Source organism: Tubulanus polymorphus, chromosome 10 (assembly GCF_964204645.1).
Source record: "Tubulanus polymorphus chromosome 10, tnTubPoly1.2, whole genome shotgun sequence".
Taxonomy (NCBI): domain Eukaryota; kingdom Metazoa; phylum Nemertea; class Palaeonemertea; order Tubulaniformes; family Tubulanidae; genus Tubulanus; species Tubulanus polymorphus.
In genome coordinates, this window is record NC_134034.1 from 5,177,787 (window position 1) to 5,321,965 (window position 144,179).

General features: G+C 36.1%; 5 protein-coding genes, 1 long non-coding RNA gene and 1 pseudogene across 7 annotated transcripts; 3 read left to right on the top strand and 4 right to left on the bottom strand.

Moving 5' to 3' along the window:
• The first annotated feature begins 8,679 nt into the window (after positions 1-8,679).
• On the top strand, positions 8,680-71,238 carry LOC141912030 (uncharacterized). Of its 2 annotated transcripts, none has more exons than XM_074803193.1 (6): positions 8,680-8,797; positions 69,246-69,373; positions 69,507-69,627; positions 70,202-70,378; positions 70,558-70,804; positions 71,023-71,238. In XM_074803193.1, the coding sequence occupies exons 2-6, from the start codon at positions 69,311-69,313 to the stop codon at positions 71,099-71,101; spliced, it is 687 nt and encodes a 228-aa protein (XP_074659294.1). In that variant the 5' UTR covers positions 8,680-8,797; positions 69,246-69,310; the 3' UTR covers positions 71,102-71,238. The 2 variants fall into 2 exon arrangements, with proteins under 2 accessions (XP_074659294.1, XP_074659295.1); XM_074803194.1 differs by having other exon boundaries at positions 69,546-69,627.
• Positions 15,647-18,782, bottom strand: LOC141912261 (uncharacterized; annotated as a pseudogene).
• On the bottom strand, positions 29,295-30,716 carry LOC141912262 (52 kDa repressor of the inhibitor of the protein kinase-like). The gene is made up of 3 exons (XM_074803487.1): positions 30,104-30,716; positions 29,642-29,991; positions 29,295-29,483 (listed from the first exon to the last, which is right to left on the bottom strand). Exons 1-3 carry the CDS (start codon positions 30,714-30,716, stop codon positions 29,295-29,297), a joined length of 1,152 nt encoding a protein of 383 aa, XP_074659588.1.
• On the bottom strand, positions 65,939-66,892 carry LOC141912263 (uncharacterized). The gene has a single exon (XM_074803489.1). It carries the CDS (start codon positions 66,890-66,892, stop codon positions 65,939-65,941), a length of 954 nt encoding a protein of 317 aa, XP_074659590.1.
• Positions 67,471-68,812, bottom strand: LOC141912264 (uncharacterized). The gene is made up of 3 exons (XM_074803490.1): positions 68,685-68,812; positions 67,800-68,484; positions 67,471-67,698 (listed from the first exon to the last, which is right to left on the bottom strand). The coding sequence occupies exons 1-3, from the start codon at positions 68,810-68,812 to the stop codon at positions 67,471-67,473; spliced, it is 1,041 nt and encodes a 346-aa protein (XP_074659591.1).
• Positions 71,239-101,212: 29,974 nt separating the features above from the next.
• Positions 101,213-102,596, top strand: LOC141912124 (uncharacterized). The gene is made up of 3 exons (XR_012620126.1): positions 101,213-101,481; positions 102,308-102,415; positions 102,568-102,596. It is a non-coding gene; the product is annotated as an uncharacterized LOC141912124 (long non-coding RNA).
• A 1,110-nt stretch (positions 102,597-103,706) lies between these two features.
• LOC141912265 (uncharacterized) lies at positions 103,707-105,830 on the top strand. The gene is made up of 3 exons (XM_074803491.1): positions 103,707-103,878; positions 104,299-104,447; positions 105,129-105,830. Exons 1-3 carry the CDS (start codon positions 103,707-103,709, stop codon positions 105,828-105,830), a joined length of 1,023 nt encoding a protein of 340 aa, XP_074659592.1.
• Positions 105,831-144,179: the final 38,349 nt, after the last annotated feature.

Genomic DNA, 144,179 nt, shown 5'->3' on the forward strand with positions numbered 1-144,179 from the left:
GGCTATTTTTAGATTTTCACTTAAATCGCTACTTCTACTTCAGTTTTCAGTAGATATCAACCAAACTTGGTACGAATGATGTATGGGGGAGTGCCTACAAAAGTATAGAGCCATACTTTTGATTTTGCATAAATTATGCAAATTAGGGCTATTTTTAGATTTTCACTTAAATTGCTACTTCTACTCCAGTTTTCAGTAGATTTCAACCAAACTTCATATGAATGATCTATTGGGGAGTGTCTACAAAAGTATAGAGCCATATTTTTGATTTTGCATAAATTATGCATATTAGGCCTTTTTTAGATTTTCCTTTCAATCGCTACTCCTCCAATTTTCAGCGGATTTCAAACTTAGTATGAATGTTTTTATAGGGGATTGTCTAAACCAGTATAGAGCCATATTCTAGATTATGCATAAATTTTGCAAATTAGGGATAATTTTTTTAGATTTTCACTTAAATCGCTACACCTTCTTCAGTTTTTATCAAATTTGAATTAAACTTTTTATGAATGATCTATGGGATGATGCCTACATAAGTATAGAGGATGTTTTGCAAATTAGTTCTATTTATAGATTTATCTTGTTTGGATTCTTCCCCCAGGGGCGCCCCTTGGGGTGGAGTTTCTGTTTCTTCAAAACGCTACTTGTCCTACAGTTTTAATCAGATCAATTCCAAATTTGGTGTGAATGTTCTATGGACCACGGACTATGAAGAGCCATATTTTTGATTCGTCCACCAGGGGGCACCCTGGGGGTTGAGTTTCTATTTCTATTTCTATTTCTTCAAATTATTAGTCCTACAGTTTTAATCAGATCAAGTCCAAATTTGGTATGAATGTTCGATGGACCAAAACCTACAAAGTACAGAGACCTTTTGGATTTGGCCAAAAGGGGGCATCCCTAGGTATGCAGCTTCCATTTCTTCAAATCACACAGCGGAGCTATATAAGCCGATAGGCTCCTTGTAACTCATTGATTAGTACTTTTGATTAGTAATTGGAATTTTCATAACTTTTAGGCCTACTATAAACATTAAATTGAATTTGACGAATTGGTTAACAATGATTGATTGAATGATTACTCGAAAATTATTAGATACATTTTTTGACGAAACCCTAGCAGTTTGGTACCCAGCTGTTAATCCGGCAACACCTGTGTGATTTGTTTCAGCCTTTCCAAATCTAGGTGCACGGGGTAGTAAACCACCCCACCAGCACGCACCCTGGATACACCATTCCAGCTAGGGTCGTCATCATAAATTAGTTGTTAGTATGAAAATCAATTTGTAACTATATACTTCACCTCAAATTTCCGTATCTAAGAAAAACATTAAAATAAAATACGTAGTCTAGTATTAATACATTTTATCTTTCCAGAATTTATCAAGCCCTGATTTAAAACAGTCTGTGGAGGTGGCTGATACCACTTTTTCGGGGAGGGCAGTGCTTCATCTAGCATTAAAAAAGGCAGGGTGCTGATTTCAAATAAGGGCATTTTTACGCGTGATTCCATTGGAGCAAGGGTACATAATAACGCACTCACGTCCGTTTTAGGGGCAACCTGCAATGTTCCCTATTGCATAGAATCGAGGTACCCCCTACTACAATTGAGGACTAGAAACTATGTTTAACTCTTGCCATGAGTGACATACTTGACCACAGTACATCCTTACACCTATGCCTGTCAATGAACAAAAATAATCAGATAGGGCTTTCAAAATTATTTGGAAAACCAGTTGCAGACAAAAATGGCAGAAAAAAGCAATCTCAAAAAGCAAATGATACAGCGAAAAAAGCCAGCAATAGTGTATAGGCCTACATGAAATTGCATTTTTTAATGTTAGAAATATCAAATTAATTGATTTAAATTGATAGTGTTAGTGATTGGCGAGTGACTGTTGATAATTGGTAGGCAGCCAGCTTAAGAACACATTATTGCTATTAGGCCACTCAAACTAAATTGTCTCTGCAAGTCTCCCTGTAAGTTCACCGCAAAAAGTTTTTCACCTTGTGTATATACAATTTGTCTAATAGTCTAGATACAAAGATCCAGAGCATCACGATGTGTTCAAAACGAAACAATCCATCGAATATACACTACCAGCTTTACAACGGCAGTCGCTAGAATGATTGGCAGTAGTTTGGAAGGCAGCCAATTTCTTGGAAACTAAAACTAGGCCACGCGTCTGAGGCACGTTTTCACACGATGCACACTGACTGCAGTACATTTAAATATAACCACTGATCACATGAGCTACTATCGTTGATATCATACGAGATATTGCATAGCCGTCGCACGATTCTTACTAACAGTCGGGTGTGAAAGCTTATTTTGAAAGCCCTGACTGATTACTCGTGACTCGAGGGTGGACCTGCGGCAAGTGATGAGGGCACAAGGGCGAGCATGGGACACATCTGAAGGGCACAAGGGCGGCTATTTTCGGGGGCGGGGCGGACCGCCCCTCCATTTTTGGCTAGATGAAGCACTGGGAGGGTGTTCCACATGTTTACTACTCTTTGGGTAAAGAACATCCTTCTGACTTCTTTTTTCGACCTTAATTTCTTGAGTTTCTTACTATGCCCTCTAAGTTGACGAAGGCTCACTTCAGGGGGTAACAGCTTTGAGGTGTTGACATTATAGTGCCCACTTATATAATTATATGTCATAATCATATCGCCTCTCTCTCTACGGTAAGAGAGGGTCGGCAGTTTTAGGTGTCTCAGTCTGTCTTCATACGACATATCTCTAAGGCTTTGAACCAGCTTCGTAGCCCTCCGCTGTACCTTTTCGAGTGCCTCTGTGTCAATTTTTAACCAGGGTCTCCATGCAGATATGCCGTACTCCAGTATTGGGCGTACTAAGGCCTTGTATAGTAGACAGAAAGTGCTAGGTTCCAAATAGGTGAACGCTCTTTTTATTATTCCTAGCACCTTGTTCGATTTATTTACTACGGCATTTGTTTGGTCTTTGAAGCTTAGCTTATTATCTATTAGAACCCCAAGGTCCCTTTCAATGCTACTTCCGGCGATTCTAACGGTTTTTCCTTCTGATATCATTGTGTACTCATACGGTCTGTCATTTGCCAAAATGCATAACTATACATTTCTCTGGATGGAATTGCATTTGCCACTTTAATGCCCACTCACTTAGCATATTCAGATCTTGTCGAAGGATGTTCCCATCATTATCATCTCTAATGACCCTGAATATTTTTGTGTCGTCAGCATACATCTTCATTGTACTTTTGATGCCACTAGGTAGATCATTGATATATATCACAAACAGCAATGGGCCTAGAACGCTACCTTGAGGGACTCCGCTGGTTACAGTTTTCCATCCAGATAAATCACCGTCGATACAAACAGCCTGTTTTCTAGTGGTTAGGAAGTCACTGATCCAATCTAAAATTTTTCCCCTTATTCCGTAATTGTCTACCTTCTTGAGCAGTCTTTTATGTGCGACCTTGTCAAAGGCTTTTTTAAAGTCGAGAAATACCACATCAAATGTTTCGTTTTTGTCAAGATAAGTCGTCCAGTCATTTAGGGTTTCAACTAGCTGTGTATTGGTCGATTTACCCTTAACAAATCCATGTTGATCAGGTGAAATTATATTATTATCAAGGAGATGTAACATCACCTTGTCCCTCATGATGCACAGACTACACCAGCAATGATGCTACTGAACTAGTCATGATGTACCATCGCCATAGAACACGTTCTGCAGGCGGCTCATCAGCACAGTCTCCAGAAGAGTCAGCTGAGTATTGTTTATAAATTACTACTACATATCAAACCAGGTTTCTTAACAAACGGCCCTAACCGTTGTAGGCCTAAGTGAAAATACAAGACTTTTGAACGTAAGATGTATATTTTAATGTTTAAAACATAATTTAACAATGATGTAAGTATAATTTAAGAAAAATCAATACAATCCAAATTCAATAAATTATATTGATATAAATTTGAGTTAGGCCTAGGCAACAATTAGACATAGGCCTAATTTCTCGAACAAGATTGCACTTAAAGGTTTGCCGAATAGATATCTTTAATTTGTTTATATTCAGATTCTTTGAAAGCCAGCTGCAGGCGTTGATTCTGTATTTCTGGAGCTGTCAAAATACCGATGAATGATTCGACGGGATGGTCTTCAATAATTTCATGCTCAGTCCATACGAATAGATTTTTGTTCATTAGCTGCTCAAGAAAGCAAATGCGAAGGTTATCGCATGACATCTCTTCGACCTAAATAATGGAAAAAAGTGAGGAATTTGAATTAGTTTTCTTTCTATGACTCATTGTTATGTGTTCTGTTAATTTAAAAACCTTTATCCCTTGCTTACCCGTCCGAAATATAAATGTTTCAGTCCTTTGAGACCTTCCTGTTCAATTGCGACGTAATCGCCTATTCTAAAAAGGATATTGAGAAAATCCAATTAATTTACTTGATCAAATTTTATGATGTAACTTGATGAAAATAACATACTCTAATGAATCTACAGATGTATTGATAAAGTTATCTTGATATATTCTTGAAGTGCTTGGTTCAACTTCGCTAACGACGACTTTCTGAAGAAAAACAGTTTAAAATGAATGTATAGTGTAGTGTAAATACATGTAAGTATCTCCCTTTTTCAATCGTACCTTTGTTTTCTTCACGACTGACTTAAGTTTTGTTTCTTCCAATCTCAAATTTTTCTTTCGTTCAACCCTAAGTTTCTTTTCATTTTTTTCTTCCTCTCGCTTTCGTTTTAATACAGCAGCTTCTAATTTACTCTTGTAGGCTTCATCACTCGATATTATGAAGTAATGATCAGACGATGACTTTCTATTAGCTTTAGGTTTCAAAGATTCTTTTGGATATATTAGTACATCGCTGTTACTACTTGTAGGATTGGATTTGTTGAAAAATGGAAACGGATCATTCGATTTCTCCTGAAATTATTAAATGCATCAAAAACAGTCTTTTTGAATGCTCCCTAAGAAGTATTGTAAAGAGGTAAGTTTTTAACTTACTGTATCCAGTTTGTATTTCTTCCATGTGTGGTACATGGTATCAGGTAAATTGTATCCTTCTTGCAGACGTTTATTATATTTTGTCAATTGGGCAGCTGTCAAAGATTTCTCTATTGCTGCGAGGACTAAATTTGCAGGGCACGGCCTCTGAATGCCATCTCCCTGGAAGAAGAAAATTAGAAAAACATTATATACAATGGTGATTGGGCGAAAAAAAGGCTTTAAGAACGTAGATTATACCTCTTCTGCTTGTAGAACTGGTACGCTTTTTCAATTTCAGTTTCGTCGCGGTCTTCTTCGTTTTCCTTATTCTGTTTGTTAGGTGAATTATCCTAATTGTATTAAACATTTTAACTTTTGAGAATTTAGAATTATTTAGGGGCAAACATATCAATATCACGAACTAACCTCATCGATGGGTATAGCATTGGCAATAAATGCCTCTTCAGGTAGTGATAAACAATTGTAGGGGTAAAGGCCTGTTGCACGAAACCCACTCACAATATTACTTGGAGTAACAGAAGCAACCCATGCTTTGTTAAATAATCCAAAAAAATTTGCATGGCCGTCAATTACTCCAGGGTTATTTGACATAAGATCGGCACAGATCGTGTTCCATGATATTTGAGTGGTCCGTACACAGATCTAGATATGAAATGAAAAAATTTAAAAAGGTCAATCCATTATTTATCATTGAATTCAAAATAGTATATTACATTTACTAATATTTATTGAATATTAGAACCGACCTGTCTAATGGTTGCATATACTTGCTCGAATGAGCGGGCATTTCCACAAGTATAACGCCATTCTCTCTTGCATTCTCGATCAATTCCACAAAATTGTGGGAATTGTGACCATCGACAACTAGTATGTGTGGTCTTTCTTCACCAAGATTGCTAAGAAAAACTTCTCGAAACCATAATTCCGCTATACCCTAGATGATATTTAGGTATGTGAATTTAGGTCTATTTAGAAAAGTTGATTGATATTTCATCAATACTGATAGGTCTATTTTTATTTGCCATAGGACATACCTGTTTCGTCCATCCAGTTTCTGAGACGCTTATTTTGCTTTGCCTGGGTGCATTTTGCAAATCATAGCCCATTAAGGATGCTCTCGTTTTTCCTTTGCAGATAAAATGCGGTGGCAGGTGTTGCCCAGCCGCATTAACGCATCCGATAATTGTTATCATTTCTTTATTTCCACTTGTGCGGGTTGGAATGGTTTTCGATCCTTTCCTGTTCATTTCAATGTAAGTACATGTATAGGTTTTATTATTTAATAGCCTAGAAGTAGCAACTTCGAAAGGTCATCGCAGGTATAAGATGTATTTAAACTTATTAGAAATTAATTCAATTATACAACGTTTGTACGAATCAAGTTTTTCTTTCATTTACATAATTCTTTCGATGTCAACTATCTGGTATATGGAATTATTACCTGGCGACAACGAGTGGAGGACGAAAATCGAGTTGGATTCCAGTTTCATCCATATTCCATATTCTCCATGGTTCATCATGTAGATTGTTATCATCAAGAACAGTTTTGTATACCGCATAGAATTTTGCAAGTTTTTCAGGTGAAATGGCCTTGACTCTGAACTGTTATGTAGCATCTGGTTTACGGAGCGACAATTCAGGATGCCTCTTTTTCATGCCCTGCCACCAGCAATCGCTGGGCATTCCACCAGCGAACGGTGTCCCACTTTTAATTGCAAGGTTTGTGGCGTAACGCAAAAAATTCGATTTGTTGAAACCTATTCCCATTGCAGCTCTATTGCAAGCATAATCGACCAATTCTTTTTCCAGATCCTTATTCAGGTAAGTTTTTCGACCTGCTGTACTGAATGGCTCCGTTCTTTTATGAACAACATCTTGAATCGTTGATCGTGGGACACCATACATTTTGCTGGCTGTTCGTATTGCCATTCCATTCCGGATGGCATCCAACGCATTTTGCTTCTGTGCGGCGGTGTATCGCACATAACTCATATTTGATAATTCTGTAAAATCGAAAACTATTCATTATTGGTTATAATAAAGGCTTAAGAAATATACCTTATTTTGTTATTATGTTTATAATAAAGGCTTAAGAAATATTTAAAAATATTTTGTTATCTTTATGGGTTTCTATAAGAAGGAAGTCGTTTTTATTATTAGGCCTAGCTTTTATCTTGTTAAAAAATTTATTTAGATATTGATTGGATTAACTTGATTTTAGTTAAGTATTGAAATATGCTCAAGCCTAACTGAAATTTCATTATGAAATTTTCATAGGTGAAATTTCATTATGAAGTTTTCCTAGGTGAAATTTCATCATTGATGTTTTCCTAGGATAAAAAATGCCTGTCTAGAAAAGCTGTTTCAGCTAGTGATTTTCAATGTATGCTACACTATGCCTGACACGAACCGTCTGCACACTGACATAGATCGATCTGGTTCACTCGCTAAAAACACAGGGGCTCGTATCAGAGTTGTAGGTAATGTAAAAACGATAATCTGTTAATCCAATGTATATAGTATATATAAAATAACAAGGGGGCTAACGACGCTCACAAACTACTCAACTTCAGTCGCATACTTTTTCGTTATTTTTCATCCGATTTTGATAATCCAGGCATGATATGAAAGCTAATACCTTCCTGCTTCTAACGAAACTAATCCCGTTAATTTCCGATGAATAGTTCGTGAATTATATGTCTTTGAACGCGAAATTAGGGCCGAAATCGCCTGGACCGAAAATGCTATGACGCCGGTTTTTGCCGATTTCGAAATTTGAAACGTTGAGTTCGACACGAAATCCTTCACCGATTTTGATGATCGAGAGCTTCAAATGCGCAAAACATTCTATACTTTCTGGATATTGCGGTTGTTTCGTTAATCCATACGATCTTCCAGCTATGCAAACGCGAATTTTCCGATTTTACGTCAATTCACGCACTCGACACGCGATCTCAAAATGGCGACCTTGAACTTGAACTAGCAACAGGTCCGCAGTGAATTTTATTTCGTAACAATTCAATCAAATAATGTTTTATCTGATTTAAGCTAGAATAAACACGATCAGGTTATAATAGATTCTGAATTTCACGTAAATATACACAGAAAATAAATTGGAAATAAAATTCATTTCGGTTCTGCATTGCGCTAAGCATTGTGGGAGATGACAATCGCCATTTTTAGATCGCGCATGGAGTTCGTGAATTGACGTAAAATCGGAAAATTCGCGTTTTCAAAGCTGGAAGATCGCATGGATTAACGAATCAACCGCAATATTTAGGAAATATAGAGTGTTCTGCGCATTTGAAGTCCTCGATCATCAAAATCGGTGAAGGATTTCGTGTCGAACTCAACGTTTTAAATTTCGAAATCGACAAAAACCGGCGTCATAGCATTTTCGGTCCAGGCGATTTCGGCCCTAATTTCGCGTCCAAAGACATATAATTCACGAACTATTCATCGGAAATTAACGGGATTAGTTTCGTTAGAAGCAGGAAGGTATTAGCTTTCATATCATGCCTAGATTATCAAAATCGGATGAAAAATAACGAAAAAGTAAGCGACTGAAGTTGAGTAGTTTGTGAGCGTCGTTAGCCCCTTCTTGTTATTTTATATATACTATATACATTGGATTAACAGATTATTGTTTTTACATTACCTAAAACTCTGATACGAGCCCCTGTGGCTAAAAGTGGATTAATAAGTGATTTTAGGATTAGAAAACACTTTTTCAGGATTATGTGTGTTCACATTGAGGAATATATATCGATTAGATTAAACAGGTAAGTGTGAAATTGTATTTCTCTCCAACATCGGCCCGGCCGAAATTGTAGTGAAATACTTCGTCAGTCGGTTCCGCGGGGGCCGAAATTGAAGTGAACAGTATGATCTTTGAAAACAACGGTATTTTTTAAATATGAAATTTTAACTAAAAATGCCGTTGTTTTTTTAAAGAATAGTTGCCCCCAATGCTATTAAGAGTGCTTAAAACATCAGTGAGCATGAGTACACTTTATTGATCGAGTAGATTTGGCTTACATTCTAATGATGTTTGTAGGTTAAATTTCCCGGAATCGCTGCAGACAGCTCAAGTGTTGATGACGTCATCAATATCTCTCGGCGAATCAAAAAGCGCGATTTGGTGATTTCTAAACACTGCCACCTAACATTCCGGCTAGGCATTATCATTCATTGACTTACGTGATTTAGTATATAGCTCAATTAATTTGACGGCCGAAATTGAAGTAAAGGCCGAAATTAGAGTGAATTACCCTATCCTCCTTTGTAAATACCCCGGCAAAGTAGGTGTTAAACACCTCGACTTTTTCGTGGTTGGTTGCTGTTTTCTTAGTTGTACCGTTGATACTATACTCTTGGTCCGGGATATTACTTCTGGTGACTGTCTTCGATCTACAGTATTTCAAGAAAGCCTTAGGATTTTTCTTTGCTTCTTTTGCAATGTTCTTCTCAAATTGCTTCATCGCTTTTCTGGTTTCCCTACGTGCAGCGTTACTTGCTTGGGTATAGGTGTCATAATCTTCTTGTCTATGATGTCAGAGGTACTTGCTCCAGGCCTTGCGCTTATTTCTTATTTTACTCATTGTGTTGCGGTTCATCCACAGTGGAGACCGTGTGTTTTTTTGCCCAGCATTTTTGCTTGATGGTACAAACAAGTTTTCTGCTTCGATGATAGAGGATTTAATCTTTAACCAACATTGTTCTACATCAAGTTCCTCCAAGTCGTTCACTGGTAAATCCTGTGTCAATTTCTCACTTATCTTTACAAAGTCACCTCGGTTATAATTCTTCCTAGTGCATCTATCTATTTTCAGCTTTTTCGGAGTCGAATTTAGGTTGAATCTCAGGCAAAGATGGTCACTTTTTCCTAATGGCGGGAGATATTGGGTGTTTTCAACCTCGTCGGATGAAAAAGTAAATACCAGGTCCAGTATATTCTTCTGTTGGTTAATTCTATGTCTAGTTGGCTGTAAGATGTTTTGTGTTGAAAAGGCATCTTGACAGCTTTCTAAGAATTTTGAGGCTTCGTGGTTTACGGACCGTACTGCCGTTGACATGTTGTCCCAATTAATTTCCGGAAAATTGAAGTCCCCACCGAGAAGGAGTTGGTACTCTCTCATATTTCCTAATCTCTTAATTGTATTGTGTAGCGCCTCATTGTTTTGATAATTGCTACTGGGACTTCCATACATGCATCCCACTAACAGGGGCCTTTGAGATTTGTCCATTTCTATTTCAACCCAGATGGCTTCCTGGAATCCCACTCCTTCCAGCAGTTTTGAGTTAGGCTCAGTAGATTTTAGACATTTTTCACGTAAAGATCAATGCCTCTAACTCCCGGGTTTTCTACATTTGAGTATATGTCATAGTTCTCACTACCTTCGATCGAATATCATGTTGTTATCGCACGGTTGGAAGCGTGTCGATTTTGGATTGTCTTCGGTGATGCACAGTAGGTCAGGTCTCTCCTTTTTTACTAATAGACTTAACTCCAACTTTTTGTTCATCAGGCAGTCTGCTAAAGATGTCCTGGAGGCTCCGACTTCCCTCCTCGGTCCCGGACCGAGTCCTCGGGGTATACGCGGGTTTCGTCGTCATCGTCATCGTCATGTACGAAAAGGAGGCTTGATAAGGCCTATAGCTGTAGCGGAAAACGGGGGCAAGGCGGTGCTGCCCTCTCTCTTCGAATATGGCGGTCGTTCTTCTGCTCGTCCCATAAATTCGTCGATATAATCGGCAACCATCTAATTTGTCAGGATGTCTAAACAGGTAAAAATCTTATCTTCTAAGCCCGCTACGGAGTTCGCTCACGTCGAATGATTTCTGGTAGTGAAATCAAAAAGGGAAATAACTAATATTTCGCCGCAAGGGATGATCCTCATGAGAAACCGAGAGAGATAAATATATAAAAATAGCCACGATATGAAAATTCTAATCTAGTGTATACAGATCGTGCACACCGAGCACGAATAACCTATTTTTCGGTATACGCTTATTCTCTGCAACATGTCTCTTACATGCCCGCAAGGCCCTCAGTATATAAATCGGGTTGCCCACCCCGAATTATACCTGGATCTACCCTGGCCTACATTCGATCGGTCTTTAGAATAATCTCGTAATCTTAAAACGGCCTGATACGAAAAGAATTGTTCCTCAGTCCTTGTTAGATTCTGACAATCACCAATAGAATAGTCTAAAGCTGCATATGAAATACTGTATGAAATTATTATTTAACGGTTTAGAATACTCTAATAATAGAGTACACCATATTTATATACATTATTTACAAATTTACATTATTCCTAATAAAATATCGCTCTTTCAAAATCTAATTCGTTTCTTTTTAGTAGCTAGTGTTAAACCGTCTAAATATCCTGTCTTTAAAAATAAAGACAAACGTACGACTGAGGTACGACGATACGTCTTTTACTACCGCGTATAACTAAGGGACTAAGATATTAATAAATATATCAGCAGAGCAAGCTGTCGATCACGATTATCGTAAAAACGATAAAAGGAGACGGCTATATCTAACTGAATAGATATTATCGTAGAATTGATTACCGCGAACCAACTACGTGAATGGTCGGTCAGCCCGGCGGTGTTGTCATATCGCGGAAAGACGGAATCGCGGAATTTTCCAAAAACGCGGAATTTCTTCATTTTTACTATAAATAGTGAACGGGTTTTCCCACGGGGATACCCACTGTCAGACAGGGCACCGGACCCAGCTTTTCAACACTGGGAATTAGTATTTGATAATTTATTATATCGCTAGTCGACAACTTAACGATACTGTTCCAAATAATGGAGAACCTAGGCAATACGTGCTTTGCGAATTCAGTGATACAGAGTATCGCTGCATTAACTGAATGAATACAAATCGATGGTACGTAAACGTAGGATTTGTGACACCATGGGTCATTCTCAAGGACTCACTTCCGAGTTAAGATTTGACTCTGGTCTCTGGATTTAAAACATTGGAAATGAATTGATTCTAAGTGACTTAGAGTTAACTCACAACTGTGGAACTGTATCGATGTCAGACGAAAATAAATAGACATTATGTATATTTCATTCTGGTTTAGGATTGTTCATGCGTGTTGTGTGTCTACATTGTTGTTATAAGCGAAGAATGTGGTTTATCTTTTAGAATTAAATTATATGAAAGATTATAAAATGGTTTCGTTTTTTTAACGTTTACTTTGTGACTGCTATAACATATATGTTCCTATGCTGATTATTTGGATCAAAAGAATCTTATTCGTACCGGTACTGGACGACCGTAAAATTATAATGATTTCAAAGGAATTGGAACCGGTACTTGTTTGGTCGTAGGATTTCGTGTTTGCAACCATCTACAACTACAGTCCGACACCGCGAACGTGCTCAATATTTATCTGATAATATTCGTTTCTGAAGTTCTCAAAAAGTCGATGAACTTCGATAGCCGAAGTTTGCCTAGTAGAAATAGACATTAGGTGCCTGGTCTCTTTCACCTCACTTGATTCTGACTTCTTCTACAGGTGGCAGCCAGTCAACGGTATCGTAATATAATGATTCCATATAAAATTGCCTGCAAATAATGGGATTCGAACCTTAGTCGTTGCATCGATCGGTCCGGTGCCCTGTCCGACAGTGGGTATCCCCGTGGGAAAACCCGTTTACTATTTAAAGTAAAAATGAAGAAATTCCGCGTTTTTGGAAAATTCCGCGATTCCGTCTTTCCGCGATATGACAACACCGTCAGCCCGGCAAAAGACCGGAGCTGACCGACAAACCAACTAATGCTGGCTCAACTCCAGAACAGGTAAAAGTAGATCTGCGGGTTGGTTCCAACATTTTCACTGAGAAAAGTATTAATACGCGCAGATCGATAGAAAGAGTCACGTGAAGTAATTTTCAGAAGTCGGCAATCGGCAATCGGCAATCAGAAACCTGATAGTCGACCATTTCTCGGGTCGGCAGTCGGCAATCAGAAACTTGATTGTCGACCATTTCTCGGGTCGGCAATCGGCAATCAGAAACTTGATTGTCGACCATTTCTCTGGTCGGCAATCGGCAATCAGAAACTATTATCACTAAAGTTCAATAGTTAAACAGGAAGATTGCCGACCCGAGAAATGGTCGACAATCGGCAACTTTAGTGATAATTGTTGTTCATTTCTCTGAATGCAAATTCCTCACTGAACAAATTGATGCGTAATAAAGGTAGATAAACCGATTATTAACAAAATTACGCACCAAAACGTCGCACGGAGAGCAGGTGTGAAAGACTTTTAGGCCTAGGCCTAGGTATTTTCAAAAAAATTCAAAATGGTGGAAATTATTTGTTTTGTAGCGTTTCTCTCCTGGGTAGCGTATCTTTTTTTATGCATATAATAAATGAAATAGGCAATATAATCGGGTGATACGAAAATATTGGGGGAAGTAATTTCTCCTCGGGGAAGAAAATATTAATTCTTATCTAAATTATAATCAGATAAAATATTCAGTCTTCTCATTCCATGATCAGGGCTCAGCGTCCTCGTAGGCGACTACCTGGCCAGGATTTCGCTCGAGTCCGAACCTTGTTCTCCCAACATCTACCGTTCTCTCCGTATGACTTTGTCATGACTACCCCCGGATAAAGGCCGTCAGTCGATAAAAAGATTGAGGGTTCGAATCCTCGATTGGTGGTCTCCATCTAACTACTGCCGATACGTCCCTGATCGAACTGGTCCTCTCATTGAGACGAATAATAATAATTGGCAGTAAGACAGAAAATAGCGGTGGAACTCCTCTCCTCGTTCAGAAAAGACGAAAACACAAGACTTATAAAATATAATATTTTATATAAAATTAGTAAGCATATCAAGAGCTGACGAACTTTTGGATTTAATAGGTCTCTCAAGTTGACAAAATTTACATCTAACTTTGGGCGCGTCTCGGAAATGTCTCGCGTGGGGAACGTCAAATCGTAAGTCACATTGTTCGGGCGTACGGTGAGAGAGATTCGGGAAATTATAGCGACGATCTCAAATCATCATTCGGTCGCGATTAAAATGTAGACATATATACAATTGAAGTGAAATCGCCCGACCGACAGCGAATCAATACTGTCGTCGTTGAAAATGATGTGACGGTCGATACGCCCGGCAAATAGAATTACATATGTACAAAAATCGGCTCGACTAAACTAAAAAGAATTGATCATGACTGTCCATCGCAGTGACGCTCTCGGTCGGTTGGTTTCGGTAGGAGACCGGAAAAATCAAACTCGGTCGAAACCAAACTGGGCCAGAATCAAACTAAGCCGAAATCAAACTTGGCCAGACGATCGAAAAATATGTCTCTTCCTTCGGGTTGGACAAGATGACCATAGGCCTATCCTACCCGAAGGCAGGATAGGAAGGCGTCTCTTATCGCTTACATCTTTATAATTCGATTACGAGGTAGCTGGTTATAGGTTATCAATGCTCCGTGAGATCTATAAGCGATTCGATAAGTGATTCGAAGATCAGAATGACCGTCACCTTTTATAGAAATCCGGGGCGCTCATTGGCGCGTAGTGATATCACTACGCGCGAATTAGGCCAAGAGCGTGCGCTAAATAGAACGCGAATAGAATAATTAAACAGGAAGATTAATACTCCCAGAGATAAAATATAATGAATACACGCGCTAAAAATACCAAAAGAATAAATTCGAAAGGATGAAGGCGGAATTTGAAAATCAAATCCGAGTTTGATATCCGTGCGTAAGAATATCGAGCCGCCTAGCGGTGCGACAAGGCTCAACTCGTCGAGCGAGGAACCGATGAAAACAAATCAAACTCGGTCAGCTGAGGCAATTCTAGGCATGTTCGGCGGCAATTGTCGGCCTGTCGTCAAATTTTTAAAATTTAGTAGAAAACCTGTGAAAAATCCTTCAAATCATAAATCTGATGTTATAACAATATAAAACATTAGGTATTTCATATTAGAACACTATTCAATCAGGCAAGGGCTAGGCCACATTTTTTTCATGGTTTACGGTTCCCTAAAAAATTTCCATTTGAAAATTTTGGAATTTTTTCCAATAATATTTTATTTATTACAACTTATGTCCGGCTTAGGTGGTCTGATACAATTTTATCTTTGTTTTGATTTGAGGCAATCGCCTTCGCCTGAAAAATGAAAATCTATCGCATGCTTGAAAAAGATACTTTCCTAATTTAGGAAAGTATCTTTGTTAAGATGTCGAAAAATGTTGATATTTTTCTCTAATATCTTTATTTCAGGAGCAGAAGAGGCCAGAGAAAATGGGCCAAGAAAAGGGGGCACTTCGTCCACAAAGGCCATTCAGTAACAGTACCGTGACTGTTTTGGTTTCATTTTCATGTTTTGAAATTTAAGTATTTACAATAGATACAATTCTGTTAATATATACTAGTGATTGATCGTTAGAACGAGCCTATTCAAAATTACAGAAGAAGCACTGCCAGTCCAGTTCATCCACATCCTCCTCTGTCAGACCCGTGAAGTCAATGTCCACGCATTTGCGGTGAAACCACCTCTCACAATCACACCCAACCCACATTCTAGGTCGATTGAAACATGTGGCATGGCCACGCAAAGCACATATATCTGGATTTAGTGCATTATCATCTCCACTATCACTGTCACTGGCAACAACAATGTAGGTTTACTTCTAGGCCTGTGTAATATTTGCTTTTTAGCTGCTCTACACTCCTTTTCTTGCTTTGCAGTCAAGCGTATTTTCTTGCGCTGCTCTTTCGCAAGCTGTTCTTTCTCGCGGGCAGCCTGTTTATCTTCTAAGTACTTAATGAATTATTGGCCTGATACAGCTTTAGGAATATCATTATTTGAATTTGGCTTTACAATGGGACCTGACGTGGAAGTGGAAGCACTTGGTGTGGGATATTTCAGAACAGTTTTAAATGCTGGTGACACATATGTTTGATAACTGCGTTTACCGCTCGGTAAGTATGTACTAGAATTACTAAGGCCTGGGGTAGGTTCAAAAGAAGTGGAAAACGAGATGGACGCGGAGGGACTGACTGATTGAGATAGGCTTGGTTGTATAATTTATGTACTACTATCAGATAGGTACAGTGTTGGATATCGATGAACTGGTCGATCTAGACGGTGTAGGCCTACATGTTTTAGTTGTTTCAGTGGGCTTTGGTTTTGTTATACATGTAGATGTAACAGCCGAGGGTGTGTCATAGGCAGTTTGATGTAGGGATTTCCAGGTATGGTAAAGATCACCACCCTCTACGTTATACCCTCTTCCAAACGCTTCCGATAAAGTAAGACTATTATATTTAACATACCCCCTGCTTTCAGTGCGTTCAATGCTAGCAAGCTCGGATTATGATTAGATGTACTGTTGGGAACTGATGAAGTAGCTTTATGGAAAACTTTACCGGGTGCAAGTTTACTGTAATCAACAGCGTCTTGATCAAATTGACAGAGACCACAAGCCCGGAAACCATTGATAGCAGTATTTGTTGAAGTTGTTACACTGTTCCATGCTGTACTAAAAACACGTGAAAATGTTTTCTTGATAACATTTTGGCCAATTTCAATCTGGAAAGCCCGGACAGCAGCCCGCCATTGTTTTTTTTTTCAATGGTCCATAAAGAGCTACATCGCATGGTTGTACCAAGTGGCTGGAGTGTGCAGGGAGACAATACAATATGATACCATTATCCCGACAATATTTGGCTACCTCCAAACCGATATGTTTGCTATGGCCATCTACAAATAAAGTAACTGGCTTGTTTATCTTGTTTTGTGTAATGTATGTATCGAAGTGGTTAGCGATATACTCATAGCAAACTTCCGTGTCAATCTACCCATTACCAGATCGACCAAATCAACTCCCATCTGGAGCACCTTCCAGTGGGTTATAATTAAACCGTACACCTGGGAAAATTATCATGGGTGGCAGGTACAGCCCCGAAGCACTAATATTTCCCGTGACCGTTATCTGGGTTTTCTGGCCTGATGCGATCGAATATAGGCCTACATGCTTTGCCCCGGTTTGGGCTAGAATTCTACCGGATTGAATACATTAAGGGAAGCCATTTTCGTCGGCATTCCAAACGCGCTCCGGATTTTTTAAAATATCAATTCCCTGGGGAATTGTATTTTGAACAAAGAGATTCAAGTCTGAAAACCACATTTTAATTTTCTCCAGTGTAACTACTGCTCGCTCTTTGCCAATATTTTCGGACACTCTCCGACAAGTCGCGGTGACGACGTTTTAAAGAGCGCTCACCAATCTTTACCAGGCCGGTTGTTTTTAAATGGGCTAGGCCGATGATCCCTATCAATGATGGTCTTGACGATATCAAATAACTCGCTTTTCGTTCGTCCGTAACCGATCGTTGCCATTTCTTTTAGCCATTGAACTAAATGCTCTTCTTCCGCAGTTGTGAGAACAGTAGACGGCCCTGGCCAAACTACAGGTAAACGCTCTGAAATCAATATCAGAAAAAAAACTTGTGGAACTACGTTTGCCTCATCCAAGAATTTGTCTTTTGAAAGATGTAGGCCTAAATAATGTTAATAAAGTTACTGTGATACATAAAAGTCAATACCTTATGAAATATAAACATTGGAGATATTTTGTAATATTAGATTTTAACGTGCGTTATTTGTAATTTTACTCATTTTTTGTTTAAAGCTGCTGTATAGTCGATCATGACAAAATATAACATATTCAGTGTGATTAAGGTAAGGTGATGAGTGCTTGAACAAAAACCTCGAAAATGCGATAAAACCAAGAAACCTTAATAGAATAGTAAACTGGAATTTCAAACACAGAAATGTCGCTAATTCTTGAATATGAGAATTTATTTTTTCAAAACAACAATTCACGTAATTAAAACAACAATTCACGTAATTAATGAAACAACGAAATAGAAAATCAATTTGGTGAAGTAAGAATGATTTCCATGAAGGAAGATAATCCTAAGACAGATAGGAAATCCAAAGGTAAGTTTAGATTTATAAATTGTTAAACTTAGGAAGTAATTTTGCTTGACCAAATGATTACACAAATACGTAGTTCTCAGCTTCATATTTTACCATTAACTCTATCCCAAAGTGTAGCCCGCGGGATTCCATACTGTTCTTTGGTTTGGTTGTATTAAATCTTTTTTTTGCGGATCAAGATCGACGCATTTTTGCAGAGTCTCTGTCGGATAATTCTTTGTTGGGCCTCTCTTTTTCTTCAAATTTACACGCAACATCTTCACGAAAAAGCAAATAAAATGCTATTGTATTTCCTTGTTATTGTAAGGCCTATCTATAGGTCTACCAGCGAGAGAGTGTCCAAAAATACATTATACGCCACCTATGCTTGCTAAATAATCTTATTTTTTTACGACAAAACTGTTTACAAACTTGTTATAATAAGATATTTAGAATGTAAAAGTTATAATATGGCCCCTCGTTAAGTGGCCGAGATCTCACGCACAGCTGTCATTCCATGAGTCAAATCTAGGCCACGCCCCCAGCCACTAGCAGACAATTCTGACCGCCGAGTACATATGTTTATCGTGTAAATAACCACCAATCAAACCATTTTAAAGCCCTAAACTCATATTTAAATGACCTACAAGGTGTCCTCATTCATTTTGTGATGTATGTTTTTTTATCCACCATCACAATATGGCGGATTTTAAAGAAAAGAACTGAAAATCTTACCTTTGATTCCAATACGCAATTTTGAATATGGCGGGGGACAATCCAACATTCAACTAAGATCCATTTCTAAAATGCAAACTACAACATGAAACGACGAAAAAAATATTAAAACTTCTCGAGCAGGCCGAGATTTGACCGTGACTGAGATTACCCTCCGAGATTTTCTTATTATAAACATAAACCTGTGATTTGGATATGACTGCCAGTGATATGTGAATTGCTCTTTCAAAAGGAGGTCAAGAATATACGTATGGGAACAAATATACCAACCAACAGTCACATGACATTGTCTTAGTATGATAAGGTATGTTGTCATGGTAACATGAATATATTGTAACCATGACAACATACAGTTTCCAAGGGTATATTTCCCTAGCAACCACACCTGGAATTGTGCAAAAAATCCGGTTTTGACGGGTACTTTTGGAAATAACGTTTACAAATGAGTATCAGAACTTTATAAGCAGTTGCTAGGACTTAAATACATTGTTTCCTTCACAACTCACTGTAACCAAGGATGTGTTTCCCTAGCAACCGCACCTGAAATTGCGCAAAAATGCTTTTTTGTGGAAACTTAATAAATGAGCGCATGAATGTTAAATCCAGTTACTCAAGAGAAACGATATTGTAACCTTGGCAACAATGTGTAACTAAGGATGTGTTTCACTAGCAACTTCAGCTAAATCAGTGTAAAAATTGTTGTTTAGGTGAGAAAAACATTTCTCGATGAGTATGGGAATTTTACATAGACAGTTACCAGAACTAAAAGAAAATTCAAATGCAGAATGGTTATAAAAGATAAAAGAAATCTTAATTAATGAAAAACTGGAAACATAAAATAACATCAACTTCAATGTGAATAGTCTCTCACCTGACCATATATTATCCAAATTAATCCAAAAGTTATCCAATAAATGTTTCACATAATAAGTCATATGAAGGTTGAATGTACGAATTTTGAAGGGCGAAATAATCATTAATTGGGACTTAGAAAAAGTTCACGCACAATTTTAACGTCATAAGATGCGCGAATAATTTTGCAAAACGGAAAAACGAACACGAAATCCAGACTGCAGCAATCGATAAGGTAAACATCTGGGGCTGGTTGCTCAAAGGTTGTTTAAGTCTTAAACAGTCGTTAAATTGCTAAACGAGTCGTTAAAAATTAAACAGTCGTTATTTCCGGTTGCTCAAAGATTTAACGGTCGGTTAAATCACTTGAACGACCGTTATAGTTAAACGGTCCAAGGTAGGTTGTTTATCTCACCTAACGACTCGTTAAATCAACAAAAATGGCCGACGACATAGGTTGCTTTCTTCCAAATTTTCAAAATGAAAGACATTTTAGACATAATTTCGAGCAATATGGGGAATTCACTGATGATCAATTGCGGCAAAGATTCAGATTTGGTCGGCATGGTCTGGAATTCATCAAAAACCTAGTCGGAGACGATATGAACAGGGCAACTCACCGTAATCATTCAATTAGTGTTTCAAACCAGATTCTGATAGGACTCCGATTTCTCGCCTGCGGTTCATTCTTGGAAGTGGTTGGTGATGGTTTTGGTGTGCATAAGAGTACAGTTTCACGTATTGTACAGCGGTTCGTAAATAGTATTTGCGAACACGCCGATGAATTCATTAAATGGCCGGCAGTCGACGATTTGAATGACCTGAAGAGAGGCTTTTATGATCTGGCCGGATTTCCGAACGTTGTTGGTGCCGTCGACTGTACGCACATTCGCATTCAGGCTCCAACAGAAAATGAGCCAGCTTTCGTCAACAGAAAGAGCTTTCATAGCATCAATGTTCAGGCAATATGTGATCACAAAGGTAAAATATTATTCCCAGTTAATGTTTTGTTTCTCCCGTAATTTATATATTTCCGGGTACTTGCGACTAGATGCAGCAAGCGACAGTTTTATCTCAGTCTTAGCATTACAGTAGAAGGCGCTACTATACAGTCCCTAATCTTCCCGCTTCAATACTGGTTCGAATCCCAAGATAGGTCTACCATCATGAAGCATACCCTACTTATGTTTGTGTCAAACTTAACCCTCAGTCATTATACGTAAAAAATGTCTATTAGTAGGCCAATTGATCACGCTGTTTTTCTTCTTTCCAGCAAGATTTACCAACATCATTGCAAAATGGCCTGGATCGACTCATGATAGTCATATATTCCGATCATCTCCAATCAGCTGGTATGAATGTCTCCGTCTCACTTGAACTATGTGTTCGCCCTCCCTTGTTTCTGTAATTTATGAACTATAAAAATAACCTTTTCACAGAGATCAATTCTTGCATATTCTAAAGTGTTACGTTATTGGTAAAACCAGAAGGAAAATAATTTTCCCATGAGTCGAAATATAAGAAAAAGTCCATTTGACTGAGAATTGCTATCAATCATTGGAATCTTTTCTTATTGAAGCTTAGAACCATTCACCATCTATAACTCACAACTTGATTTAGGGATGACTGATTTTTTCTTTCCTAGATATTTGGAAGCACATCCAGAATATGATGGCATCATTTTAGGAGATAGTGGATATGCGTGCCGGAGGTTTCTGCTTACTCCGTTTTTACATCCGCACTCAAGGGCAGAGAGAAGGTACAACGGCTCTCATAAAAGTACCAGAAGCATCATAGAAAGGGCTTTTGGAATCTTTAAACGCCGATTCCACATTCTACACGGAGAAATAAGAATGATACCCGGACGTGTCTGTAAGATCGTTTTGTGCTGTGCCATACTACACAACATAGCTATACAGTTGAATGAACCAGAGCCCGCAGATGTCGTCGACGAAATGGAGTTTGGTGACGTCTTTGCACCACCAAATGTTGATGGCGTGGCATTCATAGCCAGATTTGCGACCAGGCATTTCAATGACTAAAATCAATCTAATCATGGGAACAATTTTTAATAAAATTGAAAAAAACATTAAATCATACGTTGTATTGGATAATTATAAACATGAAACGGAATCTTTAAATCATTCTTCTAATTTCCTAATTTCAAGATTTTCAATTTTTGTTTTTTGAGTTCTGCCACTTCTTTCTGGACAACCAGCAACTCGCACTGAAGCTGCAATCGGTCATCAGTGGTAAACTTCCTCCGTTTTGGCAGTTTTGCTACTACTGACTCCGGCAGCGTAGGTGTCAGCTTCTCTTGCTCCTCTATAACTTTCGGCTCTGGTTCCGAATTGCTGTCTATCAGCGATTGTAATTCATAAGCATCTGAAAATGAGAAATCAACCCAATGAGTAAGATGAGGTAATAAAAAGCTGATTGACATAGAATTGAATTGGACCGAGCCAAATTCCAAATCCGTAACCGCAATTTAGGTACACCCTCCACTAGTAGTTTTAGGTTCTTCTTGAACTTTGCTGTACATGACTGTCATGTTGCCTAAGTTAACAGTTAATATGTCAAAGTCGAAACTTGGTGAAGCGCACAGCCAGAGTTTTATTTATTGATTTAAATAGAGGCGAGTTCCCTTTTCGGCAACTTATATAGAATTCTACGTTGCAAAAAAATCACCCAACATATGATAGACTCGAGCGAATTAAGGGACCCGTGATTAAAAAAGAAAAAAAATCATTTTCTGCGAAAAACAACGTGGGAGTTTGGGAATTTTGATTACATATTGAGAGCCTATTGTTTTATCGATTACACGAGAATAAATTTTTCTGTAGTTAAAAAACGTAAGATTTCTACATTAAATCTCATGGCTTCAATAGTTTTACATGTATATGTTTTACACTAAAGATTTGTTCCCAAGTATTACAACGGGTTGCATGGGTACGGAATTAATGGAACAACGGTATATTAAATACGGATTATAGCGAATTTTACTCGAAACGGGAAAGGGGATAACGTTTGAAAAACGGGAGTAAAAACACATGAAGATACGATATGTTAAAAACGTGCGACATTTTACTCCCAGGGATTGGCAAAATTTTGAGTTAATTATTCAGTACTTGTGTGGAGCGGGACGGTCATTTTGTAACACGCGGACCGCGCGCGCGCGTTATTCTCCGGGACTCGACCCTTAGTGATGCTGTGAAACCGACATTCGACCCGTTGCTAAGGGACTGTGCTTTTTGTGGGATTCGAATCCAGTCTTCCAATCGGTTTCTACGGAGAAATACGAACTAAAAATACTATTTTTTGACAATATTTTGTGAATATTCTTTGTAAATATTCTGAAAATTACACAAAATCATTTTGTTATCCTTAATTCACGTATTTAAACTACCCGCGCGACGCGGCCCGCAAGTTTCGACGAAAGTCCGTCCGTGACCGTCATTTTCGTCGCCGCGATTTAGCCAATGCCCATGTGTCCCGGATGTAAACTACACTTTTTGAGAAGGACGGTATGGGTCTGACTATTTCAGATGGCTGGGAGTCACCTTCATTTCGCTCAACGAATTATACATTTAGACTTCACCTACGATGTAACGTAGCCCAATACACTGGGTTCGAATCCCGTAAATCGTTCCACGAACTCGGTCCTTCAGCGCAATTCGTTCAAACAAAATTCCCATTTTTTGTCTGAATGAAATTCAAATTAATGACCAATAGAAACTTATTTCCAATCAGGAGATCGGCTATCCAAAAGGAAATTCCTTAAAAAGTCCTCCCAAATTACATCAACTTGAAGAAAAATATAAACTAAAACCATAAACATATATGTACCATACAAACTTTTTTATTTCACAAATTTCTAAATTTGAATAAACACCACATTGTTCTGATATAAATCACACACACTTAAAATTTGAATATACATGTACATAGTTCTGATTGACTTAAAAAAATTGGATTACAACACGGCCTTACAGCATTTTAATAGTGCATACGGTGCAGATGATGTTAGGTGACATTGAGTACAATATGGTGAATATTACATGTCATTGATATAAAAATATGGTGATTGTCAAACATTTCTCTACAACGATCGGGTTACTAAGATATGAAAAATTATTATGTGTAAAAAGTTAAAAAGCCAACCAAAATGGCCAAATTAGCTCACCTGTTGCACCTATACCCCCACCAAAAATATGTTTTGGTATTAAGTCCATTCAAGTCAAGCATTTATAAAATTAAAAATATAACCAGAAAATTATAGTTTAAGTAGGCTAGGCCAAGCAAAACTGGCAGCTTGTCAAAGCGGCATCATAGGGGGGGGGGGGGGCGATGAAGCATCTGCCCCCCATAATTTTGGTTACGACCAAATTTTTGTAATGATCACCATTAGGCTATATATTGTGATTTCGCTGAAATGAAATGAAGTGGTTTGCCCCAATAATATCTGTAATTCCGGTGACGCGCGCCTGCATTAGCCTGTATTAGCCTATAGGCATACGATCATATCGAAAAACAGTACAGTAAGGCTTATTCGTACTGGTGTATATATGCTGTTTGCGAGGCCATATGTCAACACGACAAGTGTTTTCTTAACACAACACTCATCAGCTTATAAGTTATTATACTGTACTATAGGCCTATATAGATAGAACAGAAAACTATTAACAAGACTAGAGTCAGAGAAACAAAGATAAACATACCACCACTATATTCAGAGAACTTATCCTTCCACCAGACGCACCACTTAGTTCTTGACTTCAATTCGGGTTCATTGATGAGTGCTGAAACCGCCATAAAATCATGACAATCATGACAAGAATAAGACGGATCGGAAGATGAAGTTGAATCGTCCGCCATTTTAGGTACGTAGGTAAAGTCTAAATGTATAATTTGCAGACCGAAATGAAGGTGACTCCCAGCCATCTGAAATAGTCAGACCCGGACGGTATGGAGAAATATAGAAAATTTGAATTTGCCTCATACGCGCGATTAACTTAAGGAGCTTCAAGCTCGCGCCTTCGGCGCTCGCTGTGCGCTTATAATGGCCGGAATCTAGCATTGATTTTCATATCAGACATTGAGAAAGTATGTAAAGGTAAGCATTTAAATAATCAGTAAGTCCAGAGGGCTTTAATTAGCTCTTATAGGCCTATGTGCGAACTAAATCACAGTCACTAGAAGCCGGTCTGAAGGTCGTTGGCTAGAAACCAAAACAAAAGCAGACGATTGAAAATATGTTACCAAATTAGACCCAAAAATCATTAAAAGCCCTTTTAATAGTATTTGAATAAAATGATACACGATAGAGTAACTCACCAATAGTTGTTAAATCGCTCAAAAAGGTAGTTTCCACACCACCTTCTATTCCAAAAAAGGATGGATTCCCTCGCTCTTCTTGGATGGCAATAATCTCGTTGATAACTGGTGCTGGCTGAGTAGGTACAGGTCCTCCTCCAGTTTTTCGGCTCTCCCGCTGATAGCCTCCTACTGTGGCCTTGGCAGTTACACAAAGCTGCCGCCACTTTTCCTTTACAGCAGCAGGTGTCCTCTCACAAATTCCAAGAGAACTCACCGACTTACTTATCTCCACCCACTTATCATGTTTTTTCCGATTTGTAACACTGTTAGTGAAGCTGCTGGTCAATAAATCGTAGTTTTCTCTCACTAGGCTAGTTAACAGATCGATTTCTTTTACACTGAAGTTAGTTTTTCTTTTATTTCTAATGTTTTGTTGAGCAGGTTTAACTGACACAGATTCCATGTTTGCAGCCATTTTGATTTTGAAAATGAGGCTAAACACTGTTTAGGACTTAACTACTAGTTAAAAAAAAGATAACGACTCGTTAGTTAACCAAAGGCTTAAACAGTCTTTGAGCAACCGATCTAAACAGTCGTTAAACGAGTGTTTAAGTAACAACTCGTTAGGGATTTTAACCAGTCGTTAGTCTTAACGACTGGTTAAAATTAAACAACCTTTGAGCAACCGGCCCCTGCAATTTAAGCAAATCCGTTGATATATAGTCACTGATTATTTCGTCGATAGTCATATAATATTCCTGGTCATCGGTTTCATACTTCAGTTTAAATTAATTGTCAATCGGATCAAGAATTTCTCCTTCAAATTGCCGACGCATGTTTTCTTCAGTCCAGAAGTGTCGTATCGAAATCCCAACGAGAACATATGGATCTTTCATTATTTCGTGAATGTCTTTTTATTTAGATGAGACATCTGTATTCAAAAGTTCGATGAGGTAGGATTTTATTTTATCAAATGATGCCTTAGACACAAGAACTTTGTTGTTTGTCGTGACGTTGAGTCTAGCAATTTTTGATTTTTATTCCTGTCTGTGGAACAAATTCAGTGAAAAAACAAGCAAAAAAATGTTTTCACCTCCGCCGAATGAGAATCCTGGATTGAATGATGAAAAAATTGAAAAACGCGAGGTTCTTTTTTGATCACAGTGTGCAGAATTTTCCAAGAATCATTTGTTTGGAAATATGTATATTGCCCTATCAACAGTTCCCTCTTCCTTCAAAAAGTGATTATATCTCACTGAGGGAATTTTTTTTATTTGATATTTTAATGTGTAATTTTTAGGTGTACCCCGTAAACCAAACTATTAACCCATTAGCACTCAAGCCGACAGTATCCGCCCGACACTTTTTTCGTATGCTGTCATACCACGTGCCGAGCTTTTTTTGAGGGCAGGTTACATTTTCCCTGCTATATCTTCTGAACTTGAAATACGTATGAACACTGTCATTCCACATTCTGGGATTTGGAGTGAATCACTCCAATTTATTTCACACCGATTTCGAGAATTATTATATTAAACCAAACAAAAATAGCAACTCTTTATATCCATATGGCTGTTTTTTGAAAATTTATTATGCACAAAAAACCACATCATTTCTAATACTTTTACTAAAATTCCATACTCTAACACTTGATGAAACAAACTCCAGAGCCCGGTTTTATTGACTGGTATTATCTTTAACTCAGGGGCTAACTTAATTCAATAATTGTCTGAAAGAAGCAAAAAAAATATACTATATTCGAAAGTTCGAGGAATCGGCAAATGATCATAAGCAAACTTGGAAAACTATTAACTCTTGTGTGAATAAACAAAATACCAAAAATGAATATCCTGAGAAATTCAAAGATGTAGACGGGTTCTTAACAAATAATCAAGAAATCGCTGAACGATTTAATAATTTTTTTTATAAATGTTGGTCCATGCTTGGCCAATGAAATACCTTTCACGGAAACAAAATTTGATTCTTTTTTAACCAACAGAATTTTCGAGAGTGCATTTTTAGTTCCAGTAACTACGAAAGAAATCGAAATGATTGTGAAGAACTTCAAATCCAAACATAGCTGCGGAATTGATGATATTAGTCAGAAAATCGTCAAAAACGTAATTGAAATTATATCAACTCCTCTAATGCATATTTTCAACTGTAGCTTTAACTCCGGAAAAATACCGGAGAGTATGAAAATGTCTGTTATCATCCCTATACATAAAAAGGATGATAAAGAACTATTCAACAATTATAGGCCCATATCTATACTACCCTGTATTTAAAAAATCCTGGAAAAAATAATGTACAACCGTATCAATGGTTTTCTACATCGACACAAAGTGTTAAGTGATTCTCAATTTGGTTTTCGCCGAAACCATTCAACGGCAATGGCATTAACTTTTATAACTAATAAGATTATCGAAACGCTAGTTAGAGGAGAAACAACAGTTGGTATATTTCTAGATTTATCTAAAGCGTTTGATACGATTGACCACAAAATTATGTTATCCAAACTAGAACATTATGGCATTAGAGGAAGTGCTCTATTAAGGTTTCAAAACTACTTAACTAATAGGCAGCAGTCTGTAAAATATAAAGATTGTATTTCTACCCCAAGAACTATAAGCTGTGGAATACCATAGGGCTCTATACTAGGACCCTTAGTATTCATTCTTTACATAAATGATTGTACAAATGCTTCAGAAATTTTTAGATTTATCATGTTCGCGGATGATACCAACACTTTTGCTAGTCATAGTAACCCTGATATCCTTGAAAATATTGTGAATCAAGAATTAGGAAAGCTATTCATCTGGTTCTGTGCAAACAAATTATCACTTAATCTATTAAAAACACATTATCTTATATTCAGCAGAGCTAGAAAAAAACCTGACTTACATGTTTCTTTAAATGGTAACATCTTAAAAAAACTGCCTTACTCCAAATTTCTAGGTGTATATATTGACGAGGATCTCAATTGGAAACCACATATCCAGCAAACTTCTCAAAAAATCTCGAAACATGTTGGTATCATCCGCAGACTGGCAACATACTTGCCCACGAAGATTCTTATTGAACTATACTATACTATGATTTATCCACATATATACTGTTGTAATATTGTGTGGGGAAACCACCACACTAACTTAAATAGGATTGTTCTTCAAAAAAAGGTAATCAGAACTATAATTAAAACCCACTACTTAGCACATACTAGCCATTATTTAAAGATTTAAATATTCTAAAAGCAGATGACGTTAACAAATTACAAGTTGCCCAATTTATGTACATGTATGTATCAAACCTTTTACCAGATGTATTCAATGGCTTCTTCGAGTTAAACAGAAATCGCAGAACCCGCCACACAAACTATTTTTTACTACCCTTATGCCGAAATAACTTTAGCCGAAATTTCCTTAGTTACAATGGCCCAAAACTTTGGAATGAAATGAGTAATATTTTCAAATCATCACCTTCCCTAGAGATCTTTAAGTCAGCTTATAAGAAATTCATAATTAGTAATTATTAATCATTATTAAGAAAAAAACCCCAATGAATTAATCAAACAATGTAACTGTACCTATATCATCTTACTATTATATACCTATTTTTGTATGCCTGTAGCAGTAGAAAATCATGTGTGAATGCGAAAGTATGAATGTGTGGGTGAGAGTGAAGTGTGTATTTGGGTACCTGTTGCTACAAGTGAAAACTTTTAACAGGTTCACCCTGCTAATATATGTTAAAAAAAATTATGTAATTTATATTTAATTCATGTTTATTAGCAAAATAAAGAATGAATATAATTAATTTTCAATTGAGTTAACCCCCGGGTTAAAGTTGATAGTCTATAAAACCGGGCCCAGAGGTTAAAATTATCAAAATCCAATACTGTTATCTATTTAAGTAACTATAATACTGAGAACATTTTGACTGATAATCCTGTAAACAGGAGGGGTACTTACGTCTAAAGAACATATTAAACAATTTCGGAATTAAACACTATAATTTCAAAAAGCGAAAATAAAACTGGAGGCCAAAGTACCTCCAGCCAATACTGTTTTTCATTTGAAGAATACTGGGAGCAGTTTCAACTATAATGCTGTAAACACATTACGATTTCAAAAAGGAAACATGAACATTCATTTTTACATAATAACAATAACATAGAAATTGAATATTTTCAATATGGCTTATTTCTAAGCAAATCATTTACCTGGACAACTATTTTCTATGAATATTCAATTGGCCAACTATATGATTCCTGTGGTACCCGTGAATCATACAAGAGCAGCGACTTACTCTTGGAAGGTTATGGCTGAATAAGTCATTCGACGAGAGTTAACTTGCGCAAGAATGTCTACTACTCTTCCGGGTCAATTTGTGTTTAACTGATATGAATCAATGCAAGTGCAGACAGCCGATCATGACCCATATTAGCTCGCATGTAGTTTGAAAGTCTCCTAATGACGCTAAAACTACGTTCGCATCCACAAGAAGACACAGGAATAGTACAGAGAATCCGCAGAAGTTGGTGAATATTTGGATACAGAGCTTTTTCACAGCATTTCAAAGCCTATAAGTGTTAGGTAAGTCTTCCAATTTGTAACTACTGAATTTATGTTTCCAGGCCTTAAACTCTCGTTGCATTAACTCTGGAGCTAGCAGGTCATCTTTATACTTCTCTACAGATAGTGATATGCCATCATAGTTGACGTTGTTTTTGACTAATACTTCTAGTACAATTTGCAACGCAGAAATTGCTATTTCTGTATTTCTACTGAACTGACTGTCCAGCTCACAGCAGATATGATCGACAAACGGTATTGCCAGGTTGCGGCGATAATACTCTTCTGGCGTACCTGCAGGAGCATTTGCTCTATGTTGTTGTCTGCCTGCAACTCTTGGTAATTTTGCTTCTGAACTAACAGCTTTTGCCATTCTAATAGACTGCTGCATAGTCTGTGCAAACTGGTCATCCAATTTGTTCCTGATTTCGGCATATGTGGCACGGATTTCCGTCATCATATTATATGCCGCAACAATGTCAACAGCTCGAGATTGCAGGAGCACAGTTACAGACTCTAAGTGAGATAGAAATTGGTTACAGTAACGAATGTTACGATGAATTCGAAATCGATGATGGAATGAAGATATGATGTAGCATTCTTTTTTGTGATTCATTGTCCCACTGACCTGGCACTAAATCATTTGAGTAACCTTCTTTCTTGTGCAGGTTGAGACCAATTATTTCCAAAGATGTCACAATGTATGTGAATGCCTGGTAGAAGTGGCGGTAACTGCTATGCCTTTCAGTCCACCTTGTTTTGCATAGTGATAACAGAGGCAATCGGTTCGAGTAAGCATGTTCACAGTCTACTGATATAACATTTTTCAGCAGCTCGTGACGTTTCGGGCTGTTATTGAAAAACAGGAAAACTGCTTGCAGCTTGTCAATCATGTTTCGTACCCCAGCTATCTTTGATGAGTGTACTATAACCAAGTTTAAACAATGATTATTACAGTGCACATAGTCCGCATTCGGTGCCTGTTGTTTGATCTGTGCCTGTACTCCGTGAAGATCACTGGACATAGCTACAGCCCCGTCATATGCTTGACCTCGCAGATTGTTGAAATCGAGTCCAATTTCATCCAAAAATCTCAATATCGTCTGTGCTATGTACAAACCTGCTGTTCTTAGTAACGGCAAGAAACCCAGGAATTCTTCACGCACACTACAACTTGAGTCGACAAATCTCACACAAAGTGAAAGTTCTTCTCTGTTGTGGCTGCTCACTTCGTCTGCCATTATTGCAAACACCCCAGTATTGATTTCAGCTACCAGTTTAATGATAATGTTCTTTCCACTAATATCAATAATCTCATTTTGAATCTTTGATGATGTGTACTGGGTATTTTTTCTCTCTGGAGCTTGTAAATGATTTTTCAGATGTGCGTTGTTTTCCGATAAAAGTTTCATCAAAGCCAAAAAGTTACCAGGATTTGCATTACAGTTGACCCGTTGGGAGAGTGTCTCATTTCGGAAACCCCGCAAGGCAATACACTGTTTAGCACAGTACAAAACGGCTCTGACAATGAATCCAATAATAAATCGATTTTTCCTCAGAAGTTCTGCCCGCTTTTCATCAAACTGAGCTGCTATTGTAACGGATTTTCCATTCCACAGATAAAATTGATTGCCTTGACAGTGGCATCTTTATGCCCTCCACGTGCATCATGTTTTAGAAATTCATCAGAGCATTTTGTCCATTTAATAAATGGCTTGGTCACCAGTACCCCTCTCATTTTGAAGTTTGGAGCAAAAAGAGCACAGTTTATGCAGAAAACACCATGAACAATGTTACCATAAACAAGCCACTCATATTTGCGAAGCCATCCAAGACTGAATGCTCTGTTGCAGCCATTCATGAGAACAGTTGGAAATCTGTAATTCTCAGTTGGCTTAAAATGATTAGCCAACAGGGCATACTTCGCACCATCAGACAGTTGAGAAAGTGCATTTGTAATTTCGTCAACCGACTTTGTGGCATCGATGAACTTCCCTATATCACCTGTAAAGAGTAAAGATAAAGAACTGTTGGGCTAGTAGCAATTCAAAGATTTAGTGCCCATACCCATTAGGGTGCCCTTTGGGTAAAAAATTAAAAGAATTACTACCTAATTATTACCTAATTAATTTGGTATTGATAAGATTAAATTTTTGCTGAAATTTTACCAGTCACAGCAAAGCTTAAAGATGCCACATGCAATAATTAATGTTCTCTAGATATTTACATTGTACCTGGATTTCTGTTTCGCCAAAAGTTGATTCTTTGTCACCCTGAATCATTAAGTCAGGGGTGGGTTGTCGGTTTCTCTGATTTTACACCATCTCTGACGGGTTCCTTCATCTAATTCTGGAATGATCTCATCTATCAAGCCAGTGTTGTTTTTAACATAAGATATAATATCAGCATCTGAAATTGAAGAAAGATAATATTTATACATTGAGTGTTCAATAATACGTTACTATATAATTTTTCCAATGTATTTAGGGTCGTTTCAGAAGGAAACTATAATAATCTAGGGCCATCCATTCTTCCTATAACCCACAAAAATGACATTTTGTTTATCAGAATCGTGTGATATTTACAGATAATAGGTTACGCAATAAAAATCGACCAATTCGTATTCAGAATAGCAAGAAAACGTGGTTAGGCGTACTAACCTGAAAAACCTGCTGTTGAAACATTCTGTTCTGGTTGTTGAAGATCGAAAATAGCGTTGAGATCAATGTTTGTCTGCTGTGTTGGTGCAATAGTAGGATCAGCAACATCAGATGATTGTGGTTGATTATCAGAAGACGATCCTTTACTGTAATTTTGAATAAACGAGAATTATTTAAAAAAATCCAAGAAGCTGACTCCTAATTTTTTATGACAATAATGGGCTTCTGGTTTAGTATTTGCTTGACTTGTGTGCATCTAGTTGAATAAGAAAGGCACAGTTTACCAATGACGTGTAAAATATTTGGTAGAAATGGCTAGCATTAAAACGGATCTTTTCCGGGCCAAAAGTGGCATGAAAAGCCAAAACAAAATGTCACCTCTGGGTCAGGAATCACTCACAAGGGCCAAGTCATCATCATATTGCGCATATCAAGCACACACGAAAAAGAGCACATCCGGGTCAGATTCCAGTATCTTATGAAACATGTTCACAGAAAAAAGGGCATCTATTTAAAAAATTCGGGCAATTTTACCATGTTTCAGATATTCACCACAATGATCCATCTCACATCAAATATTATCTTGTCTCATTTAAAAATGGACATTTTTGACAACAAATAACAATACAAGGACATTATAATGACTTAACGCCTAAAACAATTTAGACCGCCGATGATCGCGGACACGTGGCGTTTGATAAAAAACACACAGACTATCACTAGCAATTGAAGTTAGTGTATAAAAAAGCGTCTTTTTTGCAAACTTACCTAAAATATTTGCTGATCTTTTCACATTTGGCTGCTTCTTCGACTTGTTCTCTTGCTTTACGCTTAATCAAGCGACCTTTAGTCGGCATTTTTATCTTAAAATGTTCTTAAACGCAGCTAAACATAATTCCGATTGAGCTAACAATCGGCGACACTCATTCTGTACCGCGGAACTGCTGCGGAACGACATCAGGACTGTGGAGCGGACAGGAAACGGCGGGTGTATTGTACGGAACTTGTACGGAGGTTTTGCGAAGCAGCGCCGGGTCTGTTCTACCAGGTACCCGGTTCGTTGTACCTTTGAGTAATCATTTGAAATGACTACTCCAATGTTGTACGGAGGTTTTGCGAAGGGCACTTTCTAAAAAAGGGGGGTTCGTTCGAACCCTGGAACCCCCCTCGGCACATGCATGGCTGTACGAAAACGGTTATAGTGGGATTCTAACCCAATAGCTTATGATAAACTACACACCTAAGTCCTCGAAATACCAAACAGAAATGAACGTTCTCCTATTTCAATTTCGCGAGTATTTCGAGTTTGAATATGACAAATCTGAGCGCTCACTTAAATCCATGTAAGTTTGGGTGAATTTCCGGGGGGGGGGGGGAGGACAAAACGACACGATTTTGGTGGCCTACCTCATCAAATCATACATCATATGAAAGCTATTTACTACAAAATAAAACTAACTTGTAGCGCATGGAAATAAACAGCTAATGAGCTATTCAGTATCGTGATGAACTTAGATTCTACCTGGAAGGAGGAGTAATTGACACTACATAGTGCAATTCCTGAGTGATAACGGGTTTAAAAAGGCCCTTGCAAAATTAGTTACGTTCCATTACGTCTCTGGAATTTATTCCTGTTTAATCAAGATACATTATCTTCGTATTGTCTTCTCTCGCTCTTTTAATTCTTGTCAGATATTTTCGTCTTTGTATAAAGATATCTCTTCGGCCATTGCTGAATCAATGACATGATATAAGAATGGTTATTGCTTGGATTACGGATTTGATGTTGAAATTTTCAGAGACAGGCAAAAAAGTATATCTTCCGTATTCCTTCCACATCTGGAGCAAACATTCAGTTTTTGTTTAGACGTAACCTGAATTATACTTTAAAAAGCTTCATATCAAGGGTATGTCGTAGGACTCTTGATGCCCATGAATTATCATCCCATAATAACAATGAATCCAATTATGCATGAACGTTAGCATGACTGATTACTAATCCAAATACTTTAAACATGGCATTAGAAAAAAAAACAATTACACAAAGCGTCAAGTACTTACAGCATCTTGCAAACAAGTTACGGCTTTGACTGCAAATGACAAGAAAGCTTGATTTGAAACGTACACTTGCACACTGTGGTTTAAATATATTCCCACCAGCTGCAAGAATCCGAAAAGGAAATAAAGACCGTAGTGACCAGTTCATTCCACGAATAATAGCTGGAAGAAAGTAATCGAAATAAATAGTCATATACATGGGTGCAAACCAGTCCCTAGCTGACTACTTAGGCTTCCCCCTGGCTTTACACGCTATATTAAGGGCCTATATCTATTCTTGGCGTATCCCCCAAAAAGCTAGGCATCTAGTAGGTAGCCAACTATGATCATTCTTTCGCCGAGTACTCATTTGCTACCATATGTACTCTATCATAGCACCACCCAGTGGAAAGGTGGCCTTAACTGCAGTTAGACCAAGAAATCATGTCTAACATTCCCTGGTTAATGGATTCTCACCTTTCAAATTACATGAACTCTGCTGTCGTTGTCATCGATCCGAGTCGTCAAGTGAACGCGGAAGTAAAATTCCATATGAAAACCCCTTGAGCCAGAAATCGTCAGGAAATGTAGCCAACGTAATTTTACCAACGTAAATTGATTTACGAATTGAATTAATCACATGACTCATTTTAGGGATTATAGTTCATTAAAGTTCTAAAACTCGCCAAAAATTTGCGATGAATCTAAGCCGAAATTATTTCAACCATCCGCCATGTTGTTTCATTAATAAGACACTTGTTGCGCACGGGCTGTGTATTGTTCGCAGTAAATGTCGGATCCGGACTAATTGTAAGTCTGTATCCTTGATTTACGGTTGAGTTTGACGCTCGAGGTCATCCGGTAATTTGTAGGCTTTTGTAGGCATACATGTGACCTGAAGGGATTTATTGCTTGGGATTCCATCACTTATTAATTTATGATAATATTGATAATAGTGCTTTATTGGTGATCTAAAACTTTACAGTATGTATTCAAATAGTTCAATAAAACATGTCTTTTATCGGATTAACAGAGATATATTCTTATCTCTTTTTAATGTCAACTCATCAGCGATCATAAGATTGAGTTCTTTATAGAACATATCAAGATCTTTAATGATTTGATATTATCAAAATGCTTCACGAATGCATGGTGAAATCAATTAGCATTTTTTGAGTTCAAGTGGTTTAATTCAGTTTCAAAGCTGGATCACATCAAAAACATTGTATAAGTACATATACACATAAGTGCCATAAGCCAACGGGTACGATTAGTTCATGCAACTCCCAACGGAACTATCAAAGCGTCAAACAATTAAGGTACACCAGTAGTTTTTACGTGGTAGCCCTTGTGGATCCACATATCTCGTCGCGCTCCTTCAAAATAGTCTATGTTATAAACTGATAAGAGTTATTTTGGTGAAATCTTTGTGCGCTTCCCAGTGCGACATTTAAACCAGCAAGGCAGAAACCCGTCGTTGCTGCTTTGCAGCTATATTTTCAATTGTTGAAAATTGAACTAAAAGCGAAAATATCCGAACCGAATTACACCAATAAAAGGTCTACATTACTTACATACATATAAGACAAGATACGACAAGATACGATTAACTAGTCACATTTTAAAGGTATACCACTTAAATTACCACAGTTCAATAATTACATAAAGTACGCGCAATTTAATTTTTATAATCTTACAGGGATCCAGAGTTTAACTTTTCGCGGATGATACTACAAAATAGACAATGAACTTCTGCGGCAGAAGTGGACTCAATGGCGATAACGCTGTCGAACATCTCATGTCTGTGAATTATCTTCTGTCGAGGATCGGGCAACCTGGCTGTTGACTCAAGTGGGATGAGTTTGCATTGTGATTAAGTCTTCTTTACAGGTTCGCCTGTTGGTGTAATTTATGTAACGGGTGGTACATGTACAATGTTCTTAGATTTCGGAGTTTCTGTCCGTAGGAAAATTCTTCGGCTCATCGAAAAATGAGAGTTTCGTTAATTCTTCGGTTGACGGAAGATCTGCCATTTATTACATCTACAGGTGTGTGTTTTTCTATCTTAACAGCCTTGGGAGAAGTGGAGTTCGCATCTTAAGTAAATTTCTGTTTTACGCTTTTTATCTTTTCCGTTGCTTTTATTAGCCCACGAGGACGATCATTTTCATTGTCTTCCACGTGGAGGAATGTTTCATTTCGATATGATGTACTATGATGTACTAGCAAATCGCTATCATCCATTACTCTCTCACATAATAAGCATGCGAACACTAAGACTCTGTTTTCTTTATTCATCTCTTCAGCTCGTCTTTGACAAATATGCAAATGACGTCTTTTGTTCATTTCTTCGCTGAAAATGTTTTGGCAGGTGTGGCACCTCCAGCCATCCCCTTTTCGCGGTGTCGTGTAAATGGGTCGTCTGGGCTTCACTACGCTTTGAAGTCATGTTCCCACACTACCTTTGTAATAAAATTCCCAACTTTTTCCCAAATATTTCCCAAATCAATTCTCATTATTCCCAAATGCAAACGTCAGCAGATAATAGGCGGAATACTTATCATTTTGCATTCGGAGTTATGCAGAGAGAGCTAGATCCTCAGTGTGCTATTCGCCAAAACAGGATTTCCTTCATGACTTGGGCAAGTCCTTTTTGTTACCTTCGTTGGAGGAAATAGTTAGTATAGAGGTAGGTCGGACAATATTTTGAAGAAACTTCCAAGACAATGAACTCAAAAACAGCCTAGCGGAATTCTTATCAATCATATACTTGACTGAGAGTAGATTTATAATTATCATTTTATTACACAAAATACAAAAGCAAACCAAAATGAATTAATTTTTTCTCATTCTAGCTCATGTATAGGTTATGCTGCACAGTACTTGAAGCCAGCCAATCGGAGAACATCAGGAATTACTTGCCTAGTTTAAAGCCGTTTAAGCTCCTTACTTTTAGATTCAAGATCAAGTTCAGCATTCTCAAATTCAACTGTCTTCTCCTTTACTTTCTGCCTAAGTGCATTTCCCTTGGAAAGATGGGTCATAGACTGTAAGTGTTCAGCTTGTTTTAGCGCCTTGTCAGCATCTTCATTCAAAGCACTGACAACAGTTTCAATTTTCCTGACCTTTTTGCGCATACAATCAACTTCACTTTGCAACATTTTACGTTTCTGTAACTTCGCTTCGTCTTTCTCTTTTTTCCTATTCGATTCAAGATAGCTTCGATACTGTTGTGACCCAGAGACAGCAGCTTTAATCATCATATTTGTTAGAGTTATTTTCTCAATACCTCCAACTGATGCAATATAATCCTTTACAACTCTAAGGGCCACTAAGTTGTGCTCAGACAAATTTGTATCTACAACCTCTTTGTTTATGGAAAAGCCCCTTTCCACAGCTGCTTGACCGTGGGACAAAAGTAATAGCACTCTTATAACTGGCCACTGTTTCTTAAACTCCCTATGCCCATCATCATACAGCACCTGATAGAAGAGCTCATCATGACGATCAGTTTCCCGACTGAATTTAACAACCAGGTCAAGACGTTTTGCCTTTTCCAGAAACAACCTGAATTCATCTGCAATATCATCACACTGGCGAGGATCAACTAGTTTAACAGAATGCAGCTCTTGCAGCACTTTCTTAAATTTTTCAAAACATGCTGCTCTGTCCTTTACCATTTTTTCTGGCTGTAAACAAGTGAGGTAGCGCACTAAACTGTACTTCAGTGGGCATTTAACCATCAACTTCTCAAGGAAAGAAGAGCACATGGCCCGGCACTTATGCTTAAAATCTGCTACACGCAACTCACTTTATTTGGCAAATTCAACAACTGCTCTTGTGCCAAAAACCCAATGTAAACATTTTTAACATGAGTCATTACAATCCACCATATCTAAACATCTCCAAATCTCAGCAGTCGATACATCAGATTTCTGTACTAGAACTGAACGTGGAGACGAAGTGGTAATAATTGGCGCGTGACTAACTGCTGTTGTGGTTTGCTTGGTGAAAAAACCAGTTATATTTTGACCGGTTTTGTTTTTATCTCTGTGAATTTTAAAATATTGTATATGTTTTTTTTTCCTTCTGAATGTGACTTTAGTGCCTGGCGACCCATCGATGCGATGCTAAACGTAGTCTTACAAAGTTTACATTTAGCAACACATTGGTCGTGAATCCTCTTCTAACCAGTCCTTGAAATCATCGGTTGTTATCCATGTCGGCTGAAACTTGCAAGGCATTTTCGCTGGAATTAGAAAAAAATATAAACCGATGTTGAGCAAATGTATGAGAATGCAAACCACTGGATACAGTCTGCACTCTACCAAAATTGCAGAGAACCCATGTGATAGATACATGGGGAACACCGTAACAAATCTAATTAAAACTAACCACGTTACCTTGAAAAGGCAACATGATTAATTATAACTAGTTTGAAAGAGTTCACAGACTGATCCTAAAGGCCAACTGCTAGCTGTGCCCAAAAATGGGCCTAGGGCTAGTCTGACTGATGGCCACGTGGAACAGTGAAAAGATTTAGCCGCCTGTTATCCATTTTGAAATTACTACCTAAAATATATAATTTATGAAAGTTAAACTATTTTGAAAACAACTAGGTCTACAACCATAATTTAATTGAGAAGAAAGGCAGCTGAGGCACAAATTTGCAAGAACTATTTCAACGGGTTTTCAAAAACGCGATTTACATAGTTAAGTTTCGATATCACTTATGAAAATAAAATGACAATTATGGGCCACCGTACTTTGCCGTTAATTCAATATTTTACCGCCAAACCATCAACACGTGTTGTTTGTGTAAAGCACCTCCACTGAATATTTAGGTAGAACAAATATATAATATCCCTTGAAATATTGGGTTTCAGCAATGCCTAGGTCTAACTAGCTGGTTTCAAATAAGCTGGGCCCTGCCTAATTTCCGAGGCCACACAATACATGTATTATTTATAGTTACAGAGGGAACTAGAAGAAATATTTACTGGTGACATTTTTGGTGCAATGTTACACTGATGATGTCGAAAAAATATTATCAGTAACAAAAAAATATATAACTGAAAATAAATCGTAGGCCAGAAATAAATTGTCTTACTGGAATAATCATACACATGTTAATACGGACCCAGCGTGTAAGCTTATATCAATTATTGTGTGATGAAGACGTAGTATCACTTCACACACACAAAAAATCAATACTGTGCCATTCATTCATCATTACACCTGCTGTACTGGGATTGTTTTCACACAAGCACGACGGCGCTTCTTATCAACAAACACATTTTTGAAAATGCCTACCAGTGGAGACAAGTGCTTGATTGTAACCTCAATCTTTCATCATAATATTGCTACTAGAATGTAAATAAATTTGATCATCTATTTTGAATAAGAAGATTGTATTTACCTGTAACTTGACGCCGACGAACAGACACGCAGAATTATGGGTTAAGACGATAACAGGCAGTGTAAACAAAAGCACGTGGAACATCGTTAGTTCACGCCGCAAAACATATACTCGCGAAAATACTAACCCGGCTGGAATCAGTCTCTGGGAATCGTAGAATTACTTTTCATTTTTAAAGGACTGGCCATTTTTCCCAACTTTTTCCCGATTTCGTGGGATTTTTTAAATTCCCCAATTATTTCCCAACCGGGAAATCTAATTTTAAAATTCCCGGTAGTGTGGGAACCATGTGAAGTGAGCACTTCATTGTCTGAAAGATATGAAACAAAAAGGCTTCGTCTTAGTTTAAGAACACATCTAAGAAGTGCAGTAACAAAAGAACTCTGGTGACTTAATACGTCTTCCGGATCTTGTATGGTTGGAATTATCTACTGGTTTGTCTACCGGGTATCTGTACATTGCCCTAGATAGATTTTCAGTATACGGTGTACATGTGGTTTGATGAATATCTAGTAACCTACACAGTTCTTTCAACAAGCGAAATTGAAAATTTCGTCCTTGATCAGTGTGTAAATATTCTTGGAGAACCAAACCGTGAAATGAATTCGTCTACTAGCTTCTTCGCCAATGTATCGGCTTCCCTGTCAGAGCAAATGCTTCGACCCGTAGTCGCTTACAACAAATAACCATCATTTATCTCTGGTAAAAAGCCTAAAATAGCAAGAGCAATTCGTTCAAACGTTTCGCCTACGTTGTATTATATTATACATAACGTCTGTGCAGAAGTAGCAGTTGCATGAACTTGTCTTAAGACTTCTTTTCGGTACTCAGAAGATTAGAATAAATGTCAAAAGAAATGGAAGCGGCCTCAAAACGAAAGAGATCGCCGGATTTTTCGACCGTTGTGAGAGATGTTCCAGTCGATCTTATGACTAGACATCACGATATCCTTTTTGCAAAACACAGTAATGATATCACAAGCCAGAGAAAAAATGGGCATTGAAGAAATGTGTAACACAAAAGCTTGCATCCTACGAAGCTGCAGTGCGCCGAGAACAGGGGAAGACAGAGGATGCTTGAATTCCGCCAGAGCCAAAATGGTGAGTGAGGAATATGAGATGAAGATAGAACCAGTGTTAACCAGGGAAACTGTGCCAGGTAATTTAAGCGTCTACTATTCATTCACTTTAAGCAAAGATAATTGATGACACTATTAGGTTGGCCTAAACACGGATAAGCCTCTAACCATGGTTAGGCAAACAGGGTTTTCCTAAGCCCGCCCCAAGTAATAGTTGAAATATTTCACAAAAGCTACAACTGCCAATAACTCTCTTCGAGTAACACAGTACTTTCTGTTTTTGATGAACAGCGACTCCCACAAAGCAATTATCCTCTCTATTCCATCTTGTATTTGGCTAACCTACGTCACCTATTGTTAAGGCCGAAGCATCTCTGTCTTATACAAAAGGGAGGTCCAGATCGGGAAATGCTAATAAAGACGCATTTATAAGCATCTTCTTAAGAATTTGAAACGCGTCTTCGCATTCAGTCGACCAGGTAAAAGGTTTTCCTTTCTCAGTTAGTCCATGCGAAGGTTTAGCAACGCTTGCAAAACCTTCACAAAATGAACGATAGTAAGAAGCCAATTCTAAGAAGGATCTAATTTTGGTAACGTTTTTGGGAGTCGGCCAATTCTTAGCCGCTCTACTTCTATCGTCGCTACAGATAATTCCTTTGGAAGAAATGGTGTGTCCCAGGAAACGAACTAATGTTTAAAAAAATCGCATTTCTTGGGTTTGAGTTTCAACCCAGCCATCCTTATACGATCAAAAACTATCCGAAGATCCTGTACCATTGACGCAAAACTATTAGCACGGACTAAAACATCTAATTAGGCAAACGTTAATTCAGGAAATAAACCGCTGAAGATTTTTACCATTAATCTCTGAAATGTAGCTCCACTATTCTTTAACCCCATCGGCATTTTTCGAAATTGAAAGAGTCCCTTGCCTCCTACTACAAAAGCCGTTTTCTCTTTCGAGTCTTCGTGCACCCTCACTTGCCAGAAGCCCGAAACTAAGTTCATCGTACTGAAATGTTTTACGCTCAATGATATATAGTATCGTCGATCCTCGGAAGTGGATAACTGTCTGCTCTGGTTACTTCGTTAACTTCTCTGTAATCGAGACATAGCCGGATAGTATTATCGGATTTCCTGACTACAACAATACTACTGCACTGAGGACTTTCAGATTTCTAAATGACTTTTGCTTCTCGTCAATTAATTTGTTAACTTCTGTTGGTGTTGCTATTGGTAATATCCTAAACCGTTGTTTGATAGGTGGCACCTGTCCAACTTCAATGTAATGAGTAACCCCCTCTCGCTTCGCCAAGATCGAGATTGGTTCTCGCAAAAATATCTGAATATTCGGTCAGTAAGCTTTTTACTACAAATGACTCAGATTCATCGAGTTCTGCGCAACTAAGATTATATAAGTCTTCTAAAAATTCTGGTATGTCTTCCTTCGATTTCGAGGTATTTTCATTCTCCTTTGAGTGATAACCGCTTTTATTTCATTCAATGCCCCTAATGGAGTTTCACTATACACTACCCTTGGTTTGTCACTTAGATTCGTCGCTCTAATAGCGTAGGACTTCTTGTTCAAATCTACTAATTCTTTAGCAACGGAAAGATCTGTGCCAAGTTTCCAACTATTTGACGTTTCTAAAATGGCTCACTTGCCATCAGGTCGAATCGAGTTGATATGCGAGGTAATTATCACCTCCGACATGGCGGGAATAACATCTTTCTTCAAGCTTCTGACTTCTGACTTAGGTTAGTTCATCTTTCGTTTATCATCTGACCTTGGTATATCTGGCAGTTATAAGGGTTAAAAGTCAATCCCTTATATGGTGTCGTCTGATATATCGGCTATTAGGACATCCCATTTAATAGATTCTTCAAACAAGCCTCAAAATCATTGGAAATATAATATGATGAATTTGATAATGTAACAAGTACAACAGTAGGTTTGCTAATTTAATTTGAAGTTGTTTGTGACAATATCTGTTACGCCTTTTTCCATTTTGGTATTATTAATTTGCCCAGATTGGCCACACTTTTTATGACGACCAAATAGTTTCCATCCGAAATGAAATTTAAAATTTCAGTTATAAGATGTTTTGTACAAAAATGATAAAGCTAATATTTGTTCTGTTTTCTTTTCTAATCGCAGTGCCCAATTATATTTTCCTCCGAGCAAGTTATGTTGAAAGTTTTTCCGTCGGTCGTTGGTGCTTCTTCTTTCTAAGATTATTGAAATTAGAAGAAACAATATATTACGCGTGTTCTTTGAGTTTACTTTTGATAGTAGATATTGTGTGTATTCATATGAGGGAGATACTCAGTGATGAATACATCTTGTGAAATGAAATTCTTTTTAAGCCAATGCTCTTTTTTCTTGTTTGAAGTTCTATACGCATTTGAACTACCGTTATGACCTAAACTATATTTCAAAGCCATCATCCTTTTCTTATAATTTGCTTTTATCTGTGTTTGTATTGAAATGATTAGAATTCAATCAGGGAAGTGTTGAAAAGGTTTGCACTCCCCTGATTCAAAGGTATACACTTCCCTGATTCAACTTAGCTTCTTCGAATTTATACATACCTTGCTTCTGTATCTCTTTTGTTCTTTTGGTACGATTCTATTTCTCTATTGATGGTATTTCGACTTATTTGTGTACCCATTTTATTTAATTCTTCCTCTATCAGCAAAGTAGAATTTCATTCTCTGCAGCTGTAACAGTGACAATAATGATTCTAAGTAATTTGCACGAGCAGTCTCATAACAGTGTACCATTTTCGTGGCTTTCATCATGTTTTGTTCCATATTACTCTTAACTTTAACTAAATCCTAGGGAAAATACTTTTCCCTTTTACTTTTCCATCTAGTAGAATTAGGATTTAAGATTAAGATCGTAATTTAACTATTTACTCTAGATAGTTTCCATTCCGCCGTCATTGTTGTACCCTTTCTTTTTGTCAGCATTGATTCTCCTACAAATACGAATAGTTTATTAAGTTACCGAATTTTATATATTTTTCATAACTTAACTCGAATACATGTTATTCAGTTGATACCTTTGTTTATCAGGCTCTATTCTACAAGAAAGAGAAAGCAATTTAAGAATCACTAGTTAGAAATTATTTAATACCGTACTCATAAAGCACGGCTAGAGGTAATGGTATACCTTGGTCGGTTAGTGTTAGATCTGTCAATGACATATTTTGCCTTGAAAATGATAGCCTCCACTGAAAATTGAATGTTTGGATCTCTTATTTCTTATCTTTATTATGTTTTGTTAGGTAATGCCTTTGTTTTATTTTTACAGAAACAAACATACCTGTAATTGCAATGCGTCAAATTTGTCTGAGCAGAAGAGATTGCTTGCAGGTGTCAGCACCTTCCAGCATAAATATTTTTCAAAGAAGTCAAACGTTCAATTATTACTTTTTATGATCAAAAAATTGTTTTTAATTCATTGTTATATTGTATGTTGTTATAAATTACAAAATCTAATTAGATTCAGATCAAATGTAGTAAAGCGATCTTGATGTAGGTGACAGAGTGGTACATGAAAAACACAACACAGCAGCATACGGTCAGTTACTACCACATTCAACCACATTCGTTCACCTAAAACCTAAAAGGTAATTATTAAATATGATGTTTCACGATAATGCCCATGGATTTAAAATATCAGTTTAGCACCAGCTGGCAGGATGACGTGATCCCGTACACACATACCTACCCATTGCATTTTACAAACTTCAATATTTTCGATATGTAGGTATATCGGGCCTGACCCTCAATGACCTCAAATTTCCTCGCCTTCTGTTATCAATTTCTTCCTATGTTTTCGTTTGGTGGTTTTCTTCAGCGCTGCCATGTACAAAATTTCACGGGGCATGTTTACTTAACAAAAAATAAAGAAAATATGATAAAAAAATAAAGATAAAATAATTCATTATTTCATTCTATTATTAATATTATTTTTATTTGTTTCTATTATTTCAATTGGATAGAATATCAGTTTTTGTTTGTTTTTTTTCGAAGTTATTGCTGAAACTACACGAATTATTAGACACTTTGATATGTAATCAGTCAGGACTATTTTGTAACTTTTGGTAAATATTTTTTTAAATTTGTTTGTACTCGTCGAAATATTGTATCAAAGCTTCTAACTCTTGATGTCTAGGAAGAATAATTTCAGAATTTCCATACAGATTCGAATATATGTTCCCAAGACAATGATTTCTGTAGGTAATGGACGTGGTCATTGGCTGGTCATCAACATGCTGGAAGTCCTGTTGAGTACCTATGAGAAAAAGTTTTCATTTCAAAGGGGATCATTTCTTTAATACTTATTTTTGCGATTATGATTTCATATCATTTGGATGCTTACATTGGGTAGCAGTGAATGAAGTGCGTCCAGTAGGTGGTCCATATTTAGCAAATGCCTTGCCGAGTTATATATGAGTAGTATTCAGCAAATACCTTGCCGAGTTATATATGAGTAGTACCTGAAATGAATGTCATTGTCATTCCATGTCCATAACGAAGAAATATTGAAAACCGGTAGCTCTTACCATATGTTTTTTCATCAGACTTTTTCTACATTTCGCTTAGCGGTATTCAGTTGTTCAAGTTAATGTATGCACGATTCCGAAGAAAACATATGAATAGAATGGGCCGTGCCAAACTTTCTTATCGTGTCAATGACGTGGTGATGAAGGTGACAGTGAAGGGTGAGAAGTGTTGCAGGATAGAATTTGTGTCAACCAAAATTTAAGAAATCTATGTGGACGGTTCTTGCCATTCCTCATTCGTATTAGAATTGTAGACTACAAAGATTAACATTTTATATTTTCAAACGTTACATTTTGTGCCTACGATTAACACTTACTTCCTACAAGTTTACAGTAGTTGAAGAATTTACTCCTCTGATGCACGCCAAGCATACCCCGCAAGCAAAAAATTAATGGAGAATTAATGAATTTCACCCTTAAATCAAGATTATAAGTATGAAGGTAATATTTGTTTCTCTTAATTAGAAAGGCTTTTCTATTTATTTCATTGAATACTTACTTTTATAACCATACTTAATGTAGACGTATGATTTCATGTTGCTACGGATCAAATGGGTTTTTCTCTCTTCTGAATAAACATTCTAAGGGTGCTTTAATGCATGCTCATCTCTCTTTGATAATTTCTTTTTCATGCACTGATAAGTTACATTCAGCTGGTGGCATATTTTCATCAATAAGCTGAAAAAAAATAAAAATAATGAAATAAGCAAAAGGTTCATGCGATATGGTTATCTTATAGTCACGTCTCGTTAATGTGGAAGAAATTCCCGATTCCGTGACGTCATCGCGTGTGACGTCATTTGCTTATTATTCAAAATGGCCGCCGCCACGAATTTGAAGCAAAGACCGTTTTTTCCCGATTAAAACATCTATTTTGGTTATCATCGATGCTTCTGCAGGTAATTATTGATATTTAGCAAACGTAATACTAATTTCTCGTCGAATTCAGATATTTAGATCAGCTGTCTGTGTTTAAGTCGTCGAAAAATGCCGGAAATTAAAAAAAAAATTCGCGGATTTGAAAGATGCACCCAAGTTAGATCATCTCAATTTTCATGACCGTAATCGATTAACATCGTCTAAATTCGCATTTTCACAGGGCATCAAATGCTTCGTTTTATTATCTCGTGCTATTTTCTGGTGATTTATTGCATGTTTAGATCATTTTCTTGAAATATGGCCTAGGCTATAGAGGTGCTTCCTGATTCAGTCTACACATGCCTAGGCCTAATCTTTTTTTGGCATAACTACACTGTTGAAATGTATTTCATCCTATGAAGAATAGAAACTATCATTCCTCAGAATATGGCACCGGTTTATTTGCTGTAATCCATCGTTGCTTGTGATCCTTGATGAAATAAGCCCATGATAGGCTATGATGCGAATCCTTTAAATTTTTCAGGGAGAAGCTACAGATTCCTCGAAAGATGATGTTGATGAGTAACAGTAACAACGATGAGATTGATTGAATTAGTATGATAAATAAAATAGGATAAACATTTATTTTGTCAATAATAAGAAGTCATCATATTATTATCAATAACAAATAAATCAACATTTTCTCATGTAAATCAACAATATTAAGATATTCTTTTATAATTCAATCACAGTTTAGTAATTACAATATTTACACTTGTGTTGACTTAACACAGTCTTATTCCTGTGTAATAATTTACAATATTTACACTTGTGTTGACTATACACAGTCTTATTCCTGTGTAATTATTTACAATATTTACACTTGTGTTGACTATTTATAATATTTACAAAAGTAAGGTATCGGTTCCATGCAAAATACATTGCCAAACATTAATTTTGTTATCTGTAGGTAAATGGAAAGAGTGATGGAAATAAAAGAAAAGTTTGTTTGGCAGACGCAAGCCTGGACTTGAAATGTTTGCTGTTGTTGCTGAAACAGCACTTTTTCGTATTTTTGAGCATTTCAAGGAAGAAAGGTTTGTAGGTAAATATCAACGTTTTAACTAATAGTCTTGATATTTGATTGCTGTTTACACGGTCATTTAAGACACATGTTGAATTAGGATTTCTGTGAGATGGATAAGTAAATGATGAGTTAAATTATGTTGCATAGGGTTTAGATTTTAGATAAAGACCTTAATGTATCATTTCATTGTCATACGCTGTGGACTGAGTGATAACACTTGGCAATGTATTTCCATCACCATCACTTAAAATGCAGCAGATTTTGTCACCAAAATACCATATACATTTTTTTTCAATTTGATATTTACTATGATTAATAATTTGAATTCACATGATTTTCATTTGATTGATATAATTACAGTTTGCATGATTGTCTTTTGATCGAAAAATAATTTCAGTATGCATGATTGTTTGTTGTTTTATTCACATTCATTTTTTATTTCAGATAAGATGCATCATGTTTCGGATCGAATTTACTGCAACTTTCCCGTTTGAGCTGATTAGCAAGAAAAACTCCGAAAGTGTTGAGAATTGAATATAAGTGCCGCTCGCTTCGTTGTGTTTCGAAATCTGCAGAAGGAAATCACATCTGCATTTACGGAATTATGCTTGCCTTCGAGAACCTGCTCAGAAAAGATACCAATGGATTTCCACCTTCGGAGGAATGGAGGAACCTCGAAGACAAGCACGTGGATTTTTGGAGTGATGGTTTGATTGGGAAAGTGTGCAGGAAACTTTTCACCGAATTCATGACACAACTTGCACATGTGTTCTATTTCGAAAATCTTGCTGCATTTAAAAAGTGATGGATCTTGCTGAATGTGGCATAAAGATCATACAAATGATCGTAATCATTTGTTTGATCTTTTACCACAGACAGCAGCTTTTTAGGGGCGTCCACTTTGTCATTGATGAGGAACATCCGTCGAATATGATTCCCAACAAAACACAGAATGGTATGCCTGTCTCTGAACATGGAGATCATCTTCAAGCACTCGGTTAAGTGCCGTCTCGCAGGGGCCCATCAGTGATTTCACTTGTGTGAAAACGCTGGTGAGTTCCTGTCGAGAGGAAGAAAGACGGGCTTGAAGTGATCTCACACGCTCAGATTGCATCGCCACCTTTGTTGAATTGTTGGAAATCATCTTCTCCGGCGATAGTCCCTCATCAATGCATTGCGCACAGACGTAGTCGACTGTCACATCCGGTACATTCTCAATGTAACCAGCACATTGATAATGTAGCCATTTGTGACAACGGTCGCATACGATCCAATCAATCACCCTTGTATGGTTATCTGCGTTGAGAACGCAGATCACTGCATCGCAAGGGTCATTGATGGGTTTATGGTGTCGCAAATTTTCAGGTGTTTTCTAAGTGATTCTAATTGAAACATTTCGCTCTTCACCTCATCATCTAAAGAAGCTACTTGTGCACTGAGCGTCTGCCACTTAGCGAACAGCTCGGGATCTCTAGTAGATAATGAATTTTGATCGAGCTCAGCACATAAATTTTCAAGTAGCTGGAATAATGTTAATCGAATGCCTAAAGATAAATGAAGGGGGCGGTACTAATTGGTTGAGATTATCGATGGGGAAGAGCATTGAATTGGATATACTGATTTTTCCTCTGTTGGAGGAGGTGTCAGTTCCGGAAATGTGGCTGTCAAAGTCTGCCTGATAGGTCGAAACGGTTCTTTGCTCTAACTGACACTCAGGGTTATCCAAAGTACCTCCAACAAGCATTGGTGTATGGGGAGATCCATCCCTTCGCCTGAGATTTGCGAGTTTAACGACAAACCACAAACAAGGGAATGCGTCCGAAGCTCCAATATGGCCCATAGCATTGCACAACCAGCAGTAATCTCCGATAATGAACTTACTTATGTTGAAAATATGCTGCTTGCCCTCTTTGTCCTGAATTTGAATTGAATTTAGTTCGAAATATTGCTCAGAATATTGGCTGAAAATGGTCCGAATGTTTTCCGAGGAGTCGTAGGCTTCAAAGAAGGCGAGCAGTACCGTTTGGCCAATGCTATTGGGTGTACTAGAGTTGACGACCGAAAACGCCAGTTTAGTAATCGTACCCCTCTTGTCTGCACCAAACTTTATCCAGATCGAATCATTGTGTTCTGGATGAAATTTCAGTTGGTCGGTCTGATAAAGTCTGGTACAGACTGCTTTGATTATAGATCGTAAGCAGGGTACACGAGCGTAAACTACCCCTGTCTTCTTCGATTTCGCTGAAACCAGCATTGGTATACTACCAACCTCTAGATTTAGGCTGCTCAATACGGCAGATTTATATTTTCGCATCGAGATCTGGCTAGGTAGTATATCTAAGCCATGCGATATCAAAAAACTTTTCATTTTGTCAATTCTGGTTTCAGGAATTCGAAGAAGTGTAACAACTAGGATTTTCAGTGCACTCGGGAACTAGCTCGTCAAAATAAATCCAAAGTCATCAATTCCATCTTGATAAAATATCTTTTGTTCAAATGTTTGGTCGGCTTCCGACCGACCGCAACAACTGCTCAGTACAAACTGCCAACTAAAAGTGTGTGTTGTGTGCCTCATTCTGTTTCAACTGACTCTTATATCTATATATATATATATATATTCCTGCATAGTAACAAAAACTTAGGTATGAAAAACAAAGGTGACAGACAGTGAGTAGACAATTTGAGCAACAACATGCCATAAACAAAGACAGAAAGAACATATGACTAATTACTTTACAAACACGACTAACAAATACATTTCTAAACAAAACAACAAGTTGCTATACTCCACTATACTTTCTCTGCGACTTTTGCATATACGCTAAAGTCGAGAAACTACTACAGGGTTAAATCATGTAAAAAAAACTAGGAAAAAATACAATAGTATCCAACCATACTTGTTGACCAAGCGCAACAACGTTACAAAATTAAAAAAAAAATCATATCTCTAACGTAACAATACTTGTTGACTATAAAGCCCAACAACGTTACAAAATCATTAAAAAACCGTATCTCGAACGTAACAATACTTGTTGACTATAAAGCCCAACAACGTTACAAAATCATTAAAAAAACGTATCTCGAACGTAACAATACTTGTTGACTATAAAGCGCTACAACGTTACAAAATCATTAAAAAAACGTATCTAGAACGTAACAATACTTGTTGACTATAAAGCCCAACAACGTTACAAAATCATTAAAAAAACGTATCTCGAACGTAACACTACTTGTTGACTATAAAGCGCAACAACGTTACGAAATCATTAAAAAACGTATCTCGAACGTAACAATACTTGTTGACTATAAAGCGCAACAACGTTACAAAATCATTAAAACCTAATTACTCGGAATCTCATCTTATCTAGAAAACATGTACTACATAATATATGACAAATTACACAATGAACATAAAAAAACAATTACACAATCAACAAAAACCACAATACTAGACATAAGTGCTCAAATTGTTTAAGAGATCTAAGGTATATATAATATGAAGAAAAAAAACAGACGGAGGGGTACGTGGTATTTCACAATACATGTGAAACAAGGCATTTGACATTGAAATATTGACTAATCTGCTTGCACATTTGCCATCTCAATATCACTTTAGAGATGGTCGCGAGCGTATACAAAAGTTTAATAAGCATCAAATCAATGACGACACTATTCCTTTTATTCCTAAAAGTTATGTCTTTTTAATCGATCGCAAATGGAACACAAATTTTGGATTTTCGCATCGAGAATAGAAATATCGGCTGCGGTTTCCTCAGCAGAATACACATTATCTACTAAGATGCACTGATCAGTGACATGGTTAGGGATTTTTTCGAAATTGAGATCCAGCTCAATCGCGCTAAAAACTGGGTAACTCACGAATTCAAGTAGCTTTGATGTGTCTAGTCGCTCCGGGTGTAAAATATCCACAAACAAATGCTCATCATCCCAGTCTAAGATGCCAACGTCGATTGGTGAACTAACTATCATTGGGCACTGATTCTCGCCCAGATTCATGCATATAACTTCTCTGATAATTCGGAGGTTTTTCCAATTTGTTTACGCTGATTGAACATTGTAAGCCTCGGCAGATCTCGAATTTTCTTCGCGGACTTTTGACGAGTTCGCTTCTCAGGATTCTAACAAAATCGGGCAAATTGTCCGATGATATAACAACGGTTGCAGCATGCGTCCTGTGCGTGACAACATGTCCGGCTCCAACAGTTGAGTCCACGATTCTTGCAAAGTACAGCCATTACTTATCCAAAACTAGGCACAAGATTGTTAACCTGCAGTGCCTGTCAGATCTTGCCCACGGGTTCTCCACCAATTATAACAACTAGGATTTTCAGTGCACTCGGGAACTAGCTCGTCAAAATAAATCCAAAGTCATCAATTCCATCTTGATAAAATATCTTTTATTCAAATGTTTGGTCGGCTTCCGACCGACCGCAACAACTGCTCAGTACAAACTGCCAACTAAAAGTGTGTGTTGTGTGCCTCATTCTGTTTCAACTGACTCTTATATCTATATATATATATATTCCTGCATAGTAACAAAAACTTAGGTATGAAAAACAAAGGTGACAGACAGTGAGTAGACAATTTGAGCAACAACATGCCATAAACAAAGACAGAAAGAACATATGACTAATTACTTTACAAATACGACTAACAAATACATTTCTAAACAAAACAACAAGTTGCTATACATTCTGTTTCAACTGACTCTTATATCTATATATATATATTCCTGCATAGTAACAAAAACTTAGGTATGAAAAACAAAGGTGACAGACAGTGAGTAGACAATTTGAGCAACAACATGCCATAAACAAAGACAGAAAGAACATATGACTAATTACTTAACAAACACGACTAACAAATACATTTCTAAACAAAACAACAAGTTGCTATAGAAGAAGATGCATCTGCAAGGCGTCTGATGGAGAGAGCTTGCTCATTGGGCCAATTTTGGCCGAATCGAGGGCCCCTCTGGTTAGGTCTGGATTCTGCTTGACGAAAGTCGCAAGAGTTGCAACAAACTCGTCAGAGCAGAATCCAGAGTCCACACGTGTGGACGTACTAACCAGAAAGGTCCTCAATCGATTAGCTCTCTCGACCAGAGACCTTCTAGATGCATGCAAGGATGGCTTGCTTGGAACCGATACCTGAAAATAACACAATGATTTTGTTGAATTAAGTTTTCTTGCATAGATACATGTTTCATCCCTGCAAGTCACTTCCAGCAAGTCTTTTCGCAATTGGTTTTCCAAAGTTTGTTTTTCTTGAATTAGGGCCTTGATTTTTGCCTGCTGGCTTTGAATTTGGATGGATTGATTATGTATAATAATTGGGTGATCAATTAACTGGACTTGCAGGGATGAAACATGGGATAATGGATTATAATACTCAGATTCGATGAAATTTGCTGATTGGTGATTCGTTGATGCGATGAAATTAGCTGATTGTTGATTCGTTGATCCGATGAAATTATAATTTGCTGATTGGTGATTCGTTGATCCGATTAAATTTGCTGATTGGTGATTCGTTGATCCGATGAAATTATAATTTGCTGATTGGTGATTCGTTGATTCGATGAAATTATAATTTGCTGATTGGTGATTGGATGATTTATCGTAATTAACTAATTGGCGATTGGATGATTCGTTGTTATTAGCGGATGAATCTGAAATAAGAAAAGAAAAATTTAGCAAGATCTAATTATCTGATTAAATTAGTCCGGATTTAAACCCTCCAGATAAGAACGGATCAGTTAGGGTGGGCCCTTCTTCACCCGTCAAGGGATTCGAACCCACTACGCTAAAGCTGTTCTCCGAACCCCTTGACCTCACGAGTCGTTGGAGTCGTTACTAGCCGACCAGAATCCGGTCATACCAATCACAGCGCTTGTAACAACCGACATTAGGCTTCTATTGGATTTCCCGTTAAATGGACCAATCAGCGAACGTTTTACCGAACAAGGAAGTATTTCGCAAATCGATGTCTGACGTCATGAGCAACAGTGCCAGTAATGAAATCACGCTTCGTGGGGCCAGGGGGCTGGTGGAAGCGAGTTCGGGAGTGATACCGGACCTCTGGCAAGCGAGGATGGGGTGGGCCTAAATATATATTATTAAGACAATGTCACCAAGCGCAAGGTGCGAGGTGATTTTCCAGCGCCTGGTACTGGCGGGGTCTGGGTTCTTATTTGGGGTGATTTTCTGCATTTCAGTAAAGTAAAGAATTCATGTGAAATTCCCTTTCCCTGCTTCTTATACAGTTAAACAAAGATGTAATATTTCATTTTAAACGAAAGTATGTATTATGTAAAATTATGTAAGATTTTTTTCAGTAATGTAGGAGGGGGGCAGGCTTACTGGCCCACCTCCCTAGATCTGCAAAATAACTTACTGAAATTAATTTGTTTTTCATGATTGGTGATTGATTGATTAGTTTCTTCGATTTTTGTTTTCGAACATTGTTTAGATTCTACAAAAAAAAGAATTCATGTGCATATCAAGATACCTATATATTTTTGGAATAAAGATAAAGATTTGTAAATGAATAATGTTGTTTTTTAATCTTATATTACCATTTTTGGCTTTTTTGTGGCTGCTGCAGCCCTGGCCTGTTCTTTTCTTTTCCTCGAAACTCTGAGTCTTATCATATAAGGCCTATTTATTATTTGACTTCTGAAAAAAAAAACATGAAAAAATTATAAGATTGAGCTGAGCAAAAAGGTCGGAAAAAGGCGTTGTTTCGTTAGATTTCCTATACAGAAGAATAACTGCGGAGTTTCAGGTGTTCCGTGACAATTCATAGGCCACGATACTCTTAAATCCTAATGGAAAACGTTCAGAATGAAAGCCAATGTTGTGCCCTAGAAAAACAGCTGTTTTACGTTGTTATTTCACCATTTCGTTTCGAGGGGTGGAAGGTTGGTTTGCGGAAATCAAATGAAATTTTCTCGCCGCGGTTTTCACGGCAAAAGCTTGTTAAATGCACATTTTCGAGTTATTACGATATAAATGTCATATAATTGGAAGTTGATTTTAATAATTAGTTAATTAACAGTAGATTCCGCTACTCTTTACACCCCCTGCATAAATTATAGAATAGACTCGTCCAGCTACGCACGGCCTCGGTGCGCGGCCCGCGCTGGAACCGGCAAATTTCACGCATTCAAACAACTAGATCTCGGTCAATTCTTAATCAATTTTAATAAATGAACCTTCTATATACTCCTTATAAGTAGTTTTAAAAAGTTACGTTGTGTAATAAAAAGAGCTTTCTTACTTTCCAAAATACGGTGGGAAACCACCCCTGAATCGATAGCCGAATTCGCGTTATAGCGTCTGCTGCCGATCTGACAGCTACGTCATCAAAATATCGCGTCATCAAAACGTAACTTTGTAGGCGGGGTTAAACTCTAACCAACAACTAATCATTGAACGCCGTAGATAAAATAGAATTTGAATGACAGTTCTTGGCGTTTGACCTTTTTTTATAGGAAAATGCGAAGGGGAGACATTTTGACCGTTACGCGCCGAGGTAACTAGGGACAACGCATTTCCGCTTATTATTGTATTCTTTCCAGCGAAATCGTTGCATTAACGAGACGTGTAGTATTGCCCTATATAAAAAAAATAAATATAGCTGCAAAGCAGCGACAACGGGTCTCTGCCTTGCTGGTTTAAATGTTGCTCTGGGAAGCGCACAAAGATTTCACCAATTTATAACATGTGGCTATTTTGAAGGAGCGCGACACATATCCGGGATATATGGATCCACAAGGGCTACCACGTAAAAAAGTACTGATGTACCTTAATTGTCTGGTGCTTTCATAGTTCCGTTGGGAGTTGCATGGACTAATCGCTCTCATTGGCATATGGCACTTATGTATATATGTACTTATACCATGTTTTTGATGTATCCAGCTTTGAAACTGAATCAATCTACTTGTACTCAATAAATGCTAATTGATTTCAGCATGCAGTCGTGAAGCATTTTGACAATATCACATCATTGAAGATCTTGATTTGTTCTATCAAGAACTCAATCTTATTCTGATGAGTTGACATTGAACAGAGATAGAAATACATCTCTAGTCTGTTAATTCGATAAAAGACATCTGTTTTATTGAAATATTTGAAAACATACATATGTAAAGTTGTAGATTGCCAATAAAGCACTTATTTTCAATATTATAATAAATTAATTACTGATGGAATCCCAAGCGACGAATCCCTTCAGGTCACATGTATGTAAAATGTCAGATCACCCGTTATTGCTGCGTTACAGCTTTATTTTATATTTGATTTTTGGAAGGTCCCTGATGCAGTCAGTTTGTCTAAGCATCGAAGCAATGCAGTCTAACTAGTTTACGTCTCAGTTGCAGCGTGGTAGCGCGGACATTATATTGCTCACTTAAATCACTTACACAGGCCGATGTTTTTCAGTGTGTAATCTCCATCGTACTCAGCATTACAGGGACGATGAGGAATTGAATTTAAGGTACCCGAGCCCTCAACATCATTCGAGCAAAAGACCTTAACTGACTTCTCAGAATTTAATTATGAGTCTACTAGTAGGTTTTTCTAAATTGCTGAATGCTTTTTGCTCTTTGAAAATTAGTCAAATAAATTTTCATTCTATTGAAAGAAATTCTACTGAACACAGATTTTGAAATGTATGATGTGTTTTTTGATTTATCCAGGTGAAATAATTACAGCAAAATCAACTGACGACCAACAAAGTGAAGTTTTCATTTATCTTCGGATAATTTGTCTACCCCCCATGATACAAGCATTTTGGCTACACCTTTTGAAACCTCAACGCTTCATCTACTCGCGCCAATTAGTCAGCCTCAGTCGATTTTCATGCCATCTTACCTCTCTCCACCTCTGTATGTATAATATATATATATATATATATATATATATATTTATATATATATATATATATATACGTACGTACGTACGTACGTACGTACGTACATACATACATACATACATACATACATACATGGGTGGGTGACAGTAAACTGATACGTCAATTCCATAGGCCTTAGTCAGCAGTGTACGTACCTGTTGAACCAAACTCTCCAAGTTTTCACGAGAATTTATAAGCCACATAGGCTTTTCCTGCTGCTATAAACATCCCTGAAAAATTTGGTCCAGAGCAAGAAAATTCTGGGACAAAATTTCGCAGCAGGAAATTGTTGCCTGGATTATCTTTGTATTCTTCTTTGAAAAACATTGTAATAAATTGAAGAGGACACACGGATCCACTTAATTTCTATTATCTACAAGTTCTTTTCGCTTTCAGACACAGTAACTCACTTAATTCGGATGACATATTGCGCCTGCCCGAATCAAGTACAATCTGAATGATGAATAATAGTTAGCTTACATGGCTCCAGGTTAAATGAACCAAATTTTCATCCAAATTAAGCGAAAAAACCCAAATTAAGTGAGTTTTACCGTAATCACATGAAGGATTTTATCGGCGTCCTTCTCTGTAGATTTCATAAACAAATAGCGATAGCTGGGGGAAAACGTTATTTCACCCGTATGCTTGCGTGTTCGAATCCCAATTTTCGTGGAAATGTCTTAGAATTTTCCAAAGTCCAGCGCATTCTCGCATGCGCATTGCATTAATTTGTGGATGGTTTCAACTTTACACAAATTGCTCCGATTTCTCTGTCTGCGTCCGCCATCTTGGCACACGAACAATCTTGCACAATCTATAGGCCTTGCGCATGCGCGCTAGACAAAAATTGCAAAACGAGGCTAAAAGCCGGCGACTCGCCGTAGATAGTCGGAGCGTTCCGTCAAGTGCCGGAGATCAACCGAAATTTTGAGTCAGATCCCCGAAAAAAAAGCGTGAAGTCCGTGATTTATCGGTAATTTGCCGTTTATTGTCGGAATTTGCCGCTAAAAAAACGGGAATCTCCGAACTCTTTTTAACAGTGTGGCATTGGGATTACTTGCGCTTTCAAAATGCCTGGAGGAACAGGCGTTATAATATTTTTTCGAATGTATTCCCTCAAGCGACTGACAAACGGTTTCAACATTACTCTCGGCATGATGATTATATAGTCTCGTATAGTTGCAACTGTGAATACACTTATACGCCAGTAACGGTTTCCTACTGAGCTGCCGAAATAGTATACATTTAACTATTTCCCCGTTTAGATATTAATTTGAAAATGCTGGCTCTCGATAATTGAAATTTAGGATATAAAATAAGAAAGTTGATGAAAGATGATTAAGATCGATGATGCTGAGGCGATTTTGGACACTCAAATTTGTTGTCACGAACACTAGGTGACTGCATGGCCCTTACCCATCAATATAAAAAGATCGATTAGTATATGGTGGAAGCTAAAAAAAAGTGGATCAGAAAAGGTTTCGGTGACCTGGGGCTTGCTGAGACCTCAAAATGTGTATACATACATTTTCGTGACCCTTAAGTTGACCCCCAACCAAAATATTTGTCCAATGATTGCCTATCCAAACGTGTGGAAGACCATGTTGTGCGAATCGATCCTCGTATAGTACACGCTAACTTTCCAATTAACGTTGACACCCACCATTCGAAATCGTGGTTTGTTACTACGATTTTGATTATTTGGTGATCAAAATGTCCCGTGGTCTCCTCTATGATACGCAGACGTGTCATAGGATATACTCATTCTGAGTTTATGTAAGGGGTCGAATATCTGTTTATGTGAGGAAAATGAACAGAATGAAAATCTGCATTTTTCATTCCTCATATAGTCGAGTGGGGAAAAGTGGAACAGCTAACTAGATATTCAAATATGGTGGCAACACCGCATGAGATATTATGGCGAGTTTTGCTGAGGACGATGCTATATCATATTCTTAAACTTTGAAATGCAACAAGGTCACACATCTGGTATACCCTAGCAACCAGGTCCCCCTGGAGTAGAGTACCGCAATTGTCCCACTTTACCCCACTGGGGGGGGGGGGGGGGAATGTGGGACAGGTCTATAAATTCATAAATTGGTTAAACTGCTTTTATTTTGACAGAAAATAATTGACTTGACAAAATCATACCAAGGTTTTAGGTTTGAAAAGAGAATTCCATATTACATAATCAAAATAGTGCCTTTAAATTGTAAGATTACACATTTATAACTACTTAGCACACTCTTCACAGATGAAATCATACATAGATTTACCAAAAACCCCAAGATGGGGTGGAAGCCTTATACCCTTATAAATAACAGTAGGTGGGACAAAGTCCCCAGCTGCATTGCAGCAAATCATTATTGTTATCAGTATGCCTCTTTCACCTGAAGTTATTTGGTTAGAATCCTTCTTACCCTTCTTACCTACAATTTATTTTACCCCCGGTACAAGACTTTAACCAGACTCGTCGGTGTTGTCATATCGCGGAAAGACGGAATCGCGGAATTTTCCAAAAACGCGGAATTTCTTCATTTTTACTTTAAATAGAAAACGGGTTTTCCCACGGGGATACCCACTGTCGGACAGGGCACCGGACCGATTGATGCAACGAGTTAGGTTCGAGTCCCATTATTTGCAGGCAATTTTATATGGAATTATTATATTACGATACCGTTGACTGGCTGCCACCTGTAGAAGAAGTCAGAATCAAGTGGGGTGAAAGAGACCAGGCACCTAATGTCTATTTCTACTGGGCAAACTTCGGTTATCGAAGTTCATCGACTTTTTGAGAACTTCAGAAACGAATATTATCAGATAAATATTGAGCACGTTCGCAGTGTCGGACCGTAGTTGTAGATGGTTGCAAACATGAAATCCTACGACCAAACAAGTACCGGTTCAAATTCCTTCGTCAAATTCGTCCAGTACCGGTACCAATAAGATTCTTTTGATCCAAATAATCAGCATAGGAACATATATGTTATAGCAGTCACAAAGAAAACATTTAAAAAAACGAAACCATTTTATAATCTTTCATATCATTTAATTCTAAAAGATAAACCACATTCGCTTATAACAACAATGTAGACACACAACACGCATGAACAATCCTAAGCCAGAATGAAATATACATAATGTCTATTTATTTTCGTCTGACATCGATCCAGTTCCACAGTTGTGAGTTAACTCTGAGTTACTTAGAATCAATTCATTTCCAATGTTTTAAATCCAGAGACCAGAGTCAAATCTTGGAGAATGACCCATGGTGTCATCACAAATCCTACGTTTACGTACCATTGATTTGTATTCCTTCAGTTAATGCAGTGATACTCTGTATCACTGAATTCGCAAAGCACGTATTGCCTAGGTTCTACATTATTTGGAACAGTATCGTTAAGTTGTTGACTGGCGATATAATAAATTATCAAATACTAATTCCCGGTGTTGAAAACCTGGGTCCGATGCCCTGTCCGACAGTGGGTATCCCCGTGGAAAAACCCGTTTACTATTTATAGTTAAAATGAAGAAATTCCGCGTTTTTGGAAAATTCCGCGATTCCGTCTTTCCGCGATATGACAACACCGCCAGACTCGTCTATGTTATATACCGTGCTTGGATTCCCAAAAACCTTAGCTTGAGCATAAACAGTGTCCAGAAGCTTAAAGAACTGTTCTACAAGGGGCTTATTCATGTATTGCCCTTGCAATTGACAAACCCTGAGGTTTGCGAATCGTTACATCAGGATTTCGTTTCTTGAATCCAGTCCACCAATCATCTGTCGCTTTTTCACCACGAAACATATTTTCGATTCCAAATCTGTTCATGAATTGAATTGAATGTTAAATCTAGAACATCTTGTTTGGTTAGAGGAAAAACCCAGTCCTCGAACTCAAATATATACTTCACTAAATCATTCTCTCGTTGTATTGTCAATAATCCATCTCTTCCAAGTTTTTTAGATCCAGCTACTTTCTTCACATTTCCTGTTGCATGACGCTGCAATGTAGAACGCGGGACCTTGAACATGTCTGCAGCCTCCCTGTATGACATATGCCCATCTTTACAACTGACAATGGCCATTTTCATATCATCTTCATCCCAGTTAACTAGGCATCTTTGCTGTAATTAAATTCGAATTTAATTAGAAATATGGTAATGGGGGAAAGTGGGACACCTAGAAATATCCATCAAATAATTTATTTCTATTAATAACCTATTTCAAAAATATACGATTCATTAACTGATTCATGTTGGAAACTTTGTTTTGCTTTAAACATTGAATGCGGATAAGAAGCATTTGCTGACAAGTTTTTTTCAATTAAACAATGTACGCCCCATATTTGAGCATTGGCCCTCACAGGGCACCATACATATGCAACCCATGCTGTAGAAGAGCCATGCATAGATAATCAGTACTAGAGTGCTGTTGCATACAGTTGACATGTATTACAATGCTTATAAAGCACATTTTAAATTTAAAATCATTGTAAGGTACGTGTAATATTTTTCTAAAGATGTTATACTTACTATAGGTACAATTTCCAGGGTCCTAAAATGAGGCTCTGTGGTGCAAATCGACTGAAATGATTTTTTCGTGTACAGCAAAAAGTTTTCAACTTGTAACACGTCTACGGTGATGCACAAGTACATTCTGTGTGTTAGTTATACTAACTGCTTCAAGATGTCAGCACCAGCTAGTCTCAAAGTGAACCTGTCCCACATTCCCCCGTGTCCCACTTTCCCCCACCCTACTATATAATAGATTACTGGTAAAATGTAATATCATCTGAGATATTATCAATTCTTCTTACAGAATACCGATTGAATATATTTTAAGAATAATTCTACCATTACTCTGAAGCAGGATGCAGGGCGCATGTTTTGTAGGGCCACGTGCATTTTACTTATTTGATTTTGCGTAAGAAGTAAATTCATCTAATTTAGATTATGCTTTCTTTAATTTAGGAGAATTCTATCATTACTCTTGGGTAGGATGCGAGAAAAACATCGTGAAGTGTCGACAAGCAACACACCTTATACCAAACTTACCATTCTTTATGAAAATTAGTTACATTTTACAAGAATTCCGACTTAGTCGATGAGCATAACCACCCTGCAGTCTCATCAGCAGATAATATAACACTCAACTACGAACACTGATACTTTGGGATCTCTCATACATCTGCACTAAAGCCTCAAAATAGCCAGGAAGGAGAGTCAGTATGTACTGCCACCAAAATAAACACAACCAATTGCAATACGTGTGTACTATAGATAAACAAAGTAATAGTAAACATCGCGACGTGCTTGTTCAATCCAGCCAAAAGTTGAAGTATTTACATTTGATTTAAGATAAGATAATCCGTAAGCTAATCCATAAAATAGAATCATTTTGAAAGCTATTCACTTAGGTGCGTTGCTAGGCTCTCCTCATTTTCACTACATGCTTCCGTTTCACTATCGTCTCCTCCATTTGATACATCCATCTCATTCTGAATTACTCGATTCTGAACATTCGGCATCAGCACCTATATGATATTCCTCTCTATTTGTAAGTCAAATAATTTATGTATATCCCAAAATTCGTTTGCCACCTTCACAACATGATTTACAAGCTTTTTCCCAATCCCTAGCTGTAACCTTTCAAAACCTTCATCGCACAATGGTAATAGGTTTTTCATTTTAAAAGTAACATTGTGACTTGCAACATAGCCTTTAATTCGCGGTCAAATCAATTCTATGGGATTAACATTACGGTGGTATGGAGGGAGTCTCAAGATTGCATGTCCATGTTCTGCGGCGATGGGTATCAATTTTAAATTTTGGAAATGGTGGAAGATTTTTTTTGAATGATTGTCCAAAGCTCGGCACGAAGATCTTTTTCATTGAAGATATTTCCTATTTCTTTAACCACCCGACCATCTATTATTTGGGTGATTTTTTGTTGGTGCCTTCTTTATCCAAACAACACTGTGGACCTGGTAACGACAATGAATCGCCGGTCGACGAGAGTCCACCAGCCACTGATATCTGCGTTATTAAAGAATTGGGCAGAATGGTGGAAGTTTTTCAGTGAACCATTTCTCGGAAGTTTTTAGCATGCATTTCATTTCTGGTCACCACCTGTCTTCAACTTCGATAGGCCTTTGGTCATAAGGATTACTTTGGATATTTCTTGATTATCTCTTGGGAGGCCTCCATTCTCCTTCCAGAAGCATGCTCTGCTTACTTCCTCTTTTTTGGGGGGCAGCACCGTCTGGTACTATCTTAAAATTACTTTGCTTCTTAACTTAAAAACTAACTAACTTAGAGCTACGGGAACATACTCGGTTCCTGAACTTCGCTGAAAAAGCTGAAACACTGAAAAGCTGAAACGCTGAAATAAAAACGCTGAAATTTCAGGGAATTTCCGAAAAACGCCGAAATTTCAGGGAATTCCCGAAAAACGCATAAATCGTGCTAGGTACCGACAATACACGTTTTGAAATGTTTTCCGGGCCGATGTCCGCTGACGAGTCCTGAACCGTGTTTTATGCTCTACCTTCGGTTACAGAGACATGCCTTAAGGTCGTCGTCATGATCGACTTGATCGATTGCGGATTGCGTGGATTGTTAGATGTGTTTTTTTGCCATAGTTTTATGTGCATATACCGGTACGATCTAACAATGAAGTTATCACTTCATTTGAATAAATTCTTAATCACAGTAATATTAATTCACAATATTTTTTCTTATGTTTGGTGATTTCTTGCAACTTATCATTGCCAAGACTCATACAGGTTGTAGCTGAATGAAAGTACAGTTAGGCTGAACCTGATAACCCAAATTAAGTGCTAGCATGGAACTAATGATTATTTTGATTCTATTTTCGGTGTCATTGAAATTCGTTAATAAAGGTTCAACCGTCATAGTATACTGTGCTTAGCATTGCTACAATTGGGTGCCATATTTCTACAAGGAGGAAGGAATCTTTAAGTGTCTTTGTTCCCGGGTAGGGTACGGGGTAAAACCTGGTTTACTTTCTCTTTCGACTTGCCGGAGACTACTATCTGCAATGTATTGCATGCTTTGATGTGTCTGGCCTATAGGAGTCGAACGATATTTTTTCCCATACACAGGCTTGGCTTTAGTGTAGATGAAGGCTAGGCACTGCACATTGTGGATTGACTGGAACTCTTAACTCACAAAATTAAACGAGTCAACAAGAAAGATCCAATAATTGGACATTTGTCTAACTATATTATTTGACAGCTTGAAATAATACATAACACATTCTGCAAGAGTATACAAAGGAAATCAGTTCTTACATTATATCAGAATCAATAGTTCGCTTAACTCTGGCTAGAATTCTGGTTTCATTGCTTCATATTCTAATGAAATCCACTAGTATACCTTAGAATATCGCTTAGCTTAAGACTAAAAATTTGGTACCAGGAAACAGGGAAGAAAAGTGGGTGTACTGTACATCCGCAATTGACTTATTTCTCTCTGGTTGAATCAAGTTATTATTGAAATAGCATTCGAATAGCCATTTTATTTTTAAAAATTGTGTCGTTCAGCTATCCTGCTGCAAATTTCGCAGTCGAAGTTTACTGGTGCCATCTGATTTCTCAGTATCTCAAAAAATTTGCACATTCTAAGCCTGAATCTAAAAATAGAAAAAGGTGCATTTTAGTTGGATATAAAAGAATAGTGGCTAATACACCCTGGACTATATAGCCCATGGGGTGGGCCTAGTTTGAAAGCACTGAGGTCCGAGAGAACAGCACTTAATAACAGTAAATAAATACTGAAATTAAACTTACAAAACACCCAGTACTTGAGATGATGTACTTGACAAGAAGTGTCACCAGCTAAGCAAATCAACTTTGTCTATGACTCCTCCTTTTATAGATTCAGTAGTAGTCTAAAAATAAGAATCGGTACATTTTTCTAACAGTTGGTATGTCATTTCTTCAAAAAAACTAATTATTATCACGCCACAGCAAATAAATTATTCACAGTTGTTGAATGGTTAGCCCGATTTAGATTAATTGGTTGACGCTAACCAGTATGACCCATACGTAGGGGCCTACTGCATGCCATTGGCGTCAATCCATTCCATTCCATTCCACAGTGAATTAAAAAGAAATTTAGTTAGATCCCTTTTGTCCAAAAGCTGCATCATTTATATAACTAGCTGTCAAATTTAATTTACCTCCTTCAGAGAATACCATAGTGACATAGTCCGTCGCCCATCAACGTGTTGACAAAAGAAAAGTTGCTCCATGTTTTATACATGAACGTTCAAATAAGATATTTTGCGTCTTGCAGGGAATATTGAGCATAGTGTTTAAGTTGGCTTGCACGGTTTGTGAATGGGTTTTCCTCATTATGCTGCCTGTATGCATTAAAAATCCGGATTTCAAGCGAATTAATTTGTCCAACAAGTGGCCCTCTAGAAGTATACTCCACACATACTGTCCATGCATGTCTCTGTAACCGAAGGTAGAGACTAAAACACGGTTCAGGACTCGGCAGCGGACACCGGCCCGGAAAATATTTCAAAACGTGTATTGTTGGTACCTAGCACGATTTCAGCGTTTCTCGGGAATTCCCTGAAATTTCGGCGTTTTTCGGAAATTCCCTGAAATTTCAGCGTTTTTATTTCAGCGTTTCAGTGATTCAGCTTTTTCAGCGAAGTTCAGGAACCGGGAACATACTCCCCTCTGGAAATTTACAGAACTTAACATGTTCGCCCTAAATTTTCACTCTAATTTTAATTACAGCATATTAACCTTAATCTTAAAACTATTTATCTCCCCTCATTCGAGAATCGTCAGGTTATCATATAAATTCATGAACTTAGAAAACATATACATAGTCTATGGTTGTATAATCAATTTAAATTTAGACTCCTTCAAGAAGCCTGAGACGTTGAACTGATCTCCTAATCAACCCAGACTTAGTTCTTAATGTAACAGATCTAACCAGTCCGTCACGACCTGGATGTACTTCAACAATTCTACCCATTGGCCACTCCATCTTCTTCTTACTGTCGTCTGTGATCAACACCACATCTCCAACCTTGGCATTTCCCTGTTCTTCAAACCATTTTGTTCTTATGTTGAGACCTGCAACATATTCTTTATGCCACCGGTTCCAAAAAAGTTTCGAAAGTTTCTGTGAAAGCTGCCATCTTTTATCCAAACCCATCTTCTGTGTGATTGAATCATCATCAGGAATACACTGTAAGTTCCTCCCAACAGTCAAATGACCTGGCGTGATCGGCAGTGGATCTTTGTGATCAGACGAAACGCTTAGAAGTGGTCTCGAGTTCACTTGAGCTTCAATAATAGTGAGAACTGTCTGAAGTTCTGATACAGATAATCTTGCTTTTCCCAAAACTCTTCGTAGAGGCACTTTGACGTTCTTTACGAGGCGCTCATAAAAACCGCCAACCCACAGAGATCTCGGAGGAATGAATTTCCATTTTATTCCCTCATGGTGACTATCACGAATTTTCTTCTTGTTCCGTGGACTGTACAGTATAGTAAGGACTTCAGATGCCTTCTTGAAGGTCTTCGCATTATCAGAGTAAATTGTATTTGCCTTTCCTCTCCGATTCATCATCCGTCTTACAGCGGCTAGAAAATCATTGGTATTCAGACTTTCTACCAACTCTAGATGACATGCTCTGGTAGCCATGCAAGTAAATAATGCAATATACGTCTTGATGTCCTTATTTCTTGACTTCTTGGCATAGAGTGGACCAGCAAAATCTACACCAACACAGCTGAAGGGCAATGAGACTTTAACTCTTTCAGCAGGTTAGCGACCCATCTTTTGCTTCATTGGTTCAGGCTCTCGACATTCACATTTGTATAGAATGCGACTAACTTCTTTTCTACCACGCAGTATCCAGTACTTGGTACGTAAACTTGCTCGAGTCTGCTCAACACCAGTATGACTATCACGTCGATGATGTCGGATAACAAGTTTTTCAACCAGTTCATTCTTACATGGCAACACTATCGGATGAATAGTTTCTTCTGGCAACAAAGCTTCCTGGATACGACCACCGACTCTAATTAAACCATCTTCATCTAGGAATGGATCTAGCTGTTTGAGTCTACTGGATCTCGGTAACTGACGACCTTCCTGTAGAGCCTTAATTTCACCTGGAAATTCTTTGCTTTTAACCCATTTAAGCCAGAACTTTTCTTCTTGTTTCCATAAGTCCAACTTACATTCTTCACTGGATACAGCCGATTTCTGTTTGCTAAACAATGATCTAGCACGTGACATAGCTCGTATGAATCTGAAGTGTGAACTGAACAACTTTGTATAATACAACAATGGATCTTCTTCATCACAAGAGCCTTCAATCTTCTTATCCTGTGACGTTGAGCTAGTTTTCTTTTCATTCCTCTGAATACTGTCTGACTCATCATCTTGAATCTTTGAATCATTAACACCAGCAATTTGTAGAACTGGTACTGGAAATGATTTTGACTTCTTCTTCAAAGCTGTTTCAACAGCTGTCTGAGTAGTTATGTTGTCCTGCAATGGCCAATTATCTTTAGACTTCCTCAAGAATTCAGGACCATACCACCACTTCTCAGATTTAATAAGTTCGGAGGCACTGCATCCTCTTGAGCATAAGTCAGCTGGATTTTCAACACCAGGAACATGCTTCCAATTTGATGGAGGTACAATTCCATGTATTTCAGATACTCGCCGACCAACAAATGCTTGCCAGGTTACCCTGGTTTGCGTAGCCATTCTAGAACAACTTTAGAGTCTGTCCAACGGTAAACATCTTCAAAGTTTAACTTCAATTGAGATTTTATGTAGTCCACCAATCTGGCATTAATAAGTGCAGCCATGAGCTCTAACTCTGGAATGCTACGTCTTGATTTTAACGGTGATACTCTAGTCTTTGAGCATATCAATTCACAGTGTCGATTACCAGTTGACCGATCTTCTATAACCAAATATACACACGCACCATAGGCTGCTTCATAGGCGTCTCCAAACCCCATCAGAGTATATACAGGATCAGTCACATCTTCTGGAATCAAACACCGTTTAAGTCTTATTTCTTCTAATAATGGGAGGTCGTTCACCCATTTTGACCACGGTACTTGTAATTCTTCACTGAGTGGATCATCCCAACCAGGAACTTGAACCCATGACTTCTGAAATATCATCTTACCACGTACAGTAAATGGTGACAAAAAAACCTGTTGGATCAAACAGTCGATTTAACGTACTCAAAACAGTGCGACGTGTGTCAATACCATTTTCAACATTAACATTACTAATACCAAACATCAAAACATCATCTTAACTCACCATCATCACTTAACTCCCAGTGCCTTGGTAACCGCTCCATTATCAGTTATTTCCATGTGGTATGAAGCAAGATCTTCTTCTTTCATCCCTTTGAGACATTCTGGTTTGTTGGATATAAACTTTCTTAAAGGAAACCCTCCTTCAGTCATCATAGCCTTCATGTCTGAAGCCAGTGAAGCAGTGTCGTTAACAGAATCTGCTCCGGAGATTACATCATCAACAAAAATATTTTCCTTTATTTCAGAACATGCCTTGGGGTAACGATCTTTGCAACTTTCAACATGATCCATCACAGTTTTAATACTTGAAAAGGCGACGACTTAATACCAAATACCACACGTGTCATTCTATAGATTTTCGGTGGTTCATCCGTCTTCAAATCTCTCCATAGAAAACGTAGACTATCTCTGTCTCTTTCATTAATCCCGATTTGATGGAACATTTTTTCAATGTCAGCAATTAACGCAACCTTGTGTTGGCGAAATCGTATAAGAATTGCTAGTATGTCCGGCTGGAGTGCTGGACCAGGAATCAGAGTGTCATTAATGGAAATTCCTTCAGGACCCTTCGACGCACCATCATTCACTATTCTGGTTTTAGTTGTAGTACTGCTTTTCTTGAGAACAGGATGGTGAGGAAGATACCATACAGTACGTCCATCAGTTGGTTCCTCATCTTCGATAACTAATTCTGCTCTTCCAGAAAGAATCAGGTCATCAATTTGCTCTTTGTACTGTGATGCTAACTCTGGATCCCCTTTTAATCTTCTTTCAATTCCATACAGACGATTCTCAGCAATTACTCGATTAGACTTTAACTTGCGATCTTTCCAATCAGGATGTTTGAGTAAACCAGTCTCGTATCTACCATCTTTAAAAACAGTTTTTTCTTCATGTTGCTTTAAAGCATCAGTCTCCAAAATAGTAAACTTGGAACTTATTCCACGCGGTAATATACCAATACGTTCCAGCTCCCAATGCTTGACCGCTATCTCAGTCGGATCTGTTATATCTACTCTTCTATGGAACGCGATTCATGCAATAAACATGACCATTGTTACGACGTAGGATAATTGCTGCGCCGTAGTATATTTGCGTCGGTGTATATTTTCTCCGACGTAGGATAATTGCTGCACCGTAGTATATTTGCGACGTGTCTACTTTTCATCGCATCTATTTCGCTGCGACGTGGGTAGTTTGTAACGACGTAGCTTATTTACGTGAAGGTTCCATAGTTCACCGTATGGTGGCGCCACGGTATTATATATTCAATAAAGTTAGAATTTAATTGAATCATATCGCTCTTTTCGACGCAACACTCAGGGATTCCCCATGGTCCATTCCCCATTGCTTGTTGAGCAAATGGCATCAGACCACAATTAGGTACCTAAAATGAAAAAGAGGTCCTCCATAAATGTTGCCATAATTCTGCAAATGGGATAGGTAACGAATTTCGGTTATATGTATGAAATCCATTGGTCCTGAGAGACAGATTGATGATGAAATAAGGGATTCCCTGGACTTTTCTTGCTTGGAGTAAGGGTACCAAACCCGGTGGGGCATTCCCTTCTATATTCGGTCCAGATGTACTGGCATACCTGTACTGGGATACCCCTCCTTTCTAAAGGTTTGATTATTTCAAAAGTTAGGTTGGGTACATGGGGCGAAAACCACTTCAATGCGTAGCTAAGATGCTGGTCTATGAGGCATACGCAGGATTTCCCCTGAATTTACGCGCTTATATGTGAACTAAACGTTTGAATTTCTTGTTTTTACCATAGGATATAGAAGATTTTGGAATAGTGGTCTGAGCTCAAATGGCAAATTCCGCGCAAATTCCAATACAATGAATGTCGTACTCTCAGAACTTAATCTACACCATCTAATCGAAAGATTTCAAGAAGAAAATGTAAGTAGTAGTAGTAGTAGTAGTCCGAATATCAGAGAGTGTATGGGTTCCTGGATCATGGGAATTACCAATTCAAATGATAATATTACCGCTAGATAAAAGTATTGTTTTATTTTTAACCATTTTGTTGTAGGTAAATATTGATATCGTAAAGCATCTTTCTCATGAACAGCTTGTGGAATTAGGAGTCCACAATCTTGGCGACAGAGTCTTACTGATAGACAAGTGCAAAAATCCAGTTCCACGAGAAGTTGGTATGTCATAATATTGAAATTATTTCTTGCTCAACAATTTGAGGCAATGGCCAATAATGAGATGAGATTGCTTGATTATATTCAGTTAGGGAGCATCTCAAAATGTTGATAGTTACTTCAATTAGAATTACTCGCGGAAGGGGATGGGGGGGGGTAAAGGCCTCCCGCGGATTCATCACCACTGCCGAACTATCGATTTATTGTGGTGCAATAACGATAACATTGAATTGAACCGTCTCTCGTTTAGATGCTGTTGATATTTTAGATGTATTTTATTTTGTTTATAAAAGTCTATTAGGCTTTAATAGGTTTTTCACTTGTAATTTTGCTATTTTATTTTTCAATTAAAAGTTGTGATAATTGCGAAATACACTCGTGAGAATGTCTTATCTTTGTCTGTGGTTTCTCATTAGAAAATCAATAGTTCCAACTTTGAAAGGGTGGGGTGGGGGGTTAGAAAGAATTAGACAGTTATTCTAATTGAAGTAACTATCGAAATTTTGAGATGCTCCCTTTAGTCATACTCGTATGTCTTCTCTTCCTATTAATCTGATGCTAGATAATTAAATTTCAGCAATGGTTCGTGGAAGACCTAAAAGAGAGATACCATATCAAAGTCTTGAATATCTTATTCTACATACATTCACTTATAAAGAGATTGGCATTATGTTCAATGTTTGTGAAAGAACTATTGCTCAACGTGTTATGGAATTTGGACTTCGCGTCTCTAATATGTCAGATAAATTATCAGGTGGGTAAGGTCTTGTAAATCACCTATGATATCTGAATACAGCTACATTGGTTTTCGCATTTCTTTAAACCGGTAAACGCCTAATTCGGTGGAAAAAATTAAAGTCCCAACTGTACTGGTTTAGGCGGAGTCTACTGTATTTCTTACTAGCAAATAAAGCATAATTTTTCTATTTGCAGATGATATTCTTGATGACATCGTGGCAGATGCTGTGGCCATTCATCCTAATTGGGGAGAAAAGCTACATGCTGGCCACATACAAAGTTTAGGCCTTAGAGTTCAGCGTGACCGGATAAGGGAGTCGTTAAGACGGGTCGACCCAGATGGAATCGATGAGAGGAAACGGAAAACACTGAAGAGAAGAGAATATTGGGTTCCAGGGCCAAATTTTATATGGCATGTAGATGGCAATCATAAGTTGATTAGGTATAGATTTTTGTCACTTACACTTAATATTTCCTCGATGTATTTGAAAAATATCAAAATGAAGTATTCTATCCAAAATGATTTCACGATATTTAGCCTTTGACGAGAAGTTCATGTGTATTTCAAACAATAATTAAGAAAGCATTATTGTTACATGGATATTAGTAATACATTGTATGAACAATATCATTGAAAGATAACATTTATTGAATTTTCAGATGGCGTATAGTAATTCATGGGGGAATTGATGGATTTTCTCGGATTCCTGTCTTTATGAGATGTAGCATAATTGCATAACATAATTGCACATCCTGACATTGCATTACATAATTGCACATCCTGACAGAGGCCCTGGGCATTTTATTACTGGCCGCAGTGTCCACAATCAACGGATAGAAAAACTTTGGCGCGATGTGTATTCTCTCTGCACATCTACCTTCTATAATTTATTTCATTCACTAGAAGAAGAAGGTTTACTGATAGCAGACAATGACGTTGACCTGTATGTTTTGCACATGGTTTTTCTACCCCGCCTACAAAACAGCATTAATCGCTTTATTGATGCCTGGATATGTCATAAGGTCAGAACAGTGGGTCAGTCACCGCTTCAATTATGGTTAAGAGGTGAAAACCAAGGCAGCCCTCCTGTTGGTGATCATTTGGTAAGCGAAAAAAAAAACACATGCACAACTTTTTCAGTAGAATAATTTTTCAGTTAATTTATTTATAATCATATTCTGTATAAATTGGTAATACAAGTTTTGAGCTCAAAATGATGTGTGCCAATTATATTCTCTTTCATTTAGGAACTAATGGCAGCTAACTTGGATGATCACGAGAGAGTTATGGTGCCCTTAACTCCATGTCCCATAGATGAAGCAGATCTACCAGTGTTCCAAGAGTTGTCAAGAAGTTCAATGGAAACAGAACATGACTTAGGAAAAAATGCTTATATTGAAATCCGACAAGCTTTCCTGCATTTATTATTGGTATATACAGTCAACTCCTCTTAATCCGGATCCCATTAATCCGGATTTTTAATTATTCCGTAGTCATTTCAAAGTCCCGTTTTTTCTTGTTCAAATCCTTAATAAATTATTCAGTTAATCCGTATGAAATAATCCGTATTAATGCTGAAGTAATCAATTTACAAGTGAAAAAATTAATAATACACCCCTTAAGGGCTATTTCCTGCCTATACTAGGCCAGGTATTAATATTCTGAGAATTTTCAAATAATCTGTATTTTCAGTTAATCCGTATGATTTTGCCAGGTCCCACTTCTACGGATTAAGAAGAGTTGACTGTAGACTGTAGACTTGACTGTATATAGATAGAAACCAGCTGAATCGTTTATCTGAAACACCAATTTTATGTATTATTTGTTCAAAAAATATAAAAACTTAATGGACTGAATAAATGAATAACGAAGTAGTCTTATGAATAAAACATAAGTTCATAAACTGGAATGTTAATTGTCAATCCACAACAAGCCTTTTGATATCAATATGATTGAACTGAAACCTTGACTGACAAATTCAATGACCGGTTTTCCCTTGAACCTGTTACCCTTTAAAGCCTGGCCCACTCTAGGGATATATCAAAGGTGAGTGTATGATGGCACATTTCCCATCACCTGCCTTTGATAAATTCCAAGAGGGGGCACTTTTAAGAGTCAACAACCAGTATGCTGGGCGGGGACGGAATTTATATTCGTGAGGGATCAGGCCCAATTCCCGACCACCGTCATACTAGCTATTGACAAAAAGGGTGCTTTGAGCTTTAAAGGGTAAAGATTCTAGGACTATTATCCGACTTAATACATAGTAAATAAAACATACAAACAAATGGGATGTGTGTCATGAGGATTTCATGTTCATTTACTTCGAATATTCATTTAAAATGAATGCATGTATAAAATCATTTTATATACATCCAAATCCCGGGGAATTGTATATACAAAATGTCATCTCCTTGACAAAACTTTTAACCTCAAGCATCTTTTTATTCACTGGAAGTCTTATTACCATGGCACAAGTATTGGCATGTACTAAGTATCCATCACCACTATGATTGAACTCGATCCTAGGCTTGTGGTGGAAACCTATTATTGGTTCCTGAGAAGATCCTGTGACAAACATGTGAATATCCTCCAAGGACAGGGTCATCTCGCCAACATCTGTTTTTTCCTTGATATTGCCTTCTGTAACAGAATTTAATGAAAATAACTCATTGTTTGTTTCAATTATCAAGTTCAGAATGCAGAGAAATAATAATTTTGTTACATAAGTTTGTTCTGTGAAAAATAAAAATGAAATTAAAAAGAATAGCAGCCTTAAAATGGATTTTGACTGTAGATGTATAAATGATAACACCAGGAGGTGCTTAAACCTACCAAATGATTCTTCGAGTAAGAACGTCCAATTCATGATAATTTGTTCTTCTTCTACCCTCTTATTTGATCCAGGAGGGGAGTAATCAACATGAAATAACTGTGTCATGTAGTCTACGGACGTTGGACTTGGAGCCCCACTAAAGACCTTTTCGAATGATGAGGGGAATTTGCGGATGAGATCCAGAACTCCGAGAGTCGACATGCCTGCATAACATAAGATGTACAAGAATTCAAACATTGTAGCCCTAATGAACAGAATCGTACCGAGCTCTCTGCGTGAACAGAAAACAACCTTAAACCCAAGCTGAGACCGAAATGTAATATAGCTGCATTCGCAAATTCTACTGCTAAACTGTAAAATACTAACCTTCTAGAAGTTGGTTTAGCTCTGATTTTGAACGGTGAACCAGGGAGTTCAAGGCCAGATACTCTACTATCTTTTGTTTGTCGGACAATTTTATGAAAATAGAGGGTTTTGTAAAGCCCATTTCAAAGCGACATTCTAGATTTTCATCTACAAATTTCACCAATTCAGCTTCGTCACAAATCTCATTTAGCTGCAAAAGAAAGTTGAAACAATCAAATGTGTATTAGTACTGTCTTATAATGAACCCGAATACAAACTCTTGAACTGAGAGTCCAGGGAAACCATGCCTACTTTGTGAAATGCTTGACAATTTGACAATTCAATATTCAACATCATGGTAAACATATACAAATCAATGAGCTTGAAACTCATTAGGAAGCTACAGGTCGAGGAATTAGCAATAGCCCAAGTGGGCTAAAAAGTGAATGCAACAGCCCACTAGGACTTCAGTACAAATGGGCTAAAAAAATCAATGAATACTACACCTGTTGTAGTTTTTTGCGTAAATCGACATCAGGCACTTCTTCGACAACGATTGTTTTGGCATCATACTTCTCGTACAGGATAATTTTGGCAATTAATGAATTAAAAAAGCGGGCCCCAGCCCCGCCATGAATAAGGTTCAAAGCTATTAACTGGCCAAAATGAAAAAAAAGATCTGTTATCCAGAGCTACCAAGTCATGACTCAGTGATCTCGAATTTTCTGGCCCAACAAGAAGCGGAGATCTAGCAGCCTCTGAAATGACTAATTCCAGGAATTCCCTTCGAGGACCACCATTGTCAATTCCAGCCTCTCCCAAGAAGGTCACTTGAACAGGCTTGGTTAGTTTTGAAGAATTCGTCCTCTTCAGCTTAGCAACGGCATCTTTAAAGATAAACTTTCTTCTACACGTGAAACTCAATGTCTCTTCGGAATCTTGTTCAACTACCTTGGCAGCGTGGTCTTTTACGATAACCTCAAGAGAACGGCCATCCCTAAAGTGAAAATATTTCATTCTATATTTAACCTTTGAAAATAAATTGAAAAGACCTTAATGAAGTGCAACATAATGATGTGATTTAAACTTGGTTACAGTCGCTTTTGTGAATGTTAACAAATACTTTTTTTGGTTAGGGTTAGAGTGTATGGGGCACCCACACACCGCTACTGCGGCAATCGAGGATTCCACTCATGGCAGGCGAGGATCCGCCAGGTTCGCTGGTAGATAGTTGGTCGTCCGCGTTCAATTTCTTCCACATTTCGATTAATTAAATCTGAATGAATTTTTCTCTTATCTTTCCGATACCTATGTAAAAGAATGAATTTATTGCATATTTGCATAGTATATGGATTCGCGAGTCTAAAAATTCAGTTCAATGAAATTCAATGAACTGATTTTGAGAACGGAAGACCTGTCGCCATCAAGTGGGTGAATCGCGTTCCATAGATACCTGGTGTTGTGGGTTCCCCATTGAGAAGGAAAGCATGTACATGTACCATATATAATAAATCTACACACCGATAGCCTAAGAAAGTACACATAGACATATAAAAAGCAGAGACCTGAATATAGACTCGGTAACAAAAATATATCCATGCTACTACCTTTGTTCTTTTAGATAATGATGCCGTAACTGTAAAATAAATTTGGATTATCCATGACAAGTGTGAATGTGGCATCGTGAAAAGCTGATAGAAAATTGTCTATGAATGTTAATGCAAGAAAATATAGTTTTTCAATTTCCTGAGTTTAATACAATTCACGTTGACAGTGAAAAGTTTACGACCGTGGCTTACCGTTCCTCTTTCAATTGTGGTTCCACCACCTCGGCTAAGCTGTTAGCAATTGCCTGATTCAAATCTGCATCACTGTCATCATCTGGAAACATCATATCTAAATCGGTAGTAAGATCAATAAACTCCTGGTGCCTAAAATAAAACCAATTATGCATTTTATATAAGCTAATTTAGTACAAGAATCAGAGGGTGTGTCCAGGATGCTGGGAAGAAGCAAGCCATTTAAGACAATCATCTCGGCTTTTTATGAAACTAATAATGCATTAAATATCTTACATTTACATGTATGGTAAGTAGTATTGACACCTGATGATGAATTGTAAAACATACATCAACATCACCATATACAGCGAATGTGGAATATAGCTGCTGAAGAAACGTACCTGTGGAAATTGTAGGCTGAATTAGGCCGAACTTGTTTAGGATTTCTTTCTGCATCATTTGTCTGTAATCCATAATAATGATAATCCTTAGGTCCATTATAGAAAACTTATCACTGATAAAATATTTAGTGAGTGTACTTTTTAATTCAGCAGATACAACAAACATAATAAACTGTTATTGCCTGCAATCTGAAACATCTTGTTACAATGTACATGTATATTACAAGCTATACATACAGACGAAATGCTCCTCTTAACAGCAGCAACAGCAGCAGCAGCAGCATTTGAAATCTTCGGTAGATCATCGATCAAACTAGCGATTTAAGAATAATATTTAAAAATTTAATTCCTTTCATCTGTAGAGTGGAATCCTCATCATAACAAACAATAAATCAATTCATCAGATACGGATAACATACATGTATATAGAATTGCGACCCAAGTAAGACAAATTAATTTTATACTGGTTTTAACCAACAGGACCCGGTTCCACAGTAGTGAGTTAGAGTTAACTCTGAGTTAAAATTAGTTAATTTTCAATGTTTTAACTCAGAGTCAAATCTTAACTCACAACTGTGGAACTGGGTTCTGATTTTCTGGTCCTGTGAAGTTCGTTGTAATAAGAAAAAATATATACCCGTCACAGCTTTCAGTGTGTTCCCTCAACAAAGAGAGTGGAAATTCCGGATCGCATTTCAAGCCCTTTTCTTTCACTGATTCCGCCTACAACCAGAAACAAATTTTATTGATACTTAAGATCATTTATAAGAACAGCAGAAAATAGTTCATTGACTCACCTTTGGAGTAGTTTGCGACAATATCTCTCTTTGTATGGGGCGAATATAGATTTTTCCTCGAGCCACAAGGCTCTTCAAGGCATACGGTGTGATGGAGCTGCTTTCAATGTCAAGCAGCTCCAACATTTTATTTGCCCTGGCAGCAAGAAACTCGAAACCACCACCGGTGGACAACTGTGGAAACACTTCGAACAATTTACCTCGAAGTTCTATGAATGTTGAATCTTTTTCTATTTCCAATGTTTTCTCGCCCAATCCTGACTGTATCAGGCTAATTCTACTTTCCCTGTCATGCGGAATAACCATCTGGAAGCAATGAAATAAAACCATTATTGAAACAGATCGTATTAGTGATAATTCGAAGATAACTTCTGCAAAAGCAAGTTATTAACTTGAGTTATACAATGTACAGTTACTTTGGTATTTTTTAATCAAAACAGCTTTACAATAGGCCTATTAACTTTTCAATGTCTGAACTGCTGGTATATGAATGAAAATCTATAACTTACACAGTCAGGATTGCCTAGACAAAAGAAAGTTAATTTCATCATAGCCGACTTGTTTTTCGGATCCTTTTTTTTATGTAAATAAAGTTTTCCTCTCCTTGCCTATGTCATAGGACGGAATAGGTACAGCTAAAAATTTAAAGCATAGGTTTAGTACTGGTACTCGTTATTACAACTTATGATTGTAAATTCCCATTTACTCACTTGGACGATTAACACTAGTTGATGATATAAAGTGCCGACATTTCACTTTCAGGAGTGCTCGATCGCCCATTCTTGTTACTCCCATGGAGGTGAGGTCAGTGTCGAGCATTGCTACGACAGCTGCTGGAGTTACCTGAATAAGATAATGAAAATATTCTGCAAAACACATTATCTCGCTTGTGCTGTGAGCCCAATTATGTTACCGCTTCGAGAGAGTAGGTATAGACTCTGCGCCTGGAAAAATGTTGTTACCGGTTATTGAGAAATACCAGAGCCAGAAGAGCACTTAGTTTACATCCTTATTACACGTCACAAGACATTACTTCAGGCTTGTAAAGCTGCCTAGCCTGTCATTAGTCATTATAATAATAAAATGATCTTAACATATCACAATTCATTTCCATCAACAGGAGACGATCGTCCGGGAGTGGGTGCACGTGCCGGGCGACGATATGGTCTGGATCTTCTCCATATCGACGATCCATCCATCCAGATCCATCAACGTATCGTCCGCCGGCGGCGGCACTCGACACTGGTGGTAAGTGGTAGGCCTATGTATATATCTGGATGGATGGGCTTATTGTCCTTATATTGAATAGTTATCCTTACATTTTCCCTCCGGAATGTTTCTATTACTTCATCAAGTTTCAACTCGGAAAGAATTGCATCCATGATTTGTATACCGGCGTGATTAGATTAGATTAGATTCGAAGGAAAGCGCGAAAGTTTCGGATTGTGGCGTACTATGTTGCGTCGAAAAGAGCGATATGATTCAATTAAATTCTAACTTTATTGAATATATAATACCGTGGCGCCACCATACGGTGAACTATGGAACCTTCACGTAAATAAGCTACGTCGTTACAAACTACCCACGTCGCAGCGAAATAGATGCGATGAAAAGTAGACACGTCGCAAATATACTACGGTGCAGCAATTATCCTACGTCGGAGAAAATATACACCGACGCAAATATACTACGGCGCAGCAATTATCCTACGTCGTAACAATGGTCATGTTTATTGCATGAATCGCGTTCCATACTCTACAGAACGGATACTTTTCTTCAATGATTCTTGAATCTGAATTAATACTGCAAGGACCAGACAAAATCCAACCAACATGGCTTTTCTGTGCCACTAGTGCACCATCATCGTCCTTCATCGAACAGTCCATCATGATTCTTAACGTGTCTTCGATTCCCAACAGTATATCAACGCTCGCCTCCCCTCGTGGGAATTTGTCAGCGAACAGTAAGTTTTTAAACTTAGGAATGGTAGAAATGTCCACATCAACTGAACCTAGGTCAGCACATGGCTTGTCTAAGACGTAAGCAACAACTTCGAAAACTTCACCACCCAATCAGGAATAATACTGGACACATGAAGTTTTACCTTCTGAGTTTTAATCTTCATACTTCAACCACCAGCTAAAGTAAATTCTGCATCAACTTTCGGACCTTGCAAATTCAACTGTTTAGCTGCAACAGTTCGAATAAAGGACACACCGCTACCTGTGTCAAACAAACATCTACCAGTAATTTCACTAGACTTTGATATCAAATTAACAAGACCACTTTGCATTACAATCTTCCTGGGTCCTTGTACGACCTTGACAAGACCACTAGCGCCCTTTACTTTGGTTACTTCATCATCGTTATCATCAGCTAGATTAGACTCATTAGACCTTGAATCTGTAGACTGCTTTTTCTCATGTTCATTTCTTGATGTTTCTCTGTGTAGTATATCGCAATGCCTCTTTTTACATTTTCTGCATCTCATCTTGCTGTGACATTGACGAGCATTGTGACTTCTTTTTAGACAGTTGGAACATGCATTACTTCTTTTTACGCAGTCTGCCCGTTCAGGAACTGACATTTTCTTCATATCATCACATATCAGTGGCGAGTGAGGTTTACTACAAAATATACATGTCTTAGTGTTATCATCAGATTCTTCAGTACTGGAAATTTGAAGAGAATGCCCTGTGGCTGTAGTACTAGATCTCCGAGGTTGAAATCTCTTTTCTACATGTAATTTACCACCACCACCCTTTTCTCCGTCTGATCTTCGAGCTACAGTGAGCGCATCTTGTATCTTGTTTAACATGTGGTCAAACCTCATCGGAAGATTTGAAGTGGTATATTCATCAGTAGATTGTTCACCGTCATTATTTTCATCTCTTTTCTCATTCCTGAGTGAATCAGATTCCCATTTTCGAACCAACGACTTTGGCAGTTTTGGTCGAACTAATGATGTTAACACCCAGCTACTCTTAATAAGATGTACATCAGACTCTGTCTTCTTCATCAAATAATTCCAGCAAGATAATAACTTGGTATAGAGAGGATCCAAGTCCTTTACACTTAATGTCATTGCTGGCTCAATCGCTGAAATATCAACAATGGCTTTCTGTAGCCTTGTGTGAACATCCCCATACTTGTTGTCTAGAGCCTTCATGATGTTGTCATAGGTTGGATTACGTAACGCCAAAACTAGTTTCTTAGCATCTCCGTCCACCAGTGTCTTGACTAGATGTGCCTTCTCAACATCAGAGTAACCTGGTTTCTCTACTTCTGCTTCCACCAATTCTACCCACGACTCAAATTGATCGAGTTCACCCTTGAATATAGGAATTTGTATTTCCCGCTTCCTTTGAGTCAATGTATCAAGGATTTGTTGAAGTTGGTCGCCTGTAATACCAGTATTCATCTCCTTGAAGGCATCAGCAAGCCCTTTAGTAAAATCTGCGGCTGATACTATACTTCGTCGTTCAGGACTGACCTGTCTCGAAGCTTTACTTTTTTCTTTCTTATAGACCTTGGCTTCAAGATTTGATAATTTTGCCAACATGTCGAAATAATTTTCCTTGTACAGGTTTTCAGTCTTTTCTTCCTTTTCAACATCTTCTTTAGACATTTTCTTTAACCGTTCTTCATTTTCTTGATTGTAATCAGTCTTGTCTTGAACGACCTCTAGTGCCTCATAGACTGTCTGTAAGTTGGCTCTTGCTGCTATAGCCTTTGCGATAGCTACTTGGGCCTCATCATGTTTTCCACCATCATACAAAGTTTCTGCTTTGATGCGCAGGTCATCAACAAACTTATGCGTCTGCGTAAACTTTCGACGAGCAATAGGTCTACTGTCAAGAAACTTTTGTAGATTATCAGCCATTTTAATTCTTAAATATAGCGGCTAATATGAAGCAATACTTTGAACTTTGTGTTCTTAACCTTTAAATATTATACTTTAACTTAAATCTAATAATAGACTAAATTTAAAACTTCTTTGACTTTAATCTGTAGAATAACTTAAAAACTTATAGCTATAGTAACTTAAATTATCTTAAACTTTGTGTAACAAGTTTATTATAATAAACCTGATGATTTATACGTATACGCTGACGAGCGCTTCTGTACCCAGTACTTAAAACATAAACCGCACCCTGTGTGCAAGAACTTTAGTACCAAATACTGGCAAACTGAAGTACAAAAACACTTTTCAGGTATTTACATAAAACGTATAAACTTGTCTTGGCACCTTGTGTGCAAAACTTATAACCTTATATAAACTTATATTAATTATGCTGCTTTTACTTAGCATAAACTTTGAAACCTTAAATCAACAAGCACACCTGTATCCCTAAAATTATAACTTTACGAGCACCTTATGTGCAGCGAACTAGAGTGCAATTCTGAGCACTGGGATACAAATAGACTTATGACTTTATAGCACCTTATGTGCAATTCTTTACCCTAACGTACTGCGACAAAAACACCTCTGTACCTCCTTAAAAGCTGCACCGTTCTTGTGTGCAGGAAAACTTTAAATATCAATATCACTAACTTGAGATATAAAAGCACTCCTGGTGTATCTTACATAGCTTAACACATTTAGGGTTTTATACATACATAAACTTGGCATGGAGAGCTCATTTAATTGAAAACTTCATGGCTAGCGCACCTGTACAGATTCTAACGACAAAAATATGAATTAAAACAACTTGACACAAAGTGCAGAATATTTATGCCCACTTTACTATCAGTACAGATACACCTTCCAGAGCAGAGGACTGTATAATGACATAATAGCTTGACCAGGCTTTTTGGTCTTGAGTGAACACCTTAAATTTAAGTGCTCATATTTTGTTAGTTAAAAACATTAAAAAAACCACAAAAACCCAGCAAAGTAATTCTGAACATCCTTATCAACATTTATCCGGCTCGATTGGACCAAATGTTACCTTTGGTCATAAAGATTACTTTGGATATTTCTTGATTATCTCTTGGGAGGCCTCCATTCTCCTTCCTGAAGCATGTTCTGCTTACTTCCTCTTTTTTTGGGTGGCAGCACCGTCTGGTACTATCTTAAAATTACTTTGCTTCTTAACTTCAAAACTAACTAACTTAGAGCTACGGGAACATGTGTTAATTTATCAACATTGTCACTCTACAGATCAATGGAGAACCTAGGCAATAAATCTATCAACACTGAATGCTGAACCCACAGTTACTGGTGTATCTGGTGTATATTATTTATACCGCACGGTTTTGCTGGTCGTATTAAGACCAAACTGAGATGTGACTTATCGAAAAAAGGAGCACGAATTAGCCGTAATAGTCAGCTGAATAGTCATCTATTTATCCTTCACTCTGTGCGAATAGTTCATATTAACCCGCGGGTGGCGCCATTTATGATGTTTTTTTTTATATCTTAAGTTTATTTGCCGTAAAAGCTGAGCGGCCGGTTGTAGCTCCATAACAAACTAAATCACACCCACTGGAGTCAGGTGGGGGACTGATCAGTTTTAGAAAATAGAATATTTGAATTCTAAATTACAGGATAATTAAACATAATATTATACATATATAGTAAACTCCAAGCTCCGCTTCAATAGATGTTAAGACATCTTGCGGCTGAGGCTTATACAAAATATTAAAATTTTCCGTAAAAATTTGCTTTAAGCACTGTTCTCATTCTTAGTTGGTTGATGTATCAAAGTTATAAATACATCATGTACATAAGATATAGAAAAAAAAGTTAATTATTCGCACTTTATGAAATTTTTATGTAATTTTTGGATCCAACCTTGGACCTTTTGATCTTTTTTTGGTAGATATTTTTTTTTTTTACAAAGGTATGAGTACAAGATTTTATTTATACATAGTATATTACAGCCAAAAAGCAATAAAATAGAAAAAGGGAAAAGAAATACATACAAAATTTACAACTTACAAAAAAAATTTACAGCTTAACAATAAAAAGATATGGGATTATTTTTTTATTACATAAAATCTAGACTTGCACCCAAAATTTACAGTTTACAGATTTCCTTTTATCCGGTATAAATTATTTTAAAGTCTGTCTATGCTGTTTAGAGATTCGTCGTTTATTTTGTATTCATCCCCCCTGATTTTGATCAATGTTTCATTTTTTTCCAACTTTCAATATTTCTAAAATGGGTTAGCTCTTGATATAATCTATTTTTCATAAAGTTTCTCAAGTAATTTTTTAGATCAATCGCATTTTCGCCTGTACATAAATTTCGGTGGTTTTTATATAAGGTCCACTTCAGGACATTTAAAATGTAATTGTATAAATCTCGATTTATTTGATCTCTCACAATGTCCTTTGGAATACCGAGATAGATTAATCTTTTTCTCAAAGTAATCGATTGTTCTGCTACCCCATCTATGATGGTTTGATATCTCCTGAAGAGATCAACCGCAGCCGGACATTCAATTACTACATGCGCATTCGTAGAGGCTCGGCCACATACTTTACACCTAGGATCGTTTGATAGGTTCCACGTGACAAGTTTTTGTGCTGTGGCTAAGCTTTTGTCTAGGATTGAGTTATATACATCTTTCCATGTTTGGGCCCATTTAGCACATCGTTTATTTTAGCTTGGCCAACCGCGGTCATATTACCGAAACTATTTGCTAACTATTATGATTAAGTCATAAATCTGTCGTATCTGTGCATTGACAACAGGTTTTCGGTGATTTCCAATAAGGAAGGTACATACAGATTTATTTGTGTCTTCCAACGATCCATCGCTCATAGTGGCATGCCAATCTTGTGGTATTGCCCGAAATATGCGATCATGTTTAGTGGCATTTTTTAGAATGGGACTAAAAGCATCAATTTCTAGAAAGTTTCCAAAATTATCAAATAGATCTTTCACGGTTATAATTCCGAGTCCTATGTAATCAGGGTAGTTTAAACTTCTTCCGTTTATAGTTATTGATGGATTGTTGAAAATGGGTTGGTTCTTTATATTATGTATCGAGAGGCCTGGTTCGGCTGGTCCGTGTTTTTGGAAAAATTATTCCGCGATATGACAACACCGCAAAACCTGCTTCTCCATGCGCGCCAGTGCCTTGGCCGACAAAGGGTATCCCCGTGAAAAAAAACCCGTAACTACTTTTTATAATAAAAATGCAGAAATTCCGTGTTTTTGGCAAATTCCAAGATTTCATGATTCTGCGATATGACAACACCGTTATTTCAGGGCCAGTTTCCAGGGTGAGATCTTTGTCCGAAAGGTCTTTGCCCCCCCTCAGGATATGATCAATCGAAGAATCTGATTGACATCCCGTGTTCCACTTTTATTACCGTCAATCTATAGTAAACTCTGTGAATGAGGTTTACCATCTAAAGTCTTGGTTCACCTTGACTTATTGCTTCACCATATTTACGAATTTAAAAGTTTCTATCGGTACAGGGATGTATGCATATGACTGGTGGGTTTCTTTAGCTTCAAATCAAGCAAACAGTTCATTGGCAAGTAATAGATTTTGATACTTATTTAACAATTTATCGATATTACAAGATTTTATTTTTAGACTTTCGTTAAGATATTTTATTTTGTCTAAATGTCTTTTTTAGCTTTTGATTAACAGTTCATTTTCTTTCATTAAGGTTGCATGAGTACGCTTGGGCTCTACAAATAATCCGGAACTAGATTTCAATTGACACCGCTTGTTCCACCAGATGCGTGTAATGAAAGTTACGGTAGGTTTCATGCAGCATTTTTCTCGGACTGCAGAGTAAACCAGCGACAACCAAGAAGACAAAACTAAACGTTGATAATGTTCATATTTCTTCGTTTCTATTCACAACCATAAATCTATTACATCTCAACATTTCTTTTAATTGCCAGAATCAAAACCTCATATACAATTTTAGTGATGACATGTTATGACAAGGAGTAACCACGGACACTAATTGTCCAAACAACTCAACCCAAACAACTCAACATACATAATACTTAACCAGACATGTCAATTCTTAAAATCACATCATTAATCGAGATCAAACAAACTATGTAATTTACAGCATGAAATCACTCCCTTCCACGCAAAAACTTTCTCCGAAAGTTAAAAGATTAAATGATAATAATAAGTGAATTTGGCAGCACTACGTCTCAGTTTAAAATCAATTTACTATTACAAAAGATAAAATCCCAAACGTATAGTGTCATACTCAGGATGCACAGGTAGCTGTCCCATTATTATATCACCTGGCACTATAAACTCTTTTCCACCACGATTAATATATATAACTACAACATCATCCTGTTGAACTCCTGATATATCTTCCTCAAATGCCTCTCGCAATAATTCAACCTTAGCATCTGAATTGATATCTACATCTACCGGAAACTCTAGCTTGTCGTGCTTTCTGTGTCTCACGCCGGTCACGCCGGGCTTGACTAATAGAGCTTTGCACCAGCTTGGTATTTAAATTCTGTGTTATCTCCTGATCAGTTTCAAATTTTCCAGCAAACCATCCTTGATGTTCCCCAAAAAATATAGCACGTTCTGGCATAATGTCCGCATTTCCCGCAGTTGTACAAATTTTTCAGTTTCGCATGACAATAATTTCTTTTATGACCCCAAATTTTGTTAACTACAAATTCACAACCGAAACATTTCTTCTTTCGAAAATTTTGACGTCTCCTTGGTCTAGTTGGCCAAACCATCTCAGCGAGACGTTGATCGTAGGGACGGTTAAGAAACCGGCCCTGCCCGGGTTCTCCACCAATTTTATGCAGCATTTTTCTCGGACTGCAGAGTTAAACAGCGACAACCAAGAAGTCAAAACTAAACGTTGATAATGTTCATATTTCTTCGTTTCTATTCTCTACCATAAATCTATTACATCTCAACATTTCTTTTAATTGTCAGAATCAAAACCTTATATACAATTTTAGTGATGACATGTTATGACAAGGAGTAACCACGGACACTAATTGTCCAAACAACTCAAACAACCCAAACAACTCAACATACATAATTACTTAACCAGACATGTCAATTCTCAAAATAACAACATCAATCGAGATTAAACAAACTATGTAATTTACAGCATGAAATCGGTAACAATGTCAGACATAATGGTAATACCTTATATGGAAATACAGATAGATAAATATAAACGGCCAATCATCCTCTATGTCAACTGATAGTAGAGGTTATCATGCAGAATGTTACGGACTTCGATGTTCCATTCTTTACAACGCTATTAAACGAGCTCCCCAAGACGAGTCCCGATAGTCTTAGGTGGATGAAAATATGTGTTATACCATTCATTTTACTGTTTGGACTGTTAGGAAATACATTCAGTCTGATAATCATGAATAGTAACAGATTTTGTAAATCGTCTTACTCTCAGTATCTAGCTACTCTGGCTGTATTCGACACGTTCACTCTCATTGTATTCTGTATTCCGTGGATCAACATAATGAACTTCTCTCGTGTATTCCTTAAAGTCACTAGTCGTTTTGGGTGTTCGGCGTATGAATACTTCGGTATCGTTTCTGATGTTCTCAGTTCCTGGCTTGTTGTAATCGTTACACTAGAGAGGCTTGTTATAGTGATTTTCCCATTTACATCTCGAGTTATCGCAACACCTTCTTTTGCGAGACGTGTTACTGTATTTATTATAATTACTGTATCCAGCGTTTGGTCATATATATTATTTGTCGTCAAATACGATCCGATAATAGAAATGTGCGTCATGACCAGATACTGGTACAAGGTACACTATGGAATTGGTTGTTTTTTCATTACCTATGTTCCGATATGTTCAATCGTTTTGATGAATGTGGCTATAGTAGCCACCCTCAAAAGTCGCACTGTTTTGGGAAAAGTAAAAAATACCCACAAAACTACGAATAAAGCTACGCGCGTTGTATTAACCATTTCATTTGTTTTTGCAGCACTTACAGCCCCCCTGGCAGTAACTGGGTTTGTTTCGTCCGTTATCAACATCCCACCTAAAGTTATTAGTTTCACATATGAAATCACAGGTACAGTTTACAGTGTCAACTGTGCTGTCAACTTCTATATATATCTGCTCACAGGGGACGATGTGAGAAAGTTTGTCAAGGATAGAATGCGGAAGATGGCTAGATATTGATCCCATGATGCATCATCCATCCATTAGGTATAGCACGCAGACTCCAATCTATCTAATATTTAAAACCCAATTGCAATAAATATATGTGTCTCAATGATGGACACTTAGGGCATTAGTGGTAGTGCATTAATGGTAGTAAGACTAAGTGCATATGAACGCCACATGCATCTAGATTAGATATGTATATATGAGCTATAAAATGCGTATTGAATCACATTTAAGTCTGCCTTCGATCTCAAAACTGGTAAGTAAGCATTAAACTCGCATTTCATACACATAATTTTACATCGTCATTGGTTTAGCCATCGACGTAAGAACTAGCGATAGTTTATACGCCCATGGTTCAGCTGCCTCTGCGAGCCTTGAAAAGGTTGTAAACCGTTAGCTCGGAATAAACGTGAAACAGAAATGTTTTTCTGGCCCGATTCATTAGCGTGATGGTCAGTCAGTGCAGTAAAGCAAAAAACACCGACACACTTAAACCAATCAAATGACAATTGGAAATAAAGGACCAATGGTGCAGTGGCTCGCCAAACTGGTGTCAAGTAAAAATCTGTCACGTAGGCTACCGGTATGCAAAAATTCATTTCATTGAAAAATGAACAAGAAAAAAATATATAAAAAGGACTCAATTTTGATCAGTGTGAACTTTTAATGATAACTGACTTTTAACGAGTATGAAATCTTCGAAAAGTTGATTATGGGCCTTTTGTCTGAACAAATGTTTATAATTGTAATACATCCCTTGAATGATATAAAACAACTAAAACTATGAGTGACCCGATAAGATACGGTACAAACTTGGTGAGAGCCTGGGTTTCATCGGAGGTTTACCAACAGGACAGAAGCTAGCTTCTCCAAAGTTCTTCAAATTTGATGCCAATCAGTGCCGGTTACTGACGAAACAAAGTTTATCGACTGACATAATATTTAATAATTTCACGATAGGATTGCTTTAAGTAGCTTACATCTTCACTCAGACAAATCGTTGTTACGTGCGACCTACACCGTGGCGCTCGTACTCTATAACTGATACATACACGCAGTGAACACGAGAGTATAAGGCTATATTGCCTACGCGACTGTACACGACTTTTTTCAACGCGAACTCTCCACTGTGCCCCAGTTAACAAACTAATACAAATAATTTGGCTCCAAAACGGATCGCTAAATCGAACGTTAATAAAATTACTTCAATCAATGATGATAAAACAAGTATTTCAGTCGTGTAAATATCAAACTCATCTCTAAAATTTCGATGCTATCAGTGAATCAGCCGTGTGGCGAACACCGAAGTAAATTTCCTTATTTTGAAACCACATTTTCGTCAGATATCTTGATGAAACGTAAACTTACACACGGGATATCAAAACAAGATGAACACATCGCACACAGTAAATCGTTATATCATACGCCTTGAATATCAGTATTCGCGCTAGAAATGATGAATATCAACCCATTTTGTTTGTGAAATAACGCGCACCAGCTGATCTACCTCGTGCAATGTTATGACTTCATGACGGAAGTCAAAACCGGGTCAACACAAATTTTATAGAAACAAGATTTTGAGGGGTTTCGTCTTTGAAAGCCCAAAACTACCGAACCATGCGTCGGATCTTGGTGATATAATGTTCTTCCGACGCAAATTGCATTTTCACATATGTTATTTTGGACATTTAAAGATGCTGCATCAACAACGTGCTCAAATAAATCGAATTTTTGAAACTTTTTGGTAAATTTCTCAAAAAATATGAAACCCACGGCTTTCAACTTTGCGTACCATAAAGAAAAACCAATTACGAAATATATTTTTGCTTAATCCGTTCAATTTGCCCATTACTAGTGAAATTACAAGTTACTGAAATTGCGTTTGAGTGTGCTAAAAATAGCTTCGAGCGTAGTGTGTTAAGCATACGAAAGATTATCGATCGGCCAGGCCGTTGACTGGCTCGCTAAGGCGAGTCAAAAAACTATTCATCAGAATTTTCATTTGAATTATTTTGCCCAACACAAAAGCAATTTTGCTTACAGCACAGAAAACAATATGTAAACAATGTGTATAAATACACTAATTCACGCAGGGTCAATATTATAATTAATCACAATTTCCTTAAATACTGCCACATCGAGGTGTTAAGAAAGGGCTTGCTTTTCTATTAAAAATTGTCATAATGGGAGTCATATGACTACAAGGACCCCGTAAACTGGCTTAAGTTTTCCAGGTTGTTTGTAATTTTGTGAGACAGTGCCTGAATTTATGCTGCTAAGTATTCGAAATAGTGAAATTGTTACAGTAGTATAGTACAGGAAACCAGGAAAATGAAAAAAAAAATATTTTATTTAATTTTCTTACGCTTAAAATACACGTGAAGCAAGAAATCTAATCAGTGTGTCTTGTCTCGACTTTTCCCCGCTGTGACGACTGACGTAGTCTATAGTGACGTTTTTGTTACGTATTACATAACTTAGGAACTCGCAAATTGGAGGCTCGGAACTCATGTACTCTAGATATCATCTCAGGGCTTCCATAGAGTTAAAAGCCAACTTGGTGTGGATTTAAACGGTTGCTGCTGCCTTTGTTGATAACCCGATACAATCAAGATGAAAAATGCCATTTGAAATAAAATTTTCTCCATTTTGGCATTCGATTGTGGGTTTTGCCCATTCAGATTTACACACACAAAATAAAGAGACGAATTTGAGTTTTCACATTCCTTTGGCAGCATCACCAATCTGCTTTGATTTCTTAATCGACTACAAGGCAGCTCCAGTGGAACCATTTGTCACATACAGGTTGCTGCACTCAATCCTTGGTTCGTCTTTTAGGGGTCTATCATTAAATGTTTCCTCTGTTCAATTAACGATCTCTTAGCAGGAATGATTTGAATAATCATAATTAACATAAAATGGTAAGATTGAGTACCTTCTTTGCATACAAAATAAAAGGCAATTTCGTCTTCGTCGGTTACAGAAACTACGCGGTTGCAATCAAGTGGTAACGATACTACAGGGTGTCCCAGAGATTTCTATACATAAAGAATTGCTCTCCCTACTTTCATTTTTATGATAGATACACCAAACTTATACCAGAAATAGATGAAGGTGATAAGTCTAATTATGTTAATCAACAATCATTTTATTTCAGACATTTAACAAGATATGCTCAATTTGTGATCCCGTAAATTTTTTTCTACTGTTCGTCTTTTAACAAAAATATTTACATTCAAATATTCAAAAGTTGTTGGTGTGCCTTTATTGACATTGTCTTTGATATATCTCAAAAAATAATCAAGGGGTTATGGGTCAGGTGAATTGGGGGCCAGTATGAGGACGTGACAGTCTCTCCAAAATATTACGCTTACCTTTAAAATAAATGAGAAACAAGAACGGATCAACGTAACGTCTAGCTGTATTCTGTCGATGGAATAATGAATATCTATACAAGTTCATATAAAGATATCGTAGCATAAAAATACAGGTTATATAATAATATTAATCATGTTGAAAATCATAGGTGTAATATATGAGGCCTTATAATATATTTCTTATAATGACAATTACTTTAAATTTAGAAAATTAAATATCTACAAGTTAATTTAAAAACATTGAACTATAAGTCACTTTTAAAAATATTTGAACTACATGAAATTCATGTATTCATGTAATTCATTGAATGCGCTTACCTTTAAAATAAATGAGAAACAAGAAGGGATCAACGTAACGTCTAGCTGTATTCTGTCGATGGAATAATGAATGATCAAACTCTATTTTCCAGAGTTTATATTCCATCGGCAGAACACCAGCTGAGACATGCGTTGATCGGTTCTTGACAAGTTGGCGCGTTAATTATTGATAATCGTTAAAACGACCGAGTTGTCACCAATACTCAGGTGTCCAGACATTGTAGTCTGCCCAACAACAAGACTAAGACCAATCTGTTAATTATTGATGACATGTTGGTGCAAACTAATTAACATGAAATAAACCTGAGAACTGAGAACTAATTATTCATGGCAACAATTTACAATTAATATGAAATATGATATGAAAGAATATTTGAAATAATATAATAAGAATTCTTTTGTTTTGATAATACAAGAAATACAGATTAAATGATGAAGGGTGAAATTATAAGTTATGTACGGCATGATACCAGCCATTCACTCTGGAGTGATATGATTCTCTTTCCAGAATTCTGACGTAGAACATCTAATGTAAGTTTCACAGTATGGGCTAGGTGGCAGTTAAGGGCAACAAGAGACAATGTTGTCAAGGAGACACCAATCTGGTCACCATGGCAACGGAACAAAACTTACTGATGCCCGACGTCTGACCAAGTATCAAAATGATTGATCAATGTGTGTAGATTCTAGAGCAATTCTTTATTGCATAGTTTTTTCTTGGGCACCCTATATATGGATGATCTGCATAGCCAGCTCATCAATATTCTTAAACATTTTCTTTCCACAAATACTTCTCGCTGAGCCCATCGCCCACGAACGATAAAAGAATTGCTCACCTAAAATTCGGTTGTCTGATTTTCAATTTAAATTTTCTATTCTCTCAATTAGAACTCACTTGATTGAAATTAGACATGACGTCTTCCTTCAGCCATTTGTGACAGAACACGTTTTTTTCATACCAAGTACGGCGATCTCCTTGGCTTTCTTCTTTAAAGTATTTGTCAAGTACGTCCTAAGAATTAGCATTAAACATCATACATAAATTCATTTTCTACATAAAATCTTATTACTGGTAAAATAATATCAAATGGTAACATGTATGATAATTTCCCATTTGCGGAATCCTTGTAGTACGACGGTTAATACTTCTAAGCTGCTCAGCTCGTGACCATCAGCACCAATTCTCGCTCACGGCGCAGACTTCAATCACTCGACTGCCATGCCATCGCAGTAACATGGGATGCTGTAAACGCCATTTGGTTTCTTTGGCACGTCGTTTGATTGCAAGTACTGTTCCTATGTGGCAATAGTTCCTGCAGTAGTAGATGAGTTTTCCTCTGTCAAACATGCGAATCTACAAATATATTTTACATGAATATGTAGCTTTTACCAAAATTTGGTGTTCATGCAAGGACGACAAGGAAGGTTTTAATCATAGTTTTTATTGAGATAAGACCAGATGCGGGGTTTCTTTCTATTTAAGACCCATGGTGTGGGCTGTCGATTTCATGCGGGCTGTCTGAAACAGCCCGCATTATTTCACGTTGTATTTCTTGTGGTGACATCTAAAAGAGTTTTTTTGAGTGAAAAGTGCATATTCGTGTCTCATACACAGATTTCATATATAGGGTTGTAAACTAGCGCCACTGTTGGTATTTCCTAGAACTACTATCGATTAAACTCAATCCGGGCATTGATCCTGCACATGCGCACTACACAGTGCACGCAGCAACTTCCATCCTTCCACAGTTCGCGAGAAAGTAACGTTTAAAGTAGAACGAGTAGAACGTTACATGTATGTGTGTGTGTATGTATGTATGTATGTATGTGTGTGTGTGTGTGTGTGTGTGTGTGCGTGCGTGCGTGCGTGCGTGCGTGCGTGCGTGCGCGCGCGTATGTATGTATGTATGTATGTATGTATGTATGTACATGTAATGTACGTACGTACATACATACATACATACATACATACATACACATAGTTACGTTACAAGAGTCCTCCTGCGTCCACATAACTATGGTGAGTATAGTTAAGAAGGGGTAGTTGTACCTCCACAGGAAAATATATAGTGCTCAACATTCCGATGACTGAAGTGGCTTTAAAGAATTGCGAAAATCCCCGACTACACTCAGGTGTGCGGCTCCCGGAACTCCCACGGCTTGAGATGAGAAAAGCTACCCCACACAGCATCACGCCTAGGGTTATTGGCCACTCAACCCGAACATGATACGCGGTAACCAGCGCGCGCTTACTCCAGACCTGAAATCGCCCTATCTCATTCTATAAGAGACTCAAGCCTCGTCACTCATCCCTCCTGCCAGCGTGACAGTATGTCCAACGCCACAGGATACAAAGCCGACGAACGCTGCATCGTACCTCGAAGGACCTCGGGGCCTTATCCGATGATCCTCTACTGCCGAGTCCGCAACACACCTGCTCAATCACAATTCAGGGGTACTCGCACATATAAGCCACAAACAACCAAAATCAACCTCAATGACCACATGTTTAAAGGAAACTGAATCGATGTACACTTTATTTTCATTAGAAATACACTGTACGTGCTAACGGGCTAATCGACTATAACTGTTCTCTGACGTATTCTTCCACTACCGGCGACGCAGCTCTATCTACGTTGACACTCTACTGTCGCTCCCATCAGCTCAGCGGGGGCGTATCAGTGAGAAAGAAGGAAATAACTCTTTTATATATACACGGACTTAATTATCCCACACCGAAACTTTCGCGAAGCACGCGACTCAAGGTTCGTCATACAAAACGTCACGGGAACATAAATTTATTACACGCTATTAAACGAGGTCGTCTCCCTCCACAAAATATAACTTATACGCGTGTACATGACAACACCCGGGACTTTACACCATCACACTAGCGCTTCTCTACACCAATTCAATTCAAACCAAACTTTATTGTCGGCCCGCGACCCTGAACATCATCTGTATACGAACGACCAGACATACTGCTAGGCCTACTACTACACGCGGGTATACGCACTAACGTCCGAGCGATACGACTAACTCGCCTCGGGTCCCGACACATTAACATTGCATGTATAACTTTTATTTATCCACTTATTCCCGTATCATAGGGCGTTGAACATTAAAATAAGACTTCCTAGGGACACACACCCCCTCGGAAAAATGTTGGGGACTTGTTTTACTATATACACAAAGGTACGGACGACTCAACTACGACGCGTACGTATTACAGGCCCTTCAACTAATAACGCGCCCATACGGGGAACACACAACGAAACTCAACCACTTACATCTTGCTGCAACTACTCTTCTACTTAACCCATTAACGGTCGAGAGAAGACTGTCTCGAATCGGCGAATCGCGCGCCTTTTATGGCGAGATTGCCGACCCCGGAGTGTCGCGCCACGCTTTTTGTTGATTGCGCGCCGCATGAATGACTGTGCTCGGTTCGAACCTTCAAGCGGCTCTAAAATCTTCGTTTCTTCACCGATTCCTTTCAAGTAAACATTTCCTGAAAGCTTCTTTCTGATGTTAATAGATAAAATAATAGAAACCGGCAGAAAAATTCTTTCCTTTGAACGGGAAGGGAGGGAAGGGCGCGTAGAAGCCGGTCTCGGCAACTGGCGCGCGCTTCGAACCCGGATAGTACGCTCACAGCTAATTTCCACTCCGGATTTCTTCATAAACGTTCTCATGCACTTCAGAACTATAAAATATTCACGACTACCTATTCGGGAAATATCAGGTGACTCTAATTTAATTACAAAGGGAAAACGACGATTATCCGGAGCGTGACGAGGGATGACCCGGAAGTGATTGACAGGGTGACGTCACATTCATAAACAACTCGCACGTGGCATCCGGTCCGGGGTGCTTGATACTAAACGATACTAAACTCCACCAATCAACACCCTCCAAATCCGACCCGAGGCATCAGGGGAATGGGTAAGAATGCCACAAATCGCATTATCAACTAACTCGATTTTTCCATGACTTCGAAAAGAAAGGCAACTCAGAATACGCCCGCGAGGCTCACAGTACAACTAAATACCGACACAAAGGTATATTAGGGGCGGAAACATCCGTCCAGAGTATCGTTCTGTTTCGTCGTTGACAAGCCATACGACCGTCCCCATTTTATGGTTGACAGCAACGTGTACGTCAAAGATGCTTGCAGAGATTCTGAACGTTTTTAATTTTGAATTGAAAGATGTCGAAATGGTAGCCGTTATCCCCGACAGGTAGAAAACAAAAGAAAGTAACATGTGTGCATATTATGATGAATTAAACTAACTATGATTTATTATTGAAACTTAACATTTCAGGCCGAATATTTTCCTGAATTTTAAAAGTGTCGCAAGAATGTCATTTGAAGAAGAATTAACCTTGTATATAGAGCATTTATCAGAAAAACAGCTGGACGCTAAAAAATGCATCATTTACTGCAGGTCTGAGCTTTCTTGAAACTAGCCCTACGTTTTGATTAAAGATAATCATTATTATCATCAAATGATGATAATAATGATTATCTTTAATCAAAACGTAGGGCCTTAAAAAATATTAACAGATGCCCAATCGAATCATTCTAAGATTTCTCTCGCAGATCAATAGACTGTGTGGGTAAGATATATTTACATATGTTAGAGATTGGGCGCAAGAGCTTTTTTTGGCGAACATATAGTTAAAAACCGATTGATTGACCAGTATCACAGCGTAGTAAATACAGATACGGAAAAGAGAATAGACCTAAATGTGGCAACGGAATATGCGGACTATGTAGCTGTTGCACAACGTGTAAAAATTCATGTAAATGTAACGATATATCAGATGTATATATGATGAATCTAAAAATCTAATGAATATATTGAATAGATTATCCCCCTGGTAGGCAACACTGGGTTGTAAAATTAATAGTGGAAGCTCTGCCTATTTTATTCGCTCGTCACTCCAGGAATGGACGTCGAAAGTTATCGACGGAATGAAACGGACGGAATGCGCAAAAGGTGTAGCTGCTGCGAGGCTTGCAGGATTTCATGTGGATGATTGATAATTGATTTTTGAAATGAAATACTTTATGCTTCAAATATATAGATGTTGTATATATGATGGCTCAAATATTGTAAATAATTACCTCAATTGAATCAAAGCGTCCATATCACGACTATGTTTTTGTAGTTTCTTTTTCAACTTAGCAGCCCCACGATCATTTATTGTGGTTATTGGCTCGTAATCTGGAATCCTCGATGATGGCGGCCAGGAATCCATTGAAAAAGTTTTCCTCATACATTTCAATGAATGCGCGAACCTTATCTGTGTAAGCATTTTCACCGTGCGATTCTAGAAATTTGATAATAAAAGACGATTTAATTTCGGCACGCTCTAGATCATTCCAATCGATTACATATTCGTCAATTTACTATCATTCGAATAAACGTATGTGTCGGCGATGTTCGTCTCGTACAACCTATCAATGTTTTTCGCAACTTGCCTTATCAACTGACTAGCTCTGGCTACAGATGCATCGGTGTATCGCCCATTCAGCTGTTTGAGCTTCTCTGAAGAAACGATGAGTAAAAATATAGATAAATAAAATAAATTTTATATAAATCAATGGACTGTTAAATAAAACCGAGTGATAGTTTTCATACCCTTGAATAGGCCGTTCAGCAATTCATTGACGTAGTCCATTGGGTGATTCTTACCGACCCCGCCTACAACATTAACTGTTCGATTCCATGTAACTTCCTTGCAGATTCTTTCTGGCCACCCACCATTGAGACCTACAGCAATTACAAGAAATCAGGTAAAATAAAGTTCAAATTACCAGACGATTAGGCTTATAATAATATCACACCTGCATGGAGGTCATGGCTAAGTATCAGATATTTGTTGTGATTGCCTAAATGAAAATCAGGCATATCAAGCCTCCAGTGGTCAATGTTTGCCGCTCCATCTCCTTCTTTCACGGCGTCGACTCGACATCTATCATTCAATATCGACCACAGCAATCCGATCGAATACAAAAAAACGCGATCTTTTGGCGATTCCGATCTGCACATCTCTGAAGAAAACCAATCCGAAATTTGAAATAGATACATTAAATTAATAAAAACTCAAAACAGTTAATTAAAAGTAAACTTGGTGTGAATTTAAACGGTACCTGTGGGCTTTGTGGATAACCCGATACAATCGAGATGAAGAATGCCATTGTATATACATTTTTGTCCATTTTTGCATTTGATTGTCGGTTTTGCCTGCACAGTTTTACATACACAAAATATAGACGCCTTTGAATTTTCGCATTCCTTGCAGCACCACCAATCTCCTAGAATTTCTCCATCAACTCCTACACAGCTCCAGTGGAACCATTTTCCGTTTTTACATACAGGATTGCTGCATTCAATCATAGGTTCGTCTTCTAGGTCTATTATTAAAATCTTATTCAATCTGTTCAATCTCATAGCAGGAATGATTAGAAAAAATCAAAATTGAAATGAAATGATGAGAAAAAAGATTAAGATTAAGTACCTTCTTCGCATAAACAGTAAAATGCTGTTTCATCTTCGTTGGGTACAGACACAACGCGGTTGCAGTCAACTGGTAACCATACCGTATGGACGATCTGCGTAGCCAGCTCATCAATTGTCTTGGATGTTTTCTTTTCGCAAATGCTTCTCACCAATAAACAAATGAGCCCATCCCCCACGAACGATAAAAAATTACTCACCTAAAAACCGATAATTTTGATTTTTATCAATACATTAAATTTTCCATTCTCTGAATTTGATAAACTTTAATCTCACTTGATTGAAATTAGCCATGACGTCTTTCTTCAGCCTTTTGTGATGGAACACGTTTTTCATATGGAACAGAGTCCCGCGATCTCGTTGGCTTTCTTGTTTAAAGAATTTGTCCATTATGTCCTAAGAATTAGCATTAAACATTATACATTCAAATCATATTTCACACAAAGTTTTATTACTAGAAAATTGATTTTCGAATGGTAACCTGAAGGATAATTCCACGTTTGTCGAATTCTTGCGGGACGACAGTTAATCCTTCTAAGCGGCTTAGCTCGTTACCAGCGCCCATTCTCGCTCTCGACGCAGATTTCGACCTCTCGACCGTCATGCCATCGCCGAGACATGGAATGGTGTAAATGCCATTTGGTTCCGTTGGCACGTATTTCGCTTGCAGGTGTTCCAATATGGCGATAGTTCCAGCCGTAGTAGATCTGTCCTCCTCTATTACACCGATGTTAATCTGCAAATATATTTGACATAAACATGTAGCTTATTCCAATACTTCATGTTCATACAAGGAGGACAATGAAGGCTTTATGAAAGTTCTTACTACTTTACTCTTCTTTGACATTGCAGCCGAATAACGATGAAGGATGTGCTCGTTCACAATTTCATTTTCATAACATTGAAAATATTTCTTCAGCACACGTTTTACCAGTACGATCATCCGGGCCTTCAAATTTTCTAAGTCGTTCTGATTTGGGAGTAACGTTGTGATTGGCATTTGTGTTGCAGGTTTGTAATGAAAATCCCCTATATTTTCAAACGTAACGCGGTTTACTGAAGCAAACGCGAGCGCCCAAAGCATCATTTTGTTTTGTGTGCGTCCTTCATAACGGGCTAAAGAAAGTTTCTGCACATTATCCCAACATAGCGAGTAACCTGAGGATGATCAAAAGTTTTAAACATGTAGTTAATATTTGATATATATACGTAAATTGTGTAATGCACGTATTACTGGTACAATCAGAAACATACTTGTTATTTGGCTGGTTTTCGCAGCGAATTGACGCTGAAAGAATTATAGATATATATACTTATTACAATGTTAATGAAACAAATTCATGTGACGTTTAATGAAAAAATAGGTTTACTTCAACATTTTGTTTCATGTGGATGATATCTTTGTCGTAAGTTTCTCGAATCCTATCGACAACCTTCCGCGTACATACAGGTCCGAAGCAAACTCCGAGTTTAGAGAAGCATTGATATAGCCGTAATCAAACGGATTTATGCGATTGCATTATACATGTATCAACGAAAAAGTGAAAAGTGTAAATGCATCTTACTTGCTGCCTGCATCCACTTCGCCACAACTGAAGAGAATTGATTTCCTTCAAAAAACGAACTTTTCTGCAATTTCTAGAGTCTAGAATTGTTGACACTACAAACCCGAAGCGGTTATCCGGTGTTTGTGAATTTCTATGAATAAAAATCACTAAAATGTTACTATTGAATGCTTGAGGAAAAAAAACAGCAAACTTCAGATCTCATACCGTTTTCCTGCCATTAACGATGACAATATACTTGTTAATGCGGGCATTGATCCTTTGATAGCGCCGACTGTTTCAGACCACGAAAACTGTTCCATATTTTCAAGCGAGGCTTCGTCAAAAAGTGGCGATTTTGTTTGCATGAAGGCCTGATTCTCTTTCTTGATGAGTATACTTACTACAGCAAGTAGCTGAATAAATGCAACCTTACTCTTTTTTTAAAGTAACAATATCGCTCCTTTATAATTCGAGTGGCCGATCATTTTTTGGGCCTGGTGTCTGAAGTTTTTCTGGAATTAATATAATATATGATATGTGTACATACCATTACATTTTATTTGAAACTAAGAACTGTATAGCCCATTGGCCTTAGTCAATTTCAGAAAGGCCTGATTATTTCAGGTACAATCTGAACTCAAATGAATAGTCTATCCTACCACAGAGATTTTTGTGGAAAAACCAGCAGCATCTCCTCCGCCTTGTTCAACACTTATTCGTTTTGGAAGCCTAGACGTGGAGCATTCAGGTGAATCGTGTAGAGATCGTTTTGTTCCCCGATCATTGAATACCGGTTTCGAATTATTTCTAGACTGAATTTCAACTTGAAATAAACAAAGTTTTGCGAAATAGGATCGTGAAATGATTTACTTGATAAACATTTTTCTGTGTTTGAAAAGTAATTGATTAACTTATTTTGGAAATTCACCTTTGATCTCATTTAATTCTCTTATTTTTTTACTATATGCTTCTAGAAGTTTAAAACATGTGTAACAAACGAATTCCTTTTCGGGGTGAAGACAAAATCCGTATTCCAAGCAGACCCTTATTACTGAAAAACCCTTAGCAATCTCACGTGTTTTGTGGAATCTTTTCCACCCTTTCTGCTTAGCTTCGAAATTGCCGCCGCAAAATGCGCACTCGGAAGGCGACGAAGGTGCCATCTTTCAATAAACTACGGCAAAATACCACTCGAAATACCATTGCCGGTCGGTTCTCTTGATTGACAGCCGGATGTTATTGTTGCGGGTTGCCACGTGACATTCTATCATCGGCTTGAACCGATTTGCAGATTCTAAATTGTCTTTCCTTTTTTCATTTGAAAACCAATGCTACCTAATGCTGTTTTGTCCTCAAACAAATATATTGAACAAACGCATGTTGTCATAAGGTTAGTGTAGATAGTTTATTTATCAAAATCGGTTGTTTACAAGCTGAGATATCGCAGTTTGAACACTGACAAAAAAGCCAACCAAATTCTGGTCGGCAACTGTACAGCGAATTCGAATGCACGCGTCTGGGTGGTTGGTTACACTAGGATCGTAGAGCGACGGAGATCACTGATGGAGACAACCACTGCCAGTGCTGGGTGAAATTTTAGCATGTTATTTATCAGTGAGGTCTGGGGAATAAAAATCAGTAACTTTTACCCAAATAAACTTACTTTTTCGGTCAAAATCTTAATATTTTGGGCGTGAATTAGAGCCATTTTTCGACCGAATGAGACGCCATAGGGCCTAATGTCTATTTATTAATGTATGAGACCTGTTTTTTCGCGATATCTTGCTTAGTATTTGTAGTACATACCTCATTTAGGTCTTATCGTGACCACAAAAGTCGCGGACGACATATGAATATCCGATATTTTATCCGTTTATCACCGCTTAGAAGGATTGGTAAGAAGTGTAGGAAATCGCATCTTAAATCGGCGAAAACAACCGCCATGTTCGTCTTTTTCCGGCTCATGTGCGCATGCGCTATGATGCGGAATTTCTGCGTAGGGGTGGTAGCTTTTGAATTTAATTAATGCTCAACGAATCACAGTGTTGCAATAGTGCGCTTATGCATATGCATTCAGGTTAATCGCTTAATAGTAAACACGTACAAACGAACGCGCAACACAATGAGCTTTTCAAAACCACAATGGGAAATCATAAATCTATTCACATCACACCTACGTCGAGAAGAGAGGACAGGCCGAAATATCCCAAACAACAACACCTACGAAAGAATTCGGGCCGCTCTCAAGAAAAAAGTATCCACAGAGTCGATTAAGAGGAATTACGGTATGTCATAGAAGGAAGTCATGCGTTGTTTATTTACTATTATAATTAGCCACGAGCTGAAGGATCTCTCACTACACAAAAACAAAAACATTGATTTGAAGAGAACTGATGGCAATCATATCAATTAAAAACACTTTATTTTTCATATAATTATTTAGGCCTAGAGAAAGCCTGTTATAAATTTCATTTTAAGTAATAAACTATATACACTTCAAAAATACAAAGGTAATTATTTTTCATAGGCCTATTACAAAAAAAATCTTGATTAAAAAGACATGTTTCAAAACATATTATTAAAGACCGGTTTTCTACATTCAGGCCTATAGAAAATCATACAATAGGCCTACAAACTTTTTAGTTAGGCTAAAAAAAAATGATACCTTGTTTCTCCGCAGCGGCCGGGTCATTTTTATAAAATATGATAAAATTTATAAACAGTTCATTTCTATAGCGGCCGGTCTGTTATGGTAAAATTGATCACGATTTAAAAAAAAGTAATGTATAGGGTAGATAGGCGGCCGGCCGGGTCAACATTTAAGCTCAGCAGAGTGGAGAAACAAGGTATCAATTTTTTTTAGCCTTACTCTTTTTTGCAAACCCTGCTGGTTCGATAAATGAACTTGAAGTCAATTTTCAATGGATTTTCAGAAAAAAAGTCTTCAGTAACTGAACCTAGTAAAACCGGACGTCCATCTATAGAACTAGACCAATTTGATCAAGATATAATCCGAAGAGAAATTCATGATATGACCAGAGATAAGAAATACATTACAATAGATGGGTAAGAATCAACAACTGCCAGACAAAACACATCCTCCCTGACAATGATTCCAACATGATTGCTTCAAGAGATCGCCACAGCCAAAAATCCAGCCAGAGTAGCCCGGATACATAAGCATTGCTCATCATTAGCTTATCAATGTCCATTGTCCAAGTTATCTCAACTATAATTATCCGCAAAATTTACCTAAGGGGTCATTCATTTATTACGTATGCATTCGGGGAGGGGTCAGTGCAATTGCTTTCTGTGATGCTTAGTGTATATGAAAAAAATGGCCGATTTTGCGTACAGAGGGGAGGGGGGTTGAAAAATTCAAATTTTATGCGTACGTAATAAATGAATGATCCCTAAGTGATCAGGTTATCTGATAATTGGTAAGCAAGTTTTCAGCAAAGCTGTGCACTAGGGCTAGTCAAGCTGGATTTCATACTGCAGCAGTCTTGATGCCATCATTTTCGAATCCCTTCTGAGAGGGATGTGCAAATATGGATATTAAGGCTAAAAAAATTGATACCTTGTTTCTCCGCTCTGCTGAGCTTGTTGACCCGGCCGGCCACCTATCTACCCTATACATTACTTTTTTTAAAATCGTGATGAAAATTTCATCAAGATTTCATCAATTTTACCATAACAGACCCGGCCGCTATAGAAATGAACTGTTTATAAATTTCATCATATTTTACAAAAATGACCCGGCCGCTGCGGAGAAACAAGGTATCATTTTTGTTTAGCCTAACAACAAAAATGTAACTATAAATTTACCATCCATCTTGGTACAGCAGATTTGAAATATTTGATCTCCATATCTATGTATTTATCTCTATAGAATATATGCGAGAATCAAAAACAAAATATCAGTTGACTTGAAAAGAGTTTCAATATGGAAATGGATAAGGAGAATTGGGTTCAGGTGGCTGAAGAAAAGTGGAAAACGGTAGGCAAAACAGTTTTATATCCGATAATTTTGATTAATTATCTGATGTTTCATAGGCCTTTGTATAATGATTATCCCTGTTCCCTTCCAGTATGCCCTAAGATTGATGTGTCAAATTGATCAATATCTAAAATCATTGTATCTTCTTTCAGCTTTAGTCATGAAAGACCCGACATTGTACGCCAAAGAAGAAACTATCTACGGAAAATAAAAAAAGCTAGACAGGAGAAAAAACAGATCGTATATTTGGATGAAACGTGGATAAATTCAAGAGATACAATGCAAGGTGAAATTTTAAAACACTAAGCCTAAGTTAGATTTTTGTATTTGAATCTACCAAGGGCCCATCAGCATAACAAAAATTGGGTCAACCTTACTCAAGATGGCCGTCCTAGGACCTTTTAAGTGCCCAAAAATGTTAATTTTGGCCCGAATTCCGAGTCCTGTAGCTTCCTACTGGTTTGCCATTTCTCATTGCAATTGCTGATTGACATTCTTTGGAAAGGGATGTTTTATACCTGAGACAGGTATTTTTGATCAGCCAATTGGCGGCCATCTTGGTGTCATCAGTACTCATTCGTAGGTAGGAAAAAGTTTTTCCACATTAAATTGATACCTAAGCATTATTGTGTTACTATATTCAATTGGAAAGTTGTAGCCCATAACGTGTTCTATGATTTTGGTGAGTTTCAAGGTCATTGGTTTTTGCATGTGGCCACCAGGGGGCGTTGAATAATACAATAACTTATTATTTCTATATTATACTTGTACCTATGCATATTTTGTTACCACAATCAATTACAAAGTTGTAGCTAATGACATCTTCCATGATTTTGGTGAGTTTTAAGGACATTAGGCTAAACAAAAATGATACCTTGTTTCTCCGCAGCGGCCGGGTCATTTTAGTAAGAGCGGAGAAACAAGGTATCAATTTTTTTTTAGCCTTAGTTATTCTATATGGTCACCAGGGGGTGTTGAATAGTAGAATAACTTAGCATTAGAGCCCACAGATAGAAGAACATATACAGCCTACAAGTAAAACTACAGTCAACCCCCACGATATACTGCGGGAGGGCGGTATATCGGGGTTGACTGTATAAAGAAATTACCAGGCAAAAATGTTCGAAAAAAAATTTTCATACAAAAGTTAAGTTTTCAGAGATTTTTTCCCCATATTTTTCACATGCATCTTATCTCTGCTAAGACAAAGTACATTGTATGTTACCTGTTTTTAAACCTGGAATCACTATTATCTTCAACAGGCGAATGGACAGAAAATTGGGAAAAAGGAATGACCAACTTTTCCCATCCACCATGTAAGGATTGCGGACGAGTAGAGCAAAATGGTAAAGGTGCACGCCTAATCATTTTAGATGCAGGAAGTCGAAATGGCTTTGTGCCAGGTGCAAACCTGGTTTTTGAAGCAAAAAATGGTTCTGGAGATTATCATCACCAAATGGATGGTAAATATTATTAAGTCTTTGTTTTCAATATCCATATTAATGTCTATTTCAACTTGGCTTCAGAGCATATCAGATTGCCTAGCTCAGTCAGTTTTGGTGGTAAATATCTGGTAAGGGTCCTATTGGTTAAGTTTGAATTATTGTCCTCGTTGAAAACATGAAGTTTGAGTTAAACTCAAACTGTGAAACTTTTGTGAAACTAGGCCCAGGGGCCGGTTGCTCAAAAGTTGATTTAAAACAACCTTTGAGCAGCCAGCCCCTCCATAGCATAAATTGCTCTGATTGTGTGACAACTGATATCTCAAAAAAGTATACCCATCAAAAATATCACTCTCTAATAGTCGTATGAAAAATGCTGATCGCCTACAGCCTACATCAATCATCAATTTCGAAACTAATCATATTCTATGTGCTTTTCAGGAGACATATTCGAAACATGGCTCGAGGACCAATTGATTCCAGCATTAGAGGAACCTTCCCTTATAGTCATGGACCAAGCGTCATATCATCTCTGCTTAGTAAAGGAAAGTCAGGCTCCAAAAAGCTCACAGAGTAAAGAAGAGATCAAGGTATTAAAAAACCTAGATGGCCAGTTTTGAAAAATTGTTTTCACAAATTCAATTTAAAGACATATATATATATATATATATATATATATATATATATATAAATGCTCATCAGAATTTATGAAATCACTTTTTCAAAACTGGTTTCAAAATAATAAATTCCATCATATAAGATTTAAACCAAGGGAAACCCCATGTCTCAGAAAACATCTCAGAAAACCATTGCATTAGGCCACACCAAAAGAAAACCCTGTTTCTCGGGCCCGACCGACCTGATATTTCGTCATTTCAAATAATCATTTTCAGAATAAAATATAATTATCATATTCCTGACTAAAAATTTAGTCCAGTAAAAACTATTTACGGCGACCTACCCACTGATAGAAGAATAACCGATATTTTTTTTCTATACAGAAAATAAATGTCCTACCTACCTACCCATTTTGGGATCATTCATTTATTACGTACGCATAAAATTTGAATTTTTCAACCCCCCCCCCTCTGTACGCAAAATCGGCCATTTTTGTCATATACACTAAGCATCACAGAACGCAATTGCACTGACCCCTCCCCGAATGCATACGTAATAAATGAATGACCCCTTACAGTGCCATACAGGTTCAAGGAATGAAGTATCTATTTGGTATGCTTATGATGCTAATAACATTAAATTTTCTTTTTCAGAGATGGTTGGAAAAGAAAAAAGTGACATACGACCAAAATCTAAACAAACCACAACTTGTTAAACTATGTCAAACTCAGTCACCAAATAAACTTTACAAATCAGAGCAGCTGATTCTCGATTCTGGACACGAGCTACTGATATTACCAGTCAAACATTGCGAGCTCAACCCAATTGAAATGGTTTGGCACCAGATTAAAGCATATGCAAAGAAAAAAAACACAACAAACAAACTGAAGGATGTGGAAAAGCTAATCATTGAAGGGAGAGAACTAGTCACGGCGGAAAATTGGAGAAACTACGAGGATCATGTGAAGAAAATCGAAAACGAATTATGGATTAAGGACAAATTATCAGACAATCTAGTAAAAAATTTTGAAACTAATCATATTGTAATAAATCTGAATGATAGTGATGAGAGTGAGGATGAGAGAGAAAATGAGAGAGAGAATCAGGGTGCGGAAGATGACAGTGAGAAAGATGGAAATATGTCTAGTGAGGGAGATGAGAGCGAGAATGAGGTTTGTGCGGTGTGTGGAGAGAAGGATGATTGTGGAGATGATCAGCTGGTTGAATGGGTAGCTTGTAGTATGTGTGATCGCTGGTTCCATGTTTCTTGTTTAACCAATCATGATTCAGAAAATTTCAAATGCAAAAGATGTGAAGATATTCTATGCAAATCAATGTACTTTTTGGAACCGTAAATTATCCAATCATATCTTAGAAATTCATTTACTTCAATCATTTGATGTACATGTATATATCATCTAAACTGGTTTATTTCTAAGTATCGAATTTAAATGACATTGTTTCCAGAACGAAGGCTCTTTGACTGTGCAACTGAGCATATATTCATACAAATCACTCATTAAAGCATTACCCATTCTCCAAACTAGCTGAATTTTGAAAAAGGGCCTCGTTAAAATTTATGAGCTTTTTCACGAAAATCTGATCGTAATAATATCTGTTTTAAAAAGCCAATCAGAAAGCAAAGACTCCTCTATGATTGGCTTCGCCGCAGAGATCAGCAGGTGTTCACGTGAACCCGCGGTAATTTCAACTGTTTTACTTCCGGGTTTTATTTTAAGATCTAAAATTTTATTTCAATATAGATTTCTGCGAAATCTTTACTTCATTTGATTTTTGGGAGGAATACTTTTAATTGCACCACAGAAAATATCATAGAAAATTGTGCCAAGTCCGGGGAAAAAAGCTTTTTCTCAAATCGGATGGATGACCTTGATATGCTATTGTGTTAATTATTAGGTATTGACTAGTCTGAGTGCCCCTTGGGGCTCTTGTTTTTATCTGACCCGTAAATATTCGATACGGCCAAGTGGCGACAATTGTTGTTCGCCATAATTAGCCATGTTTACACATTTGTTTTTAAGTGAAATTTCCTTGGGCAGGGCAATCACCAAAATGGGTAGGTAGGCAGGACATTTTTTTTACTTTTTATAGAAAAAAAATATCATTCATTCTTCTATCAGTGGGTAGGTTGCCGTAAATGATTTTTACTGGACTAAATTTTTAGTCAGGAATATGATTAACAGCTAGTAGACTACAATAATAAAAGGATAATCCAAAGTCGCCATCAAAGTTGTCTGAGCATTTTGGTTTCCATAGACAAGTGGCTGTCCAATATCAATAGTAGATAAAAACCCACAATAAAAAGAAAAACTATCTGGTAGCTTAACGTTTCAACTCAATTCTATGAGCAATTTTCAAAAACTAAATCAGTTTTTGAAAATGGCTCATAGAATTAAGTTGATAGTTTTTCTTTTTATTGTCGGTTTTTATCTACTATTGTCTGAGCATGGCTGCGCCATTTCCAGAATCAAATTTTAAATCCAATATAATAAAATGTTTTTATGATGCTGATCTGTGCCGACATAATAATTTGGTAAAAAAATATTTACGAGAAAGGAGTTCGGTCGGCCACATATATATTTTTGAAAAGAGTTATTTGACCTAAAATTTTGAAAAAGGGTCGGTAGGCGATTATATTTTATTCTGAAAATGATTATTTGAAATGGGGAAATATCGGGTCGGTCGGGCCCGAGAAACAGGGTTTTCTTTTGGTGTGGCCTAAGTGCAATTGCGTACACTGTAATGCTTAATGTTCATGAAAAAATAATGTAATTGTAAATAGTGCAAACCTCTATGTATCTATGTTATCTTGTCTGTAATCTGTCAATACAGTTCAACGTTAATTAAATATTATATTATGTTATTATTGTTTGTACTGTGGCTGAAAATGGGTATCTACACGTCTCGAAGATAAACCTTTTTCCCTTTTTACTAAACTGATGAAACACATCCATTGATCAAAAACCTGTTTGACAGAACCCTACCGAAGGTGTACTACAGAAATTTCAATAAAAATGCAAACGGAACCATCTGTACAGAACTCAGGATTTAGACCTCAAAATTGACCCGATTAACTCCCGGTAAAACAGAATAAGCCGGAATTGCATTCAGCCAAGCAGGCTATAAATTACCGATTAGACTTAGGATGATTAACTGCATTCGTTGAGACCACAAATTTGCTTCGTCATATTCTGTATCCTGGTTTAAATCTACCGAGTGGATGATTTGTCGCGTACACCGAATAAACCAAGAAGTATAGATCCTTCGATTTGCAGCAATTTCTTGACCACGTTCAATGTCATGCGCATTTGAATTATCTGACAGACCAAAAACCATTCAACAATGTTGGGTAATCTTGCAAAGCTCCTTGAACACACTCTGAAATGAAAATGTTACATGAACAATCCAATAGGATTAGTTTGAAAACCGGTAGGACAGTGAATGGTATTCAGTGAAACTCGCAGAAATTGCTTTTTCAGTATGCATTGCCATTGGTCCGGTTTTTAACCTAAGTAAATTTCATAAAAATCGAAAATATTCAACTTATCTATAAGCCGTACATCGGGTAAGTTCAATAAATTTGATTGGGTCCAACAAGTACGACTTATATGTGGACTAGTTATTGTGTAAATAAAAAGTTTGATCTACCTCCACTCCATGTCCATGTCCTACTTTCCTTTCCAACTACCTACATATTCAGCCATGATTGATGAAAACTGCGGGACGGACCATGAACTCTCTTCCCAAAAATTCAGTTCAACTAAAAAAAGCAACTGCGCATTAGGTCTTTAATTCATTTCGAACTAGCTGAATGAAGGGTTACTGTCCATGACTTACCTTATTGAGCATTTCCGACAGAGAGCAACATTAGGCGTTGTGTACCTCCCCCCGCGCCGCGCACACGAGGAGAGCGCGGTGCGGTTGGTTCCCTTCATCATCCATCCATCCATGCTACGGGATCGAAGATATGTGCGGTTTTTCAAAGCGTTACCAATTTCTTTACAAAAAGCGAATCATCTTAAATAACACTACGTGGTAATTGTACTCACGCTTACGCTTCAGTCTAAGACGTACAAAAGTGATTTCTTGCCAATCCCGACTAAAAAAAACGGCATTTTACGAGAGTTCGGGAGTTCTTCAGACTCAGAGTTGGCGGCAAAATGGTAGCTAGCCACACGTGTTTGCATAACCTAACCAACCCGCAAAAAATAAACTCGCCCAGATCACATGACTAAAAACGCTCATTAGCATATGCATGAGCCGGAAAAAGACGAACATGGCGGTTGTTTTCGCCGATTTAAGATGCGATTTCCTACACTTCTTACCAATCCTTCTAAGCGGTGATAAACGGATAAAATATCGGATATTCATATGTCGTCCGCGACTTTTGTGGTCACGATAAGACCTAAATGAGGTATGTACTACAAATACTAAGCAAGATATCGCGAAAAAACAGGTCTCATACATTAATAAATAGACATTAATGTCTATTTCAACCTGACTTTAGAGCATTCTGGGTGGCCTAGCTCGCTAATTTTTGGTTGTACATACCTGGGGCCAGTTGCTCAAAAGTTTGTTAAAGATAACCGGCCGTTAAATAAATACCATAGTAACAATGAAATTTCAATTGTCACCATATCAACTATCCACTGGTTAACTCTAACCAACCTTTGAGCAACTGGCCCCTGATAACGGTCTTAATAGGACCTGAAAGGACTGACAGTCGACCTAAATCACTATTTTTTAATTCATTTGAAACTGTATGGAAGGATATCCAAAAAGTCTTCACTGAAAGGGGTTCATGAGAGAAAAGTGACTCCACGATTTGAAAGTTTAACAATATGTTTCCATGCCTACGTATCAAATTTCAGTTGGTAAGCATAGAGACATATCGTTGCTTTGTTGGCGAACTGGCGAATATGTTTTTTGAATGTAATGAGAAAAGAAAGGGTGAAATTTTAGGGATATTTGCAATACCATAGTGCGAACAATAAATAACCTTTCTTATAAGAAAATCGGTTTTGATTAAACCTGGACAACTCGTTTATAAGTTTAAGCGACTAATTCTACTCTTTGCGAAGACTTGGTCGAGATAAACAACTTTAAAAGTGACCCATGATATTCGTCACCATTGCTAACTTCAAAAAAGATATTCGCCGCATATGCTAAATAAGAATACAGTTATTCGTACAACATTCGTCGCATATTCGCCAGTTTGCGAAGTCACATATGAAGCATGTTCCTTGATATATGGCAATTCTCCTGAATGTAAAATGTGAAAATCCAAGGTAGCCTAAATAAAAGAAATCTTCCAGTAAGGCCGTTTCGTAGAAAGGTCTGTTTAACCTCCGAGTTCAACGAACATCAGAAATTGGATAGAAATGCGCACCAATCAAGACTACAAAACTAATGTAACGCAAATAAACTTTAATTTCCATAAAAATGAACAAACTTTCAGATTAAACCCTTGAAAAAACAGATGAAAATTTAACATGAAATTTAAAAATCTAAATTCTTAAGTCCATCTATTGAACAAACGTAGTTTTAATTTTTTTACCGCAAGTTTTTGTAGAATAGAATATGTTTGGGCATTCTAATAACAGGATTGGGTCCATTAGTTAAACTTATCAAGTCGTTATATTCCTGGCTATTTGTGTATGCTTTGTGAAGAGATATGATGTTTCTTCGAAGAGGCAAGTTGAGGGTCTGGAAACCAACCCCGTTATGCGCTAATTTAAACTCGATTTGATTATGATTTTCTTTAGACACGCGAAGTTGCATGATATCGGGCCATTTAATTGCCACGCCCTCTTCTGACAATCGCGAAAGTAGAATACCGAATGACTGTGACAGTGCTTTGAAATCGAAAATGTCTTCAGTACAGACATCTGTGACTTTGTACGGACGAGAACATGCCATTTTCACCAGTATCGAGAGTTGAGCTGGAACACAAATGTCTCCAGTTATTTTTAGAGCTCGCTCAATCACGCTATGGACTGAATCCCCTTCAGACTGCCCATGGTTAGTTTCGAAATAGAAAATAGTGATGTCTCGGAGGTTCACGCATTTCCCTAATACATATAGCATCATTCCACATACGATTGAATTTTTGTTTTGCCCAGCACATCCATCACAAAACAATGAAGCATGTTCAAACCCTTGTTTGTCTGCTTCTAAGAGATATGCCGCAAGATGCGAGGATATCTCATTGGAACCTCTTCCGGCAATAGACTCGTTCCACAAATAGCAATGGCCCTCTTTCGTCTTGATATAGAAGATCGAAAAATTGTAGCAGGATGGTCTCCTTTTGTAAAATACTTCACAGCGATTCGATTTCGGAAGAAAGATGACCTGCTGAAGATCAAAGGAAGCTACCAGTCTCTTGTCGTCATTCTCATCTTTGTAAAACTGTTTTATCTGCCTAACTTTCTGTTTTTCCGAGATATGTTTTTCGTATTGACTTCGTAAGTTGTCTCTCTTCTCCAGTTGCGTTGCGAAACCCCTCACAAATACCACATAAGTCTTTCTCCGTGATCGGATAAAAAATTCATACTGTAATAAGAATGCTTTGTTTCCCGTCTACTCTCTTCGGGTATATCCGAACATTTTAGACCATTCATACTACAATATCGGCTTTCGCATCGAGGTTTCGGAGAGTTGCGCGCTTCAACAACATTTGATGTTATGTATGTGTTTCCTTTTACACGGGATTTTTTTACCTGCTGTCTTCTCGATTTCTTGGGGGCAGGTTCTGCCGTTCTGAGCATATTACTTAGATCTTCCATCGGTTCGCCTTTAACTTGGAAGTCCCCAGGTCGACAAGTCGTTTCAGGGGAACAGAATTTACATTTTTCCTTAAAGTGAATGTAACAAAACACTCGTAAACGTTTGACATGCCGCAAAAATTTCGTCATTGCAATTCGATGTTTCGCATATCAAATTATGTACGGAGCTATCTGGCACATAGTCGGGATCATCGCTTCGTTCATCATCATCATCCTGGTTCTCTCCACATGTAGATGTTCTGTACCTTTCGACTATTTGTTTGATGCGCTCCTCTGGAGTTGGGATATCATACCGGCCGGGGAGGTGGCCTCCCTGCTCATACTGAACTGACATGGATCTGTTCCTAAAAATCACATTCTTCAATCCCACGCATGAAGTTAATTATACATTGGTGTTGAAACGTTGTCAAAATCTCATACAGAGCCTAAGGGGATATGAATTTTGATATTTCGGATAAAATGTCTTTTGTGTAGGAAATAATAATGATTGAAAAAAAACTGAATTTTACATGTATTTGTATTTTCATGTACTCTTATTATTGTATAAAACAGCTAAATAATATTGCCTATCAAAATCCGAGTTATCTGATTCTGCAGAATTTGAATTAGTCATCAGCATATCCGACGAGCTCGCAGACATTTTATCAGTTAATAATATAAAGAGAATCCCAAAATTATAAGGAAAATATTAAGTCCATTATATGTTAATAGTGTTTCCTTGAGCAGTTCGACGCTTTGACTATCCTAATACAGTACTCTTCAGTCAAGTTCTTTATCCGCTGCCAGTGACGTCATATACATGGAGGATGTCATTCTATAGACACGCCATGATGGCATAGTGACACCGTATTCTGAGGTATGGAAACGTAGCTCGACTTTCGGAGAAACCAATATGGCGTTTCATTCGGTCGAAAAACGGCTCTAATTCAGGGCCAAAATATTAAAATTTTGACCAAAAAAGTAAGTTTTTTTGGCTAAAAGTTATTGATTTTTATTCCCCAGACCTCGATGATAAATAAAAGGCCCTAGACCCTATGCTGAAATAAAAATTTTTGGGGGGAGTACGAAAGTGCAATAGCACCCAATTTTTTACTCAGTCTCAGATTCCGGAGTGAATTTCATTTATGCCTAGGCCATTCTAGTCCATTTATTAAGACATATATGAGATATGTACCCCAAAAAAGTAAGCAAAATATCCCAGAAAAACAGGTCTCATCCATTAATAAATGGACTTTAGTCCCACCACCCGCTGTCGAGAAAACATATAGCATATAGTTTTAGTAAATCGGTTCATACGTAAGTCCTAACATGCAGTTTCTTAATGTGATGTCTCATTCTAGTCTAGGCTCATATATGTTCAATATTTTTTCTAAAAATCCTTTTTTGATTCGTACAGTTTCCTCGATTGAAATTTGAAAGATGATTGAGTTAGGACATGGCCTTTACCGAAGGTTCTGGTATCCTTGTGTTTGCGAGAAGGGTCGAATAACATTTTATGATGGCATAAATATCAAGGTAGGCATAATTGCATTTGAGTTCCAGCACACATGTGTAGTATAGCCTATACAATATGAACAATGATGCATTCTTTATTGTAGAGGACAAAGCGGAAATTTAAGGACTGGACATTACCCACTTTTGGGATGGAGGTGTGGCGAGGGAAAATTCCTATAAAAGTAGTTGTAAAGCATGAGCTTCCAAAACTTATGGTCTCCGTGAAAATGAATGGAAAAGAATTGTGATAGGATCAGTGAAACTGTGCAGTCCGGATAAATCATTGTTTTTATATCCATTTTACAATGCATTGAATGATTGCCAACAAGTCTTCGAACCATGATTTTAGATAATCTGAAAATAATTTCAAATGGTAGGCATGGAAACATATTGTTAAAATTGATTTAGTTCATAAAATGGAGTCTCTTTTTTCTAATTCAAATGTGTTAAAGAAGACTTTTTGCCAATCCTTCAAAACAGTGTAAAATGGACCTAACAATTGTGATTTATCTGGAATGCACAGTTTCGCTGGTCCTATTGAGACCAATTTGAGGTATATGTTCAAAAGTTTCAGAGAAAAATCCCAAAAGACCGAAAATAATTAGAATTTAGTAGGGTACATTTAGTATAAGTATACATTTCAAAATAGTCAGCCTGTAATAGTCTGACTTTAAATTCGGGAAGGTTTCATAACAATGGCTTTTTCAAAGATTCTACTTCTGAAAAGCTCGAGTTATAGGCCTAACCATTTTCAAAAATCTGGTTCCGATAGAGCGCACTAACAGTAGTCAACTGTAAAACCACTTGTTTGTGACAGTGACTTAAAGTTTTCAAGACGCTTCAATGGATTGATATTTGGTTTATACATGTATCTTCCCTAGACCTTCAGCCCCAAAACTGGCCAGATCAGAATCAAGGTGGCCGACGGGCAGCCATTGTTGTTTGCCAAAATCAGCTTTTTTTTACACATTTTTGAAGTTTTCAAGGGAAATTTTGAAAACGCATTGATCAATTATATTGATCTTTCAAATGTTTGTATCCGCCGATGATGCACCGGCAAAAACTTGGAAATAAAGAAAGGAAAAATTGGGTCGATTGGACCCAAGATGGCCGTCGTGTGACCTTTGTTGTACCCAAAAAGGTCATTTTTGCCCAGAATTCCGAGACCTGTAGCTTCCGAATGGTTTGCCATTTTTCATTGAAATTCGTAATGGGTATGTAACGTTAAGAAGGGATCTTAAACATTTCAGACAGATTCTTTGATCAGTCAAGTGTGACGCAATGGGCGGCCATCTTAGTGTCATCAGTCATTTATAGATTAAAAAGGTTTTTTTGAGGAAAATATCGACAGGTTAAGACAACGTCTTGATATTTGATAAGCCTGAATAGTATCATTGTCGTAGTATTCATCTCTTCGCGTGGAATTGGGGTTACCCAGGTTTTTTCTCACCAGCAGGGGAGGTGAATATTGAAGTATATACAATTTGCCTATTTATATTGGTAGCTTTGGATATTTTGTAACCACAATGACTTGCAAAATTGTAGCATGTGACATGTTCTATGATTTTTGTGAGTTTCAAGGTCATTGGTCCTTGTATAGATGGTCATCTGGGAGCGTTGAGTAGCCGAATAAGTTAGTATTTTCATATTGTATTGGTCTCTAGCCAAATTCTGTAACCACAATCAATTGAAAAATTGTAGCTTGTGACATGTTCTATGATTGTGGTGAGTTTTAAGGTCATTGCTTTCTTAATATGTTCACCAAGGGATGTTGAAATTTTCGATTGTTGATTGTTGATTGTTGAGCGTTTCAAACCACTTACTTACAAAAAAGGCGTGGTATCCCTGAACCCTTAGTTAGATTGATAATATAATATTTCATTATAAAAATACACATAACCTTGTCGCAGGGATGATAATTCCCCGAGGTTTCTCACGGATTTCGGTAACGAAAAATATCATTTTTCCCAATAGTCCAAAAATGGTGTAAAGTATATGGGGGGTTGATGATGGTCTCACAGCCGGTTCGCATGAATAAAGAAATACCGCAGATCTTATAGGTCGGCGTTCTCATCCCAGTTGGCGGCGATTCACGAAAGATAACATTTACATTTACATTGCAATTAAATTTTAGTTTACATTGGTTTTTAAGCCGCTTTCACACCACACTATTTAGGAAGGTCTAAATTTTACCCGTTCCACTTTTGAATGGACTAACCTGGAAAAACCTAAAATACGAACCGATGTCCGTTCTATGTTTTGCAACGAACCAATATATGTGTGGAGTTCCAGCTCCATTCTTAATCTTAGTTTTGAATCTATGCTATGAATTAAATTGACATATACGCACTGTTCACTTAACCTAGGTCACTACATCGTCAGTTTAGACCAGTCTAACTAGTGCTGGTGTGGAGACGGCTTTCGTCTACTTGTGATCGTGAATCAGTTCATCAGTTTATCATTTTGATCAAACGATCTCAGCTATTTATTTTCATATAAACGCGTTATTCAATGGACGAAGGATCATCGTTATGATATCGTCATATTTACATCGTCTATATACGTATCACCAACAGTGAAATCGATATCGCAACTCAACATACGTTTAGATAGAGAACTAAAGCATGCATAAGCCTTATGATGATTCCACCGATGACCATTTGTAATTAATCCATTTGAATTTCATTCATATAATTATCGATGGTTTATAGGCAAGATATACGTCTGATGCGGCATGGTTCGTATATATTTAGAATTTAGTTATGGTTACTTTGTGTTCAGCCTGTTTCAAAAATTTCTTAAAATTGTTTCAATGTATAAATGTATGATCACGACGTAAGAATAATTAATTATTATTGTCAATCTCTTTTCATCCCTGAAAATCTAGGAATTGACGGTGGAAGCAATTCGGAGGGTATCATGTGTCAAATTAGGAATGGCGAAAATAAACCGACTGCGGAAACAATGAATGACTTGGAAGAACCTGTAAATAGTATGTACCATCATACATACCATTTTGTATCGACACGATCTTACTGATTATTATTTATGTTTCCTGAGTAATTGGAAAAGTGGGCTTTCATACCAGAGTACCAGAGTACGAGACACCTCTCATCACTACAAGTAATTTTTTTTCCTTATAAATGGGAGATAGAAAAGCATTCTTAGCAACAATAAATAACAGAATAAAACCAGCAAAAGAACAATTTGAAATAAAAAAGTTAGTTGATGTTACAAAAGAAATTGAACATAAAATATTGAAATTAGAAAAGATAAAAACTAAATGTAGAGAGAAAGTATCAGCTAATTTAAGCTACTGTAATGTTAGTACATCGCAAGAATTTAAAGTATTTTTACCTGATAAATGGGCTTCATTGAGTACAGAGGAATTAAAAGATTTAGAAGGATTTAAAATAATCTATCATGGAAAAAAATGAAGATGGCCATCATGATTTAGAAATTGTTGATTAAATTTAAAAAAATAAATTAATAAAAATAATGAATATCTAGAATCCGAAATGACTTATCTGGACAATTTAATTGCTCCGCATAGATAGACAAAAATAGTGAGATATTTAATTAATTAAAAAAAAAATATTTTTTTTTGCTTTTTTTCTAAAATATTAATCCATTTTTTTTATTGTCAATTTTGGGATTTCAGAAGTATAGCAGTTGTTTCAGAATTATTAAGATCATGAATTTTATTTTGATTTCTTATACCAACTACACCCAATCAAAATGAATACAATTACAAATCCAGCTGTAAAATATAGACATTTATCAAATATTCTAAGGAGTAGAGATAACAATATTTTCACCATTTTTATTACTTATTTTTTCTTTTACAGCTTTTTTATATTCTCGTGATTTAATTTCTAATTACCGAGACCATTCAATTTGTTTCTGAGTTCTCGGTTTTTTCTTCACTTCTTCCACCTTGTTCATTGTTTATAGAAATATCTTTACTTTCAATATTTGAAAATGTTATAACTCCAGTTGATAATAATGTCATAAATCCACCTAATTGAAATGATTAATATCCAAACCATTTATTTAATTCGGTCATAACTAGATAATCATTTTTTAAATCAGCATATAATCTATTTTCATCTTGAATTGGCAGCATATAATTACATAATTTAACCTTTTACTACATTTTCTGATATCGCGTCATTAATTAGGGTTTTCTGTTATTTCACAGAAAACCCTATTGATATCCGCGTGATTATTATTATTATTATTTTCTTCCACACTATTTTTACCAAAAGAACATAGGCTTTGTTACCTTACCGCTGTTTCATATACAATCCATATAATATCGTCAAGCTCACTGAGATCTACAAATAGCCCGCGTGTTTTTTTCACGAATCATCGTTACAAAAGCGCTGTCGGGCTGTAAACATCGAAAATTTAGCCCCATTCAATGGGGCGACATGTTTTTCGTCATCCCGAAATCAACCCGCAGGCCGACTGTCACTTCGATTATCAATTCAAGTATAAATGAACTAATTTATTGCCGCAGACTTCACATTCAGTCGCGGTCTTCAAACAGTGATTTTAACAATAGCCCATTTTCCTCATCAAATCATATTACCGATACACTGGAAATTTACTACTTTAGATTTTAAAAGCACTGTCGAGCCGTAAACATCGACGAATCGACGTGTGTTACTACATCGACGTTCCGGGGATGAGCTGCGAGTTTCTCCTCATCATGAGAATCAAATCGAGTACAAATTAATTTATTACTACAAGTGATTTGGCTGCGGGTTTCAAGGAGTTAGTTTAACAATACCTTTTTTTCTTTACCGAATTAACCGTGTATTTACTAAGATAAATCTTTAGTGTACCGGGGAATCGTAGGCCTAAACTAAACAGGCCGAAGAGATATGGCGGAGAAAAGCTGTTATGTCGACGAGGTATCAAAATAAAAGAATATATTACTTTATTCGGCCGCGGGCTTCAACCATTTATCAATACTCTATATTTCCTACAGTACATACCGATCATTGTCAAATGCACAAGGTATTTACTAAATACAAGTATATAACACACTCCTATCCATATGCTGGACTCACACTTGACATTCGGAGTAAGCGTTCGCTCTGGGGGAAAGGAGATCGTTCGCTGTGTCGCTTGAAGTGTTTATCGAGTTTTACGCGACCTTAAGGCTTTAGTATGGTGGCTGATAAGATAAAAAAACATGAATATGCAAATGAGGGCGACATTACGACAAAACGACAAAACTAAAATAACGCGAGAAAACAATGATTTTGATTTTGTCGCCCGCGACAATTCATTATTTTGGTTATGTCACACGCGACAATTCAATATTGTGGTTTTATCGCCCGCGACAATTCATTATTTTGGTTTTATTGCTTGCGACAATTCATTATTTTGGTTTTGTCGCCCGCGAAAATTCAATATTTTGGTTTTATCGCCCACGACAATTCACTACTTTGGTTTTATCGCCCACGACAATTCACTACTTTGGTTTTATCGCCAGCGACAATTCATTATTTTGGTTTTGTCGCCCGAGACAATTCATTATTTTGGTTTTATCGCCGGCGACAATTCATTATTACGGTTTTATCGCCCGCGACAATTCATTATTTTGGTTTTGTCGCCCGCGACAATTCACCATTTTGGTTTTGTCACCCGCGAAAATTCATTATTTTGGTTTTATCGCCCGCGACAATTCATTATTTTGGTTTTGTCGCCAGCCACAATTCATTAGTTTGGTTTTGTTGCCCGCGACAATTCAATATTTTGGTTTTGTCGCCCGCGAAAATTCAATATTTTGGTTTTATCGCCCACGACAATTCACTACTTTGGTTTTATCGCCCACGACAATTCACTACTTTGGTTTTATCGCCAGCGACAATTCATTATTTTGGTTTTGTCGCCCGAGACAATTCATTATTTTGGTTTTATCGCCGGCGACAATTCATTATTACGGTTTTATCGCCCGCGACAATTCATTATTTTGGTTTTGTCGCCCGCGACAATTCACCATTTTGGTTTTGTCACCCGCGAAAATTCATTATTTTGGTTTTATCGCCCGCGACAATTCATTATTTTGTGTTTTGTCGCCAGCCACAATTCATTAGTTTGGTTTTGTTGCCCGCGACAATTCAATATTTTGGTTTTGTCGCCCGCGACAATTCAATATTTTGGTTTTATCGCCCACGACAATTCATTACTTTGGTTTTAACTCCAGCGACAATTCATTATTTTGGTTTTGTCGCCCGCGACAATTCTTCTTTTTGGTTTTGTCGCCCGCGACAATTCATTATTTTGGTTTTATATTTTGTTTTAGTCGCCCGCGACAATTTTTTTTTTGGTTTTGTAGCCCGCGACAATTCTTCTTTTTGGTTTTGTCGCCCGCGACAATTCATTATTTTGGTTTTATATTTTGTTTTAGTCGCCCGCGACAATTTTTTTTTTGGTTTTGTAGCCCGCGACAATTCAATATTTTGGTTTTGTCGCCCGCGACCATTCATTATTTTGGTTTAATCGCCCGCGACAATTCAATATTTTGGTTTTATCGCCCGCGATAATTCATTATTTTGGTTTTATCGCCCGCGACAATTCATTATTTTGGTTTTGTCGCCCGAGACAATTCATTATTTTGGTTTTGTCGCCCCCACAATTCTTTTTTTGGTTTTGTCGCTCGCGACAATTCATTAGTTTGGTTTTGTCGCTTGTGACAATTCATTATTTTGGTTTTGTCGCCCGCCCCAATTCAATATTTTGGTTTTATCGCCCACGACAATTCATTACTTTGGTTTTATCTCCAGCGACAATTCATTATTTTGGTTTTGTCGCCTGCGACAATTCTTCTTTTTGGTTTTGTTGCCCGCGACAATTAATTATTTTGGTTTTCATAATTTTAGTTTTGTCGCCCGTGGTTTTGTCGGAACATTAAGTTTTTTTGTCGAACAGTGTGTTAAGATTGTTTTGGAAATTTACTCGGTCTGGTATATTTTGGATTACTGTGTATGTCATTTGTCAGGACATTAAACAGAAGACGACTTAGGATACTACCTTGCGTGACTCCACTAGTTAGACCGTCTCATTCCAAGATGAGGCGTTCCGTTGATTTCGGTTACAAGTTTCCGTTCAGAGATAACTGCTGAGCCATTTGGGCGACCTATCATTGATACTGTTTCCTAATAGCCTGTTTAGTAATGGCTGATGTTGAGCCTTATCAAATGCTTTGTTGAAATCCCCCGTTGAACAGGATTCTAAGACTGTGCACAAAACCCGTTATCGCTGCTTTGCAGCTATATTTCTAGCTGTTCTCGCGGTTTCATAAATCTTAAATAATCTAATAATTTCATCTGATTTCATTGTATCTAATTCATTATAAGTTAAATTTTTACCGATGAAATTTTTACATTTTCCAGATGCTATTAATATTTCTAATTGATGTTTACAATAAAGATGATATTCATAATTATTATTTGTTGTAACATTATTTAAAGCACCATCATCTGGAGTTAATTTTGTTTCTGTTATTCCTAAATCATCTAAAGTTTTTTCAATTGGAACATCACCATTTTTAGATTTTATTTTCTTTTCACCTCCCATTTATATAACAAAAAAATTAGTTGTGATGTTGCAACTAGAATTTAACTAGAATGTAACTAAAAATCATCTAGATTAACAAACTAGTTGAATTATTATTGTTTTTATTTATTTCTTGTTAAATCTAGTTGATTTTTGTTCCAACTACCAATAACTTGAATTCAACTAGAATGTAACTAAAAATATACTAGATTAGAAAGCTAGTTAAAATATTGTTGAATTTTATTTGATTTTTGTTTCAAATACCAATAACTAGAATTCAACTAGAATGTAACCAAAAATGTAATAGATTAACAAACCAGTTGAATTTAAATAAATTCATATTTAAATGGGTGTTGTAATCTAAATAGTAATTTTGATCTTTTATCATTTTTCAACTTATCCATATACTCATTATGTAAATCATGTGGAATAATATCATTTTCTTCAAGCGCATTTTTCATCGATTTTCCATCTTTATTATAAAAGTAAAACTAAAAATCTAATGTTTTCTCTAAAATCTTTAACAATTGAATTATATTTTTGATTTAAAACCCAAGTTGTTATCCCAAAATGTCTACCAGAAAAAGCTAAATAACATAACTCACTCTCTCTAATTTTTGAATCATGTAAATTTGCACAATCATCTATGATAAATAATGTATTTGATCCTTTATAAATATCAATTGCTATTTTTATACAATTATCTAAATTTTCTTTTAGTGTTTTAGGATCTAATATAATAAATTTATTATATCTAGTAATATTTCTATCATAAGCTTGATTAAATTCATATGTTGGACAAAATAATACTATATTATCAAAATAGTTTTTATAAACAGTTTCTAATAAATTTAATATAAAATAAGTTTTTCCACAATTTGTTACGCCAGAAACTAACATATTATGAGGCTCAAATATAAATAATTCCTTATTCATATTTATATTTTTAATTTTACTTGATAATATCCATTCATTGAATTTATCTGGCCATCCAACCCATTTTACTAAAGAATATTTTTTTCTTTTAACAGTTTTTGTTTTTAATACTTTTTCAATTTTATATTCTTGTTCTAGATTTTCAGTAGTTAAACTCAATTCTTCTTCATAAAAATACCCATCAACTTCTTCACCATCTAAATCTTCTAATTTATAGACATATGGTTTTGTTGTTATTACCTTTTTTATTTTATATATTTCCCTAGTAAAATTTCGATCGTATCCTTTGTCAATTATCTTCTTATACTTAGAAATTCTAACATTTTGACCAACTTTAAATTTAGGTTCACCAAAATCATCTACAAGAAATGCTCCATATAAATTATTCCAAACAATTTCAGCATTTTCAGGTTTTGTAGCATCAATAGGTATCATTCCAATAGAAGAATGATAAGAATTATTATATCCTTCTATCAATTTTGGTTAAACATCAATCCATTTAAAAGTATTATTTGCTGTAAAATATTTCCACATTCTTGTTCTTAATGTTCTATTAAATCGTTCAACAACTGCTGCTTTTTATCCGATTTTGTTGAAAAATATTTAATATTATGATTATCTAAGAGTTCATGAACAAGTGAATTATCAAATTATTTTATTTTATGATCAAATTGTATTTTTTCTGGTTTTAGTTTATCACCCGAAAGAAATTTTCTTAAAACATGTGATGTTTGTGCAGCATCTTTTCTATAAAGTGGGAAACTCCATACATAACGACTAAAAATATCAATTATATTCAATATCAACCAATAATCATCATTATCTTTCTTAACATTTTTCATATCAATTAAATCTCCTTGCCACTGTTGATCTATATAACTTACCATAGTTTTACGAGTTTTATATTTTCTAATAATTTTTTTATGTGTTGTATATGTTGGTTGTTCTAACATAAATTCATTTATATCTTTATATTTAACTAAATTTTGTGGGATTATCTTATCTAATTTATCTTGTTTTACTTTACGCCATATATTTTTGGTAGAAGAAGCAACCGAACTCTCAGGGTCGTAATATAAATTTCTTAAATATTGTTCTTTAGTATTAGGAGTTTTTTTACCACCCATTTATATATCGTTAATTTTAACTTTATATTTCTAATATTGAATACTATCTAATTGTGAATTTACAATATTTAATTGTGCGTCAGATATAATATAAATGTGCATTTTAAAATTTAAGCTTCCTTTTTTCTTTTTCATGAATAATTGTATTCCGTCTTTAGTGTTCTGTAGTTTTTTCCCAGAACCATGTAGTGAATTATCCTCTGTTGTTCTAAAATCTAACGATAATGCATATTTATTACCGGTATAATAATCAATTTGATTAATATTACAATTTTCAGATGATTTTACTTTTTCATTCATAAAATGTTTTCTAATTTCTGGCCATTGATCTATCATTCTCATTCCTTGACATAATATTTTTTTTGCTATTCATTCGATTGTTGTTTCTACTTTTTTTTATTTCAGGATTATAATAATTATCTACCTTTATTGCGCCATTAGAATATGTTGCAATGGTAAAAAATATTAATATACCTTTAATAGATCTTCTTGGGAAGTTAATATTCTCATTAATTATTTCATCATTTGAATTAATAGTTACAGTTTTAAATTTATCAATATAATCATATAATAATGAAAATCCTTGATTGTATTGAGTTTGAATTGTGTTAGCAATATTTTCATTAGTTGCTGTATCATATTCTAAACATATATTCGATAATTTATAACCCATATATTTAACAACGTTAGATAATACAATTTCATTTACAGGAGCAAATGTTATCTCAAATATAATATCTTCTTGAATTGCATATTTATATAAAGGTGCATTATTATTTATCAATTCAAAGTCTAACGGAATTTTATATTTGCTTCCATAAATCTGTTTAATCAAATTATCTACGTCATTAGCTACTACTGCATTATTGGCTTCAGATCTTAATTTATTTTGGTTTTCTGATTGGATGCCTTGAAATATCATATTATTTCTATTTTATTTAGTTAACCATAAATCTTTATAATGCATAAATAAATTATAATCATCTAATGAGAAAACTGTTTCTGGACCAATCTTTATTGTTAATTTTTTAATCAAATATCTTCCAACATTATCAACAACATAATTATTATTATTACCGGTTACTTTTATATCAGCTGATAAATAAATACTATTTGGAACATAAAAAGTATTTTGTGTTAATCGAGGAATTCTAACATATAAAGTTTCATCGGGAATAATATTAGAAGGGTTATGAGTAATTATATGATGAGATCTTTCTGCTTTAATAGCATTAGATATTCTATGATTCTTAGAAGGATTTATATAACTCCCACTCATTTATTTAACAAAAAAATTAATTATTTATTTTTGATTATGTTTACTAACCCAAAAATAATAGCACTTACAACTGTAATTAAAAATAAAATAATATGTTCAGCAGCAAAGTTAATAATGTTCCCAGCAGATTTCAATATAAAACCAACAATTGATGCAATAATTCCTGGTAAAGCTGCAGCAGATTTTTTAGATAGTTCCCATAAATATTTTGCTAATTTTTTTAAACCATCTTTAACTTTATCTTGTATAGAATTATTATCATTCGGGGGTTTATCCGGTTTATTGGGAGTAGGAGTAGATTTCAATGAATTTGATATAGCTAAACCAATTGTTGTAAATAACATAGTTGTTAGAATTGAAAGAATTGTTATCCCTTCTAATTTAAATAATAATTTTATTCTATCTTTCAATGATATTTCAGAATTTGGTTTTATCAAAAAATCTTTGAAAATAACTTTTAATCTATTAATATTATAATCATATGATTTTAATAATAATTTAATTTCATCTTTTTGTAATTCTATGTTATATTCTAAATCATCTTTTTCTTTTTCTAAACGTAATTCTTTTTGCCTATATTCTATTTCATCAATTACTTGATGATCTAAATCAGACTTTAATTGTTCTATTTCTTTATTTTTATCAGTTAATTTATCTTCTAAAAACATAATTTTTTGATCTCGTTCTAATTTTATCTCAGAATTTTTATCAGCATCCTTTCGTATACTAAATATTTCTCTAATTGCTTCATCAGAAAATATATTTAAATCTTCTAATTCTTGATCTGTTGCATCAAGTAACCCATTTTGTAAAAGTTTTTCAGTTTGAACTTCGGTTGATTTAAGTTTACTAGTTTTGGAATTAATAACTTCTTTAGGAATTGTATCTGGTTCTAAATTTTCATTAATTATCTTCAAAAAATCATCATTTCTTCGAATAAATTCTTTTCTATTTAGAGTTATCTCTTCTTCTGTAACATCAGTTACAACATCATTATTGATTTTCTTAATTCTAGATTGTTCTAATTTAATTAAAGTTGGTTTTGTTATTATTTTATCGCGACTTTTATTAGAAGAAATCTTAAAATAATAGTCATCTTTCAAATGCCAATAATAATCACCATTTAAATATTTCAAATCTTTTACTAAATAATTCACACCTTTATTTGTTATATTGAATCCAGATTTTTTTAATATTGGTTTGAATTTATCAGTTAATTCGTTATATTCGTTATCTTTTTTTGCTAATTCTGGTACTTCATTTTCAATATTTATCTTTGAACGTGTTTTATCAATATATTCAGGTGTAGTTAAATTAGAATTATATTCTGTTTCATTATCGTTACTGAAACTTGTATCATTAAATTTAGGTGGTTGTTCTTCAGTTATACCGGGTTCATCAAAAGTATCCATTCCAATATTTTCTCCACCTTCTACATCCATTTATATAAAAAAAAATTAAAATTTAAAATATAATATTCCTCCTATAACAATTCCTACACAAGTTAAAGCTAATTTAGTATTTTCATGGGATTTATTATCATTATCAGTTTTAATTATATCATGTTGAATATTATCAGTTTTAATATTTTCTGATTATTATTGTATTTATTAGTGTAACCAATTATGTTTCCCATCTTTATTACTAAATCATTATAAATAATTAATAGCTTAGGGCCTATACAATAATTTAATCTAATATGTGATTTATCTAAATAATTTTGATATCTTACAATGTTTTCTGGAATCGATCTATTTTCATCATTATGAATTGAATCTTCAAATAATACTTTGAATTGTTTCTGCGTATCGAATGAAGTGTTATCATTTCCAATTATTGGGGATCTTGTTTCAACTTGCGCACCTAAAATACATATCAAATAAGTTCTAATAGATTGATTTATTCTTTGTATTCCAGCTTTAGTAAAACCTTCACTATTTTCTAAAATGAAATAAACCCAACCATTATTGTTTTGTTGTTGTATATTATTATAATATTTTGGTAATTCAATCCAATTTAGTTTTCTTATATCTGAATTTGTCATTATTTTTCCAAATTCTTTAGTATATAATATTCTTAATCCACCCATTGTTCCAATTTTTGCTCTAAAATCATTATTTGAATTAATATTAAATTCATTACATATTTTATAAAACTTAGAAAAATTAATATTATTATTCAATTCTCTAAAATATTTTGAACCAGGTAAAGGACATTCTAATTCATCTAATATTAATTTTATTTGAAAATAAGTATGAAATCTAAAAAGTGATAACATCAATGGTAAACTTGGTTTATTTAAATGATCATTCCAACTAATTCCACATCCTGTTGTTGCACAATAAGCAGCAAAATTTAATTGGTTCTGCCAATACTTCATATTAGATTTTAATAACCATTGTTTTGCCTCATTTAAATTTTTAAAATTAATTGTATACACATGAAATATATTTTCCATCTTAACATTAAAATAATTAGTTTCAGTAACATAAATATATAAATCAATTAATGAATTTAAAACTTCATTTCTATATGAAATATCTTTATTAAAATCTATTGCAGGAATATTAAATTTAATTGATTTATTATATGGGAAAGCTTTTGGAAAACTATCTACCATTTATAAAATTAAAAAATTTATAATCTATTAATTCTTTTAATAATTCATCTTGTTCTTCAACTGTTATATGACCTTTTAAACTTATTATATAATCTAATGTATTTTTCAATTTATTAATTTCTTTTATATTAGTTTTAATTTTTCTTTATTACTTTTTATATTTAATCTTGAACTTATACCAGTTAAAACACTTGAACTTAATCCTAGCACACCAATTGATATAGCTAAAGGTGTTAATGGTGAAAATATTGCTAAAAATGTTATTACAGAACTAATTGTAACTGAACCACTAATAATAAAATAATATATAATTTTAGATTTTAAATATTTTTTCTTTTTAACTTTTAAATCATTTTCAAATTCTAATATTTGTTTTTCTAAATATGTTTTTAATTTAGTTTTATTTATATCATGAGGAATGATATCAATATTATCATCCATTTATTTAGCAAAAAAAATACTAATTAGTAAATCTATACGCTACAAATATAACAATAACAGTTCCACCTTAAATTCAAATGATTTCATATTTCTGTTGTTCTTTACTCGGGGTATAATAATCTGATAATTTAGGTTTGTATAGATGTAATTTTTCTTTATTGGTTACCGCGTTATATAAACTCATTGCATCGTCAACTGATTGAAAATCTCTATGTGAAATCTTCTGATCATATAATTCCTTGTTAATATAATCCATATAGTTTTGCCTCTTTTCTCTATATTCTTCTGCTGCTTTATTGTATTTTTCTAATGCTAAGTTATGTCTTTTTTGTTCTGTTAATGATCCATTTTTATCAATATGTTTAAATAAATAACCACCACCAGTAAATGCTAAAGCGTTAACAATTGCCGATCCTATAATAGTTATAACTGCAGAAGCCATTTATTTAGTAAAATAATTACGCAATTATATGGGAGGAATATATTTTTGTTTTTCTAAATAATCAATAGTTAAATTAGATAAAGTAACTGCTAACGTTAATTTTAGATTTGATATCATTGATATCAAATCTATCAACATTAACACTTCCCATTTTAAATACTTTTTTTAATACCATTGAATAACCAACAGTTCCAACTGATAATGCGCCATTATATAATCCAGTTATTATCCACTTATTATCACTCATTTATTAATCAAAAAAATTACTATCTTCAAAATATTTAGTTATCTTATTTATGATTATTTCAACATTTATTTCATTACTAGTTTCATTTGTATATATTTCAATTATTATTTTTTTAATATCATCGATGATAAAATCTTCATCTAATTCATAAAATCTTAAAGATTCTCTAATTAAATTAGTAATCTTTTCTACATTTAAAGTTTCTTTATCTATTGTTGTTTCATACTCAAATGTTGTTTCATTAGAAAATGCAATATTTTTAATATGTATAATTACATCAGTAATGTTAAATTTCATTTCTTTCTCACGTTTAAAATCAAACCCAAAACATATATTCGGTCCAACAGTTATATTTATTTATATATCAAAAAATTACTCTTTACATCTTACAACTAATTCATAAATTACAGGAAAGTTATTCAAATCAATTAAGTATCCATTATGATTACTTATTTCTAATTTGAGATTATTGAAATGTGGAATACAAGGTTTAAAATCACAATCAGCTAAATTATAATTTATTTGCGTTCCAAATTGTTTAACATTTTTTAATGGTAAAATATTTAATATACTAGAATTACAAATTGTATCTTTAGTTGTTTCAAATGTTTTTGTAGGATTAATTAAATTACAATAAATATAGAAATGTGTGTAAGGTATTAAGTTTGATCTACCTTCTGCGTTTACTGTAACAATATCTGGGTTAATTCCTAACAGTTTAGCTAAAGGTTTTCTTACTATAAATTTAAATTGTTCATCGTGAGCTAACCTAATCTTTATTTTATTAGAACTTTTTGAAAATCTAATGTTAAATCCGGAATCACTTCCTAATTTAGCTCGAGCTTTTTTATTAATTTCTTGCGCTAATGTATCTAAATTATATAATCCTGGTTTTAATATATAAAAAACCATTTATTCCTTTTTTTGTAAAAGATTGAAAACATTAAATGTTCTAGACTTTTATTCGATATATTATGAAAAGAATTACATAAACTTATATTAACTAATTTCAAATCAACACAATTCTTAAATTCTCTATCTAATTGTACTAGTAAATTATGAGATTTATAATTTGTAAGTTTTCTTGAATCAACAATACATTCTGTATTCTTTTAATTCTACCATTATTTATAACATTAAAAAAATTACCGCTCATCACTAAAAATTAATTTTAATAAAATTTTTCCTTAATAAATGGATGAGAAGATAGCATGTGAAATTTGTGGTGAACTTCTAAGAAAAAGTAATATGGCACGACATATGAAAAAACATGATGAAAATTATAACCCCCCTAAAATAAACTGCCCAAATTGTAATAAATTATTCTCAAGAAATTATGTTAAAAAACATTCAGAGAAGTGTAAAATTAATTAAATTTTTTAAAATTAAAATTAGCAACGGCTAATGTTGATAGTAACGAAAGTAATAGTAATTCTGTTGAAGTTGAACCTGAAATTATTTGGAACAGACCTTTCTTATTCTATGATAAGGATAATATAAAAGATCATTTCTGTGAGCCTTGTCGAATAAAATATAGCCCTGAAAATATAGAAGATTGGGAGAATCATCAATTCGTAAAGTACATATAGATAAAATTTCTAATAAATTTGAAGCAGAATTCAATGAAAGAAAAAATAATATATTAGAAAAAATGAAATATGAGAAAACGTTACCAGATAATAAAGAAACAGTTGAAAGGTTAGAAAAACAATATAATGAATTAACAAGAAAAACATATTATCGTAAATATTGTAAATTGATTATTACAACAAGTAAATCAAATCTACAAAATAGAACAATAAAACATAAAGAAAACGTAAGAAAATACCAAGAGCTTAACGAAGATCTATTACTAAGAAATGATAGACAAAAATGCCCAAAATGTACTTATGAGTACTTAAGACAAGAAGGTCCTGTGATATTTTGTAATGTAGTGGATGGCAAAAGAATTTATGGGGTGATGAAAAAACTAGAAATATTGTTATAGAACCAAAATTAAAGTATCTAGATGAAATATTTAATATATTTTCTACGGAAGATCATACACCAGAATATAAGCAATGGCTTGAAAAAATGAAAATAAAAATGGTGAAATAACTAAAAAAGATATAAGAAAAACAATTATTCCATCAACATTTAACACACAAAAAAAGAAAATGTATTTATATTTATTATTTAACGATTATTATAAAAAACCTAAATTAACATAAGAAGATATGGAAAATATAAAAGAAACATTCAAAAAAATATTAAGATATTATGTGGATAATAGAATAACAGATTCAATTAATTATGAATTCTTTTTAAATAAGATTGTAAATTATTTAAACATCGATATTATAATTCCATTTGATGAATTAACAAACAAAAAGAAACAAAGAGAGCGAGATGAAATGTGGTACAAGATAGAACTTTATTTAAATGAGAAAAAATGAAATGGAAGAACCTAAACAAAATTATACAAGAACAATTAAATGAAAAAGAAGAAACCAATAGTGATTTCGAGTTTGATGATATTGATCCATTTTAATAACCATAAGGTAATGTTTTTATACCATCATCTAAAATATGCCTTTTATCATCAAATGGATTCAAACTAGTTTTTTCAACTTCATTAATGTACATCTCGTGATCTTCTGATCTTAAACAATTCATTTTGTGTTTCATTACAATAGAGTTATATAAACACTTTATATAATCTTGAAATTCTATATGTTTATCAACCACATGTTTTGTTATTCCTTTTAACTTTTTAGCTTCATGATCTTTTGTTCTGTAACTATACATTTTACTTCTTATCCCAACAAATTCAATAATTTCATCACCCTCTAATTCATCTTTAAATTTACCAGGAATCTTTTTATCATCATTGCTAAATAGTTCATGATCTTTGGGATAATTGCTAAAATCAAAATGATGTTTTAATGTTTTTAAGTCTTTTGTTATGTCATTTGTCTTGATTTTTAGTATGTACGCATCCGTATTGAAGCAAATTAATGGAAATCCGCAGTTAAATGTACCATCTTCAGATGATAAATCATAAACATAATGTGTTGGGTTATATATTTCAAATAAGTCTTTAACTTCTTCAGTTAAATCTTTTTCTGTGTGGCTTAAATTAAAGCAATTTGGTTTAGATTTAATCAATCCAATATTCATATTGAAGCCTAATGAATTACATAATATATTAAACCCTGATATAGCAACTTTTCCTTTTTGAGCTAAAGATATTGCTGGAGAACTCGTAAATTTTCGTTAATCTCGTTAATTTTAGCACCATCTGCTGCGTAGAATCCAATGAAGAACCATTTTCTTAGATTATCTTTAGCATTTAATACATAGTCTGGAACTATCTTTTCTTAAACTGTAGTATTACTTTTAACTATTGCATGGATATAGAATTCGTCATTATATTTTGTAGCAAAATCCTCAGGGTTATTTACAAGTATTCTATAAACTGCTGTTGATTTCATATGATCCACGATTCTAAATGTTTTATGTGAATAAACTTCTTCACAGAATTTCTTAATTCTTTCTAATAATTTCAAATCTTGATTGCATAAATACCAGCAATATTGAGTGCGATTAACATATTTATACACACCTGCTGAACCATCACCCATGAAAAATCCATTGATAAAATATTCTTTTTCTTCTAATGTTTGAGGTTCTATATTATAAATATTATCAATAATTTCGTCGAATGACATATGATTCATTCTTGGGAAAAATCTTTTATGTAATAATTCATCTCCAATTCTTATATCAGTCGGTTTTATTTCATCACCATTTCGTTTGATTAAACTATGATCTTCTGTAACATCTACAAACCCTAATTTAGTTCTAACTCTATAGATTTTCTTATTTGTTTTATGCCTAATAATATTCTTTAATTTTTGCCATCCATTTCTTGTCCAAACATCCACTAAACCATTTATTTGTATTAATTCTTTTTCACCATATGAAATATAACGTTCATTTTGCTTTGGAATTATTTCTGAAATTCTTCTTATCAATATTTTATCATTAGATTTTAATAATATTGGGGTGTCAGCTGTTACAGAATCAAAATATAATATTTCAATATGCTTTTCCCCAAAAAGTGGTTGTAAAACATTATAATAAAAATCATACATTAATAATGTTGATACTTCTAAAACAGTTGAACCAATGAATATAGGTTTATTAAATTTCATTGACGTTCTTTCTAATTTAACTGCTGTTAAATAATCTTCAAATCTTTTATTTCCTAAATGTCTAGGACTTGATTGTAAATGTCTTAATCGTTCAGAATTATTTACTTATTCAATATCATTTCTATTTCCAATATTTTCACATGTTTTACCATAAAAACTATTATTCATTAATTTGAAGAAATCTTTTTCAAAATCTGTTTTTGATATTGTTCTCTGTTGAGTATTGAAATCTATATATTTTTCTAACCACTTCGATTGATTAAATTCAATATATCTATGTACTTTCTTTAATTTCATTCCTTGTTTTAGATAAAATTTTAACATTCTATAATGAACGATATAATTGTATTTATTATTTTGAGTAAGTATTAATTTTTCTGTAAAAACATGATCTTTCGGTTTTATTTTCTTCTGGTATTCACTTAAATAACTATCATCTACGGCTAAATGTTCTGGGCAATAAGGTAAGTTTCTTGTTTTAAACTTTATGTTATCAGGATATTCTAAATCAACTACAAAGAAATAACCAATTGGTGCTTCATCTTTTAAACTCACAATTGCGCTTTCCCAATCAGTGTTATCATCATTTTCAACTCCTGTCAATATAAAATTTTTATATGGTTGAGGTTGCATCATTGCCCAACCATATAAATTATTGGCGTCAATATATAATAATTTATATTCATCATTTGCTTTAAAATATTTATCTCCCATAACACCACTAATTCCACCTCTAATTGATTTTTCAAATAATAAAACCATGTCTGGTTCTTTTAATAAATCTAATTCTACATTTGTGTATTTTAAACCACATTGCCAGGTTAAACCAGGACTAGAGTAGCAATAACAAGGATCAACATTAAAATGATTCAAATTAACTTCTCTAAATTTTTCAAATATGTCAGCCAATATCATAACATCTGATTTTAAATATAAATCAACTAATTCACCATGATTTTTCATCTTAAAATGGTTCCAAATATTTAATGTTCTATTAAACACTTCGTCTTTCACATACTCCTCTTTTAATTGATCATAAAATTGATCTTCTAATAATTCTGTTACATTAAAATCATTGTGTGTTTTATAAAATGAATAAGGAATTGCACCTTTATATCTCAATAATTTAAAATCTTGTTCATTTGGATAATAATATCGAGTTATAACAAAATCATTATCAACTAAACTTTTTGCTAAATTATCTAATGAACTAGCTAGAAATCTATAAGAATCTAAAAATCTAATGCAACCAAATTGAAATGAAATATAATTTTCAGATGTTTTAGCTAATAGTTTAAAATCATATTTTCTTTCATTTACACCATTCATAGCATTATATTCTTCTATTTCTTGATTAAATGCGCCAAATTTTCCCGATAATTGTTTTATAAATAGATGGGTATCATAGCCTGATAAATTATGAAATAATATTGGAACGAAATTTACTTTTTTAGCTTGTAAATTACAATCTTCATGAGCAGCCCCACGATATTCTGAATTTAAATGATCATGATCTCTAACGTTATTATCAAATGAATAAAAACGTTTTTCACAATAACAACAGTTGCATAATTAAAATCAATTTCATCTTCTTTTGTCATAACTATTCTTTTGTTTTTGTTTAATAATTCTGCAAAATCACTTTCTAATTCAATTATTATATTACAAAAATCATTAACAACATTTTCACCTCTAAAAGAAATATACTGACTTTCATATAATTCAGGATAATTTGATTTTATATAAATCCCATAAGCAGCAGCTCTTTGATGAACTTTTTTAATTGTATTTATAATTGGTGGGTCTTGAATGATATCTTCATTTAGTTCATTTCCATTATCCATTGATTTTAAAAATTGCTTTTTGTTATATATTTCTTTTCTATCTTGATCAGTTAATTCTTTATTCAACGATTCAAAATCCCCATAAATTACAAATGGAACAATATTCTTAAATTTATGATTAGTAAATTTCAATTTATAATCTTTTTCTGTTGGCATTATTATTTTACAAAAATCGTTATTATCACATAATTCTTCATGTTTCAATAATGTATTCTCAGTCATAAATTTAGATAAACATTTTCTACATAGATTAATTTTATGATGATGATCACTTTTTGTTCTAAAGAATAAATCAATTTGTTTTAACCACATATAATGTTCATTTTCATCTTTTTTGTAATATAACAAATCTATAGCATTTTCATCATCATAATATTCTGTTAAATATAAAGCTTCTAATGTATAATCTTTAATATTTTCACCTTTTGTCTTTGGTAATTGCATTAATTCAAATACATTTATTTTTTAATTATCAACTTTTTCTATTTTAGGAATCATTTTTATAGTTACTGGATATTGATCAATTTTATATAATGTTTCATATTTCCGGTAATTTGTTATTCTAAAACTATGCATCATATCTTCTGTTGGGTGTAAACAACTAATAATTGACCGTAGAAAACATTTATTATCTTCATTTTGAACATTTATTACTGCTTTTGTTGTAAATGGTAATTGAATATAACTTGGTGCTTTAATATCCTTTTCCGTTTTAAAGTTTGAGTCATTTTTAAACATTATTTTACTTTTTGATGTTTTATTCCTTTTTGTATTATAAACATTTAAATCTAAAAATATAATTCCATTCAATGTTAAACCAGAACCCTCAAAATATCTTTCGTCAATATGACGTTTAAATTCATTAAATATTTTTTCTAACTTCTCTTTTATTTGCGTTTTTGAAATTATTTCTTCAGAGAGTGTTTGAATATTATAATCCATTTTCTCTTCTGACTTTAAAAAACTTACTTTCCCAGAGATACTAATTTTTGGATATTCAACATCTGTTATCAAATCTAGTATTTTTTCTATTATTTCATCAAATTTACTATAATCTTCTATTGTTGTACCTTTAAAAAATCTAAATATAATAGCTGCAGGACCAATTTTACTACGTAATGTTTATTATCTTATATTTCAATTGTATCTTTTATTTCTAGTGAATCAATATAATTTCTAACATTTTCCATGTAAGGTTTATTTGAAATAGATTTGGTTTTTGAAGCTGTTTTTTTTACTTGTTGAGGTTTATCATCAAAATAATCCATTCCTAATACATTATTACCCAAATTTTGATGGTGTTTTTGTGATTCGAGATGTCTTTTATAATTCTTTTTTACTATAAATTCATTACAAACTTCACATTTTATTTCAACCACATTCATATCATCTAATCGTTCTTTTCTTTCATTGGAATTTTCTGGAGTTTCAAAATCTATTACATTTTTTATATGATTTGCAGATTTTTCATGTTTAGATTTATTAGATTTATCAATGTATTTTTTACAATATGGACAATAATATTGATTTTCATTAACATCAATTTGTTCTGTCTTATTCTCTCCCATTAATAAGGAAAAAAAAATACTTGTGGTGATGAGTGGGGATTACTTCCCCTTGTATATAACAAGCACGCTATTAACCGTTCTCACCCAAGCCTCACACCATCTATTTATCCGAGCACAGTTGGCACGCAATCACTGTACTACAGTAATAGCACACGCGTTGATAACCGTTCTCAGTAGCGACTCACTGTATCGATCTATCCACGCGCAGTTGTTGTTACGCGCACTCACTGTATACATGTATCACAATGCTGTTGACCGTTCTCGGCCTAGCTGTGATGAGAGGTGTCTCGTACTCTCGTACTCTGGTATGAAAGCCCACTTTCCCTATTACTTTCCTGTAATCATTATAACTGTTATTTTGTTTTTTTGTCAACAGGTGCTCCGGAAATGATTGATTCAACTTTAATGGATGTAGATATGGAAGTCCCTGAAAATCTAGGAATTGACGGTGGAAGCAATTCGGAGGGTATAGTGTGTCAAATTAGGAATGGCGAAAAAAAACCAACTGCGGAAACAATGAATGACTTGGAAGAACCTGTAAATAGTATGTACCATCATACATACCATTTTGTATCGACACGATCTTACTGATTATCATTTATGTTTCCTGTAATCATTATAACTGTTATTTTGTTTTTCTGTCAACAGGTGCTCGGGAAATAATTGATTCCACTTCGACGGATGTAGATGTGGGAGATGAACATCATCGGCGGTGTTGTCGCAAAGATGCTTTCAATGGCACATCTGACCCGCCAGGATATGAAGCAATGTATAATATAATAGTATGTAAAATTCATTTTTTTCATACTTCATTAATTACGGACCCTACTTTTCTTTCAGTGCTTTTTTGCAAACATTCAAATTCAGATAGCAGTGATGAAATGGATGATTCCGGAGATGACGAAGATTATCACCCTGACGAGGTTGAAGACAATAATGAAAATGATGATACCGAAATTGACATCATGGGAAGTGACGAAGACAGACTTGCTATTCAAAATAACATGAATAAAATGTCTGAGGATATTAATGATGATGATGGTGATGACTTTGCGAGTGAAAGTAGTTTTGTGAAAAAGTTGAAACTTCAAACAACCTAATCATGTGATCAATTCAACTTTAAATCGGATGAAAGTAATTTCCTTAATTTTCTAGTGACAATTCCTTATTACCAAGCAAGGCCGGATGGTGGAAGAAATTACTCAAAAATTGATTACTGCTTGTTCTGTAATGGTAGATTCAAGTGTAAGATATCTGAACATCTCCGAAATTGTCATTATGATATTGGCCGAGTACAGATGATTCTTCTGTTACCTACCTGCTGGAAGTCCGCAGAAAAGTAAACTCTTGTTAGGCGTCCGTAATGAAGGAAACTTCAAGCATAATATGCAGGTAACTCATGATGTTAGATGTTAGAAAAGCCATGATGTAATGTTTGTATATTTCATGTAATTGGGTTGAGTTAAGTTGTATTGTACTGTGTTGCATATGGAGCATACTTCGGCACACAGCAGACTTATATATACATGTACAACCAATTCTTTAGGTCAAAGAATGATACCATTTTACTCATTTTCAATATCCCTGAAAATAACCAAGCAGACAGGCCTGCATTTTTCAAAGCAGTGTTAAATTATCTCTGTGATAAGGCTATTCCGGTGTTAAATTTCACTATCCCGGTGATTGTTATCACAGGGATAAATTCTCATTGTTCAAAAGCATTCTATAGGCGGGTGGCTTATCGACAATTTTGAGTCATATTGTTACCGTGTGGACAAAATCACGAAAATTGGGCCAGATGTTCATACAAACTTAACAATCAATTTTAGAAGGGGAGCCAGCTCCGATCTCTATGGCAACCATCCAATTTTTACGTTTCCATGGCAACTGAATGGAAATTCTATCATGTTTCAGATATCCAGGTATATAGGGAATGGGAGATGATAGAAACATGGTTTTAGGGTACAAACCTATGTTTGGAGATATCATCTTTCCATATATGCTATTACTGACAGTATTTGAGGTCGAGGTCATGGTTAATTTTCAAGGCCGCCATTGACATTGAAATATGAACCCTAAAAAACTGTAAAATAGCTCATCTTCGGGTAGAAACTGCACAGACACGAATGAGGTATCATAAACAGGGGTTTTTGAGGTGAACAATCAGGATTATTACTAGGATTATCCATTATCATTACTTAGTAACAACCAAACTTACAAAATCCAATAGGCTCATCACAGCTGAAATTCCATTATGGGCTCGAAAAAGAACAAGAAACATGAACAGAAACATGAGTTAAAACTGTTAATCTAAAATCATGTTATAATTTCATTTAATACTAACAACCGATACTCATACCGTAAAATAAAATCAGAAAGAGTAAAATGTAGTAATAATACATTTATCACAACGCATCAACTTACGCAACGTTTTCCTCTCGTCTGAATCTAAGTTTCTTTACAGTTACAGCTGTAGAGAGATGTGCACGGTAGATTTGCCTTTTTACACTTACAAACTTTACAGGCATTTTTGCATGCACATTTAACAAATTCTCTGCAAGCCCGTGAAGCTTCAGGAATAGTTATCCACTGAGGTACCCATGAATCACACACATCAGCTTTTTCCCAACCAAATTTGCATGGGCTTGGGATCTGCTGTTGAGCTGCCATACTAGTAATCCAGATTCCTGCTTGGTATATGGCCCTCTTAATCTGTTGCAGAAGTGCGTCCTGGCCTGGGGGTATTTTATCTAGAGCTTGGCTTTTCTTTGCGAATAGCTCAATTTGTGCTTCATTTACATTTGACAAGTGACTGGATTTGTCATATGCTAAGATGACTAAACGTTCAATTTTCTTAAACATAGCAGACTGCAAATCAATATCAATGAACGGATTTGAGACGATATGTAGAAACGCACCGGTAACATCATTGTACTCATTCCATGCGCGCCAGAATGATTTTTGCCCATCCATTTAAATGCAGACGTAGTATCACATCCTGTCAAGGAGTGAAACGTGGGGAGTGATCTCGATTTATTGTCTCCAATGTTCTGGTATGTGGAATTGATATTGTACATGGCAAATTTTTTATCAACTCCATATGCTACCCAGATTTGTAAATCCGCGATAATGACTGCTAGCTGATGAAACAAGCCAATCAGTATGACTATGATGTCTGTATCAACTGTTCTGACAAACACAGTATTGCAACCATTTTCCAATGCATGTCTAATGTGTACAACAACGCGAGTGTCCGATTCCTCGTGGTTACACGAGGCCATGGGCAGATCAGTACCAATACTAATCACTCCATCTCCATCAGTTACGTAGATGGATGCAGTTGAAGGGTGGAGCTGAGAAACCTTTGCGGATAGAAATCTAAACAGTTCCATTTTGTTTGCAGGTTCGAGGAGAAAATCACCCCAGTTGCCAGGCAATTTAGTTTCACCACTTACTTTTCTTCGAACACCTTTGCCACGTTTTTCTCTCGTTGATTCTTTCAAACACCTTGGTTTGTATACATCCCATACTATATCCAAACGTTTACTGGAGTTCAGTTGCCGTTCTACGTATGGAAGAAACATGTTTTCCGCATAGTCATTAAATGTTGTAGCATTGGTCGGAGCCAGGTAATGTACGATGTCAAATATCTTGCAATCAAATACATCTGGTACTGATATGTCAGTCTAATCAGAACCAATAATACACTGCAGCAATTGGCTTTTTGTACCTGGTAAATTCAAATTGCCGAAGTCCGACAGCGTCACAGGGTAGGATTGTAATTCATGCGCAAAAAGCTCGTGAATATCACCTTCTCTGTCTTGTAATGATATGTACAACTGCCCAAAGAGTGAAACATTGTTCTCAAGAACTTTTACTTTTTTATTGCTGTTTGGTGTTTTTGTTTTGCGAGAGAAGAGGGGTAGTGCATTCTTTGATATCCGTTCATTAATTGACCGACTGCGTTCAACTAGAACTGTTTTTCTATATACCGTTTTTGCCCTATTTCTGAAGAACGAATCTTTTTATATCATCAGCTGCACAAATACGATTGTCTAGAGTAACCAATTCTTGAAAATTATCCATAAAAGGGTTACCCATTCTCCTTATAACTTTCGACAGATTGTTCACCTGGCGCTGAAATGCGATCTGTGATGCGAGACCTTGTTCATGATGTTGGAAGTTGACTGGATTTTCAGGATCTTCATCAGATATATATTCAGATTCAAACTGTTAAATTAATCTGGCGAGTTCAGGCCCTGGCTTCATCCACCGCCTAAGAGCAACAGGGTTTTCAGTATTCCTATTGCACCACCTGTGCCTTTTATCATTTTGTTTTCCTGCTCGTGGGCTTGATCAAAATCATTAGACAGTTGAAGGTGCATGTAGTATGCTTCTTTCATTAGCTTTTGTAGGGCAAGGATAGTAACTTGGTGTGCATGCCGCGTTCTCATCAAATGGGAGACCTTCAAAAACGATTCAGCTATTCCAGATTCTGATTCTGAGATTTAGTTAGGGCGATTGTCCAACCACTAGCCGCTAATAAATCTCCAATTGTATTCCATAGTGACATTTCTATCTCATCATTACTACATATAAGTTTTCTCCATATCTATCGGGCCACTTCCATTGTATGCATTTGGCAAGTGCTAAAAGTGGCTGATCGAATGTGATTACAGGAACCTGCCCTGGATTAAGGTACTCTGTAGTCTTCTTGATGATATCCATACCATGTTTAATCATAGCTAGTGTTGCTGCTTTCTCGTAAAAGAGCGGCAGGAGTGCACACAAAGTTGGTGGTTTTGGGATATTTTCCTGCTTCGAGGCATGAAATGCAGACCATGTAATTGAAGTATCTTTGACAAGATTATTATTCTCGGTCAGTTTTAGCCCATGCTCTATCCAGCTTTGTTCACCAGAGATTGCTTCTGGTACAAGTGATTGAAAAATTGAGAGGTTTCTGTTTATTTCAGGAATGACAGCATCGCTAGTTTTAAGATTCACTTGAGGTACTGATACATATTCCTCTGGAAGTGAATGAATATTCCAATTAGTTGGTGGTATTTCGATACCCTCTCTCAACACACCTGAATTCGTTAAAGTAGGGAATTGAAAAATACTCATTCCTGTACCATGGAAAGAACCTAATGACGTCGTTGAACTTGGATCATGGTCTAAAATCAAGTGCCCCTTTTGTGAAAAGACCCTTTCGCAGAATTGTTGGTGCCACAATACCATCCTCGTAATACCTGTCGCAAACTGCGGTAGCCATCCACTCTTCAAGCTGTATCACCCTGTCATATGAGATGCATATGCCTAATTGATTTAACTGTTGAATGATTTCCTTACTTCTAGTCATTTGGTGAATGCTGATACCAATATAAATTGGTAGGGGAGGTTCACGATTTGTACTGTGCCTCAGATTTGTAGAACTCCCTGTTCGCTTCTTGATGTTGAATAGGATACTTTGTCCAACTGTAAGACAGGCTGGTGTGACGTAGTTCTCCTGGTTTTTCAAATTCGCACCATTGAGTATGACAGATATAAGGAGCTTCAAATGGCAGTGACTGTTCTTGACAACCAGGTGAAAACTGACCACTAAATTTGAAACCTTCATGTTCGAGAATATCTTTCCTAACAATCTTCGCTGCACGAACTAGGGTGAGTGCATCATCCGAGAAGTCACGTTTTTTCAACGCATCATTTATCATGTCTCTCATAACATTTTTGAATATTAAAACAGTATTTCGGCCGTCCACTTGTATTTGCACATCTGGAAACTGATCCATGAGTTTCAACCTGGTTCTATTGACATTTTTTGATATACCTAGTTCGTCCAGGCGATTAACATACATGGAATGCAATTCAGACAACTTGAAAATCTCCATCCCGGAGTGTACACTGTTCTCTATGTAATTTGCAAGCTCAATCAATGCTCTTGATTCATTTATCTTCTCACCTGTACTTTGCCCTCCATGTTTTAACTGCCTCGTGTGACTTCTGTATCGATTTCTCAGATTGGTCAGACATATCATATGGTACTTAGCATCCATACCTATCAGATCTGCGCCGACAATCCTGGCTTGGAAGTTTTCCGTCATCTAAGTCATCAATGATTTTTCTAAGATTCCTATCCATATCATTGGTTAACACCTGGTGAAGGGCGCCTTCAATTTGTCCCATTTCACAAATGAAACACTGACTAAGCATCGTTATTGACCGACGCTTAACTATGTTTCTGTTGTCGTCTTCAGCATCACCCTGAATCGATTGCTTCCGCTTTTTTGCTCTTTGAAGTTTTTCATTATCATATTTCAAACGGCATGACTTGTGCCAGGAGGCACATCGCTTTACCCGCATGTCTACCGTCGCATCACTACATGTATAGTCGAATTTTACTTCCTAGGGTTTACATCCAAGCCCATCAAAACTCTTGATATTATCCAAGAACTGACCATAAGCAGCTGTTTTATCGTGGAAGTTCAGACTGTTTAGAGGGCATTTAAGTTGTTCACCTGTATGTTGTTGGCAGACAATACACCGACTAAAGACCAGCTCCATGGTTCTTTGACATTGGTCTGTAAATGAAATAAAAACATTCATGCAATATTATACATGTGTACCTCAAAATTAGATGTAGTGAAATCTTGCTTGAGATCTTAAAGATATGATGGCAGTATCGAGCTACAAATTTGGCCTGATCAAATTTTAGCACTGGCCAAATCATTGCGTGTGAATTGTTACAGGTACCGGATGTGACTCACTTCGCTTTGTTTAAGCATTGGTTAGTGTGGCGTGAGTGGTTTACGTGTACGTTTGAGCGCACTCCCTAATTAGGGACGGGCCAAATTTTACTCGGGCCTGATCAGTGTCAATTTAGCCCGGGCCAAATCATCTCCGTGTGATCGCAGCTATAATCTGGATGGGACATTGGCAGAAATTAGTTCACCTAGAACTTATGTGTACTCCGGCAAATTGTTTCTGGCCGCACATGTCATATCCAACAATCCTGCGTTTGAGCGTGCATGGCTAGGATTGACAGCGCATGTGGAGGGACCTGGAGAAATTTCGGAAAGCACACATGGGTTCCAGTCAAAAAAAATTGTGAGAATTGGCGTTATAAAGTGATGCGTTGTAACAAGGTGTGACATACACCACTATTTGATGCGCCCAGATTTTGGAGTTAATTTACAAGTCTGGCTAATGAAAATACATCGGTACTTTTCGAAGGTACAACCTTAATAATTGAACACTCAAAATCGGTGAATTACCTCTGTATTAGCTTTGACTTGATTTCTACATAATTGACCAATTAAAAACTTACCCATGAAAACTGGTTCGTGTCTTTCTTAATTGTAGAAATTGAAAAAATAAGAGCGGCTCCAACCAACAAACTCTGCAAAAAAAAGTATATATTCTTGCTAAAATTAATTGTACCAAAACTCCAAATCATGTGCTTCGATTTAAAACAAAAATTCTGTAACTTCGATATCCGATTTTAAAATCAAACCCCCGATTTCACTCCCGACAGGTTGGTGGGTTCGTAGGGAAACCAAATCAAAACAAATGAAACAAAATCTACCAATAAAATAAATGACGGTAAATCCCTATTTTATTATCAATAATTAATTGCCTAAAATTCTATAAATAATTGTGCGTGGATTACCCTTATATAAAACGGCTGGGATCGGGGGGATGTGTGTTTGCGTGGATTACCCTTAGTGGCTGGGACCCTCCATGATGGAACTATATATTGACAAATTCCGGAGTTGAACCGGCCTTTTGTGAAGGGGTTTTCAATTCTGAATAATCCATTCCAACGTACACCAAGATGGATTGCAGCATTTGAATCAAAAAGTTCAAATATCAGATAAAAATCGATTTGGCGTATTGGCAGAACTTGATATGTTTCACTCGTTGTTATTGAGTTGAGCAAAGAAGCGGATGTGATCATTCCATTAATAAATTTAGGCCTAGTTTAACGGTTTTGTCATATCGCGGAAAGACGGAATCGCTGAATTTTCCAAAAACGCGGAATTTCTTCATTTTTACTTTAAATAGTAAACGGGTTTTCCCACGGGGATACCCACTGTCGGACAGGGCACCGGACCGATCGATGATGCGAGTTTGGTTCGAATCCCATTATTTGCAGGCAATTTTATATGAAATTATTATATTATGATACCGTTGACTGGCTGCCACCTGTAGAAGAAGTCAGAATCAAGTGGGGTGAAAGAGACCAGGCACCTAGTGTCTATTTCTACTAGGCAAACTTCGGTTATCGAAGTTCATCGACTTTTTGAGAACTTCAGAAACGAATATTATCAGATAAATATTGAGCACGTTTGCGGTGTCGGACCGTAGATGGTTGCAAACATGAAATCCTACGACCAAACAAGTACCGGTTCAAATTCCTTTGAAATTATTATAATTTTACGGCCGTCCAGTACCGGTACCAATAAGATCTTTTTGATCCAAATAATCAGCATAGGAACATATATGTTATAGCAGTCACAAAGTAAACATTAAAAAAAACGAAACCATTTTATAATCTTTCATATCATTTAATTCTAAAAGATAAACCACATTCGCTTATAACAACAATGTAGACACACAACACGCATGAACAATCCTAAGCCAGAATGAAATATACATAATGTCTATTTATTTCGTCTGACATCGATCCAGTTCCACAGTTGTGAGTTAACTCTGAATTACTTAGAATCAATTCATTTCCAATGTTTTAAATCCAGAGACCAGAGTCAAATCTTAACTCGGAACTGAGTCCTGGAGAATGACCCATGGTGTCATCACAAATCCTACGTTTACGTTCCATCGATTTGTATTCCTTCAGTTAATGCAGCGATACTCTGTATCACTGAATTCGCAAAGCACGTATTGCCTAGGTTCTCCATTATTTGGAACAGTGTCGTTAAGTTGTTGACTGGCGATATGATAAATTATCGAATACTAATTCCCGGTGTTGAAAAGTAGTAGTAAAAATGAAGAAATTCCGCGTTTTTGGAAAATTCCGCGATTCCGTCTTTCCGCGATATGACAACACCGCTAATTTAAGCCAAAGAAAATTTCCCAGTCTTTTATTATAAATAGGCCTATGTCACAATGTACTAT

Coding starts and splice junctions, on each gene's coding strand:
- LOC141912262 (XM_074803487.1), bottom strand. CDS start 30,716: ATGGCAGACGAAGTGAGCAGCCACAACAGAGAAGAACTTTCACTTTGT. Junction 29,992..30,103: donor CTCAAATGATTTAGTGCCAG/GTCAGTGGGACA, acceptor TATCTCACTTAG/AGTCTGTAACTGTGCTCCTG. Junction 29,484..29,641: donor CGTTGCAAATTGTACTAGAA/GTATTAGTCAAA, acceptor TAACACTTATAG/GCTTTGAAATGCTGTGAAAA.
- LOC141912265 (XM_074803491.1), top strand. CDS start 103,707: ATGACCAACTTTTCCCATCCACCATGTAAGGATTGCGGACGAGTAGAG. Junction 103,879..104,298: donor TTATCATCACCAAATGGATG/GTAAATATTATT, acceptor TGTGCTTTTCAG/GAGACATATTCGAAACATGG. Junction 104,448..105,128: donor AGAGTAAAGAAGAGATCAAG/GTATTAAAAAAC, acceptor TTTCTTTTTCAG/AGATGGTTGGAAAAGAAAAA.
- LOC141912263 (XM_074803489.1), bottom strand. CDS start 66,892: ATGGCTACGCAAACCAGGGTAACCTGGCAAGCATTTGTTGGTCGGCGA.
- LOC141912030 (XM_074803193.1), top strand. CDS start 69,311: ATGAATGTCGTACTCTCAGAACTTAATCTACACCATCTAATCGAAAGA. Junction 69,374..69,506: donor AAAGATTTCAAGAAGAAAAT/GTAAGTAGTAGT, acceptor ATTTTGTTGTAG/GTAAATATTGATATCGTAAA. Junction 69,628..70,201: donor TCCAGTTCCACGAGAAGTTG/GTATGTCATAAT, acceptor ATTAAATTTCAG/CAATGGTTCGTGGAAGACCT.
- LOC141912264 (XM_074803490.1), bottom strand. CDS start 68,812: ATGGGGAATGGACCATGGGGAATCCCTGAGTGTTGCGTCGAAAAGAGC. Junction 68,485..68,684: donor GTGAACTATGGAACCTTCAC/GTAAATAAGCTA, acceptor CGCGTTCCATAG/AAGAGTAGATATAACAGATC. Junction 67,699..67,799: donor TCTATAGAATGACACGTGTG/GTATTTGGTATT, acceptor TCTGAAATAAAG/GAAAATATTTTTGTTGATGA.